Source organism: Jaculus jaculus, chromosome 9 (assembly GCF_020740685.1).
Source record: "Jaculus jaculus isolate mJacJac1 chromosome 9, mJacJac1.mat.Y.cur, whole genome shotgun sequence".
In the NCBI taxonomy this organism is placed as follows: Eukaryota; Metazoa; Chordata; class Mammalia; order Rodentia; family Dipodidae; genus Jaculus; species Jaculus jaculus.
Window position 1 is genome coordinate 70962481 of NC_059110.1, and position 144179 is coordinate 71106659.

Genomic DNA, 144179 nt, shown 5'->3' on the forward strand with positions numbered 1-144179 from the left:
AGATTTCTTTTCTTTTTTTTTTTTTTTCTGTGCCATATCCCTCTGCACACACCAGTCCATTTCTATGCAATGCAACACTGTACAAGTTCTCAGGACACAGGCATAACAGCAAGCCTCTCACACAATCTGCTTCTAGCCCAGTCCAGGCATAAGGAACCACACTATCTGATAACTCTTTGTCCAGTTTCTTTCCATTCAACCATCCATTTGTTCACAGTCTAATTGATATAAAATGCTTGTTGGGATTTCATTTTGGGCTTCTATGAATTGGGTTTCCTCTAAGCTTATGGGACTAGGTAATTTTACATTTGCCTGCAAAGCCAAAGGACCTCAGTTCAATTCCCCAGGACCCATGTAAGCCAGATGCACAAGGTGGTGTATGCATCTGGAGTTAGTTTGCAGTGGCTGGAGGCCCTTTGTTCAGTGTTATGTGTTATCTGCTTTGCACCGGGGTCTAATCATCATGAGATCAGTTGTCTCATAGCCTGTGTTGGGTGACCTAATCTAAACTGAACCAGGTGGGTGTTAGATTGAAGACTATCTGCTGTATTGAGGTAGGTGCACTTGAGCCTAAGCAGAATCTATTTGTGTGTGCCACCTCTCAGAAAATCTGGGTAAGACTTTGGAGGCCTATCTTTCCTGGTGTCCAAGGTGGGCACTTTTCTTCCAGTCTTATTTACTGTCTGCCTTTTTGGAGTGATATCAGTTCCAAGTTTCTCCTGGGCCAAGGGCCTGGGGCCAGTGCATGGTTGCCCGCTACTTCAGCCCTTCTTCAGATCATTTGGGGGGTTAGCTTGTCAGGTGGATGTGAAATGTAATCCAAGTTGATCAGATGCTTGCTGCTGACCTTCCACTGGTTTGTCTCCCATAGACAGCCCCTCTGGAATGGTATTGAAAGGCCCAAAAGTTCAGAAGCCCAGAAATACTATCACACTCCAAAGGGAGCTTAAGCAAGCCCCTGCATACCTCAAACTCCAGGCTTTACTCTCTGTTGAAAGCAAGTAAAGAATCCCTCTTCTCATTATATCAGAGCCCGCTCCTAATATAAAACTAGGTAAAAAGGGCATGAGATAGCCCTCAAGGATGGGAAATGAATAATGACGTGAACCACTTATTTGGTTTCTGTAAATAGCCCACACCGTAAGCCTTAGTAGCCCACACCATAACCCGTAGCAGCCTGCCTCAGACCACCAAGGTCATAGGAGACTGATACCACACTCTGCTACCCCCACCCAAGGACCTGCGCAAATGCTGACCTCCAAGGTCATAGGAGACTGATACCACACTCTGCTACTCCCACCCAAGGACCTGTGCAAATGCTGACCACCGAGGTCATAGGAGACGGATTGGTCCACGAGGGGCTTGAACAAATTAAACTAATTGGCTTAGAAACTATGGAGTGGCACAAACTGACGGGCTCGCACCCCACAGGCTCCTAATGTTAAAAAAAATGATTGGTCTAATGCACAGGCTTTGTTAGAAACCCTATAAAAACTGTCCTGTTCCTGCATTCGGGGCTCTGCAGTCCTCTACCCCTGTGCAGTGTACGACTGTGGGCCCCAGAGCACTTGGAATAAAATCCTCTTGCAGTTTGCATCAAGACCACTTCTCGTGAGTGATTTGGGGTGTCGCCATATCTGGGCAGAGCGTGGGGTCCTCGTTTTGGGGGTCTTACAGTATCTAGTCCTGGCATATAACTCTCACACTCAATCTCATCTCACCATGGCATGCAGCTCTGCACACAGCTGATGTTCTGCTGGTTTGTCCCCTCCCAGGAAGCCACTCTGGAATGGCAACTAGCCCTGGTGTGCAAGCACATGGCCTTCTGTTTCTGGAATTTCCTATTATTTTCAGACTATCATAAACCATGGGGAACTGAAACCAAGAAAAATAGATCATTGTATCAGAGAAACCTACAAGGTTTCCCAAAACAATGACAGACTTCTGTCAGAGTACTTGATGACCCACCAAAGGCCAGTGGTAAGACCCTATTGCTGAAGACTCCATACGCAGCTAACACATAAAATGGAATGGCATGGCTGGAAGCCAGAAGAGAGTCAGGTCCCCAGACAGTCAGCGTGTCTAGTGCCAGAAGGTGCTACATGGGCGACTGGGGGAAATGACCAATATCTGTCCAAGCAACTCATTGTCTAACCTAATTAGCAACAAATAACCTGATGTGATGCCCACACAAGTGCAATAGTGGCACACAGCCATGGTGGGGAACCAACTGCTCTTGATTCGGCTAACTGATCCCCTCAGTGGTACGAGACCCATAGCTGGAGCTGGGAAACAAGTCAGAACCATACCCAAACATAAGCCCACTCTCCAATATCAAGCTACCATCAATCATGGGGTACAAGAAGGCCTACACCTATCAAACTCTCTATCAAAAAAGTAAGTGTTATCTCAATTTTCTGGGTGCTAACTTACTCTCCATTGGAAAATCTGCTTCTCTTTTTCAGATAGATGCAGATCCTAAGGAGAGAGCTGCCCCAACATACCTCAAAAGGGGCCTGACTGAAACTAAGGAAAATTGGTGAAACAAGCAAGGGTGCTGTGTTCCTGATGAACCAGATACCAGCACAAAGGGGAAGGAGACCAACACAGAGAAAAATCAACTCCTACCAAATCAAAGAGCCAGAGCCTCAGAGGCCCCCAACACCTTAGCACTGAAGCAGACCAAAAATGAACCCAACATGGCTCAGGGAAATTTTGCGGAAGAGGGGGCAGAAAGAATGTTAGAGTCACATGTTGGGTCATGATATGCAGAGACATTTATTGTACAAATAACTGTGGGCTAACTCCACAATGCATGACCCATTTACATCAACAAGGAGGGTCCAATGGGAGAGGGTAGATCATGGATGAGCCTAAACAATGGTACCAAACTGCCTGTATTTGCTGAAAAGAAAACTAATAAATTAAATTTAAAAAAATAGATCATTGTATAAAGGGAGATGGCTACATTTTTAAAAATACCATCTGGGGGCTGAAGGGATGGCTTAGTAGTTAAGGCATTTGCCTGCAAAGCCAAAGGACCTCAGTTCAATTCCCCAGTACCCATGCAAGCCAGATGCACAAGGTGGTACATACATCTGGAGTTAGTTTGCAGTGGCTGGAGTCCCTGGCATGCCCATTCTCTAACTCTTTCTCCCTCTTTCTCAAATTAAAAAAAAATTGTTTGGGGCTTGAGGGATGGCTTAACACTTAAGGCATTTGCCTACAAAGACAAAGGACTCAGGTTTGATTACAAAAGACCCACGTCAGCCAGTGCACTTGTCTGGAATTCATTTGTAATGGCTGGAGGCCCTGGTGGGCCCATTCTCTCTCTCTCTCCCTCTTTCTCTGTCAAATAAATAAATAATAAAATATTAAAATAGGCCACTAAAAAAGTTTAGGGCTGGAGGGATTGCTTAGTGGTTAAGGCATTTGCCTGCAAAGCCAAAAGACCCAGGTTCGGTTCCCTAGGACTCACATTAGCCAGATACAAAAGGGGGCACAAGTGTCTGGAGTTCGTTTGCAGTGGCTGGGAAGCCCTTGTGTGCCCATTCTCTCTCTGTCCCTCTCTCTCTCCTTCTTTCTCTGTCAAATAAATAAATATAAAAATATTTTTAAAAAATACCAACTGGTTTTTCCCTGCTAGAAATAAGTAACTCACTTTCATTGTAGCAACTTTGGAAGCTACAGAAAGACACAGAGGAGAAAATAAAAATGATCCAAGGGGTTGTATAGATGACTCTGTAGTTAAGGCATTTGCCTGCAAAGCCTAAGGACTCCAATTCAATTCCCCAGAACCCATGCAAAGCTAGATGACCAAGGTGGTACATGCATCTGGAGTTTATTTGCAGTGGTTAGATGCCTTGTGTGTTCACACTTCCCTTTCTCTCACTTTCATTCACTCCATCTCTCTCTCAAATAAATGAACAAAATATTTTTAAAAATCATCTGAAAGCTTACAAAACACTAATGAAAAGTCCTTCCTTATTCAAGAAAACCACAACCCTGACCTCCATAAAAATCAAGTCTTTGCTTTTCAGTGAATCATAAATTGCAAAACGTGTGTTACTTTTGTCTATCTTTAAGATGTGTCCAAAGCTGACATTCAACATATGCATTCTTTTCTTTCTGACTTCTTTCCCTTAACTTCTATTTTTTAGAAGTACAACTCTTGGGTCTCCTAATTCTTAGGTTTAAAGTGAGAGACAATGATCAATGAAGAAGAAAATAAGAAATAAATTTGTACTTATTGTCAAAATAGATTATTAACCACAACAATAAAATTGGGTATAGTAAAACTGAAGTTTAAAATATCTATCTACCTATATCTAGATAGATAGATAGATAGATAGATAGATAGATAGATAGATAGATAGATAGATGATAGATATTTTTGTTGTTGTTTTTCAGGATAAGGTCTCACTGTAGCCCACTCTGACCTGGATCTCTCTATGTAGAGGGCAAGAGAGAGAAAGAGACAATGGGCATGCCACAACCTCTAGCCAGACAAACTCCAGATGCTTGCGCCACCTTGTGCATCTGGCTTATGTGGGTACTGGTGAATTGAACCTGGGCCCATAGGCTTGGCAGGCAAGTGTCTTAACTGCTAAGTCACCTTTCCAGCATGGCTTAAAATAATTCTTAACGGTGCAAAGAGTTTATAAGATTATAAACACACTGTAATAGTTCTTGGCAGTTCTTTAGGGGGGTGTTAAAATGTAATGAAAGTTAAGACTCCCCACACAGAGTGAAAAAAAACATTTTCAACTTCATACAAAGTTAAGGTATTCATAGACTTCTGAAACTCTTTCTTTTTAAAAATATTTTTATTTTCATTTTATTTATTTGAGAGAGAGAAAGAGGCAGATAGAGAATAGGCACATCAAGGCCTCCAGCCATTGCAAAGAAACTCCAAATGCATGTGCTCCCTTATGCATCTGGCTTATGTGGGTTCAGGGGAGTTGGACCTGGGTCCTTTGGTTTTGCAGGCAAATGCCTTAGCCGTTAAGTCATCTCTTCAGCCCTGAAACTCTTCTTCCAATCCAGGAATAACAAAACTCTTCTATGGACTGATTTTTATTTGTTTATTTTACTTTGAACATTAGCATGAAGTTGGTTACCATACACATCCAAAGGCCCACTATGTGGGGGGAGGGGAAGGGTGGTAGGGATAATCATTAAACAACACACCTTATACTAGAGTTTCATGAGAATAAAATAACAATCTACATTAAATGATTAAAAATACACAAAAGTAGTTTTAATGTCCATAAATTTTTAGACTTAAAATCGTAATTGAATTGAAATTAAGAAAAGTGCACTCAATTGCTTAAAGAAATCGTATTGGTATAGTTAACACAGAAGGAAAATCAGTACATTGAGGGATCTGGCAAGATGCTGGAGAAAAGACAATTGGGGAAGCCAAGCAGTGTGGGCCACCTCCACTCCATCCTTCACACAGTCTCCTAGACCAAGCAGCCCTACTCTCCCCAGTCCTTCCATTTAAAAACATCCTGTTCTACCTACCTGTTACCTCCCCTACTGAAGGACTCCTCTAAACCTCCTTGCAGCAGGACAGATAAGGGTCTTTCTCTGAGTCCAACTTGACCTTCAATGTGTCTCCACAAGAGGTCATACATGGTCAGCGCTCCATTCTGAACTTGACATAGCCTCAATCTTTAGGACCTTGTAAGTAGAACAGGGACCAAGCAGTTTCTATTTTGTCAAACTCCTTTGGACAAACAAACATTCAACAGCCAATAGCAAGCTTTGTAACCCTAATGCTAAACAATTCCTGGCAAGCCAACTGGATTCTGTTTATTTTTTTTTAATTCTTTATACATTTATTTGAGAGAGAGAGAATAGACACACCAGAACCTCCAGCCACTGCAAACAAACTCCAGATGCATGTGCATCTGGCTTATGTGGGTCCTGGGGAATCGAACCTAGGTCCTTTGGATTTGCAGGCTAGCGCCTTAACTGACAAGCCATCCCTCCAGCCCTGGATTCTGTTTACTTTAAGAAATGAGAAAAAGTGCAAGTGATCCTAGTACAGTTGAGGAAAATAAAAATAAATTGCATCTGGCCACCTGTTCTCTAAACCTGAACTGAATTTTTTTTAAATTTAATTAATTTATTTATTTATTTGAGAGCGACAGACACAGAGAGAAAGACAGATAGAGGGAGAGAGAGAGAATGGGCGCGCCAGGGCTTCCAGCCTCTGCAAACGAACTCCAGACGCGTGGGCCCCCTTGTGCATCTGGCTAACGTGGGACCTGGGGAACTGAGCCTCGAACCGGGGTCCTTAGGCTTCACAGGCAAGCGCTTAACCGCTAAGCCATCTCTCCAGCCCTGAACTGAATTTTTAAAACACTACCTCATACATAGTTACTATATTTGAGTGCTGCAATATATTTTTGCTTTATAATTCATAATTGTTGAAAAATGTCATAGTGCTTTTGAGGTCCCTAGCCCAACATTTCCCCACATAAACAGTGAAGGGTGCAGTGACTCTTGAGCCTGCAATTATTAGTTAAATCTGAGGGGCTGAATTGGGCGACCTGGATCTACATAGACCTCAAAAATGGCTGAAACAAAAAGTAGAATTGATTTTCTGAATGCAAGGAGTCTTTTAAAAATATTGTGGTTCATACCCCTGTGTTTGCTAGCTACAAACTGAAGCCTTACATAAGGATATTTGTTGTATAATATAGAAAACGTTCCCAAAACTGGGCATGGTGGCGCATGCCTTTAATCCCAGCACTCCTGAGGCAGAGGTAGGAGGATTGCTATGAGTTCAAGACCACCCTGAGACTACACAGTGAATTCCAGGTCAGCCTGGGCTAGAGTGAGACCCTATCTTGATAAACCAGAAAGAAGGAAGGGAAGGAAGGAAGGAAGGAAGGGACAGAGGGAGGGAGGGAGGGAAATCTTCCCAAACTCTAAGCCCTTTGAAATTAAATTATTAAGGAATGGGGAGAGCCTCAACAGTTAAAGGTATTTGCTTGCAAAGCCTGATGGCCCAGGGTTCGATTCTTCAGTACCCATGTAAATCCAGTTACACAAAGTAACATACTCATCTCATTTTGATTCTCTCTTCTATAGAATAAATAACTTTTAAAAGAAATTAAATAATTAAACTTACAAAACTCAGTGGAAAGCTGGGCATGATGGCACACGCCTTCAAGCACTTGGGAGGCAGAGGTAGGAGGATTGCCTTGAGTTTGAGGGCACCCTGAAACTACACAGTGAATTCCAGGTCAGCCTGGGCTAAATTGAGACTCTACCTCAAAATAATAATAAATAATAAAAACTAAGTGGAAAGCCCCTTTGTGAAAACCAAGGAGTCGCACGTGGGAAGACGATGGTTCAGTGAGAAAAGTGCTTTCTAGGTAACCATTAGGACCTGAATTTGGAGCTCCAGAATCCATTTAATACAGGGGATGGTGGTGCTAATCCCAGTGCTGGTGAGGCAGATAGAACGAATCCCTGGGGCTCAGTGGCCAAGCTGGTCTGACTGAAAGCTAGAGAAATGTGAGCTCAAGGTCACCCAGAGAGGACAACCCGAAGGAAGACCTCCGGCCTCGGAGAGCAGGCCGCAAGTTCATAGACACCCGCGCCCACAGCACACCACACACCTAAGAAACCACCCAGGAGGCCTGGCGCCGTAGTTGAGCTACACCCTCTTCTCTGCAGGTTGGAAGCCAGTGGGAGGCAGCACGGTCACTGCGCACGTTCCCGGAAGGCCTGCGGTGTGCACGGAAGGCGCGCTGAAGAGGGCTCGCCCCGGCGCCCCGGCGGGAAGGACCACGGCGCCCTCGCGGCCGCCCCGCGCGACGCCGGGGCTCCGCCCACACGCAGGCGCAGCCGCTCGCCCGCGCCGCCGCCTCCTCGTGTGCACGTGGCCTGAGCGCGTGCACAGCCCGAAGCCCGGTTCTTGAACCTTCCAGAGAAGCCCGCGGCGTCCCGAGGCACTTTTGGAGGCGCCAAGGGGATAAAGAGGACGGCACGAGGTTAGTCTGAGACCGTGCAATGGGTGAGGCTTTGAAGGCAGCAAGATTTCGGGCTGGAGAGGGAAGATTTATTTGATATTTATTTATTTATTTTGGTTTTTCGAGGTAGGGTCGCACTGTCGCCTCGGCTGACCTGGAAGTCACTCTGTATTCTCAGGCTGGCCTCGAACCCACAGCGGTCCTGCCGAGGGCTGGGATTAGATGCACTGCACGCGGCCACCACGCCCGCTGTGCGCTCTCTTCCGGAGCTGGGTTTTCTCGGCGTGGGCCGGGCCCTTTTCTCCCCGGGCGGCGGCTGCGGAGAGCGGGGCTGCGGGCGAGTCGCGGACGGGGCGCCGTCAGCCGGCGGGGCGGGGCAGAGCCCCAGGGGCCGTGGGAGGCCCGGGCCGCCGCCGCCGTCGGAAGGCACGCGGCCCCCGGGGAGCCTGGGCGGGGCGCGGGCGGGCGAGGCGCGGGGCGCCGCGGTGACAGCGGCTCCGAGCCCAGCCGAGCCGGGAGATGGGCGCTGGCTGCGGCCCGTGGACGCGGACCGGCGCGGGCTCAGGTAGGGGGCGGCGGCCGGGCCGCGGGGCTCCTTGCGGCTCTGGTCTTCAGCTCTGGGGCCCCGGGGTGCGGCGGGTGCAGAGTGCCGGCCGCCCGTCGGGCACTTGAATTCGAGCCTCCCCACAGCCTCCGAGCAAAGGCTCTTCCTCGCGGTGCCGGGCTCTGCCCTGGAAGTGCGCTGCTGCCGGCGCGGCCGCTCCTGGGGCCGGAGCGTGTATGCTTCCTGGCCGCGTGACCGAAGTGGAAAAGAAGACGGTCCTGACAGCCTCCGCGCTGGCGAGGTACCGCAGGGTGGCCCATGCCCGTAAACCAGCACTCAGAGGCTGAGGTAGGAGGATAGCCTTGAGTTCAAAGGCAGCCTGGGCTAGAGAAAAGCGCTGTCCCTAAATGAAAAAACAATTTAAGATACCGCAGGACCCCCTCAGATTGTTCAGGTGTGGGCATCAAGTACGATGTGAAATACCCCCAAACCACAGGGCATTGTACGCTTTTGGGGGAGAAGGGAAGCCTACAAATATGGGACTGCCTCCTAGGATAGAGTTGGCCTGACACAGAACAATTAATTGTCTATTTATAGTCTTGAATGTCTTTTTTGGTATCGGTACGTGTATACAGAGAACAAAGGTGTTGCAAGCTTTAAGAAATGTGTCCTTGAATTAGCATTTACGAAATTGTTTATTAAAGGTTTTTAGGTTTCATAAAAATATATTATTGCTACTTGGAGAGAACATTTAGACAGTTGAGGGTTAGTGAAATTAGGGTTAAGAGAGAATTTCAGTGCTCTGGCCTTGCCCACTCATAAACTTGTTTGACTAAAAAATTTTTTATTGCCCATACAGTTTAGCAGTCTGAGCTGTACTTGATCATGGAGATATTAAATTTTACTGGGGGGGCGTGCCCAAGCCTCTTGAATAACTGTATACACTCACTGTGCTCAAAATTATTTAAAAATTAGTAGAACTGCATTTATAGCATTTATTTATACTTTTTGAAATTTTTACCATGGCAGCTCATGAGTTTTATGTTTCTTGCCATGTTTTATTGTTATAACTTAATATATTAAAATGCTTTACACAACTGGTCATATATAGTACTTTACTCAACTTCAAGAGACCTGAGAGTCAGTTTTTTCTTGGCAAACTAACTAGTCTACTTGGGCACTTTTCAACTATAAGTTATATTTTCTTGTTTTGTATGTGTGTGTATGGGGGGGGGGAGAAAGAGAGAGAGAGAGAGAGAGAGAGAGATAGGGTTTCACTCTAGCTCAGGCCGACCTGGAATTCACTATGTAGTCTCGGGGTGGCCTCAAACTCATGGTGATCCTCCTACCTCTGCCTCCCGAGTGCTGGGATTAAAGGCGTGTGCCACCATGCCCGGCTGTAAATTGTGTTTTATTATACTAAAGGTTGACACCTGGTGTACAAATTTTTAATTAGAGTAACCATTTTCACAAGACCTGAAGATTATAATTTTAGAAAATTAGTAATTTCAGTTTTTTTGTAAATGTGCTAATCTAGTATGCTTTTTGCAGTGTTCTGATTTCCTTTCTCGTTTACTTTGGAATTTCTCTGTCTTCATAAAGGATGATTTAGATTTTTGAAGTGGTCACATGTTTCCTTGTTGGGTATGACAGGATCAATTATCCAGTCCCTAAAGGTGGGCATTTGAGATAAGTTTTGCTCTAAGTCTATAAAACACTCTATCAAAGGTGAAAGTCTACTTTTTTTAAAGTCAAAAATGGACTTTTTGTTGTTCAACAGGTATTTTCAGAACACCAATATTTAATGTTCCTTTGATGTATTTATGCTTTCTAAAGGGGATTTGGTTTTGCTTTGTAGTACTCTGTTTTGTAAAGTTAGTCTACAAGAATGGTTAGTTTGTCAGAAATTAAGGTTATAGAGATAGCTTTGTTCACAAGGAAAAGCTGCATAATTAGGCAAAGTTCAAAAAATTTTATATACATGAGTAATTTGATGATTGCTTTAATGAGCAGTGCTGCCTGTTAAGATAGGCAACTGGTGTGTCATCTGGTGGCAATTCTATATCTAAAGAATGTATAATGTACATAATGCAAAGCCTTTGTAATTACTGCCCTGACATTTATGCTTACAGGTCCTAAGGGGTCTGTGTTTAAGTACACCAGCTGAGGCTTTAGTGAAGATATGGCTACTGCTTTCACCAATATAATTATGAGCACATGTACATAAAGCCTTATCTGAACAAGTTTTCATTTTATTTAGTGCTTATTAGGCCTACATTTACAAAAATTGTGACTTTTTTCGATTAGTTCTTCAGAGAAGTTTAACTTATTGTAACTCAGCATTTAGATTTTAGGGACAGTGATGTAATGAAGAGTAACTTGTCAGGATACAAACCGAATACTCTTCACACTCGTTCACTCACTGTTAGTTACATGATGCTTTCCTTTTGCTGATGAAGCTAAAACACTTACAAGCTTGTTAGTACATTGGCACTGGTGCTTTCATAGAGTGAGCAGCAAGACTGTCATGTGAGTGAACAAATACGAGTAAATCAGCAGGAACCACTATCTTCTGCAAATCCGAAAGGTCCTTAAATTGATATAAATGAGCTTCATTGACTTATTAATGGGTTATTAAAGGGGTGGAAAGGTCTGGTACTTTTCCTCTCAGATTCTACAGGTCATGGTTCTCTAATAATCCTATAATAAAAGAGATTGATATGAAAAAAAGTACAGTGCACTTATTTAATCAGAGTTTCACATTACAGAGATCCAGGGAAATGTTTTCTATGTCGGTTCAATAAATGATAGATAACTGTAATTTAATTGAGGGATGGAAATCCAGTCTGTTGAGGTTCTTGTTCAATTTTGTGTAGCAATCCTACAAGGTAAGATTCAAGATCACTTTGAGATAAGGGTTTGCAAAGGGAACGTGACCATTTCAGATATTAGAGCTTGCTTTGAGGAGGAAGGAGTTCCAGTTTCTGTGGTCCACCTTTAGGAAGAGGAACTGGCCTCTATACCTGCTTCCTGGAAGAAGGGAATGGGAAAAGGGAAGGTGGGAGGTCGAAGAAGCACTTTATTTCTTTTTTCTTTACTTTCCAATCTCCATATGTTCAAAGCATATCAGAGTGACATATTTTAGGGTATTGTATTCTGAGCCCCAACACTTTAAAGGTCTCCAATTTTAAAAGTGTATGGATGTTTTGTTGGGCAGAAAATTGATGGTTTCATCCAAATTCTCTAAAAGTTGTGAAATTCCCTCTCTACAAACTAAAACTAATTTAGTTATAATAAAATTTAAAGTTATTTTTAGAGAAACACATGGCTAGACAGTATGAGGGCTAGGATTCATACCTCGGTCTCCGTTTTTGACTGCCAGCCGTTCACTGCTTCCATTAGTCCACACCCTCTCCTTTTTTATTTTTTATTTTTTGAGGTAGGGTTTCACTCTAGTCCAGGCTGACCTGCCCTTCCTTTTTTTTTTTTTTAAATAGGTTAGTGCTCTCCCCCTCTGGCTGACAAGAAAAGCCTCAATGAAAGAGACATTTCAAATTCAAAAAATATTTCAATGTAAAACCTTAGCAAGAGCTGGGTATGGTGGCACATACCTTTAATTTCCAGCACATGGGAGGCAAAGGTAGGAGGAATGCTGTGAGTTTAAGGCCAGCCTGGGACTACAGAGTGAGTTGCAGGTCAGCCTGGGCTAGAGTGAGACCCTACCTGGAGAAGGGGGCAAGATTTTAGCAAGAACAATGAGCAAAAACTTATAAAGGAGAGATATGAGTAAATAGTTCCTCAGTAAAAAAGCATTACTGTAATTTTGGTTTTGTTCCATGAATAGAGCACAACAAGGCTGGACAAAGCTTTCATAAAATTAACAACACACTTTGTGGTAGTATAATCATGTAGGGTAGTAATGGCAGGAAGATCCCTAGAGCCTACTGGCTAGTTTGTCCAGGCAAATTGGTGAGTTCTAGATTCAATGTGAGACCATCTCCAAAGGATAAGGTGGAAAGTAAGTGAGGAAGACACTGGTATAGACTTCTGGCCTCCATATGTTGTAGGCACATGCACATACCACACGTGCATACGGAAAAAAATACTTAAAGTATTTGAAGAGATGGAGGGATGTTAGGCTATGTGTATCACACTGTAAAATTAGAAAGCACTCAGCACTTCACTGGAAGTCAGTTACTGTTCATACCCAGTGTTCTTCAGTCATAGCATATCTAGAGTGTGAATGCTTGAATTAACTTACTCAGAATCCACAGTGTTCCCTTTCTCCTTTCATATGAAGAAAATGAAACATAGTGAACTGGTCTAAAATTGTACAGTTAGCACAAGTTAGGATTTGGAACCAGATAGTTTAGCCTCACCTAAGTGCCACCCAAAATATTACCTGTACTGATGTCAAGAAAAGCCAAATTTCAAGTCAGGTGTGGTGATGCATGCCTTTAATTAATCCCAGATTCGAGAGGCAGAGGTAGGAGGAGTGCTGTGAGTTCAAGACCAACCTGAGACTACATAGTGAATTCCAGGTCAGCCTGGGCTACAGTGAGACCCTACCTCAAAAGACCACAAAGAAAAAAAAGGCCAAATCTCCAGGCACAGTGGTGCACACCTATAACCTCAGCACCTGGGAGACTGAGACAGGAAGCTTAGGAGTTCATGAATAGTTTTAGGTACATCGTAAATTTGAGGCACCCTATTTAAAAAAAAAAAGTCAAGTAATATTTGTTTTTTAAACAGAAAAGAATCTGCTTGCTACAAAAGTGCTGAATCAGAACAATATTCTGGTTTGTTTTTGTTTTTGAGACAGTCTCACTTTGTAGCTAAGGCTGGTTTCAAACTGGGGGTGATCCTTCTACCTCAGTCTCCCAATAGGCACAGACCACAAGACCCTGATGAAAACTTTGCTGTTCTGGTCACCTTTACTTTTAAATGTGAAAATCCAAAAAGACCTAACAAAAGAATGCCATCACAAGAGTAAAGAAAAATGATTCTGATTAATTTCTTTGCCAAGGATTCTATGACAGATATTCCCGTTGCTTTTCTACAGACTTTTTCAATTCTCTAGATGGTCCACTTGGTGTTAGCCCTGCCAGATATATGTCAGTCTTTGGATGTTCCATGATTAAATTGTTTCTGAAGGTTTTATTGCTTTTTCTTTTTCGGTTGAGATAGGGTCTTAGTATGTAACCCAAGCTGTTCTGGAACTGAAGAACGTCTCACATTAGTCTCCATAGTGCCAGAATTCCAGGCATGTTCCTCTATGCCTCACCTGAAGACTTTTTGAGAAGTCTGTTATTAAAGTCAGGTCCAATCTCAAGATGTATGTAATGTTAGAAATAAGCAAATGACATCAAAATTCATTCTGTTAAAAATATTTATTTAACAGAGAGAGAGAGAAAGAAAATGGGCACACCAGGGCCTCTTGCCACTGCAAATGAACTCCAGATGCATGTGCCACCTTGTGCATCTGGCTTATGTGGGTACTGGGGCATTGAACCTGATCCCTTAGGCTTCACAGGCAAGTACTTGCAGGCAAAGCCAAACATTTCACTGACATTAAAGGACATTTCTCAAAAATACTTTTTTTTTTTTTTTTTTTTGCCAGAAAACAAGCCAGTGGAAGAAGAAAAGTTGCTTCAAGTTAGACATAACTAGTTAGACCTAGTTAGAGATTTATCACTGGTATAGGTATTTTTTGTACATTGATCAAAATGAATTGTTTGCATTCTTAGATATGACATATTTCAGAGATTATTTTGTTGTTGGGGGAAAGTAACTGATATATTTTCTACAAGGATTAAATAAAGTGGTCTTATTACTTATTCTTTTATTCAGGGAGTTTTACATTAATTCCCTTGAAGATTGCATCATTACCTTTAATCATCTGATTATTTCTCTGTCATTCCCCAATGTCTTCTAAAAAGTCTCCCAGCCATGATGAATTAGCCACTAATCTTATCCCTGTGCTTTTACAATAATTCCCAATTCCTTTTTGCAGATCATTTTCATCTGCCAAGCAGAAAGAATGCAGTCAGTTTGGGACTGTGTTGATTGGCCGATCCTGTTTCTCATCTTTCACAGTCTGGTAGTACAATAAACTCACATTTTGTACTCCACACATCTAATTTCTGCATCTCAGTCAAGTTACCATGTCTGTGTTTGTCTGTGTAGGGAAGGAGGCAAGTGCCTTTAGGTTAGTAAAATAGCAACTATTCTTTACATTGTTTCTTGCTTTTCAGTTTGTTCTTAAATTAACCCAATAACTTAGAGAAAAGCATTTGTTATAATTAACATTAGAGCTCAGAAATTTTTTAATACTCATCAGTAAAAGAGCAGTTGGTCCAGGTAATCACCCTTGCTGTGGCTAAACTGTAAGTTGTCCTTGCTAGCTTACTCCATGGCTAGTGGTTCTGCCTCCAGCCAGCCAGATAGAATTTGTACATCTGAGACAGCAGAAGGAGGACCTAGTGAAGAATTAAGCTATTTTCCCACCTTCCTCTGTAGCCAGGATGACTGACTTCTACCTTTGTGGAACTTGATCTATTTTTACCACAACTTATAGTCTCCAAAGGGAAAGAAACCACAAGAGTCTTAATCCTTAGAGGCCCCTTAACTTTAATTATTCCTCTGACGAAAAGCAGCTGGACTGGAAGTACTCTTCTCATAGCCTAAGCTCTTGGGATAGTCTTTTAAGCATGTAAATTATTTTTACCTTTACTCTCATTTGACTGTGTATAATTAGGTCCTTGGACCTGGAGGAGAGCCTGCCCCAATTTTTTTAAGAGAATTCCATCTATACAGTATATAACATTAAAATAAAAGTAAAACTTTTTAGTCACCACAAAATCACACAACTGACCAGAGACGATATCTCTCTCTCTCTCTCTCTCTCTCTCTCTGTGTGTGTGTGTGTGTGTGTGTGTGTGTACATGCATGTGCACACACTAGGCTGTTCTGTTCTTCAGTATAGAGGGTCTTACCATGTGGTTGCCACTGCTTGTGTGTATACCAGGCATGGTAACCTGTGTTGTTAAGAACCAATAGCATGTGGTGCTTAAGATAAGCATTGTCTTTCACATTTCTTCTCTACCTGGCAATCTTTTCTATAGTAGAGTGCCTGGAACAAGGTTGTTATTTACCTGATTTGGTGCTTTCTTCAAAATTACCTAGATCCAGTGGGTCTGGACTTAGACCACAATCACCTGAAGAACTTGTCAGGCCACAGATTGCTGTGCTCATCCTGTAAGCTCAGTAGGTCTGGGTAAAAGATTTACTTTCTCTGCAACTTTCTATGGGGTACTGAAGCTGTAACCTTGGGGACAGATGCCTTTCAGTGTCTAAACCTAACACAGTGTGATTTTATGAAAGTGCTTGTATGACCAGGGGCCATAAGGAACAGTTACATGTCTTCCAGACAGCATTTTTCTTTAACAATGTGCCTTTGTCTATTCAGAGGTATCTGTTAATAGTCTCTTTGATCAACACAAGACTTTTTTATGTATTTTTATTTATTTGAGAAAGGAAAAAAATGGGCACACCAGGGCCTCCAGCCACTGCAAACAGTGCATGTACCACCTCATGCATCTGGCTTTATGTGAGTACAGGGGAAAGGAACCCTGATCATTAGGCTTTGCAGACAAGTGCTTTAGCCACTGACCCCTCTATCCAGCCCAAAGACTTCTTTAAAAACTGACTCAGAACTAAGCAAATTAAATAGTTGAATTAATTCTCCTTACACTTGGCATGCTGGGTACTTCATTTCTGTAATTCTCTGAATCTTTCATCTCAAGCTTACTTAGTTTTGTCAGTATTATTTTATGCTCAAACATCCTTTGCTTATTTATGTTAAGGTGATTTTTTTTCTATTACCTCTTGTGCAATTTTCTAAATAATGAGAAGTTGGTATTTCTTTTGGATTTTTTTTTCTCACAGCTAAACACTTTTTGTAATCTCAATATTTTGTTACTTAAAAAATGTTGTTAAACACACCCTTAGTACCTCCTGAAATAGAGGCTTAAAGTAAATGAAAGTATTTCTTCCAAAGCCATTTTTATTGTTAAATGAGCAGCTTTAATAAGGAAAATTTGAAATGTGTCAGTCAACCTATACCTATAAGAACATATACATTCATGGGAAAATTAAATTAATAGAAATACATAGAAAATAGTTTCTAGTAGAACAAAACAATGACAGTTTTAGGTCATGTGTTTTATGGTGGATTTTTTTTTTTTTTTTTTTCCGAGGTAGGGTCTCACTCTGGCTCAGGCTGACCTGGAATTCACTATGTAGTCTCAGGGTAGCCTCGAACTCTCGGAGATCCTCCTATCTCTGCCTCCCGAGGGCTGGGATTAAAGGCGTGCGCCACCATGCCCGGCGATTTTGTTTTTGAGGTAGTGTCTAACTATGTTATCCAGGCTGATCTCAAACTCTCAGTCCTCTTGCATCAGCCTCTAGAGTGCTGGGATTAAAGATGTGTATCACCACACTCAGCAAACATTTTTTTTGTTGGTTTGTTTGTTTTGTTTTGTTTTGTCTTAATATGAAAGAAAGAGAAAGAATTGGTGTACCAGGGCCTCCAGCCACTGCAGTTGAACTCCAGACATGGTCACCACCTTGTGCGCATGTGCAATCTTGTGTGCTGGCATCACCTTGTGCATCTAGCTTACATGGGACCTGGTGGGTTGAACATGAGTTGTTAGGCTTCACAGGAAAGTGCCTTAACTGCTAAGCCATCTCTCCAGCCCCAAATTTTTTTTAAAAAAAGAAAGAACAACAGGGCTGGAGAGATGGCTTAGCGGTTAAGCGCTCACCTATGAAGCCTATGGACCCCGGTTCGAGGCTCGGTTCCCTAGGTCCCACATTAGCCAGATGCACAAGGGGGCGCACGCATCTGGAGTTCGTTTGCAGAGGCTGGAAGCCCTGGCGCGCCCATTCTCTCCCTCTCCCTCTATCTGTCTTTCTCTCTGTGTCTGTTGCTCTCAAATAAATAAATAAAAAATGAACAAAAAAAATATTATAAAAAAAATTTTATTTTTATTTATTTATTTGACCGAGGGAGAGAGGGAGAGAGAATGGGCGCGCCAGGGCCTTCAGCCACTGACAACGATCTCCAGACACATGTGCCCCCTTGTGCATGTGTCTAACATGGGTGCTGGGGAATTGAACCTGGGTCCTATGGCTTTGCAGGCAAGTGTCGTAATTGCTAAACCCATCCCTCCAGCCTCTGTTTTTATTCTTTTTTTTTTTTCCTTTCCTTTCCTTTTCTTTTCTTTTTTTTTTTTTTTTTTTTTTTTGTTTGTTTTGTCGAGGTAGGGTCTCGCTCCAGCTCAGGCTGGAATTCACTATGTAGTCTCAGGGTAGCCTTGAACTCACAGTGATCCTCCTACCTCTGCCTCCCAAGTGCTGGGATTAAAGGCATGCGCTACCACACCCATCTCCTGTTTTTCTTTTTTTAATGAAATAATTTGCCACAAATTTGTGGACAGATTTCCAAACCAGTACATTCTTTGTTAAAATTTGTGGTTGGTCTTACTCTGTAATTATAGTGTCCCCATAGATTTTCCCATCCAGGAATTTTGTTTGCCACGGAGCTGCTATTCTGGAAAGTCTCTGTTACTTGTGTTTTTGGGTTTTTTTTTTTTTTTTTTGACATCTTTTGTTGAACAGCTTTCAGGCTGTTCATCTGCTGAGTTCAACTGCTGAGTCATCTCTCCAGCCCTGTTGAACAACTTTCATGATCAATTAAAAGATATTTGTCGGGGCTTAAGGGTTGGCTTAGCACTTAAGGCGTTTGCCTGTAAAGCCAACAGATCCAGGTTCTATTCCCCAGGACCCACATTAGCCAGATGCACAAGGGGGTGCCTGTGTCTGGAGTTCATTTGCAGTGGCAGGAGGCCCTGGCGCACCCATTCTCTCTCCCTCCCTCCCTCTCTCTCACTCTGTCTGTCTGTCTCTCCCTCTCTCCCTCTCACTCTCAAATAAATAAAGTATATTTTTTAAAAAGATACATGTAATCTTTCTTATCCTCATGCATACTTTTTTTATATACAGGTGTGTTAATTTACAAGTTTTCTTCAGATTCTTTGTGTAATAAATTTAAAATGAACATAACTATGACAGCACATGTAGTCAATAGCATTCATTGCAGTTTTACAGCTTCCTTGACCATCAGTGAAGGGTTCTCATGCACACGAAACATACAGTTTGAAAACTGCTTTCTGGTAAGAGTTATCCACAGTGTAGATGTGTTGGTGAATCTTGCCCTCACCATATTGGACAGCATCATAGGGATATAGGATGGACAGTTCCATATTTATTTCACCCACACAGCTTTGTGTGTATGTGTGTGTGGTACAAATACACAGATTAGGAGAACCTGTCACCTTCGTGGCAAAACTTTAGATCTTTGAAGGCCAAAAGATCATTAATTTACTAATAGAAATTACTTTACTTGAAGAATGTGTTACATTTTAATACATGAATTCATATCCTATACTTTTTTCCATATATGAGGAATATGTAAATGACCCCTCTTCTAAAGACTAAGAATAAACAGCTCTGAAAAGAGAGAAGATTATGGGAAGCCTCTCCTGAGTCAGTAGTCCTTGAAGCTTAAAGGGATAAATAAATCTTGAGACCAAAAGAATCAGAAAAGAGAGAGAAATGCAGTTCTCAAAGAATGCTGTTATGTGGGAAGCCCCACTTCCTTAGTCAGCCATTCTTGAGATCAAAACAGTCCTTAAAAGCAAAGCTTTTATATTTGCACATAGTACGAGGTCTTCAAATCTTCCCTTTCTTTGCATGCCCCTAGTAACCTGCACCATTTTCATATTTTAGCCAGTCACTTAAGAGTAAGGCATAGAATCTTGTGTTAGGGAATAAAAACCCCAGCAGACTTGATTACCATAAGATTTTGTGGCTGCACCCTTCTGCAGAAGTAAACATTGCCTTACCAGTATACTTCAGAATGTGTGGTCATTCTGAAATCCTAGACTTGTTTCTAACATGCATATTATAAAGTAGTATATATTACACAGATATCAAGATGTAAGTTAAAAATTTCTAGCTTTACAAGAACATAAAGCTAATTATAATAAGGCACTAACGTATAAACTAACTGTAGCTCTTTAATGTTTCTATGATGTGTTTAATACAAGTTCAGGCTTAAATGGCTTTATAAAGAAACTTAAGAGGGGATAAAGAGATGGCTTAGCGGTTAAGGTGCTTGCCTGAAAAGCCTAAGAAAGCTTGTTCAAATCTCCAGGTCCCATGTATAGCGAGATGCAAAAGTGACGCAAGCATGCAGTGTTGCACATGCACACAAGTGGGCACACGCATCTGGAGTTTACTCACTGTGGCTGAAAGGCCCTGGTGCGCCCATTCTCTCTCTCTTCCCCCTTCCCCCCCCCCCGCCTCTTTAACCCTCTTTCTGTCTCTCTCTCTCTCTCAAAAAGAAAGAAAGAAAGAAAAGAAAAGAGAAAAAAATAAATAAAAAGAAACAAACTTAAGGCTGGAGAGGTGGCTCACTAGCTAAAGGTGCTTGCCTACAAACCCAGATAGCCCAAGTTTGATTCTCCAGTACCCACGTAAAACCAGATGCACAAACTGGCGCGTGCATCTTAGAGTTTGTTTACAGTGACAGGAGGCCATGGCATGCCCATACTAATGCTCTCTCCCTTCCTGCCTCTTTCTCTATGTTTCAAACAAATTGAAATAGTTTTTAAAAAAACTAAATGTAAGAACTGGATTTAGATTGTCTAGTGGTTTAGAATTCAGACTTCAGCATCAGCCTTGGACCTGAAAACCAGCTTGCTAGTATTATAAACCTCTTTAGTCTGTTGTCTTCTGATAAAAGTTCTATCAGTATAGGATGGTTAATGAGGTACTGTGTATGAAGTACTTAGCACAGTGCATAGCATGTGTTACAACTGTTTACAGTTATAGGTATTTAAAATATTGGTATAAAAATAACACTGATTCATTATAAAAAGCACTACAACAAGCTATGTGCTATATCACAGTGTCATTTTCCTTGTTAGTGGCTGCGAAAGTTTCAAGCTGATAGGGGACTCAGAACAGTAAATGAGAATGTAGGAAGGGGAAAGAGAAAAGCACAGTACAAAAGAAATAATGACAGGGAGGGAAAACAAATGGCAAGACCCCGAGATAGGGTCTCTCTCTAGCCCAGGGTGACCTGGAACTCACTCTGTAGTCTTAGGCTGACCTCGAACTCATAGCAATCCTCCTACCTCTGCCTCCCGAGTGCTGAGATTAAAGTCACACAGCAACATGCCTGGCCCTAAAGGGTACTTCGGTGGGGGGGGGGGTGGCTTTTTAACATAATTTCCTACATTGGTTTTTTTTTCTTTTTTAATAGATGATGCTTTATCATTTTTCATGTATGGATTGAATCCTGATCATAACTGTATGATGCTAGATGCTATTAAAGAGTGGTAAGTACTTCCAGTAGCTTTGCGACTATTAGATTGCTTTGTTGTTTTTTTAACCTGCTTTAGGTAAATTCTTTGGTTTTATAATTTTTTAATAACTTGACAATGAAAGAAAATACATGAAGAATGCATTTGTTGCACATTGGAATATTTTTCAAAGTATATAAATATCCATGGTAGTATGTATGTATTGGGTATTATCTTGGTCCACTTGGGATGCTATAATGTAATACCATAAACTGGGAAACTCATAAACCAAAATTTATTTATTTATAACCAAGTGAGGTGGCTCATGTTAGTAACTAGTACTACAGAGGTTAAGGCAAGAGGATCTTGGCCATCCTTGGCTACATAGACCTTTCTCATAAATGATGCCTTTTCACTACATCTGTTATGGCAGAAGAGGCTAGCCAGCTTCAGATGTCTTTTATGTATTTATTTTTATTTTAAAATAATTTTATTTGTTAGAGAGAGAGAGAAAGTGAGTATGGGTGCACCAGGGCCTCCTGTCAATGTAAACAAACTCCAGACACATGTACCACTTTGTGCATCTGGCTTTACATGGGAAATTGAACCCAAGCTGTTAGGCTTTGCAAGAAAGCACCTTTAACTGCTGAACCTTCTCTCCAATACTTTTGAGTGCTTAAAAAGAGTATGTACTAACTCCATTTTATAAAGCTTCTGCCCCCAAGACCTTGTCATCTCCTGAGGCCCTACCTCTTAAAAGATGGTTAGGCTTTAACCTGGAAATTAGGGAGGATACAAACATTCAGGTCGTAAGAGTACACTTATTTAGTAAGGAACTGTACTTTGTGCTGGATATAGAAAAGTGGATGAAGAACAATCAGTGGGGAAGGTTGTTCTATTTGAAATCAACTTGTTGGCTGGAAAGATGGCTCGGTGGCATTGGAAGAAAAAATGCTTTTTATGGCCTACTTTGTAGAATCTTCAAATACCAAAGCAACATTATTAGCATTCTATTTGTTACATTTACCCCAGGATGCTAAGATTTTATTCTCACCAGGTAGTTTTAATTGGTACTATTTTACTATAAATTTATAACAGTTTAGAGATAAGAGTGCTTTATTAGCATTTGTGGCTTTTTTTCTGTATCGCTCACTTTATGAGGAAGTAGATGATGAGAGTATTGATTTTTTGTGTGTGTATATGTGTGTTCCTATACATGTGGATAGGACATATATGTGTGTGCACGTACATTGGGTGTTTGCTTCAATCAGTGTCCACCTATTTATTAAGAACAGCATCTATGGCTGAAACTGGAGCTCACCCATTTAGTGAATTTAGGACTCTTACCAGTGAGCCTGAGGGATCCTTCTGTCTCAGCCTCTCCTAAGCATGAGGAGCACACCACCACACCCAACATTTACATGAGTGCTGGAGATCCAAACTTGTCCTCATGCTTGCGAGACAGGGGCTTTACTCATTGAGCCATCTCACTACCCCAAGTATTGCATTTTTTTGGGGGGGGGGGTGTTACTTTTTCAAGGTTTGGTCTTGCTCTAGCCCAGGCTGACCTGGAATCCACTATGTAGTCACAGGCTGGCCTCAAATTCACAGGAGTCTACTTACATCAGCCTCCTAAATTCTGGGATTAAAGGTATATGCATCCATGCCCCACCCTGCCCTGAGTACTTTCCATCCTTCCTTCCTTCTGTCCATCCATGGGTGTGGTGGTTTGATTCAGGTGTTCCCCCATAAACTTAGGTGTTCTAAATGCTAGGTTCCCAGCTGATGGATATTTGGGAATTAATGCCTCCTGGAGGCAATGTATTGTTGGGGCAGGATTATGGGTATTATAGCCAGTTTCCCTGTGCCAGTGTGTGGCACCACCCCCCCCCGTTCCTGTTGTCCACCTGATATTGGTCAGGGGTTGATATCTACCTCTTCTTATGCTGTCATCTTCTCCTGCCATCGTAGAGCTTCCCCTCGAGCCTGTAAGCCAAAATAAACCTCTTTTTCCCACGAGCTGCTCTTGGTCCAGTGATTTCTACCAGTAATATAAACCTGACAGCAACAATAAAGTGGTACTGAGAAGTTGGATTGCTGCTAGACATCTGACTGTGTGGCTTTGGCCTTTTGGCGCTGGTTTTCAAGAGGAATGTGAACATATTTGAAACCTTGGCCTAAGAAACACTTTACAGTGCTGTAAGTACAGATTGATGGAGTATTCTGGTCAGAGTTGAAAGACCTGAATGCAGTAAGAATTATGGACAGTGAGGTTTGGCTTGTGAGAGTGAGAAAGGGCTTTGCTTGGATTGTGCTTTTGTGTGAGACGCTTGCTGTTATGACCCTGTCCTGAGAACTTCTGCAGGGTTGCAGTGCATAGAAACAGATTGGTGTATGCAGAGGGATATAGCACAGTAAAAAACAATGAAATCTTTGGGCCTAAACTGCTGCCCCTTCACCTGCAGTTGTTTGAGAGATTGCAGTCATTGAGATTGGGCCACCTGAACTGAACTGGAGCAACAGGAAGAATCTAGACTCTTTTGAAGGGGCCTGAGTGCTCAAGGAATGTCCTGTTCTTCAAAATCTGCTTTATTCCCCCCTAGATTGGAAAACTGGCACTCTACCTGGCATTATAGAGTTTAAGAAATGCAGGAAAGAGAGGGTCATTGAGTTTGCAACATGGTCTTGTGTTTTGGAAATAACCGTAGGCAGTGTGAAGCAGGATTGCCTGCATGGAGACCCAATGGAGCCATGAGGATGGACCATAGATTGCAGTGGAGACCCAGTGGAGATGCCGGAACCACAAAATGGCTGCTGAGGACAGCTGCCAGCCCTGGATGAAGTTTTCCAGGACTATGAGTAGCCTAGCTGGAGGGGCGGAATTGGAAAACCAGAGACTTGTTGCTGGTTAGAATTATCAGACTTGGAGATTTGTCATTGACTAGAGTAATTGGACTTGGAGCTACAGAGTTTGATGTTTGCCCTGTTTAAGTCTTGCATTAGTTGAATATTTCTTTGCTATGCCCAGTGCCATCTTTTTCAGTGTGAATGTTTATTCTGTGCCATTACAGGTTTTTTGAGGTTATTTTTTGGTACTATTGCTCAGTTAAAAGACTTTGGATTGGGCTGGAGGGATGGCTTAGCCGTTACCGTTAAGGCATTTGCCTGCAAAGACAAAGGACCCAGGTTTGATTCCCCAGGACCCACATTAGCCAGATGCACAAGGGGGCACACACATCTGGAGTTTGTTCGCAGTGGCTAGAGGCCCTGGCACACCCATTCTGTCTCTCTCCCTCTCTTTCTCTGTCAAATAAATAAAAATAAAATATTTTAATAAAAAAGACCTTGGATTATGGGGATGCATGAACATCATTGGAATTGATAAAAACTATGGGGACTTTTAAATGACTTTTTTTCAATTTTGTTTTATTATTTATTCATTTGACAGAAAGGAAAAAAGAGAGAGAAAGGGAGGGAGGGAGGGAGGAATGAAGGGAGGGAATGGGCATGTCAGGGCCTCCAGCCACTGCAAACAAACTCCAGAGCATGTGCCCCCTTGTGCATCTGGCTAATGTAGGTCCTGGGGAATTGAACCTGAGACCTTTGGTTTTGCAGACAAACGCCTTAACTTCTAAGCCATCCCTCCAGCCCTTATGAGGACTTTTAAAGTTGGATGAATGTACTGCATTTTATATTATGTATGGTTATCATTTATCAAGGGCCCAGGGGCAGTATGTGGTGGTTTGATTCAAGTTCCCCAATAAACTTAGGTGTTCTGAATGCTAGGTTCCTAGCTGATGGAGATTTGGGAATTAACGCCTCCTGGAGGCAGTGTATTATTGGAGGCGGGCTTATGGGTGTTATAGCCAGCTCCCCCTTGTTAGTGTTTGGCACACTCTCCTGTTGCTATTGTCCACTTTATATTGGTCAGGGGGTGATGTCCACCCTCTGCTTATGCCATCCTTTTCCCCTGCCATCGTGGAGCTTCCCCCTTGAGCCAATAAGCCAAAATAAACCTCTTTTTTCCACAAGCTGCTCTTGGTTGGGTGATTTCTACCAGCAGAGACGCCTGACTGCAACAGTGGGTGTGACAGGACCTCCAGCCACTGCAAACGAATTCCAGACACATATCTTGTGCATCTGGCTTATGTGGATAATGAGAATTTGAACCTCGATCCTTAGGCTTTGCAAGCAAGCACCTTCACCACCAACCTATCTCTCCAGCTCCAAGTATTACTTTTAATAAGCATATGTGTCATGTTTATTTAAATACTTTAAACTGAAGTAAAACAAGTATCAACAGAATGGGCCACTCTCTAAGGCATTATGTTGATTTTTAGTAATAATATTCCTTACTCTTAATTAGTAAGTTCAGGTAACTCCTGGAATTGCTTACTATTTAGTTGCGGTAGGCCTTTATGTCTAAATGACAATAGTGCCCTGCTGAGAATTAGATCTCAGTAGGAGTCTCATCTTCTCCAAGATGACAAATAGTCTTCACATAATACTCTAAGAGATCCTGAGATATGCTGGTGACAAGATGTAAACAGTACAGTGGAGATACTGTAAGTGGTGGGATAATGCCTACTGGATATTTAAGTGAAATTGGAAACATAATAAAACTATGGTGCATTCTTCATTATGCTGTTTGTGTTTTCAGTTTGATATGAAGAGGACAGTGGAGAGCTATAAGTATGTTTTACTTATTACATTCTTCCTTCTATACTGTGTAAGGAGGGGAAATTTAAAAATACAGCTTTGGGCTCAGTCAGAAAAGTGCTTGTTTTATAAGCATGAGGACCTAGGTTTGCTCCCCAGTCCACATGTGAGAGTGCTGGGTATAGTACTTGTAATTCCAGTGCTGGGAATGCAGAGACAGAAGAACTCCTGGAGCTCACCAGCTAATTGAGCCTAGTTAGTGAGCTCCCGGCCAGTGAGAGAAACTCTCTAAAACAGGGTTGGAGCTGGACATGGTGGTCCACACATTTACTCCTAATACTTAGGAGGCTGGGGTAGAGGATCACCAGGAGTAGGAGAACAGCCTGGGGCTACAGACTGAGTGCCAGATTAGCCTGGGCTCTAGTGAAATTGTGCCTTTAAAATAAAAGGGAAAGGGGGAAAAATGATAAGTAACATTGCTGAGAATGACACCCAGGTTTGTCTTCTAGCCTCTACATGCATGCACACATGGACATACACGTACACACACACACACCATTGCCCCGCATGTAGGCATTGAAAATGGTCCCTTCCCCAAAGTTCTGAGTTGCCCATAGTCAAACTTCAAATGACTTGGAAAGAAGGAAGGACATTCTCATAATTTGCTACAGTGAGACTGAGCTTTATTTAGAAGCATATACTAAGGATTACCTGCACATTTATATAGTGGGATGTCATATAACTTTGTATGCATGTTGAATCTGAAGTTGGGCAAATTTGATTTTCAACCAGATATGCCTACCTGAATTGCTGAACAAAAAAGGTCAAAAACATCTTTTAAGTGAAATAGAGTATTATTTACATATGGATCTTACTGGTAGTTAGGGAACATCCTGTGCCCCTTCAAGAAAGCATGGTTTCAATCTTTCAGTCCATGGAAGACAATGTATTTGACTTCTCCAGCTTTCCCATCACCAATTCCAGAGACACACACAAACAATAAAAACATGTTAGTGTGGAGCATCACACTTAAAAGATATTTTTTTAATTGTTTTTTGAGAGAATGGGCACACCAGGACCTCCAGCCACTGCAAATGACTTTCAGATGCATGTGCCACTTTGTGCATTTGGCTTATATGTACTGGGGAATTGAACCTAGGTCCTTAGGCTTTGTAGGCAAGCACTGTAACCACTAAGCCATCTTTACAGCCCCCATTGCACTCTGTACACACATCTTGGCATGTTCCTTTTTCTTTAAATCATATGGAGGAGAATCCTTTAGATTGTGATTGCTGACTTAAAGGTACCAATGTACCTTTCATGTAGTAGGAAATCCTCCTATAAGCCTCTGCCTCTGTCTTAGAGCATGTGGGCAGTATAATAAAATACCACAAGTGGAGAAATTTGTTTCTCACAGGTCTAGAGTATGGGAAATCTGTGATCAAGTTGCTGGAAGATTCAATATCTGACAAGGAACTGTTATTTCACAAACAGCTGCCTTTTCACTGTGTCCTCATGGTGGAAGGGATAAGGGAGCTTATAAGGATACTAATACCCTTCTTGAAGGCCCCACCTTATGACTTTGTAGCACTTTCATATGCTCAGACCTGTGATCTATTTTGAGTTAGTTTTGTACATACTTCTAAGTCAAAATCTACCTTCATTCTTTTGTATATAGGCAGCAGGCAGCTGATTTCCTGATGCCTTTGTTGCAGACTCCTCCAAAGTAGGATTGGCATCTTTGTGGAACATCATTATTTCGTGTGTGTAGGTTTATTTGGTGGCTTTTTGCTCTTAGTTCATTGGTCTGGATTCCTGTCTTTACATCAATCCTGGGCTCCAAAGAATATGAACTCAAGGAAATTAGTGAATTATCTATATTCAAAGCATTGCATGTGTGTGTTTTACAAGAAACAAAGTATTATAAGCAAAAGATAACTCAAAGAGCAGAGAACAGAATCAGACTTACCAGACAAGTTTTTAAAAATGTTTAAAATAATAGCCAGATTAGAAGGAAGGGTGACCAGGAGTTCAAGGTCATCTTTGGCTAAAACTGGAGTGGGAGGCTAGCCTGAGCTACATAAGACCATGTCAGAGAAAGGAAAAGAGAAGTAAGGGGAGGAACTAAGGGGATTCAAATATGAAGAAGAAAGAATTTTAAGAGCTAACTGTAGCCTATGTAAATGAAAATAGCAATAATTGAAGTTAGCCTCAATGGTCTAGCGATTAGATTCAACTAAAAAAATCAATGAGCTAGATGTTGGATACTATATTTTTATATGAAAGATATGAATGAGGGGCTAAGACATGTGAAAAGTACATATAAAGTATTAACATAGGTAATTAGAAATTTTCTTATCAAGGAAGTACAAAACTGCCAGAGCAGTAAACATAAAATTGCTGAGGCTGTTACATAACGTTTGAAATATACTAAACGTTTCAGTACAAGAAGTCCAACAGATATTTAGCCTGGAATATCATGATTTTTAAAATGTGGAACACCAGAGATAAAATTTTAAAAGAAAAAAAAAACAGATTTTAAAAGCTACCACAGAAAAACATCTACATGTGAATGACAACTACTTTGGAAATTATTTATGTTTATTTTATTGATTGAAAGACAGATACAAGTTCTTGCTCTCTGGCTCAAGCTATCTTGGAATTCACAATTCTTCTCCTCCCTTCTTTCAGGTCTTGAGATTAGTCACGTAGCACTTTGCTTGGAAGTGATTTCTTAAGAGGAATAGTGAATGGCAGTAGATAATGAAATAACACGTTAAGAGAAAATAGCAATCAGCTTAGAATTTTGTACTAATGAAAATTTAACCTAATAAAATATTGTTGTAGTCCCTTTCTCATTGATGGGACAAAACCAGAACCAGAGTGTGTAACTTTGGCTTACAGTCTCACGGGGAAAGATGATCATGATATGGCAGATGTTGAGCATTACAACTTGTCACACCAGCTGGTGGTGCCTTTGAGAGATGGATTCTTGCTGGAGGAGGTGTGTTACCGGTAGTGGACTCACTAGTTAATACCCAGTAGGCCTGGATTAATGAGACTCAAGGTCCACTACTGGTATAATAAGTAAATAAAAATAACAAAAAAAAAATTTTAAGTCCAAAGTCTCTTCTGAAACTAAAGAAGTCTCTTAACTGTGAGCCATGTAAAAGTCAAAACACAAGTTACAGATTTTCAACACATAAGTACACAGTAAAGATTCACGTTTAAAATAAGGAATAACAAGGAAAAATTCCAGGCAGGAAACCAGCCAGGCAAACATCAAATCCTGTAGCTCCATGTCTAGCACCTGGGACTCATGATGAAGTGCATCTAGAGGCTTGAGACCTGTCCAATTTTGCTATCTATAGCCTGTTAAGATCCAGCCCAGCCAGCATCTTTCCTTGGTGGCCATCCCATAGTCCTGGAAGCTCCAGAATCCTGGGATCTCAACTACAACCCATAGGTTTGTCACCATCACTCCTAACAGTGGACTCATAAGGTCTCCTTTAAGGGACCTTGACCCTGCTTCACACTGTCCCAGAACCATTGTTGAACTCCATGACAAGTGTATTTCCTGCATTTCTCATACTTCCAAACCCAGCACCAGGTGGCCTGCAAAATTCGGAGTTTTGGGGGTGGTGGGATGCACACTAAAGCAAACTGAGAAATAGGAAGCTCCTTCTGTATTCATGCAGGCCCTCTACTTTCAAAAGAATCAGCACTCTTTGTCCCAGTGCAGAGCAGTCCATCTTCAGTGGGAGTCATCCTTCGGTAGTTGCAGCTGAAGGCTAAAGTCTTTATGCCTAGGATCTGAAGCCTCTCATTTCCTTCCATACACATCAATTCATTACTTTTAACTTCAGCTTTGCTCAAGTTCTCAGGACATAGCCAATATATCACTCAAACTGCCTCTAGCCCAGTCCCTACAAAGTACTTCCCCCCGCCCCGAAACTTTATAAACTGGGCCTTTACAGTCTGTATTTCTCTCTGTTTGTAGAGTTTTCAGAATCTTACCAGAATGGCCTCAAGGTCTGAATACACCACTACAAGGCTTCTGTAATTTAAAATTCCAAATCCTGGGCTGGAAATATGGCTCATTGGTTAAGGCACTTGCCTACAAAGCCAAAGGACATAAGTTTGATTCTCTAGGACCTACATCAGCCAGATTCTCAAGGTGGTGTATGCCTCTGGTGGTGCATTGCAGTGGCTAAAAGGCCCCTGGCACACTCATTCTTGCTCTCGTGCTCATGCGCGCACGCTCTCTCCCCCCCTCCCTGTCCCTCTCTCCCTCCCTCCCTCCCCCCCCTCTTTTCCCTTCCCTCCCTCCCATTGTTTTACTCTCTCAAAAATAAATAAATAGGGCTGGAGAGATGGCTTAGCATTTAAGCACTTGCCTGTGAAGCCTAAGGACCCCAGTTCAAGGCTCCATTCCCCAGGACCCACGTTAGCCAGATGCACAAGGGGGCGCACGTGTCTGGAGTTCGTTTGCAGTGGCTGGAAGCCCAAGTGCGCCCATTCTCCCTCCCTCCCTCCCTCTCTGTCTCTTTCTCCCCCCCCCTCTCTCTCTCTCTCTCTCAAGCTATCTGCCTCTTTCTGTCTCTGTCACTCTCAAATAAATAAATAAATAAAAATGATAAACAAAAAAATTAAATAAAATATTTTAAAATTCCAAATTCTCCCATATTCCTCCTGCAAACCAGTTTCAAGAGACCAAGAACTACATGGTCAGACTTATCTCAGCAACAACTGACTTCTGGCCACAATTTTCTTTTTCCTTTTTTACATAGGTTATAGTATTGTATCCCCTCTATTCTGGTTCCAGCTTCCCTATGGGCCTTCCTCAGTGGGGTTATTGGTGTTCACTGAAGGGTAACTAGGGCCTCAGTCAGTCTCTGAGGACAGAGAGGCTGAAAAGCCATGGAGTCTTCCAGTTGCAGTCATTTTGTTGTTGTTTTTCAAGGGTCTAACTCTAGCCCAGGCTGATCTGGAACTCACTCTGTAGTGCCAGACTGGCCTTAAATCCACAGCAATCCTCCTACCTCAGCCTCCTGAGTGCTGGGTTGTGTGTGCCACCATGCCCTGCTTTTGGCACCAATTTTCCATTGTAATTACCTTCTTATTGCTGGGACAAAACATAGACCAAAAATAGCATATGGAAGGAAAGAGTGTATTTTTGGTTTATAGTCTCAAGGGGAAGTTTGATCATGGCATAGCAGAGACTAGACATCACATCTTTTCTCAGCAGTGGGGAGGTAGCAGCAAGAGTGGGCTAACACCCAGTAGGGCTAAACTAACAAACCATAAGGTCCACTGCCAGTGTCTTGCCTCCTCCAGCAAGGCTCCACCTTCCAAAGGCTGGAGATTGAGCAGGAGACTAATCACCATACATGATGCTATTGAGGACACTTTAACATTCAAACTACCATAAGCAGATCAAATAAAAAACAATGTTTATTATAAGTTGTAAAAGATTTTAAAAATTCCCTTTGTATTTCAAATTTTTTTCATTTTTTTTTTTATTTGAGAGAGAGAGAACATAGAGAGAATGGGTGTGCCAGGGCCTCAAGCCATTGCAAACGTACTCAGACACATGTACCACCTTGTGCATCTGGCTTTATGTGGGTTCTAGGGAATCAAACCTGGGTCCTTTGGCTTTGTGAGCAAGTTCCTTAACCACTAAGCCATCTTTCCAGTACCCCTTTTTTCTTTTTAACTTTTTATTGACAGCTTTCATAAGTATTGACAATAAAACCATAATTCCCTCCCTCCATTCCCATTTCCCCCTCTCAACTCCACCCTCCATCAAGTCCCCTCCCCTTTTCAGTTAGTCTCATTTTGATGCCATCATCTTTTCCTCCTATTATGAAGGTCTTATATAGGTAGTTTCAGGTACTGCAAGGTCATGAATATCAAAGCCACTTTTGTGTCTGGAAGGTTGCATTGTAAGCAGTCATGCCCTTCCTTTGGCTCTTAGATTCTTTCTGCCACCTCTTCTGCAATGGACTCAGAGCCTTGGAGGGTATGATAGAGATGTCTCAGTGCTAAATACTCCACTATCACTTTTCAGCACTGTGGTGAGTTTTGAGTCTCCCCAGTGGTCATCGCCATCTGAAAAGAGAAGCTTCTCTAACCAAAGGTGAGAGTAGCATTAATATATGAGTACAAACATTTTTAAAAGTACTTAGTGTTTACAGGGCAGTTTGATGGACATAATATATGCAGTTATCCAGACAACAGCAGGCATTATACCTCTAGAGCTCATGACCCAGCCATAGGCTTTTGACTAGGTTTTCAGTACCAGTCATATATTCCCTCCCATGGAGTGGGCCTCCAGTCCAATTAGAGACAAATTGTTGGTTTCCCCCATAACAGACATACCACTATTGCTGGCACATTTGGTCTGCCTGGCCAGTCTTAGAGCTTGCAGGTTTAAAACATCCCTTTTAAATCAGGGGCAAGACCAAGATGTCTGTCATTGTCAGTTGTCAGTATTGTACTAAGCACATGAAATTACTGTGATGAGGGTCAGAAAGGGCTACTTGGGAGTCTCATGTGGGAGGATTGCTAGAGCCAGGAATTCATGATGAGCCTGAGCAATTTAGAAACCATACCCGTGTGTGTGTGTGTGTGTGTCTCACATGCCTTACGCTCTGTAGGATATTGATTTTAGATATCCAAATCAGTTTGCCCACCTAAGTACACAGACACTAATGTATTGGCTGACTTACAACTCAGCACTTGCTGCCTGTGTGTTCTTGGACACACTGTTTAACTCCCCTGCACTCCTGTTTTCTAGTGAAAATGAGAAGAGTCTCATTGGGAGATTTTGAGGATTAAATGAAACAATACACATCTAAATCATTTAGAGGTGTCTGATGACCTAGTGTTATATACAGATTAACCTTTTTACTATCAACATTATTTAAAAAATAATAGCAGTAAGGGACTGGGGAAGTGGCTTAGTGGTTACAGCCTTTGCCTGAAAAGCCTAAGGACCTGGGTTCTATTCCCCAGGACCCACGTAAGCCTGATGCACAAGGGGGCATATGTGTCTGCAGTTCGTATGCAGTAGCTAGAGGCCCTGGCATGCCCTTCTCTCTTCTGTCTCTTTCTCATAAATTAATTAACTATTTTTTTTAAAAAAAATAGCAGTAAATAAAATGTAGCTTTTGAAGATAGCAAATATAACATAAAAGTTGGAAAATACCTTAAAAGATAAAACTTTATTGAAAGACATTAATGACTTAAATAAGGACAAACATACCTAAGCAAGTGACCATGATAGTGCATGCCTGTAAATATCAGCACTTAGGAGACTGAGGCAGAAATAAAGAGCTTGAAGACAGACTGATTGCATAAAGGAAGTAAACCTAAGGGAGAGTTCTTACCAGATAAAATGTGCGTGACCACTAAAATGCTACAGAAAATAAGATTTGCTTCCTTTTACTTAGGCTTTTTCCTCATAAGAGACTTATTATGGTCTACTGTGTGTGATGGAGCAGGGATACAAAAAGATACCAGGGGAAAGGAGAGATCCCAGAATTCATGCAGATAATAGAAGTTGATTAGTGCCAGAGATGGCATTATAAATAGGAAAAGAAATGGCTATTGAAATAAATACTAGCACAATTTAATAATCGTGGAAAAAATTAGCTTTGATTTCTTGCTAAACAAAAGCATAGATTTGAGCTGGAGAGGAGGTTTAGTGCTTAAGGTGCTTGCCTGTGAAGCCAAAGGAACCAGGTGTGATTCCTTAGACCCCATGTAAGCCAGATGCACATCGTGGCATATGCATCTGGAGTTCGTTTGCAGTGGCTAGAGGCCCTCTTGTACCCATTCTCTCTCTTTCTTTCTAATTAATAAATTTAAAAAGCATAGATTATTAGGTTAAAGAAGGAAGAACCAAACACACAGTTTAGGAAGAAGAGATAGGGTTCATCTTTACAAATTTTGGGATAATTATTTCTTAAAGTTGATCAAATGCAAAAAAATCAAGGATAAAGAAAAATACAATTTTTTTATTTTTGAGAGAGAGAGAGAAACAGGGCCTTTCAGCCACTGTGAATGAACTCCAGATGTGTTCAGCCCCTGGCGCACATGTGCAATATTGTGCACTTGCATCACTGTGCATCTGGCTATGTGCAACCTGGGGATTTGAACATGTTTTCTTAGTCTTTGCAGGCAAGCACCTGAACTGCTAAGCCATCTCTCCAACACAAGAAAAATACAACTTTTACTGTATTAAAATCAAATATTCCTGTTCAAAAAATGAAGGGCAGATTTTATAGCTGAGGGAAATTGTTTTCAAAATTGTAATTGGCAGAGTACCTCTCATAAAGTGTCCTCTCCAATACATACACTGATAGGAACATAATTACAAAATCTGAATGGGCTGGGTGTGATGGTGCAAGTCTTTAATTCCAGCACTTGGGAGGCAGAAGTAGGAGGATCATGAGTTCAAGGCCAGCCTAAGACTACATAGTGAATTCCAGGTCAGTCTGAACTAGAGTGAGACCCTACCTCTTAAAAAAAAAAAAAAAAAAAAGAATCCAGTCTCAACTAGAGTGAGACCCTGCCAAAATACAAACTGAGCATTTCACAGATACAGAACTACAAATTACCAATAATATATTCAAATCAATCTCATCAAAAGAAGAGGAGAGCTGGAGAGGTAGCTTAATGATTAAGGTGCTTGCTTGAAAAGCCTAACAACCTGAGTTCAGTTCTCCAGTACCCACAGAAATCTAGGTACATATAGTGATATATCCATCTGGAGTTTGTTTCAAACAGCTAAAGGCACTGGCATGCCCATTCTCTCTGTTTGTCTTTTCTCTATCTCTCTCTTCCCCTCCCTCCCCTCCCCCCGTGTCTCTGTCTCTGTCTGTCTGTCTGTCTGTCTCTCTCTCTCTCTCTCTGCTTGCAAATTAATTAAAATTTTTATAAAAGAAGAGGGCTAGAGAGATTGCTGAGTGGTTAAGGTGCTTGCCTGCAAAGTCAGAGGATCCAGTTTTGATTCCCCAGTACCTGCATAAAGCCAGATGCACAAGGTAGTGCATGCTTCTGGAGTTCGTTGGGAATGGCTGGAGGCCCTGTTGTGCTTATTCTCTCCCTCTCTCCCTCCCTTCCCCCTTTCTCAAATAAATAGTATTTTTTATACGAGGAAGAGAAGCCGGGAGTGGTGGCAAACACCTTTAATCCCAGCACTTGGGAGGCAGAGGTAGGAGGATTGTCATGAGTTCAAGGCCACCCTGAAACTACATAGCTAATTCCAGGTCAGCCTGGACACCCTACCTCGAACCCCCACCCACCAAAAAAGAGAGAGAGAGAGAAGAAGAGAAGGGCTATGGAATATTTTCTTCCACATATGACAAGGCCACTGCATTAATGAACTCATAGCAGCTGTAGTTCCCTGAACAAGATTGAGCCTTGCAATATTTCATCATAGATGGGGGAAGGGTTCATAAGACCTCACATCACCCAGAGTAACTAATGACAGCTCATTTTTTCTGGGAGAGAAGGAGACATGTTCTTCAGTGGTATAGCCACTAGTAAGTTGCTGGTTCTCCAGTAAATAGCCTCCCACTCATGATCATGAAAAGCCCCCCTAATTAAATTCAGTGAACAAAAGGCATGAAAGTAAAAAAGAGATTATTAGGAAAGAAGGGTATTAGAGGGAGGTGAATAAGAAAGTAATTGGAAAATATGATTAAACTACATTATATATATCATCATATATGAGAATGTTAAAAATTAAACACTTATATTTTAACAGGTTTTTAAAAAATACTATATTTATTTATGAGAGAAAGAGAATGGGTGGACCAGAGCCCCTCACCACTGCAAACAAACTCCAGGCACACGCACCATCTTGTGCATCTGGCTTTACATGGGTACTGAGGAATCAAACCTGGGTCCTTAGGTTTTTCAGGCAAGCACCTTAACCACTGAACCATCTCTCCAGACACAGAGATTTTTTTTAATTATGTTAAATACAACTAGCCATAACAGGAATTGTAGACCTTTGCAAGAACAAAAATACTATGTACTGCTAATAAAGGTTGGTAAGAATAGGAAGCAACTGATACTTGCTCATGGTATTATTTCTTTCATTGCTGTAACAAAATACCAGCCAGGAGCAACAGAAGGAAAGAAGGCTTTATTGTGGACGATGGTTTCAGAAAGAATACACTCCATCATGGTAGGAAGGACAAGAACATGAGGCAGCTGTTCAGATGGCGTACTCAGCAGGAAGCAGAGTTCTACTAAAGTGGTACTCAGCTTGCTTCCTCCTTGTCTGGTTTTTATTTAGTCTGGAACTCCAGACCATAGGATGATGCCATGCTCATTCATGGTGAGTCTTCCCTCCTCAGTTAAACTTCTATGAAACACTCTCACAAACATCCAGACATGTGTCTTCTAGGTAATTCCAAATCTAGTCAAGTTAACAGTGAAGATTAATTACAATACTCATACACTTGGTGACAATGGATAATAAAAGGTTGAGTGAATTCTAGGACAGCCTGGGGTAGAGCAAGACCCTACTTTAAAACAAAATTTTTTTTTTTTTTTATTTTATTTTATTTTATTTTATTTTATTTTTATTAACATTTTCCATGATTATAAAATATATCCCATGGTAATTCCCTCCCTCCCCACCCCCACACTTTCCCGTTTGAAATTCCATTCTCAATCATATTACCTCCCCATTACAATCATTGTAATTACATATATACAATATCAACCTATTAAGTATCCTCTTCCCTTCCTTTCTCCACCCTTTATGTCTCCTTTTCAACTTACTGGCCTCTGCTACTAAGTATTTTCATTCTCACACAGAAGCCCAGTCATCTGTAGCTAGGATCCCCATATGAGGGAGAACATGTGGCGCTTGGCTTTCTGGGCCTGGGTTATCTGACTTAGTATAATACTTTCCAGGTCCATCCATTTTTCTGCAAATTTCATAACTTTATTTTTCTTTACCGCTGAGTAGAACTCCATTGTATAAATGTACCACATCTTCATTATCCACTCATCTGATGAGGGACATCTGGGCTGGTTCCATTTCCCAGCTATTATAAATTGAGCAGCAATAAACATGGTTGAGCATGTACTTCTAAGGAAATGAGATGAGTCCTTTGGATATATGCCTAGGAGTGCTATAGCTGGGTCATATGGTAGATCAATCTCTAGCTGCTTTAGGAACCTCCACACTGTTTTCCACAATGGCTGGACCAGATTGCATTCCCACCAGCAGTGCAGAAGGGTTCCTTTTTTTCCACATCCCCGCCAACATTTATGATCATTTGTTTTCATGATGGTGGCCAATCTGACAGGAGTGAGATGGAATCTCAATGTAGTTTTAATCTGCATTTCCCTGATGACTAGTGACGTAGAACATTTTTTTAGGTGCTTATATGCCATTCGTATTTCTTCCTTTGAGAACTCTCTATTTAGCTCCTTAGCCCATTTTTTGATTGGCCTGTTTGATTCCTTATTAGTTAACTTTTTGAGTTCTTTGTATATCCTAGATATTAATCCTTTATCAGATATATAGCTGGCGAAGATTTTTTCCCATTCTGTAGGTTGCCTCTTTGCTTTTTTCACTGTGTTCTTTGCGGTGCAAAATCTTTGTAATTTCATTAGGTCCCAGTGGTTAATCTGTGGTTTTATTGCCTGAGCAATTGGGGTTGTATTTAGAAAGTCTTTGCCAAGACCAATATGTTGGAGGGTTTCCCCTACTTTTTCCTCTAGCAGTTTCAAAGTTTCCGGTCTGATGTTAAGGTCTTTAATCCATTTGGACTTAATTCTTGTGCATGGCGAGAGAGAAGAATCTATTTTCATCCTTCTGCAGATATTTATCCAGTTTTCAAAACACCATTTGCTGAAGAGGCTGTCTCTTCTCCATTGAGTATTTTTGGCATTTTTATCGAATATCAGGTGGCTATAGCTACTTGGGCTTACATCTGGGTCCTCTATTCTGTTCCACTGATCTACATGTCTGTTTTTGTGCCAGTACCATGCTGTTTTTGTTACTATGGCTCTGTAGTATAGGTTAAAATCAGGTATGGTGATACCACCAGCCTCTTTTTTGTTGCTCAGTATTATTTTAGATATTCGAGGTTTTTTATGATTCCAAATGAATTTTTGGATTGTTTTTTCTATTTCCATGAAGAAAGCCTTTGGAATTTTGATAGGGATTGCATTAAATGTGTAGATTGCTTTAGGTAAGATTGCCATTTTCACGATATTGATTCTTCCAAGCCAGGAACAAGGGATGTTTCTCCACTTTCTAGTGTCTTCTGCAATTTCTCGCTTGAGTGTCTTAAAGTTCTCATTGTATAGATTCTTTACTTCTTTAGTTAGGTTTATTCCAAGGTATTTTATTTTTTTTGATGCAATTGTGAATGGGAGTGATTCTCTGATTTCATCCTCTGTGTGTTTGTTGTTAGCATATACGAAGGCTACTGATTTCTGTGTATTTATTTTGTATCCTGCTACATTGCTGTAGGTTTTGATTAGCTCTAACAGCTTGCTAGTAGAGTCTTTAGGGTCCTTTATGTATAGAATCATGTCATCTGCAAATAGTGATAACTTGATTTCTTCCTTTCCAATTTGTATCCCTTTTATGTGTGTCTCTTGCCTTATTGCTATGGCTAAGACTTCCAAAACTATATTAAATAGAAGTGGAGACAGTGGACACCCTTGTCTTGTTCCTGATTTTAGTGGAAAAGCTTCCAGTTTTTCCCCATTTAGTAATATGTTGGCTGTAGGCTTGTCATAAATAGCCTTTATTATATTGAGATATGTTCCTTCTATTCCCAGTCTCTGTAGGACTTTTATCATGAAGGGATGTTGGATTTTGTCAAATGCTTTCTCTGCATCTAATGAGATGATCATGTGGTTTTTGTCCTTCAACCCATTTATGTGATGTATTACATTTATAGATTTGCGTATGTTGAACCATCCCTGCATCTCTGGGATAAAGCCTACTTGGTCAGGGTGAATGATCTTTTTGATATACTCTTGTATTCTGTTTGCCAATATTTTGTTGAGAATTTTTGCATCTATGTTCATGAGGGAGATTGGTCTGTAATTTTCTTTTTTTGTTCTATCTTTGCCTGGTTTTGGTATCAGGGTGATGCTGGCCTCATAGAAGGAGTTTGGTAGGATTCCTTCTTTTTCTATTTCCTGGAAAAGCTTAAGAAGCAATGGTGTTAGCTCTTCCTTAAAAGTCTGGTAAAATTCAGCAGTGAATCCATCCGGGCCTGGGCTTTTTTTAGTTGGGAGATTATTGATAACTGCTCGGATCTCCATGTTTGTTATAGGTCTATTTAAGTGATTAATCTCATTTTGATTTAATTTAGGTAGGTCATATAGATCAAGGAAATCATCCATTTCTTTCAGATTTTCATACTTTGTGGAGTATATGCTTTTATAGTATGTCCCTATAATTTTTTGAATTTCTCTGGAATCTGTTGTGATGTTACCTTGTTCATCTCTGATTTTATTAATTTGTGTCTCTTCTCTCTTTCTTTTGGTCAGATTTGCTAAGGGTTTATCAATCTTGTTTATCCTTTCAAAGAACCAACTCTTTGTTTCATTAATTCTTTGGATTGTTCTTTTTGTTTCTATTTCATTAATTTCTGCCCTAATCTTTATTATTTCTTCCCGTCTACTACTTTTTGGTTTGCCTTGTTCTTCTTTTTCCAAGGCTTTAAGGCGAAGCATTAGGTCGTTTACTTGCGACCTTTCTAATTTCTTAATATAGGCACTTAAGGCTATAAATTTACCTCTTAGAACTGCCTTCATTGTGTCCCAGAGATTTTGGTATGTTGTGTTCTCATTATCATTTGACTCTATAAATTTTTTGATTTCCTTTTTGATTTCTTCATTGACCCACTCATCATTTAGTAGTGTATTGTTTAGCTTCCATGATTTTGTGTATGCTCTGTAGCCTTTCTTGCTACTGATTTGTAGTTTAATTCCATTGTGGTCAGATAGAATGCAAGGAATTATTTCAATTTTCCTGAATTTGTTAAGATTTGCTTTGTGTCCTAATATATGGTCTATTTTAGAGAATGTTCCATGTGCTGCTGAAAAGAATGTATATTCTGCAGCCTTTGGATGAAATGTCCTGTATATATCTGTTAGGTCCATATCTTCTATGACCTCATTTAGTCCAGATGCCTCTCTGTTTATTCTTTCCCTGGATGACCTGTCAATTGATGAGAGTGGGGTGTTAAAGTCACCCACCACCACCGTGTTTGGTGTTATCTGTGACCTTAGTTCTAATAGTGTTTGTTTGACGAATTTGGGAGCCCCCATGTTAGGTGCATATATGTTTAGGATTGTAATGTCCTCCTGTTGTAGTGTGCCCTTAATCAATATAAAGTGACCTTCCTTATCTTTTTTGACTAACTTCGGACTAAAGTCCACCCTGTCTGATATTAGGATAGCAACCCCTGCTTGTTTTCTAGGCCCATTTGCTTGAAACACCGTCTTCCAACCTTTCACCCTAAGATAATGTCTATCCTTTGTAGAAAGGTGAGTTTCTTGAAGACAACAAATTGTAGGATCCTGCTTTTTAACCCAGTCTGCAAATCTATGTCTTTTCGTTGGGGCATTGAGACCGTTGATATTAAGAGATATTATTGAAAGGTGTGTATTTATGTTTGCCATTTGTGTGTGTGTGTGTGTGTTACTTGTTCTACCTGTGCTCTCTTCTGTTAACTGGTATTTGAGTATGGCTGGTTTTTTCTAGGTTCCTTATATGTGTGCTTTTCCTTTTGTTCAGCATGGAGGATTCTATCAAGTATTTTCTGTAGAGCTGGTTTTGTCTTCAGATATTCCTTTAACCTGCTTTTGTCATGGAATGTCTTTATTTCTCCATCTATTTGGATGGATAACTTTGCAGGATAAAGTAACCTTGGTTGACAGTTGTTATCTTTCAGAACTTGGAATATATCACTCCAGGCCCTTCTGGCTTTAAAAGTTTGTGTTGAATAATCTGCTGTAATCCTGATGGGCTTGCTTTTGTAGGTAACCTGATTTTTCTCTCTAACTGCTTTCAATATTTTTTCTTTGGTTTGTGTGTTTGGAAGTTTGAGTATAATGTGGCGAGGAGAGTTTCTTTCTGGGTTTTGTCTGGCTGGGGTTCTAAAGGCTTCCTGTATCTGTATTGGCACCTCTTTCCCAATTTGGGGAAAATTTTCCTCTATGATTTTGTTGAAGATGCCTATTATGCCTCTGGAGTGGAATTCTTCTCCTTCTACTATGCCCTGAATTCTTATATTGGATCTTTTCATAGTGTCCCGAATATCTTGAAATTCCCACTCATACTTTTCTATAAGTTTGTCTTTCTCTTTGTTGGACTGCATTAGGTCTGCCACCTGATCTTCTAGCTTAGATATTCTGTCTTCTCCCTCATCCATCCTACTGGTGAGATTTTCTACAGAGTTTTTTATTTCATTAACTGTGTTCTTCATTGCTAGTAATTCTGACTGGTTTTTCTTTATTATTTCTATTTCTCTATTTATGTCTTGTATTGCCTTCTTTATTTCATTAAATTGGTGTCCTGCCTCTTCTTTGATTCCTTTGATTTCCTCTTTGATTTCCTCTTTGATTTCTTCTTTGATTGTTTTCATGTGTTCTTTGACCTCTTTGAACATATTTATAATTATTCTTTTGAACTCTTTCTCAGGCATTTCCTCTAACTCTTTCTCACTGGAGGACATTTCTGATGCATTAATACTTTTAGGTGGATTTATATCGTCTTGCTTTTTAGTGTTTCTTGTGTTATAATGTATATATTTTTGCATCTTGGATTAAGTTAATGCTTGGATTTTCTAGCTAGCTGTGTATTCTTAGCTGTATCAATTGATTTGGTGTAATATATTTTCAGGGTAGGACCTTAAGGTATTAGGTGTGGCTCTTAAGACTTTCAGAGTATCTACAAAGATGTTCTTAGGGGTTGAGTTTCCCTGCTATAGGAGTATTCAAGCAGGCTGAGTGGAATAATATACTGGTAGATTCTAAAATTTAGCTAAACACTGTACCCATTCCATCAAAAACAGCCCCGAGTATGTATGCAAGAGTAGTTATTATAATGACCAGATCCTCTATCAACAAAGAGGTTTAGATTTCTGGTCTGTTGAGGTATCCAAGTCAGCTTGTGACCAAGTGAGACCCTTCCCTGGTGCAATCCCAGTTACCTTGGGTGATTGTGGTCTCAGTCAAGTTGCTGCCTGGGTCGTCGGGCTGCTGTTCTGATTTCTGGAGCTGGGCACTTGCTTTTCCTACGGGGCAAACTGAGCTGCTGCCGCCGCCTCTGCAGCTGTTGTATGCGCCACCCCCGGAGCCCCCACCGCTGCTGAAGCTGCCGTTGCCGTGTCCCCGAAGCCGCTGCTGCGGGATATGTCACCGCTGCCGCTCCTGGGTCCGCTGCTGCTGGGGCCACTGGTACCGGTGCTGGAGCCGCTGAAGTTGCTGCCAAATTCTGCTCCTGCTTGGGTCCCGCCGTCAGCCCAAGTTGGCGTGGCCGGGTCCCGGGCCGCTGCTGTGTTAGCTGGAGCTGGGTTCAGGCGGCAGGGGAGGGGAGGGAGCCGCGCTGTTCTGGTTGTATCGTTTCTCCACGTGTGCTTTTACTTCGCGGTCTGCTCCTCCCTCCGTTGCTCGCTGCCGCTCTCCCCTCACGTTTCCCGAGTTGCGGAGAGCGCGGTGTGAGGGGAAAATCCCGCACCTGGCTTGTCCTGCGGCTCGAGCCGAGAGTCCGGCGGTTTTCTGCCGCTCCGCGGTTGCGGCGGGTAGCCGAGTGGCCCGGAGCCGCTGTTCCCGCCTGTGCAGGCTCTGGATGCTCTGGAACTCTTCTACTTCTCCGCTGCCGCCTCAACTTCCTATACACCTCACTTTTTAGTAAAAGTGTGTATTTTGCTGAGTTTTTTTTGGTCTTCCCCCCCCCCAGGCTGTTTTGGCGTGGTACCTACGCCGCCATCTTAACCGGAAGTCTAAAACAAAATTTGAGGAATTAAACCACACAGAAAGTTTTTCTGTGAGAGAAAGATACCATAAACAAAATCTAAAGACATAAGTATGGCAGAAAAAACTGTTGTCTAAAAGGAAGATGTCATTAAAATTAAAAGATGGGGCTGGAAAGATAGCTAAGTGGTTAAGGTACTTGCCTGTGAAGCCTAAGGACCCAGGTTCGAGTCCCCAGTACCCAGATAAGCCATATGCACAAGGTGGTGCATACATCTAGAGTTCATTTACAGTAGCTGGATGCCCTGGAGTACCCATTCTATCTGCCTCTTCCCCTCTCAAATAAATAAAATATTTTTTAAAAAATTAAAAGACGTTGCTGGATGTGGTGATACACTCTTTTAATCCCAGAACTCAGGAGGCTGAGGTAAAAGGATCCTGTGAGTTCAAGGCCAGCCTGAAACTATGTAGTGAATTCCAGGTCAGCCTGTGCTAGAGCAAGACCCTACCTCTAAATGTAAAATATATAAATATTATAAAATATATGACAGAACTAATTTCCTCTGTATAGAATCTTTACTAATAATTAACTAAAAGACTGTCATTTCTATGTTTTTAAGGAGTGGAGAACAAAATATAGTTCACAGAAAAAATGGTAAAGTAGCTCAACCTCACAAATAATAAATGAAGATAGGCAGATTAAACCTACAATGTTGGAGTGGAGAGATGACTCAGCAGTTAATGCACTTGCCTGCAAAGCCTAAGGTCCTGGGTTCACATAAAGCCATATGCACAAGGTGGTGCATGCATCTATAGTTCATTTGCAGTGCCTAGAGGCCCTGGTGTGTGTGTGTCTTTTATCTGTGTGTAAATATTTTTAAGAGCTCCGGTGTCTTATTTTCGTTAATTTTTTAATTAATTATGAACATTACTATATGACCAAATCTTGACTTGGTCCCAACACCCTCATGTTATCTTCTTATATCCCCTATTGTCCTCCCCCATTCCACTGAGAGTCCTTCTCAGTGGGGTTATTGTTATTCACCATGGGGTTATGAATGTATCAGGCAGACCCTGTGGGGTTGGGTATAGGCAATGCCTCAGGATACTCCTTCCTACCCTGTGACTCTTAAATTTTTTTCTGCCCCCTCTTTGCAAGGTTCCTGAGCTTTTGTCGGTGTGTTATAAATCTACTTTAGTGTTGAGCTCTCTGCAACCTCTGGATTTCTGCTTTTGATGAATTTTGAGTGTCCTCAGTGTCTATTGCCATCTCCCTAAGAAGGTTGTCAGCATAGCACTGAGAGTTCAGCTACAGTCATATTTAAATAACACTTACTCTGTGATGTGTCCTGGGCCCTGACAGATGTGATAGAGGTGGCTCAACTTATGCTAGATAGTTGGCTGTCTTATCTTATTGGTGGGTCTTGGTTCTCCATGATTTTGTGCTGCCATCTGTTTAAAAAAAACAAAAACAAAAACACATTCACACCAGGCGTGGTGGAGCATGCCTTTAATCCCAGCACTGGGGAGGTAGAAGTAGGAGGGTTTCCATGAATTGGAGGTCAGCCTGGGACTGTAGAGTGAATTCCTGGTCAGCCTAGGCTAGAGTGAGACCATACCTAAAAAACAAATAAATAAATAATAAAAAAATAAAAATTTCCAACCAAGAATGATCTAAGCATGTATTAAAAGGGATAAGCAGAGTTATTTAAGAGACATTTATGGGTATAGCCATCTCCTTGGCCAAAGACTAGCAGAAATTTCTTCTGGAGTCTGTCCATCACATCCACAGAATTAAGACTTGCTTCTCGGGCTGGAGAGATGGCTTAGTGGTTAAGTGCTTCCCTGTGAAGCCTGAGGACCCGGGTTCAAGGCTCAATTCTCCAGGACCCACATTAGCCAGATGCACAAGGGGGCGCCTGAGTCTGGAGTTCGTTTGCAGTGGCTGGAGGCCCTGTTGCAACCATTCTCTCTCTCTCTCTCTCTCTCTCTCTCTCTCTCTCTCTGCCTCTTTCTGTCTCTGTCACTCTCAAATAAATAAATAAAAATGAACAAAAAAAATTTAAAAAAAAGACTTGCTTCTCAATACCAGGTCTGAGTTCTATCCCACTCATTGGGCCTTTTATCCAATAAGAGGGCTGTTGGCTACCTGCCTAAGGTCTGTGCCACTGTTACACAAGTGTGTACATGCCCAGCTGTTTGATTGAGTAGCTGGAAGGATCCTCTGCTTGTTCATGCTGTTAGTGGCCATTTTCCCTCAGCAGCTTACATAGCACTTCCTAGCACTATGAGTACTAGCCAGCAGGGCACTGGCTGGCATCTAAGTTCCAGCATGATTGCTCCTTGCCCTGTGTCCATGGCTTGTGTTGTCTTCAGCAATAGAATCTTACATTTAGCTCTGGTGGGTAACCAAGTGCTTTGGCAGTAAGTAGCCTGCATTGTTTTGGGGACCTCATAGGTCTTCCTGACCAATAGCTCACTGTGGAATGTAACCCAGTTCTGACACCTGACACTGGGAATTATAAGCCAGAGCCCATGATTATAGGATTAGGCGTTCTCCATTCTCCCCAGGGTCCATCTGCCTGGTAATACCCCTGCCTCTTATTAAGGGTTATATCTTTTTTAAAGTTTTTAAAAATTATTTTATTGGGCTGGAGAGATGGTTTAGCAGTTAAGCGCTTGCCTGTGAAGCCTAAGAACCCCGGTTTGAGGCTCGGTTCCCCAGGTCCCACGTTAGTCAGATGCACAAGGGGGCACACGCGTCTGGAGTTCGTTTGCAGAGGCTGGAAGCCCTGGCGCGCCCATTCTCTCTCTCTCCCTCTATCTGTCTTTCTCTCTGTGTCTGTCGCTCTCAAATAAATAAATAAATAAATAAAAATAAAAGGCTTGAGCCACCACACCAGGCCTGAAATTTCTTTTAAAAAAAAAATTATTTTATTTATTTATTTGAGAGACAGAGGCAGATAGAGAATGGGTGCACCAGGGCCTTTAGCCACTGTAAACGAACTCCAGATACATGCACCCCCTTGTGCATCTGGCTTACGTGGGTCCTGGGGAATCAAACCAGGGTCCTTAGACTTCACAGGCAAGTGCTTTAACCACTAAGCCATTTCACCAGCCCAAGGGTTTATCTTTTAGTTTGCTCTCCAGAAGGAAGGTTCTATGGTACTGATGAATAATGTTTTATTAGGTTTCTAATATATCCCCTCCATGCTTTATTCTTCCCCCTCCAAAGATCCTTCTACCCCCTGTGTTCTGCCCTTGAACTGCCTATCCTCTCCTCCATTCCAATTTCCACTTTCTCCTACCTTCATTCTAGTTCCCTCTCAATACTCCTGATGCTTCCTACCACTTTAATACAACACAGGCTGTTCCAAGTTAGGAACCACGGATGAGGGAGAACATGAGGCATTTTGTCTTTCTGTGCATTGTGACTTGACTTAGTATGATTTTTTTCCAAGTCCATCCAGTTTACTGTAGATTTTATTATTTCATTTTTCCTTACCACTAAGTAGAATTGCATTGTGTATATTTCCCACATGAGTTACTTCATTCATTAATCATTCATCTGTTGATGGGCATCTGGACTTATTCCAGCTCCTAGCTGCTATAAACAGAAAAATGACAAACATGGCTGAGCAAGTATCTCTGCAGTAGAGTTTATATATGCCCAGGAGTAGTATAGCTGGAGTAAATGGTAGATCTCTTTTCAGCTTTTTGAGGTGCTTTCATACTGATTTCCATAGTGGCTGTACAAGCATGCCCTCCCACCAGCAGTGAATGAAAGTTACTCTTTCCCCACATCTCTGCCAGCAGGTGCTGTCATTTGATTGATTGATGATTGCAAATCTGACTGGAGTGAGATGGAATCGCAGTCATTTTAATTTTTATTTCCCTGATTGATAAAGGTTTTGAAAAACTCTTAAGGTGTTATTAGCCATTTGAATTTTGTCCTTTGATAACTCTTAATTCTCTAACCCATTTTTTGCGTGGCTTGCTTAATTTTGTTGGTGGTGTTGTTGCTTAGTGTTTGGAGTTCCTTCTAAATTCTCAGTGTTAAACCTCTGTTGGTTGTATAGCTAGTGAAGATTTTCTTCCATTCTGTAAATTTTCTGTTGATGGTTTGCTTATCTGTACACTAGCTTTTTAGTTTCATGACATCCCAGTGGTTGAGAGTTTGTTATATCCCCTAGGTTACTGCAGTCTTCCTCAGAAAGTCTTTCCCAACACCTATATCTTGGAGTGTTCTGCCTACTTTTTCTTCCGGTTGTTTCAGGTATGATATTTATGACCTTGATCCATTTGTAATTGATTGTTGTACACAGTGAGAGAAGAGGCTTCAGGTTCATTCTTCTATGTGGGGTTATCCAGTTTCTCCATTTGAAGATGCTGTCAATTCTCCAGTTAAAGTTTTTGGCCCCTTTGTCAAAGATCAGTAATCTGTAGTTATTAGAACTCATACCTGGATCTTTTATTCCATTGATGTGTTTGTCTGTTTTTTTAAAATTTTTTTTGTTTTATGTTTATTTATTCATTTGAAAGTGACAGACAGAGATAGAGGCAGAGAGAGAGAGAGAGACAGAGAAAATGGGCACGCCAGGGCCTCCAGCTACTGCAAATGAACTCCAGACGCATGCACCCCCTTGTGCATCTGGCTGATGTGGGTCCTGGGGAATCGAGCCTCGAACCGGGATCCTTAGGCTTCACAGGCAAGCACTTAACCACTAAGCCATCTCTCCAGCCCTGTGTGTCTGTTTTTATGACAGTACCAGGCTGTTTTTATTACTATGGCTTTATAGTATACCTTGATACCACCAGAGATGTTCCTTTGCTGATGATATTTTTGGATATACAAGGCCTTTTGTACTTGCATGTGAATTTTGAGACTATTTTTTTCTAAATTTGTAAAAAAAATGCTCCTATAGTTTTGATTGGAATTGCATTGAATCTGTACACTGCTTTTGGTAGGATGGCCATTTTTATGATATTAATTCTCTGATCCACGAGCATAGGAGGTATTTCCATCTTCTCATGTCTTGCTCCATTTCTTTCTTTTAAAAAATACTTATTTGTCTGAGAGAGAAAGATAGAGAATGGATGCACCAAGGACTCTTGCCTCTGCAAACAAATTCCAGACAGATGTGCCAGCTTGTGTATCTGGCTTTATGTAGATAGATACTTGGGTATTGAATCCAGACCATCAGGCTTTGCAAGCAAGTGCCTTTAACTGCTGAACCATCTCTCTAGCTCTTCCTCCATTTCTTTCTTCAGTGGTTTTATGCTTTCATTGTATAGGTCTTTTACTTCGTTAGTTAGGAATATTCCAAGGTACTTAATTTTTTGGCTATTGTAAACCAGACTGCTTCTGTGATTTCTTTCTCCATATGTTTGTTGTTGTTATGTATGGATCCAACTGATTTTTGTGTTGATTTTATATACTGCCACTTTTCTGAAAGATTTATCACCTCTAGGAAGTTTTCAGTGTAGATTTTGGATCACTAATAAATTCATGTCATATGCAAATAGGGCTAGTTTGCCTTCTTCCTTTCCTATTTGTATCCCTTTTATTTATTTGTTTTGCCTTAGTGCTTGAGCTACAACTTCCAAGTACTATTGAAAAGCAGTGGTTTACCTTACATTCCCTACTCTCTCCAGTGTTTTTATCATGAAGAGATGTATTTTATCACAGGCTTTTTCTGCATCTATTGAAATGATCATGTGATTCCTTTAAGTCTGTTTATGTGCTGTGTATTACATTTATCAATTTCCAGTCAGGGTATGGTGGTGCATGCCTTTAATCCCAGTTCTTAGGAAGCAGAGGTAGGAGAATCACTGTGAGTTTGAGGCCACCCTGAGACTACATATTGAATTCTAGGTCAGGCTGGGCTAGAGCAAAATCTATCTCAGAAAAAAAAAATAATCAATTTCCGTATGTTGAACCATCCCTTCATATGATAAAGGTGAAAGTACTTTTAATGTGTTCTTATATTTGGTTTGCAAAAATTTTATTAAGAGTTTTGGCTACTAAGTTCATCAGAGATATCGGTCTATAATTTTCTTTTATTGTTGGGTCTCTGTCTCTTTTTGGTATTGGTGTAATGATGGCTTCATAGAAGGAATTGAGGAGCATTCCCTCCTTTTCAATTGTGTGGAATATCTTGGTTTTAATTCAGTGAAGGTTTGATATAATGCAGTAGTGAATTAACCTGGGCCTGGACTTTTTATTGATTACATTTTCAATCTCGTTTAATATTATAGCTCTATTCAAGTAATTTGTCTCTTCTGGGTTTAGTTTTGGCACGTAATATGGGTCAAGGAATTCATCCATTTCTTCCAGATTTTCTAATTTAATGAAAGATAGGTTTTTGAAGTATGCCCTGATGATTATCCCAATTTTGTTGGTTATCTGTTATAATATCTCCTTTATCATTTTTAATCTTTTTGATTTGAGTTTTTTTCTTTTGATTAATTTGGCCAGCAGTTTAGCATGTGTGACTTTTTTTCCCCCCAAAGAACCAGCTCTTCATTTCATCAATATTTTTTTCTTTTTCTTTTATTGTTTTTATTTATTTGAGAAAGAATGAATTGCCAGGGCTTCCAGCCACTGCAAATGAACTCCAATTGTAGTTTCAGGGTGGCCTCAAACTCTTGGCAATCTTCCTACCTCTGCCTTCCACATGCTGGGATTAAAAGTGTGTGCCACCATGCCTGGCTTGAGTTTTGTGTTTTTTTTTTTTTCATGAGCCCACATTGATGCTTTATTTTGTAATGTAAATTCTACTGCTATACATTTGATGCCAATCCAAGTCAAATTACATTCTCTTGCCATTGTATATTCTCTTTCTCCTCTCTCCTACACACAAATGCACACTCACACACAACTTTTCTTACAGCACAGATACCACATTTGATCAGATCCTATTGTTCTTTTACAGCATTGATGATGATACCATTGTTACTAGCATACTAGCATGATTATTAACATTGAATAAATATTTTGGAGCATTATTAATGTTTCTGTGAGATAGATTTTAGACTAAGTTAAGCAATTCTTATCTGACATATCTTAACTAGCAAGAGTAATGGAAGATGCCTAAGAAAATTCACTCTTTAAAAAATGGATTTATTTACAGGTAGAGAAAGAGAGAACATAGGTACACCAGGTCCACCTCTTATTGCAAACAAACTCCAGATGCATATGCCACTTTATTCATCTATCTTTACATGGCTACTGGGGAATTGAACCCAGCCAGGTAGGCTTTGCAAGCAAGCACTGAGCCATTTGCCCAGCCCTGAAAATATGTTTTAAAAGGTAGTACAACCTTTAAGTACCAACCTTTGATACTGTTATAACTGAATTTATGTAGCATGGGCCACTTTTTAAAGTATATTTTTTAATTATTTTCTATGAACGTGTGTGGGGGTGTGGGTATGGTATGTACATCAGATATTGGCACACAGAGACCAGAGGTCCATGTTGCAAGTCTTCTTCAATTTCTCTCCACCTTATTCTTTGAGACAGTGTTTCACTGAACTCATAGCTTAGCAATTTGTTTAGACACGCTGGACAGTGAGCCCCAGGAATTCCTTGTCCCCACCTCCCCATTTCTGGGATTATCAGAGCCCACTTACACTCCCAACATTTTACATGGATGTAGAAGATCCAAACTTAGGCCTTTATGCTTGTGGGAAAAACACTTTACTCACTGAGCCATCTCCCAGTCAACTTTTAACTGATGCATTAAAATATAACTGTGGTTTATATGGTATAATGTCATTAATTTGCTTGTTTTTTAATTTTTATTAGATACAGAAATAATATGTAAACAACACATATTGGTACCATCCTTTCCCTACTTCCTGCTCCTTTTCTGAAGAGGCCTTCCTCATTGGGGTGCAGGTCAACCACATGGGGACTGTAGGTCATGCATTATAGGGAGCATGGCAATGTCTCTGTGCAAAATGTCCACACTTGTGGCTCTAACAATCTTTCCACACCCTCTTCTGCAAAATTTCCTGAGCCATGCTGGGAGCATTTTTAGTTTCCTTCAGTGTTGGGCACTTAGGAGCCTCTGGATTTCTGGTTTGGTAGGTGTTGAATGTCCTCAGGTATGTCAGCAACACAGGCTGATGCAGGTTAGGAACCACAGATGAATGAGACCATGTGAAGGTTGTCTTTCTGTGATTGTGTGAATTCACTTAGAATGATCTGTTCCAAGTTTGACCATTTTTCTATAATTTTCATTGTGTCATTTGTCCTTACTCTGAGTGGAATTCCATCATGTAGATATACCACATCTTGGTTATCCATTCATCAAATGATGGGTACCTGGGTTGATTCCAATTTTTAGCTATTACTAATTGAGCAGCTGTAAAGATAGTTGAGCAAATATCTCTGAACTGAGATGTGGAGCTTTTAGAGTAATTGCCCAGTAATGGAATAACAGGGTCTGCTGGTAACTATATTCATCCTTTTCAGGAGTCCCCATACTTATTTCGACAGTGCTTGTAACAGCTTACATTCAGACCAACATAAATATTTATTTATATTCCTATCTCACCAACATTTATTTTCATTTGATTTTTTAATGTTTGCTATCCTTACTGGGGTAAGGTGGAATCTCATAGTAGTTTTAATTTGCATTTCCCTTAAAACATTCTCTAAGTGTGTGCTAGCCATTTTTAATCTTCCTTTGAGAACTCCCTATTTATTTCTCTGCCCCACTTTTGGAGTGGGTTGTTTGATTTTTTTACTTAGGTTTTTGAGTTCTTTGTAGATGTTAACTGTTAGCTGGCAAAGATTTTCTCCCACTCAGTGCGTAATCTATTGGCTCTGCTATGGTATGTTTGTGCAAAAGCTTTTTAGCTTCATGAGATCCCATTGGTTGAGTGCTTGTTTAATTTCTTGGCCTACTGGGGTTTTGTTCAGGAAGTCTTTTCCCAGTCCTATATCATGGAGCATGGCTCCTATTTTTTCTTCTAGGAGTTGAAGAGATTCAGGTCTTATATTGAGGCTTTAAATCCATTTAGATTTGATTTTTGTGTATGGTGAAATGAGTGGGTCTAATTTCATTTTTCTACATATGGTCCTGTAATTTGTCCAACACCATTTGTTGAAGATGCTGTCTTTTCTCCAGTCTACATTATTGGCACCTTTGTCGAAGATCAAGCAGCTTTGATTACTTGACCTATGGTGTGGGTCTTCAATTCTATTCCATTGGTCTATCTTTCTGTTTATTCTAGTACCATGCTGTTTTGTCACTACGGTTTTGTAATATAGCTTTAGATCAGGTATGGTGATACTACCAGAGGTAGGTTTTTTTGGTTTGGTGTGGGGGTTGCTGAGGATATGTTTGGATATTCAAGGCCTTCTGCGAGTCCATATGAATTTTGAGATCATTTTTTCAATTTATGTGAAGAATGATGCTGGTGTTTTTATTGGTATTATGTTAAATCTGTATATTGCTTTTGGTAGAATTGTCATTTTCATATTAATTCTAACTATAGGAGCATGGGAGGACTTTCTGTCTTCTCAAGTCCTCCTCAATTTCTTTCTTGAGTGTTTTTATGTTTTTGTTATATAGGTCTTTCACATCTTTGGTTAGTGTTATTCCAAGGAATTTTTGTTGTTATTGCTATTGAAAATGTGACAGCCTCAATTATTTCTTTCTCTGTATATTTGTCCTTTGCATATAGAAAAGCTACTGATTTTTGTACATTTATTTTGTATCTTGCCACTTTGCTGAATTAACTAATCGCCTTTAGAAGTTTTGAGATAGAGACTTTCAGATCACTTGTATATAGGATCATGTCATCTGCAAATAGGGGGTAGGTAACTTGATTTCTTCCTTTTCAATTTGAATCCCTTTTACTTCTTTCTTCTGTCTTATTCCTTGGGCTAGTACTTTTAGTACTATGTAGAAGAGCAGTAGTGATGAGAGAGGACACCCCTGTCTTGTTCCAGATCTCAGTGGGAACTCCTTGAGTTTTTCCCCATTAAGAATTATTTGGGGAGGGTACTTAATAGGTTGATATTGTATATATGTAAGTACAATGATTGAGATGGGGAGGTAATATGATGGAGAATGGAATTTCAAAGGGGAAAGTGTCAGGGGGAAGGGAGGGAATTACCATGGGATATTTTTTTTATAATCATGGAAAATGTTAATAAAAAATTTAAAATTAAAAAAAAAGAATTATTTGGGCTTTAGGAGCTTCATATATAGGCTTTTATTGAGATATAAACCCTCCATGCCTATTCTTTCCAGTGTTTTGATCATGAAGTGTTGGTGGTGGTATTTTGTCAGAGGCCTTCTCTGCATCAATTGAGATGATCATGTGGTTCTTATGGTTCAGTTTATTTATATGGTGTACTACATTGATTTCCATATGTTAAACCATCCCTGCAACCCTGGGATGAAGCCTGTTGATCAAGGTGGATAATGCTTTTTATGTGTTGTTGAATTTGGTTTGCAGCCATTTTGTTCAGGAACTTTGCATCTAAATTCAGCAGGGATTTAGCCTATAGTTTTCTCTCCTTGTTGCATCTCTGTCTGGTTTTGGTATTAGGGTGATGCTAGCTTCATGGAAGGAGTCAGGGAGGATTCCTTGGCCTCTGATTATGCAGAATAGGTTAAGAAAAATTGGTTTCAGTTCTTCTGTGAAGGTTTGATAGAATTTAGCTGTGAAGCCATGGTGCTGGACATTTGTTTTGGGGTAAGTTTTTAATTACCTTTTCAATCTCCATGGATGTGATAGGTTTGTTTAGGAGATTAATCTCCTCTGAGTTTAGTTTTGGTAGGTTGTATGTGTCTAGGAATTCATACATTTCTTCCAGATTATTTACTTTTGTGTAGTAGAGGTTTTGGAAGTATGTCCTGATGATTCTTCTAATTTCATTGATGGCTGTTGTGATCTCTCCTTTTTATTTTCTGATGTTGTTAATCTGAGACTTCCCTTGTTTTTGCTTGATCAGTTTGGCCAGGAGTTTGTTAATCTTGTTTAATTTTTTCAAAGAACCAGTTCTTTGTTTCATTAATTGATTTTTTTAAAATTGTTTTCTTAGTTTCCAATTGAATAATTTCTGCTCTAATCTTGTTTCTTTCTGTCTGGAGCTCTTTGGGCTGGTTTCTTCTTGTTTTGCCAGTTCCTTTAGATGGACAGTCAGGATATTAATTTGGGATCTGTCTTTGTAATGAAGGCATTGAGGGCTATGAATTCTCCTCTTAGGATTGCCTTCATTGTGTCCCATAAGTTTTGGTAGGTTGTGTTTTCATTATCATTGAATTCTAGGAATTTTACAGTATTTTTGAAAATTTTTTTCCATGACCCATTTCTTGTTTGAATGTGTGTATTGTTTAGTCTACAGGAGCTGGTGGAGTTCTTGATGTATCTCTTGTTAATTTCTTGTTTTTAAAGCTTTGTGATCTGACATGATACAGGAAGTTACTTCAGTTTTCCTGACTTTATCAAGCCACACTTTATGGGATAATATATGGTCAATTTTGGAGAAAGTTCCATGGGCTGCTGAGAAGAATGTGTATTCTGTAGAGTTCAGGTGGAAAGTTCTGTAGATATCTGTTAGGTCTAGTTGACCTATTATGTTGAGCTCTGTTATTTCCCTGTTAATTTTCTGCTTGGATGATCTGTCTGTTGATGATAGTGAAGTATTGAAGTCTCCAACTATGATGGTGTTGGTGTTTATTTCTGTTTTATTGCCAAATAGATTTTGTTTTATAAACTGTGGTACACCTGTGTTTGGTGCACACATATTTTTGATTGTGATGTGCTCATGTTGGACCACTCCCTTCATGAGTGAGAAGTGGCCTTCTTTGTCCTTTTGATTGCTTTTCACTTGAAGTCTTTTTTATCATATATTAATATTGCAACACCCATTTATCTCCCTTTGCTTAGAATATCATTTTCCAACCTTTCACCCTGAGGAGGTGTCTATCTTTAGGGGTGAGATGGGTTTCTTGAAGACAGCAGACAGAAGGGTCCAGTGTTTTGATCCATCTTGATAACCTGTGTCTTTTGATGGATGAGTTAAGACCATTAATATTTAAGATTATTAATATGAGGTTTGAATTAATCCTTACCGTGATGAGGTGTTTTATGGGGTTTGGTGGTCTCCATTGAGAAATATGATATAATTTTGATGGGATTGCTTTTGTATGTTGTAAATTGTTTCTCTTATGCCACTTTTAACACACTCTCTGTTTTTGTTGTTTAAGAGTTTTAACTATGATGTGTATTAGAAAGTTTCTTCCTTAGTCCTGACTGTTTGGCATTCTGTGATCTTCTTCTATCTGGACAGACCTTCCTTTTGAGAGATTTAGAAAATTTTGTTCAATAAATTTGTTGAAAATGGTCTCTATGTCTCTGGCCTGGATTTCCTCTCCTTACAGTATACCCATGATCCAGATGTTTGATTGTTTTAGGGTGTCCCACAATTCCCTTGTATTCTGTTCACTTGATGTTTTGAACTTAGCAAAGTTTTTGACCTCTTGATCAGTTTCTTCTGTCTTGTCTTCTGTAGTCCACATGAGTAACTCTGTGGGTTTTAGAGAAGTTTTTATAATTTTTATTTGATTTTTGTTTTCTGCTGTGTTATTTTGCATCATGTCCATCTCTTTTATGAGGTACAGTTTCAGTTTGAGTTCTGATTTGTTTGATGCTTCCTGGAGTTCATTCTTTATTATTATTATTATTAGTTTTGTACTCAGTGTATACAGTCAAATTGGTACCATCATTAGCCTCCTCCCTGTCCTGCTCTCCCACAGGGACCATCCTAGCTGGGTAATATGGGTCGTTGTGAGGTTAGGCACAAGTTATGGGTATGAGGCAATGTCTCTTTATAATGACCCATTGTGTGGCCCTGACATTCCCTACTGCCCCCTCTTCTGCAAATTTCCCTGAACCATGTTCGGTTCATTTTAGGTCTGCTTCAGTGATGAGGTCTTGGGAGCCTCTGTGTTTCTGGATATCTGGTCTCATAGGAGTTGAGTCCTCTCAATGTCTTATCTCTTTCACCCTGGAGTTCATTCTTGCATTTGATCAAGTCTTCATTAAGCTTAATCAACTGGTTGTTGAGATCTTCCATTTCTTGATTCATCTTCAATTTATTCATATCTCTTTGGAGGGTTCTAACACTTTCCTCAGTCAAGCTAAACCTACTGCCAAAAGCTGAATGTTTTAGGGGACAATTCTGTTCAAATTTGTTGATAATGATTATTGGTTCTTAGATGATTTGCTTCCAGTTCAGCGATTTTTTTTTTTTTTTTTTTTGGCATTAGGGTCTCATTGGTGGTTGTGTTTTCATTTTGGGAATGACTTTCTGTTGATTTCTCTTTGATTTATTTGGAGGCTTCCATTGTAGGACTAGGCATCCTTGCTGGAAATCTGTTTTCTGGCTTTCGTTGGCTTTTTTGCATTGTAGTCTGCACATTTTAGGAGAACTCTTTTTTTATTGAGGAGGAAGCAAGTTTTGGTCCTTTGGCCTATTCACCCTCTGACTCAGGTGAACAGGGATGTTGGTTCCCAGTGCCCAGTCAGGATACCAGAGCAAAAGCCCTAATTCCACAGCTCACATGGAGACCAGGCCTCCCAAGCAAGGCACAAAGGGATCTACCAGGACCAGGGGACTTGGAGGAGCCAGGAAACAGGAGTGTGGCCTACTTACTGGGGAGGTGGGAGGAGCCCAGAAACAGGGGTCTGGCCTACTCACTCCAGACCACTAAGCCCACCTGCTCACTGTCCACACATGGAACCCAGACCCTTGAGTTCATGTTTTTGTTATTGTTGATTTTTCTCCAATTCAGTTAATCTGTCTGTTGAGATCTTCTCTTCAGTTTTGCCAAGTTTTTAAATATTAATTAGTCTATTTATTTATTAGAGAAAAGTAGATAGAATGTGCACACACCAGGGCCTTTAGCCACTGCAAACAAACTTCACATGCATGTACCACCTTGTGTATCTGGTTTACATGGGTACTGGGGAATCAAACCTGGGTACTTAGGCTTCTGTAAGTAAGCACCTTAACCGCTAAGCCATCTCTGCAGCCCTTCTGTTCAGTTTTATTGAGGTGTTTATTGAGAATTTTTTGTTGGTTCTCTTCCATTTCATTTATATATCTAGTGAATTCTTTTTGCTGGTTCTCATCCATTGTATCTATCCATTTGTTCATGGTCTCATTAAGTTTGTTAAATATGCTTATCATAATCTTACTTGGGCATTCTACATCTCGATAATCCTCTGTATTTTCATTGGAGGCTTCCACTATGGAACTAGGCATTCTTAGTGGGGATATCTTGGCTTGTTGTTTTGTTTTGTGTTGGGATTTGCCCATTTCTGCATAGTCTCTTGTTTTGCCAAGATTGCAGCTATTGTAGCTGTTATCGCACCTGTGTTTCAAACCTGGTTATCTTTGATTAAGGTAGTTGCTCCACTTTATTGGTCTGGGTGCATTTTGAGTTTAAGCAAGGTCCTCCTTGTATGTGCAGCCTCCAGGCAAGTCTGTGTGTGGTCCTGGGATGCTTGGCCTACTCATTGTCCAAGCAGGTTCTCTCCTCTCAGTGCTCTTCACTGCCTGGGGATTTTAGACTTTGAATACCCAGCATTGCCCACTGTCTGGCCTTTGGAATATGATCAGCCCCAGGATCCCATGGGCCGTGGGGCTGGTGCCCCTGGCCTGATGGGGAGTGCAGACTGTGCTAGTGTGGTGGCTCCCTGCTCACAGAAATTGGATAATCTGCTAAATGAAGGGAAGGAAGCTCACTGGGCTTAGTTTCTCAGTATTACTTGCAGCCTGGTGCTTGGAGTGGGTTCTGCCTGGGAGTTCTTCTGTGGGCTCTATCAGAGTCTGAGACTTTGAGGTGAGATATGTTCTGGAGACTCCCCTGGAAACTGATACCCAGCCAAAATTGCCTTCTGTATTCACCCTCCTTTTTTTTTTTTTTGCTGCTTTTTTCTGCATGTGGGAAATCCCTTCCCAGGGATTTGCTCTGGCTGGCTAAAATGGCCAGACCAGGCATGTGGGAACACCAGTTTATTTCATTTATTTTGTGTTGCTGAGAATCAAACCCAAGGCATTATACATGCCTAGCCCCACAAGGTTTGCTTTTTAAAATTGTTTGCAAAAGTTACATTTGGTGAATACTGTAAAATATTTTTCTTTCAAGTAAAAATAAGGGATAGGTAGAGAAAGATGAGTTATTCAGAGGATAATAATGCAGCACCTGAAAAGTTGCTGTTAAATCAGGATTATGAAGTCATAGAACTCTGGGATGACAGTTATTAACACAAGAACAGACTGGCCAGAGTGTCCAGCCTAGGGAGGCCAGGTATGTTAGGAGTCAGAAGTTTACTAATAGGAATAAGACACTGATGTGGAAACTGCTTGATGACCTTGACAATTTCTAGTTAGGTAGAAAAACGTGGAAATTAAAGTAGACAATGGGAGTGAAAGGTATGCGAGACAAAGATAAACATAGCCTTGGTAAATTTTGTTTCATAAATCATCAAACTTGAGCTTATTTAACCATTGTCAGGAGGAATACAATAAACTAAAGTGAATAGAAAAGAAATTGAGAATACAGTAGAGAGGTAACTGAGACAGTGGGGTGAGGACAAGGAAAAGAAAAGGTGAAATGAAAATCAGGAGACCTGGTTTTCTTCCGTCCCAATTCTTACATACCTAAATTACTTCCATTTGTGACAGGTTTGGCAACCTGTCTCCTCGTGTAAAGGGTATACATGGTGAACACTTTAATCTCAGTGCTCCATAAAGTCTTAGTTACACTTAACTACACTCTTCTAACAGGAAGTTGGTTTTAGGTATATCTAAATGAAAGGGAATGGCTGTGTTTCCAGTAAAAGTTAGTATCAACATTGACATTTGAGTATTACACAGTTATATATGCCATATTTTAAAGCATAAATCAGGACTGGGGAAATGGCTTAGTTCAATTCCCCAGGACCCACGTGCACGGGGTAGGAGGAGGGAATGTATCTGGAGTTTGTTTGCAATGGCTGTAGGCCCTGGCATGCCCATTTTGTCTTTCTCTCTGACTCTTTCACGTGCGCTCACTTGCTCGCTCGCGCTCGCACGCTCTCTCTCTCTCTCTCTCTCTCTCTCTCTCTTTCTCAAATAAATAAAGAAAATATTTGGGAAAACAGAACTGTAAGCCAAGGATGAGGAGATTGCTCAGTGGTTAAAAGCACTTGCTTGCAAAGCCTGCTGACCCAGATTCAGTTCCCTAGTACCCATGTAAAACCAGATGCACAAAGTAGTACATCCATCTAGAGTGAGTTTGCAGGCCTTTAAGAAAAAAAAGACTAGATTCAGCCTCCAGCCTGTAGTTTGCCCATGCCTGATGGAGAAAGTGCAAGGCTGTACTTGAGGAATAACTAAGAAATTACTGATTTCACCTAGATATTTATGTAGTTTATTGTCCTCATGTTCTTATTTAATCCTATTTTATTAAAAGTAATTATATGTGGGCTGGAAAGATGGCTCAGCAGTTAAGGCACTTGCCTGCAAAGCCTATTGACCCAAATTCAATTCTCCAGTACCCATGTAAAGCCAGTTGCACAGAGTGGTGCATGCTTTTGGAGTTAGCTTACAGCAGCTGGAGGCCCTGGTGCACCCATTCTCACTCTTTCTTCTTTCTCTATTCTGGCAAATAAAATATATATTTTTTAAAAATAATTATATGTCATCTTCTTTTTTTAATTTTTTTTTAATTTTTATTAACATTTTCCATGATTATAAAATATATCCCATGGTAATTCCCTCCCTCCCCACCCCCACACTTTCCCATTTGAAATTCCATTCTCCATCATATTACCTCCCCATTACAATCATTGTAATTACATATATACAATATCAACCTATTAAGTATCCTCCTCCCTTCCTTTCTCTACCCTTTATGTCTCCTTTTTACCTTACTGGCCTCTACTACTAAGTATTTTCATTCTCACGCAGAAACCCAATCATCTGTAGCTAGGATCCAATATGTCTTCTTCTTTTAGAACTGTGTATACTAATTGATAATTTTAGTGTTTCTAACTGAATAAATTGCTATTTAATAGATACTATTTATTCAACAGGCATTCTTTCCCAAGATTACAAAAAAAAATGGGGGATGGCACTGTTTTGCCATAATATCATCATTGTGGTAATTTTGTGTGAATAGTACTTTAAAACAGACTTAATTTGGGCCTGGCATGATTGCACTCTGGAGGCAGAGATACTAGGATCACTGTGAGTTCAAGGTCAGCCTGGGGTGGGGTCTGTACTCATAATGAGTTCCAAGTCAGCCTGAGCTCTGTAGTCCAATATGTAAAAGTAACAAGAAAATGACATGTTAAAAGTTTGAATAACAGCTAAAAAATGTTCTTACTGATGGTTGTGTGCTTTAAATTGTCTTGACCAGCAACCATGACAAGTACTCATTAAAAACCTTCACAGTCAGCTGGAGAGATGGCTTAGCAGTTAAGACTGTTGCCTGCAAGGCCAAAGAATCCTGGTTCAATTCTTCAGGACCCACATAAACCAGATGCACAAGGTGGTGCATGCATCTGGAGTTCGTTTCCAGTGGCTGGAGGCCCTGGCATGCCCATTCTCCTCTCTTGCTCCCTCCCTCCCTCCCTCTCTTTCTCTTTCTCTCCCTCTCTCTCAAATAAATAAATTAAATATATTAAAGAACAACAACAAAAAAAAATTCACAATTGCCAGCAGTTGAGTCTTATTAAGGGAAATCTGGGGGTTCTCCAAGTTGTCCAGTTGAAACCATTGTTCCAGTAAAAACTTTATCATAGTGAGCAATTGAAATATTTTCAGGATCTTTGTTTGGTTGGTTTAATTTTTCATCTTTAACAAGTGCTTGCAAGAACTTAGTTCCAAATCTGTAAGAGTAGTCTTGAGAAATTCAGTACAAATGTCCTCTGAAAACACACTTTTAGAGGAGTCAATCTTTAGAGCATTGTAAAAAGGGATTATTTCCCTTGCCATCTCTGAAAAATGTGTTTCCATTCATGTACATAGAGTAATGTACTGCAAAAGAAAATCAGTGCCTTGTCTAAGGTCCCATCATAAATTAATACAGAGTTAGAATTTCTCTTAACTTCCTTTTGTCTTTGCAATACTATTCTGACAAACTCCCTAAATTGATTCCGTCACACGGGAGCAGGTTAACACTAACAGAGGGCACTCCTGTTGTGTACTGCAGCCATATAGCATAGATACAGTTGTTAACCTGAGATAAATTAGGCACTTGGCTCATTCTTAGTCTGGTAGAACCAGAATTTGAATCCATTATTATACTTTGTCTTTCTGAGTAACGCTTCTCTTTAATCTCTTTAGTACTGAGTCTGAGCTTCTAGTCAGTAACTGAGAATCACTCTTCCATTCCAAGAAATTTGCATGCAAGTCCATAGACCAAGCTACACTTTCTTCTGTTAAATTTTACAACTTTTTGTGAGCAACTCCAGTCCACTGGTAAAAGGAACTTAAAAGAAGGGATCCTTATTTTATTGTTAATGTTAAGAGAATGCTTTTAGCATTTTATCAGTTTGTCACAAATACTCAAGACATCTAAAGTCAGGTTTGTTTGTTTCTATTAAGACTTTGTAAAAATGATAAATGAATTTGAATTTCACCTTTTTTAAATCTGCTGGCTTATGTGGCAAATAAAATATACATATTTCTTGCTAAATTATCCTTGCATTTCTGAGATAAGCTTACACTTTTTATGATTTACTAATATCTTACTATCTACATCTGGTGTATTTTTCTTAAGATTATTCTTTTTACTTTTTTGACTCAATTTTAGTAAGTTACACTTTTCTCATAATTTATTTTACCTAGCCTTTAAGTATATTAGCTTAAAGTTGTTCATAATATATATGTATAAATATGTGTGTGTATATATATACACATATACATATATACATACATATATATACATATACATATATACATATATATATATGTGTGTGTGTGTGTGTATATATATATATATATATATATATATATATATATATATATATACACTTTAAATATATGTGAATAGACATTTTCATTGTTAGAATATGGGGAATTTTGGGGTGGTGTTCTCTGTTCATCTCCTATGTTCTTGTATATTAACTGTTCCTGAAATTTTTGCAATTCGTTCTTTTTCATACTCTATTGCTTGCCTAGACTAGTCCAGTAGCCCCAAATGAAACTTCCTAGGGAGTCAGAATGGCCAAGAAGACTAAGGTGCTGCATTCAGAAATCAAACTTCCTTACTCTGCATATGTAAACAATATATGTGTAAATGGAATAGGGATATTCTGTATATTTAGTTTATAACATGATATAGTTTATACATGTGTGTAATGATTAATATAAGTGTAATTAATGGTTCTGAGTCTCTGATAATTGAGCATAAAGCAATGTATGAATTCTTTCTACTTTAACATGGTTGATTTACTTGGACTGAATTTAGAGGGACATTATTTTCACTTGAAAAGAAATAATTGCCAGGTATGGATGGCACATGCCTATAATTCCAGCAGGGGTAGGAGGATTGCTTTAAGCTTGAGGCCAGCCTGAGATTACATAGTGAATTCTAGGTCAGCCTGGGTAGAGCAAGGCCCTACCTCAAAAAAAAGAAGAAAAGAAATAATTGCGGGGTTCCATGGTGTAATGGTTAGCAGTCTGGGCTCTGAAAATGACAGCATACAACCTGTGTAATGGAGAATATGCAGTACCATTGTGCCATGAATACTCACTCATCTGTCATCAGCTCTAAAGTTAGTTTCTGTGAGAACATCGAGGAACAACAATTGGTAAGCTTCAGACATTTCCTTTATTAGTAAATTCTCTAGAGCAAAGTTTGTAAGAAAACAGACACCTACAGTCACCTGCCTCTCTGAACACATTTAACTGTAAGGTAATATTGAGCGTCATCTTAGCTCTTGGCTCTTCACATAGATTCAACCACTTGCATACCTTTAGAAGCTGTTGATATAAACCATGATTAATTAGGGGTTTTTCTTTATAGTAGAATCTTTCTAAATAAATTAATCTCTCTTCTCCTTATTCAATTATCAGTTATACATTACATCCATATGTGCTGCTTGAATTCCAAAATGGCATTCTTGTTAGAAGAATCACCCACTAGTGGCTAGATGGGGGAAAGGCTAATTAATTTTCTTCTTTCTAGAGGTTTCTGTTCCCTATTTTTGACCCATGGTTTATTAGAAGATTATAAGGTCACCTTTCATAGAGGGCACAGGAAGCATAGAGATGGTTGGGGGAAATCACCAGTGAACCTTATATAGAACCTTATGCTTTGTGATTCTTCTATGGAACTTTACCATCTCATAATTTGATTTGTGATTTCATGTTTGAAGTAAGCAGTTGGCATGAATTGAGAAGCTCATGAGCCATTTTATAAAGTGGTATGAAAGTGCTGGTTATGTATATATATATATATATGTATGTATGTATGTATGTATGTATGTATTTCTTTGTGTGGGAGTGCCATAGCTTCTACTTAGTATCCAGTTTGAGTTCTGCTGAGAGGTTAAGAAAAAGTTTTGGGGGGAAAGGCTGAGGCTGGCAGGAGAAAGGGGAGAATAGAGAAGAAGGAAGATCCTTGTTGCTAACTGGTATAATAATGTCATGTTAAACATGGTCAGAAATACTATGGAGCAGTAACCAATTAAGCAACTGACTATTGTTAGTTCTTAATTATAAGGATAATCATCAATAATTGGTTTATGATTTTTGTAAGTGTCTCCTTAAAGCCAGAGATTTTTATTTAAAGAAAATACGACTTTAATTTTTATAGGAAAAGCACTTTACAGACTAGAGTGGCAAAAAGTTTACCGTGTTTATAAAAATTTTTATAAGTGATAAGTTTTTAAGTGTCTCAAGAAGAGAGTTATAATTCAAGGAGATTCAAGGAAAAGGTCTGTCAGAAACTTTAAAAGTAAATTTTTAGTATATAAAAAAAATCAGCCAGACATGGTGGTGCATGCCTTTAATCCCAGCACTTGGGAGGCAGGGGTAGGAGGATCACCATGAGTTCGAGGCCACCCAGAGCCTACATAGAGAATTCTAGGTCAGCTTGAGCTAAAGTGAGACCCTACCGTGAAAAACCAAGAAAAACAAACAAAATCAACCAGATGTAGTGGCGCATGCCTTTGATCTCACTCAGGAGGCAGAGGTAGGCAGATTGCCATGAGTTTGAGCCCACCCAAAGACTACATAGTGAAGTCCAGCTCAGCCTGGGCTACAGTGAAAACCCTACCTTGAAAAAAAAATCATCAATTTATTTTTTATTCTGTATAACCTTACAAATTGTGATTGAAGTCTGTTGTCAGTATGATTTAAGAATATATCACTGTTCTCTTTAAGAACTTTTAAATGATTTTTATTTCCGTGCATTTTTCATGTTTATTGACCTTTTGCTTAATAACTTTGGGTTGATTTTAGGCCACCAACAAAATGGAAATGAAAGAGAATTCTAAGCATAAGACATGGAAAATGAGTTCAACCAATGACCCTTCCTTAACTAGCGATTCAGAAGCTAGTTCTTTGAAGAGATTCACTATTCCAAAGATCGGGAAGACAACTGAGGAAGGTAAAGATTCCATGAAAGATGGAAAGTTTTTTTAATAACTGCTGCAGTGTTTCTCTGGTTCATTGATGTTCGTTGTGATTCTATATGAAATTAGGTTAAGTCAGATCTGATCCTTGGATACACTTGTGCTTCTGGTTCTGCACAAAATGAAGTTGACACGTGCCTCCTAGTCTCCCCAGTAAGTACACTAAGCAACCTGAACATTACATGAAAAACAAAGGTACGAAGACTTCCAAGGAGGAAAGAAGCCAGACCTGCTAAGGAATTTGAGTCACGGGGAACAACTTAATCTCAGTGAAGGTCCTGTGGAGGGCAAGGACTTCAGCTTGGCCTCATGGAAAAGAATTACTGCTCCTTTGACTACCAACAGTTCTCAGACAGCAGAGTTTTTAAAAAGGCTTGGTAAAATAACAGGGTAGATGTGAACTGTAGTTTCATCACCGTACCCCAAATGTTCAAGACATAATAAAAATCATTTTATCTTACCATCAACCCAAAAAACTTCAGGTGAATGAAAAAAAGAAAAAATTGTTCAATATTAGCCCTGAGCCAGGTGTGGTAGCATATACCTTTAATCCTAGCACTCAGGAGGCAGAGGTAGGAGGATCACCGAAGAGTTCAAGTCTTCCCTGAGACTACATAGTGAATTCCAGGTCAGCCTGGGCTAGAACAAGACCCTACCACGAAAAGATATGTGTGTGTGTATACATATAATATGCATATATATGTATATTAGCACTGGGATGTCACACCCATTGAGATTATTTGAAAATACCTTTAAAATAGCCACCATAACAATGTTTCAACTAGGATCGACAATCTTGAAACAAATTAAAATGTGGAAAATCTCATGAAACATATGAAATATGGGGCAAGGGAGAAGGCTTAGTGGATAAAGCACTTGCCATGTAAGCCTGAGTACCTGGATCCCTAACATCCACAAAAAAGCTAGTTTCTGAAACTCCAGTACCTGTGAGATAAGAGAATTTCCCAGAAGCTAATGGACCAGCTAACCTGGGAAATAATATAAACAATAATGGAATGAGAGACCTTGCTTTAAAAGGAGGTGGAAAATGGTGACTGATGCTCAAGGTGAATAGCTGACCTACACATGTGCGCCGTGAGATGCACATGCCCACACTCTCATGAAAACACAAATCCAAAATTTATAAGAGATAAAATATGTAAGAAATAATCCAGATAGAAATGGGACATGATGCATACACCACATTCCCAGTACTTGGGAGGCAGAGATGTGAGGATTACCACAAGTTCAAGGTCAGGGCCAGTTTGGTTTACAATTAAAATAAAAACTTGGGCAAAAATTAATTAAATTACAAGGAAAAATCATCAAATCCATTACTATATTTTAAAACTTCAGCCAGGTGTGGGAACATGCCTTTAATCCTAGCACTTGGAAGGCAGGCAGAGGTAGGAAGATAACTGTGAGTTTGAGGCCACCCTGATATTACAGAGTGAATTCCAGGTTAGCCTGGCCTAGTGCAAGACCTTACCTTGGAAACACACACACACACACACACACACACACACACACAAAAGAAAAAACCCTGTCATCAGACATGGAGACAAAATCAGCAAGGACAAATTGAACTCAACAGCAGCATCGGTCATCTGCTGGACTGGTATGGACTAGTCCACCAGTAGCACGGTACACATTCTTTAGCTCTCATAAGACTCAAGGATGCACACATGTGCATAGGCATCATGATTACACAGCCTGCTTTCAGACTACCATGGAACTAAAAGAGACCTCAATAGCAGAAACCTAGCAGAAAAATCAACAGGACCAAAATTATGTCTCTGCAAAGATAACAGTAACAAGCCCCTATCCAGGAAAACTGAGGGAAAGGATATAATTTACTAATACTAAAAATGAGAGAAGGGGCATCCCTATAAATCTCACAGATACTAAAAGCTTGAAGAATACTATGAGTGACTCTGCCCACAGATTTTATAACCTAGATGAAGTGTACCACTTACTTACACATACCATATTACAGAAATCACAAAAACAGGCTTCTGTCCTTTAAAAAGTGAAATCAGTGGTGAATAATGGATACCAGTAAGTGCCAGGTTCAGATGACTCACAGATCAGTGTTCCTAAACATGTAAGGAGTAAAATGCCATCACTGCAGTCTCTAAGAAGATGGAATGAAGGAGAAACGTGAGTCCAGCATCACCCTAATGACAAAATAACAAAAATTACAAGAAAAGAAAGTACAGACCAGTATCTGTCATAAAAATAGCTCCAGAAATCCTCAACAGCTTATTGGCAAGGGTGGGAATAATGTTTATGCCCTAATTTCAGCCCTTAGAAGCCTGAGGTAGCAGTAACACAGGATCACTGTGAGTTCAAGACCAGTTTGGGATACAGAGTTCCAGGTTAGCTTGGATTAGAGTAAGACCCTGCCTCAAAACAATAACAACAAAAATACTAGTGCTGGAGAGATGGCTCTGGTTTGCTTCCCCAGTACCCACATAAAGCCAGATGCACAAAGTGGTGTATGCATCTGGAGTTAGTTTGCAGTGACAAGATACCCAGTATGCTTACTCTCCTTCCCTCTCCCTCCCTTTTTCTCTTTCTGCTTGCAAATACACAAATAAAGGCTGGGCATGGTGGCGCATACCTTTAATCCCAGCACTTGGGAGGCAGAGGTAGGTGGATCACCTTGAGTTCAAGGCCACCCTTGAGACTACACAGTGAATCCTAGGTCACCTTGGGCTAGAATGAGACCCTACCTCAAAATAAATAAATAAATAAAAATATTTTATAAAATATTATCAAGGCAAATCTTACAGTGTATAAAAAGAATCTTATGCCACTGCAAAGGTGAATTTGTCCCCCAGGGACATAGGGATCAATATTTGAAAATAACATAGTCTATCACACAAGATACACAAAAATCATGATTATAAAAGTAAGGGTAAAGAATTCATTTTAGGGCTGGAGAGATGGCTTAGCGGTTAAGCGCTTGCCTGGGAAGCCTAAGGACCCCAGTTCAAGGCTCAATTCTTCAGGACCCACGTTAGCCAGATGCACAAGGGGGCGCACACATCTGGAGTTCGTATGCAGTGGCTGGAGGCCCTGGCGCGCCCACTCTCCTCTCTCTCTCTCTCTCTCTCTGCCTCTCTCTCTCTCTGTCTGTTGCTCTCAAATAAATAAACAATAACAACAACAAAAAAATTCATTTTAAGTGGCCAGGTGTGGTAGCGCACACCTTTAATCGCAGCCCTCAGGAGGCAGAGGTGGGAGGATTGCCACCCTGAGACTACATAGTGAATTCCAGGTCAGCCTGGGCAACAGTGAGAACCTACCTGGAAAAAAAAGAAAAAAGAATTTTAAAAATCTAGTACCTGCCCAGCTTGGTGGCACACGCCTTTAATCCCAGCACTTGGGAGGCAGAGGTAGGTGGATCCCTGTGAGTTCGGGCCACCCTGAGAATACAGAGTGAATTCCAGGTCACCCTCAGCTAGAGTGAGACCCTATCTCAAAAAACTAAAAAAAAAAAAAAATCTAGTACCCATTCATGATGAAACTCAGTAAAGTAGGAATAGAAACAAAATTTTAATTTCACGTTGAGATTCCTCATTTGAAAATCTGAAATCTAAACTGTTCCAAAATCTAAAATTTCTTAAAACTATCATGATGTTCAAACAGTTGAAGATTTGTAACATTTCACTTTTCCTGTTTTGATTAAGTTGAAACTTTGTGTGGCTGCACCATGTGTGGCTACCATCATTACCCTCCTCCCTGCCCTCCCCCCCTTCTTTTAGTTTTCTAGGGTCTCACTCTAGTCTAGGCTGGCCTGGAATTCACTGTGTAGTCTCAGGGTGGCCTCTAACTCATGGCAATCCCACCTTAGCCTCCCAAGTGCTAGGAATAATTAGCCCAGCTAGTTTACATTTTTGATAGGGATACTCAAGTGGTAACATCTATGTAAATATTGCAAAATATGAAAAGTCATAAATCTGAAATACTTCTGGGATCAAGCATTTATAATAAGTGAGAGATATCCTGTATTTAACATACTTAACAGTAAGAAACTTGAACCTTTGACCTGAGGTCTCACTAAGATCAAGTCATATGTCCTCTTCCATTAGTCCTATTCACCATAATACTAAAAACCAAGGTAATAGGATGTATACAGATTGAGCAGAAAGGAATAAGACTGCCTTTGTCCATAGATGGTGTGATTGTCTATAGAGAAAACCCAGAAGAGCCTATGTTCTTGATGCTCATAAGTACTTATTAGCAACATTTGAAATTAGAAATATAATATACTATATATTAGCACCAACAAAGAAAAATACCTGGTTAAAAATCTAATAAAATGTGCAAAAAATTATTTCTAAAACTACAAAATTCTGATTAAAGAAATCAAAAGACTGCCCAGATAAAGAGATTCCATGTTCAGGGATAGGAAGACACTATTCAGAGAAGTCTTTTTTTTTTTCCAGTTTGATTTATAGAAGCATTCCAGTCCCAGTTACCATAGCAAGTGATTTTTATGGATATCAACAGCTGATTCTAAAGTTTATATGGACAGTCAAAAGACCCCAATAGCCATCTCAGTATTGAAGAACAAGAGTCAGACAATTCATGTTACTTGATTTCAATACTTACTATAAAATTCCAGTAAGAAATGGTATTGGCAAAAGAATATGAATGATGAATGTAAATAAAATAGCCCAGAACTAGGTCCATGTAAATACAACTTTGACAGAGTAGCAAAGGCAATACAGTGGCACCAAGAAGTTGAATAAAAACATTAATCATGATCAGTTCAAACCCATGCTAAAGCCTCATCAAACTTCTAAAAACTGGACAGAGGAAAAGAAAACTTAACTAGAGAGAAAACAAAACGTTACATATAGGGAAAATTATTTGACAGATTTTTCACTAAAAATCATTAAGAAACAAGGAAGTAGGGGCTGGACAGATTGCTTAGCAGTTAAGGCACTTGCTTGCAAAGCCAAAGGACCCAAGTTCAATTCCCCAGGACCCACATAAGCCATATGCAAAGGTGGCACATACAGTGGCTGAAGGCCCTGGTGTGCCTGCCTGTCTGTGCTTGCATGCGCGCACACTTGCTCGCTCTCTCTCTCTCTCTCTCTCTCTCTCTCTCTCTCATACACACACACACAATAAAAAGTAAAAAAAGAAAAAGAAAAGAAAAAAAAGAAACAGTCTGGAAGGAAGGCTTAGTATTTAAGGCGTTTGTCTGCAAAGCCAAAGGACCCAGGTTCAATTCCCCAGGACCTCCATTAGCCAGATGCACAAGGGGGCACATGCATCTGGAGTTTGTTTGCAGTGGCTGGAGGTCCTGGCATCATGCCCACTCGTTCTCATTCTCATTCTCTCTCTCCCCCCCTGTCAAATAAATAAAATAAATAAATATAAAAAAAGAAACAAGAAAGTAGCATAAAATTTTTAAGTGCAAATAAAGGACTATCACCCCAGAGTTCTGCAAACTGTTGAAAATACCCTTCAGTGAAATTTAAGAAGAATCTCCACTGGGAAATTTTCAATTGGAAAAGGAAATTCTCCCAACAATTAGACACATTTCTAAATATTCATGGGATTTCAAAAATGATAAATACATGAAGTGCATAGAAATTAGCATATCAGAATTTGAAAAGCATAGTTACAGCATTGTTAGTATGGAAATTACTAAATAGTAAATACTTGCTTACATTAAAAAGTTCCACCTCAATAAATAAAAACAGCTGGCCATGGTGGTACATACCTTTAATACTAGCACTTGGGGAGGCAGAGATAGGAATATCACTGTGAGTTTGAGGCCAGCCTGAGCTAGAGCAAGATCCTACCTCGAATAAATAAATAAATTAATTAATTAAAATATAAATTAACAGACCAATGTAGCAAGGCCAACAAAGGAAAAAGAAAGGGAGATGATAGAGAACTCCTAAGACTCTTACAAACAGCAAGGCTAATGTTTTTATTTACATCAAGTGTAGGGAGGCGCACATTACATGTAGAACCTTACATGTAAAGTGTTGCTTTCTGTTATAAATGAGATTTATTTTTTATGAGAGAAAGAATTGGCATGCCAGGGCCTCCAGCCACTGAAGTCATACTCAAGATGCATTGTGCCATCTTGTGAGCATGCATGACCTTGTGCATCTGGCTTATGTGGAATCTGGAGAGTTGAACATGGGTCCTTAGGCTTTGCAAGCAAGCACCCTAACTGCTAAGCCATCTCTCTAGCCTATAAATGGAATTTCTAAACATTTCATCATTATTGTCCTTGTACAGATAACACAGTGTCATTTTAAGCATGTATAATTATTGTCCCTGTTCTTCAGTTTTCTTGTCAGCTTGCAGCACCAGTACTAGAGAGTACAGCTTCATACATAGCACTCTAAGGCAGTGCAGGCTCAACGTGAGCTGTGATCTGCAGTTGACATGGCAGTTTGGAGAAACAAAGCTGATTCGCAACAAGGATCTGGAAAGAAAATTCTCTGCTAAGAGGTAAGATCCTGTGACTGAATTAGTAGAGATTTTGTTTTGCTTGTTTATGCCATTTGAGATTTAATCTGTATACTAAGAAAATAAGCACAGATTATTTAATGAAAACTACTAAGGATGTCAGTACAGATATTGTTATGTAATGATACTGAAAGTTGAAGTGTGAGCTTGTTTCATGTCCTAATGTCCTTTGATGCCATCCATACATTCTCCTCTAACTTCTTAATCTTCAAGTCTTCAGAAGCATATAGCTGCTTATTTAGTAAAAGTGTCAGTTTTATAACTCCCTTATATGCCTGCCTCCCAAGAGTTGGCCCAGCTCTTTCAGAGACTGAATTGATGCTTTAATTTGATAGGATCATATCTGACTATCTCTTAAGTATTCTAATGGAACCATTATTTCTGAGTCAGTGTCACGATTTATGACAGGCTTTTTTTTTTCTCTCTCAACATTTGGGGAAGTGAAATCACTTAAAAGAGTATCAGCATAAGTGCAGCTCTTACTGTAAACATTATAGGTACATACTTTGTGTTAGGGCAGTTTCAAAATAAAGGATATTAAAATTTAGAATATGTACAGTATCTTTTGTGTGTGTGGACACATGTATACAAGTGCATGTATGTGTGCATGTGTGTGGAAGTAAGAGGATAACAGACAGCATCTGCCTTCTTTTGAAAGAGGTTCTCTCAGTGACCTGGAACCCTGCATGTAGGCTAGATTTCCTGGCCAGTGAGCCTAGGGATCCACCTGTTTCAGCCTCCTTACCACTGGGATTACAGTGCCCACCAATGCGCCACCATGCCCAGCCAAGACATCCTGGCACACCTTTACACACACTGGTAGTGGCAAGAGGCTCATGTGTGTCTACACACTTGTATGTGTACAAATTAATTAAAAAAAAATAAGACTGTGGGAATTGAACCTCAGTTCCTCAAGCTTGCAGAACAAGTACTTTAGGGATAGTTTTCTCCCCAGCTCTTAGAGTGTCCTATTTTCTGCTTAGACCTAAGAGAGGTCACATTTTAAAATCTGATTTAATAAAGATCTTTTCTGATTTGTGGTCTCATCTCCATAGGTCAGTTTTGCACATTTAGCTTAAAGAATTTATCTTTTTCAAAGTTAGTAAGAATGTAGACTTAAAAAGGACAAGATTTAACAGGAGATAAATACATGGCAAAGCACAGATCATGGCCTTTGGTATTCCTAAATACCTTCATTTAAATGTTTTTTTCCTGATAAATAGAGCTACTCAAATTTATACTGTAAAGAAATATTTTAAGTTCAGTGGGGGAAGAAAGAGAGTTTCAAGTTAAAATCTAGTTGGTACAAGCCCTTACAAATTCAGATTTATGTTATGAATAGGTCTCTGAGGCTTGTTAACTGGAAGAAAAAATTCTTAACCTCAACCATTGTCTTAATAGGATCTCTTGCTATAGTCACCAGCCTTTGGAATTTTGAAAACAAAATTTACATTTTTAAAGAAAAATTTAGACTTTGTACCAAGGATCAGTTAACACTATTATTGTTATTCTTTATTTTTTAAAAATAATTGTGGTTCTACTACCTTTTCTCCACAATCATATTTTGGGTGTAGATAATTTAACCTTTGAGACAGATGTTGCCTTAATGCATCTTGATTGTATGGATCTATAACTGGGACCCATTGGAAATGACATATTATACACTTCACTGATCTAGAGTTAGATGTAGGAATTAAATGGAGTTTAGGGTGGTTCCATTTGTGTGACATGGATCAAAAAGTGCTTTGTGAGGCACAGGCATTTTTGAAAGTATGTGTATTGAAAGAAAGATGTTTGAAAAGTGAAGTAAATGAGAGCCTCTAGTAACTTGGAGTTTTCTAACAATTCTCAATCATGTTGCATAGTCTAAACCATACTTTGTTGTATGCCCCATGCTTTATTTAATGATGTATAAGCATAGTCAGGATTGCTCAATAGACAGATTTGCTTGGAACTCCTGGTTGGTAACATAAGGTAAAGAATGTGTCCCAGTGGTTACAACAAGAAAGCATGTAGGCTTTTTGTTGTTGATGGTAACCCTACAGTGATTATAAGACAGTCCAGACATGGATAAAGAAACAGATGTGGAAGCTGGAGATATGGCAGTTGGCTGCAAAACCTAGCAACCCAAGTTATATTCTCTAGTACCCATATAAAGCTGGATGCATAAAGTGGTGCATGCATCTGGAGTTCGTTTGCAGTGGCTGGAGGCCCTGGCATACCCATTCTTTCTGTATCTGGGTGTGGTAGCACACACCTTTAATCTTAGCACTCAAGAGGCAGAGGTAGGAGAATCACTGCAAGAGGCTAACCTGTGACTACATAGTGAATTCAAGGTCAGCCTGGACTAGAGTAAAACCATACACTGGAAAAAAAAAAGAAAGAAAGAAACAGATGTTGGGGCTGGAGAGATGGCTCCGTGGTTAAGGCAACTGCCTGTAAAGTCTAATAACCCAGGTTCAATTCCCCAGTACCCAAGGAAAGCCACATGAAGGCACATGCATCTGAAGTTTGTTTTTAGTAGCTGGAGGCCCTCACACTCCCATTCTCTGTCTTTTTTTCTCTCTGCCTGCAAATAAATAAACAAATAAAAAAGCCTCAAAGCCAAGTGTGGTGGCACATGCCTTTAATCCCAGCACTTGGGAGGCAGAGGTAGGAGGATCGCCATCAGTTCAAGGCTACCCTGAGAATGCAGAGTGAATTCCAGGTCAGCCTGGGCTAGAGTGAGACCCTACCTTGAAAAACCAAAAAAAGAAGGCTGGAGCTTAGTGGTTAAGGTGCTTGCTTCTGAAGCCTAATGACTCATGTTCAACTCTCCAGATCACACATAGGTGAGACACACAAGGTAGCATAAGCACACAAAGTCACACTTGCAGACAAGATGGTGCACACATCTGGAGCTCAATGGCAGTGGCTGGAGGCCCTGGCATTCTAGTTCTCTCTCTCTCCCTCTCCATCCCTGCTCACACACACACACAAAATACAAAAAAGAAAAGAAAAAAATAGATTTGGTGAGAAAATAGAGTTCCTGAAACTGTTGAGGGTTAGTTTCAGGATTTGCCTGTGGTGAGCAGCATACAGTACTCCCCCAAAGACAGCAATATCTTAATTTCCAGTACCTGTGAGTCACCATGTGTGGCTAAAGGGGTGTGGGGGGGGAGTAGTTGATGTGACTGAGCTTGCAGACCTTGAAATTTGAATGTCCTGGGCTATGTGGTCCTGATTTAATCTTGTGTTCTTATAAATGAAAGAAGAAAGTAGATCAGAGAAAGGAAAAAAGAAGTTGTGAAAGAGACTTCATAAACCAAGGAATGTGGGTAATTCTGAAAGCTAGAACAGGCCCTGAACAAAATAGCAAGGACGTGGGGTCTGTCCAGCAAAGACTATTGAATTTTATCAGCAAGCAGAAGTACCCTCCCCTAGAGCCTTAGAAACACAGTCTAGGGAATAATTTACATAACTGTAAGATAATATATGCATTTAAAAATTATTTGGGGGTGAGTATAAGAGAGAGAGAAGGCACATAAAGGTCACAGCACATGTTTGGAGGTCAGAGGAAACCTTTCTGGACATCTTTGCCTTCTACCCATTTGAGGCAGGATCTCTTGTTTGCTGTTCCATTGCTAGCTTCTGGAAACTTCTCCTTTCTCTGCCTTCCTTCTTGCTATGGGCACATTGTGATTACAAAAGTTTGTCATAGCTTTTGGCTTCTGCATGGGGTACCCAGAGTTACAGGCAAGTGAGTTTTGCACTGAACATCTCCCCAGCCTCATTTTATGTATTTTAATACACTATGTATCTGAAGAAAATAAAACTAGTACAATACTTTTTTGTATTTTATCAAACTTGTCTTTCTTAACTGTTGTTGAATCCCAGTGTTTCATTTAATATACAATAGTGCCTCCTTACTTGGAGTTTTGTTTCTATAGCTACCATAGTCCAAAACTATTAATGAAAAATTCCAAAATTAAATAATTGATAATTTTAAGCTGTGCAACACTTTTGAGTAGCATGAAATCTCACCTAATACCATACCATCGTGCCTGGGGAGTGAATTACCCCCATCCACTGTATTCACACAATATATATTAGCCACCCTGTTATCTGTTAGTAGCTTTTTCAATATCATATTGAGTGCTGTCCCCCAAAGTGTAAGAGTGGTGATGCTGGAAATTCAGAGATGCCAGAGAGAAGCCTTGAAGAGTTTCCAAGTGGTGCAAGTTCTCAAAGTGATAAGAAAGAAGACAGTTCGTATACTAAGGTTGGCAGGCTTAATGGTGAGGATATATCTTCTATCCTTGAAGAGTAAACAAGGAAAAATAAGTCAGTTTGGCTATCACACCTCAAACAGCAAAAATTAAAGCCAGCATACGTGATTAAGTACTTAGTTAAGCTGTACTGACTGAGCTAGCTGGGTGCCCATGAAAGAGCATGAAATTGGGCTGAAGAGATGGCTTATCATTTAAGGCCTTGCCTGTGAAGCCTGAAGACCCAGGTTCGATTCCTACTACCCATGTAAGCCACATGCACATGGCGGTGCATAGAGGGCCTGCCATGCCCAATCCTTCTCTATCTGTCCCATCTCTCTGTCTCTCAAATAAATAAAATATTTTTTAAGAAGGAGATCAACGCAGAGAAAAATCAACTCCTACCAAATCAGAGAGCCAAAGCCTCAGAGGTCCCCAACACCTCAGCATTGAAGCAGACCAAAAATGAACCCAACATGGCTCAGGGAAATCTTGCGGAAGAGGGGGTGGAAAGAATGTCAGAGTTACATGTTGGGTCATGATTTGCAGAGACATTTATCATACTAATAACTGGGGGCTATCTCCACAATGCACGACCCATTTTCATTAACAAGGAGGGTCTAATGGGAGGGGGTAGATCACAGATGAGCCTAAATAATGGTACCAAACTGCCTGTATTCACTGAAATGAAAACTAATAAATTAAATTAAAAAAAAAAGAAATATCCATACTAATTTAAAAAAATATATATTTTTTAAAAGATCACGAAATTATGGAGCTCAGTGCTATCTGCAACTTCAGGCTCTGCTGGAAGATCTTGAACATTATCTTCCCAAGTTTAAGGTAGAGCAATTGTGTTGCACTTTGAGCTAGCTGAACATTGAATACCTATCAATAAAAGATTTCAAAAACTTGAAAACTCTTTTTCAGACTCCTCAAAGAACCTCATTTTCTTTATTTTTAAGAAGCATATTTAGTTACATACATTTATTAACTCCCTGAGGCGCACCAAGTAACTAAACAGTTCATCTGTACTTCCACTTCTAATTTAGGATTAGGGGGCTGGAGAGATAGCTCAGCAGTTAAAGGTACCTGATAGCAAGGCCTAAAGTCCAGGTTTGATTTGCCCAGTGCCCATGTAAATCCAAGTGCACTAAATGGCACATGCGTCTGAAGTTTTTTTTGTTGTGGCAAGAGGCCCTGGTATGCCCATTCCCTCCCTCTCTCTCCTTGCAAATAAATAAAGAGTTAAAAAAAATTAAATTTAGGACTATATTTTATTCATTTTGTTCATTGCTTCATTTACTCAAAAATATTGATTACCTAGTTTATGCAGGTGATCTTTAAGTTTTTGCAGTCTAGTGTGAATGATGTAATCGTGACACTCAGATGAAGCACTTAAATCTTCTTGTTTGTTTGTTTGTTTGTTTTTGTTTTTTGGTTTTGCAAGGCAGGGTCTCTGTAGCCCAGGCTGACCTGGAATTCACTGTGTAGTCTTAGAGTGGCCTTGAACTTACTGCGATCCTCCTGCCTCTGCCTCCCGAGTGCTGGGATTAAAGGTGTGCGCCATTACACCCGCCCGGCTGAAACTCTTAAATCTTTAATTGCTTTCAATAGGGAGGTAGCATGGGAACACAAAACTAATTAAAATTCATGATCTTTGCAAAGATATACCAGGTAATGCTCTTCTTTCTACCACTCAGTTGTGTTATGCAGATTTCTGTAGCTTCTTGCATATGTGTGTGCATGTGTATTTGTGTACATGTATGTGTATGTGGGGCTCAGAGGTCACTGCTGGGAGTCGTCCTCACTTTTTTTTTTAATTTTTTTTTGTTCATTTTTATTTATTTATTTGAGAGTGACAGAGAAAGAGGCAGATAGAGAGAGAGAGAGAGAGAGAGAGAGAATGGGCACGCCAGGGCTTCCAGCCACTGCAAACGAACTCCAGATGCATGCGCCCTTGTGCATCTGGCTAACGTGGGACCTGGGGAACCGAGCCTCGAACCGGGGTCCTTTGGCTTCACAGGCAAGCATTTAACCGCTAAGCCATCTCTCCAGCCCATCGTCCTCACTTTTCACCTTAGTTTTTGAGATGAGATATTCTGAACACCAGTCAGACTATCTGCCAGCGAGCCCCAGAAGTCTGCCTGCTGCTGCCCACTCAGTGCTGGATTACAGGTATGTATCACCACACCTGGCATTTTACATGGGTGCTGGGGATCTGAACTCAGGTCTTCGTGCTTGTACAACACTCACTTTGCCCACTGAGCCATCTTCCTTAGCCCTCCATCGCTTCAACAATGTGAATCTTCTCAGCGTTTAATCCCAGCACTCAGGGACAGAGGTAGGAATTAGGAGTATCGCAGAGAGTTCAAGGCCACCCAGAGATTCCATAGTGAATTCCAGGTCAGCCTGAGCTAGAGTGAAACCCTAACTCAAAAAAAAAAAAAAAAACAATGTGAAGCTTCTCATCAAAGTCATTTACATATATTTACTTCATAATAATATAGTGGTTAAAAATAAACCAAAATGTCAAGCCCACAAGCAAGATTATAATTGAATTTTTACCTGAGTACTGGGTTGATTTTGAGCTTTCCACATTCAGAGCTTAAAGTATTTATGTCAGGATCTGACTAATTTTGATACATACTAGTATTGCTGCACAAGTACATAAGAAAACATTTCTGGAAATTCTTTTTTAAATTGTTTTTTATTTATTGTTATTTAATTATTTGACAGAGAGCAACGGTTTTATTTGTTGTTATTTAATTATTTGACAGAGAGCAATGGTAAGTATGGGCACACCAGGGCTTCTTGTCACTGGAACTCCAGATGCATGCAACACTTTGTGCATCTGGCTTCATAGGAGTACTAGGGAGTCTAATATGGGGATGTCAAGGTTTTCAAGCAAGTACCTTGAATAGTTGATCCATTTCTGGAAATTCTTAATCCTTGAGTATTTTTAATGTATGTATTTAGTAATTAATCTGATATGAATTAATGCCTCTTGGCATGTTATTTATTTATATAAGTACCTACACAGCACTGTGTACAGATTTATTTTACTTACTGTCTCTGAAGTAGAAGTCTTGAGACTGATAAAAGTCAAAATGGCTGCCAAGTGGTCATCAGCACAACATAAATTCTTCGTGAGCTTTTGACTCTGGACAGGGATGGTTCACTACACATACAGTATACTAAGAACTAAAATCAGCAAATGAAATAGTACCCTGTGGCTTTATCAATTTTTCACAGACCTTGAGAGATTCAAGAGTGATCAGGTTGTTCTGGCCTGAATATTCCACCATTACTGCAAGATTGATAAGCATCCTGGTTTGTGCCAGCAGCACTCAGGCAACTTCTCTCCAAAGAGTACTTGAACTGTATGGACCCTTTTCTTGTTTTGAAAACCTTGTACTCCTTGTCCTCAATAAAACACTCCTTTGGCTTCTAGATGAATCCTTATCTCTTAATTTTCAAATATGTTCTGTGCCTAAACAAAATGTGTCTGCTTTCATTTTAACCTTGAGACTTCCTGGTTCACAAGATAGAGAGCTTCTACCATTTCACTATAAATCTTCGTATCTGAATAAGTAGGAAAGCCAGACTTTTATGCAATTTTATATAGCCAGAATAGTTCCAAAACCTAGTTTTGTTGGCATTTTTATTTACCATATTTAAGCATATTTTTACAAATATGATTCTAGAAAAATTCGTTGAAAATTAAAAGATACATATGAGCCAGGTATGGTGGCACACACCTTTAATCCCAGCACTTGGGAGGCAGAGGTAGGAATATCACTGTCAGTTTGAGGCCACCCTGAGATGACATAGTGAATTCCAAGTCAGCCTGGGCTAGATTGAAACCCTACCTCGAAAAGTTTAAAAAAAAAAAACCCAGATATATATGAGGGACTGAGGAGATGGCTCAGCAGTTAAGGTGCTTGTCTGCAAAGCCTAACAACCTGGGTTTAATTCCCCACATAAAGCCTGATATACAGAACGGCAGAGTTCATTTGCAGTGGCTAGAGGCCCTGGTATACCCATTTTTTTTTCTTTCTCTCCCTCTCTCTCTCTCTCTCTCTCTCTCTCTCTCTTTTTGTCTCTCTGTCCTTCTTTTCTTTCTCTCGCTGCTTGAAAATAAATTGAATTAAATTAAAGTATATATATATGGGCTGGAGAGATGACTTAGCTGTTAATGCACTTGCCTGTGAATACTAAGAACCCAGGCCTGATTCCTCAATACCTATGTAAGCCAGATGCACAAGGTGACACATGGGCCTGGAAGTCATTTGCAGTGGCTAGAGGTCCCAACATGCCTCTTCCCTCCCTTTCTTTCCCTCCCCTCTCTCTCATTGAACTGTTTGTTTTGCCTTAGGTCAGAGATGCGTGAAAGTGGAAGACATGGTAGAGAACTTGAAGAACATTTTTGCTTTTTAGTACCTCCTCAGAGTGATGTGATAGAAATTTATGAACATGGGATAAGTGCCAAAGCATCTACATTGAAGATACTAGGGAACCCTCTTCTTGGAATTTATATATTTAGACATGTTGATGTTGCCTTGAATTATGCTCACAGTCGAAGCATCGTTGGGCAAAGTATTGTGATTTTTAAGGTAGGTAGAAAACCAATAACTAAATATATGAACAGTTTGCTTAACTTGGCATGAACACATTTTGCTTTCAATATAAATAGTATTTTAAGTTGTATTAAATAAAATAATAATTCCTTTTGTCATCACTTGGAGTTGTTTTCTGTGGCCTCTTTACTTAACTATGCAACACAAAGCAAAATTTAAAGTCAGTAAAGGCAGCCTTCATTGTCTTCTTACCAGTTTTTAAGGGTACACTTCAATGTTAATTTATTTTTATTAATTTTTACTTAACACATTTTGATCATAATCATCTCCTATTACTTCTCTCCCTGCCCTTCCTACTTTATATCTTTTTCCCAACAAATTTTGCACATGCTAAGTATAAGTTTCACCATTGATCTATATACACCTTGGCTTGTTGCTAAGAATTAGTTCATATTCTTAGATGTCAAAGGTGTGTGCATTTTTAGTTTTTGCTGTGTAATTCCCAATTGTCCTAAGACTGTTACTGCTAGTTGCTATTTCCATCTATAGCATATAAGAACACCTGTTTCTCACACACTCAACAAACCTATCTGTTGCACCCCTAAGAAGTCTCTACAGTCTAGGGAATGGTGATATTTTTCAGTGGTTAGGATCTGCTGGCCTGGGTTCAGTTCCCCAGCATCCATGTAAAGCCAGATGCACAAAGTGGAGCATGTACCTGGAGTTCATTTGTAGGGGCAAGGAGTCCTGGAGCAACCATGCTCACACTCTCTGTCTTAAATAAAAAAGTAAAAGTAGTAAAGTCTTTGCAGTCTAATATATGATAATTAGTTTACTGCTACTACTTCAGTTTTGGTCTTTATTGTCTTTATTCCTCAGTTTCAACTTTCTGGTAATTGATGTATTTTCACTATTTATGTGAGTTGCCTATTACTAATTCCTACCTCTTCCTAGTTTCACTTGATTTGTGAATTTCATTGACGAAGGCATGACCTGAGAGCTAGGTTTGTATTTTAACGTTTTTGTGTGGTGGAGGGCAGTTTAAGGTATGGTCCCACTCTCATTGCCATGAGTTCAATGCCAGGCTGGGCTACAATGTGAGTTCCAGGTCATCCTGGGCTACAGTGAGACTGCCTCAAAAAAAAAAGAAAATTCCATTTAGAATAACAGAGTTCCTGTGTACAAGTCCCTCAGATATCTCTGCAGTAGTAAACATTCCATGTAGTTACAGCACATTTGCAAAAAGTAAGTACTATAATTATTACCATACTGAGAGCTTTACATATTTTGTTCACTTTTGCCAAACTTTCTGAATATTTATTTTAGTTCCTAGGTCATCTAGGATACCATAGAACATTTAACATTGTCTTGGGTTTTAAATGAATATATTAGCTTATTTTAAACAACAATAATAAAATTACTGAGTTTATATCAAATGTCTACCTTTGTGATAAATTTTATACTTTCTTCCACCACATATTTTCTCCTTTTAAGTTTATGACTTGGATTCTTTTTAATTGTATACTTATTTGGGATTTGTTTGTTTGTTGTTTTGTTTTTGAGGTAGGATCTTGATCCAGCCCAGGCTGACCTGGAATTCACTTAGTAGTCTCACAATCCTTCTACCTCTGTCTCCTGAGTGCTGGGATTAACGGCATGCACCACCACACCCGGCTTCATTTGGGTTTTTATATACAGAAATTTTAGAGCATTACACAATGAAATCTGTGTGGTTTGGACTCGACAGTTCTTGATCTCTGTTCTTTGAAATGACTTCTCACTTTGATTTTAGAGATAATGTTTCTGCTTCTTGCACAATATCATCAATATGTTTTTAATACTTAAGTATATAATTTGTATGTGTTTATTTTGGATTATAAATTTTAAAACAAGTTAGTTTGTTTTTCAGTGGTCCTATACAATTTATTGGCTTTTAAGATTTATTTGTTTGCAAGGAGAGAGAAAGAGACTGGGTGTGCCAGGGATTTTAAGCCACTGCAAACTCCAGATATATGTGCTGCTTGTGCATCTGGCTTTACATAGGTACCTGGGATTGAACCAAGGTCATTACACTTTGCAGGAAAATGCCTTAGCCTCTGAGCAATCTGTCCAGCCCCCTATGAATAATATATTCTTCACCTCTTTCTCAAATGATACCTTTTTTTGTGTTGTTGTGAAGTAGGGTCTCGCTCTAGGCCAGGCTGACCTGGAATTCACCTTGTAATCTCAGGGTGACCTCCAACTCAACAGTGATCCTCCTACCTCTGCCTCCCAGTGAAATGATACCTTTGCTAATACTATATGCAAGGTCTTGAGACACATGCCTATAATCTCAGCACTTGGAAGAGGCAGGAGGATCATCAGAAGTTCAAAGCTTAGAGCTGGAGAGATGGCATAGTGTTTAATTTATAGGAGATGTGGTCTAATTACTTTGATGAATTATTCCCATTCATCTGGACATGGACTGACAGTGCTAACTTGACTACTGAAAGCAAGAGGATTTAAAAGTGGTTTGCTGTTCTTTCCTTCAGGTTCTCTTTGGGAGAGTGAAGAAAATCCAACCTTGTATGGATAAAAACAAAGTTTCTTTGGACCCTTCTCCAAACTTTGATTGCCATATGTCAAGATATACACCTTCTCTGAAAGATGCTATTGAACTACAGGCCTACAATTCAGCAGTATGTCACTAACGTTTGTGTTCATTTAATATCACATGCTTAGTACAAAAACTTTTATTTAGATACCACAGACTAATCCCCAACTTCACTGTTAACTTCTCTTTCACACTAGGCTTCACGGTAACATAACTGTAGGAAATTTATATTTCAAAGTTGGCTGAGAGTAAATTACAAATGTTTGACCATAGAAATGATGATAGATAAGTTGACATAAAATAACTAGCTGGATTGATTCATTCTGTATTGTGTATATATATATATATATATATCCAAACATCACATTGTATTCTGTAGATATATACAATTATAACATCAATTAAAATAACTGAGAGCCAGGCATGGTGGCGCATGCCTTTAATCCCAGCACTCAGGAGGCAGAGGTAGGAGGATCGCCATGAGTTCGAGGACACCCTGAGAATACATAGTGAATTCCAGGTCAGCCTGAGCCAGAGCCACATCTTACCTTGAAAAACCAAAAAATAAAACAGTAAAATAAAATAACTGAGACATTTTGAAATAAATTATTGGTTCTTTATGCTTTGGAAAAACATCAAAGAAAAAGTTTGTGGATAAGCCATTAGATGAAAGAGCAACTTTTTAAATGCATTTAAGAATTTTTTGCTTATTTATTTACTTGAGAGTGACAGACCAAGAGAGAAAGAGGCAGAGAGAGAGAAGGAGAATGGGTACATCAGGGCCTCCAGCCACTGCAGATGAACTCCAGATGCATGTGCCACCTTGTGCATCTGGCTTACATGGGTACTGAGGAATTGAGCCTCAAACCATTTCCTTAGGCTTCACAGGCAAGTGCTAAACTGCTAAGCCATCTCTCCAGCCCTGAGAGCAACTTTTTAATATTTATACTTTATAGATTTTTTTGATTCCTATAAAAGATTATATGTACATTAAGTGAATATAAATCTTATATGTGGATGTATATAAATGGCCCCCTATGTAAAAGATACTAGTAGTAATATTACTTTCTTAATTTGCAGAACATAAGCAAAATATTTTAACTTTTTGGAAAGATAATACTTAAAAAAAACAGATTGTTTGTGCTTTCCCAATATTGGTAACCTACTGGGAAAGAATGTGTGATTAGGGGGAAAAAGTCCTTCTGTCTGTCTTTAACAACAGCAGGGGTACAGAAGGCAGAGGAATCATTATGGTTATTATCTTCTCAAAGGAAAGAATTAGGCAAAGCAGAGTACACCTCACACAGAGCTGGGAGTAGGCTGTCCAAAGTGGGGCCAGAATGGTGAGATTTAAGGGGAGATGGGTGTAGGCTGTCCCAAAGTAGGGTAGCATGGTAGATTCTTCATAGCGGATTTTTAAGAAGTTTATGAATATTTATGAGGTAGGTGGTTTATTCATTGGGTAACGTGACCCTTTTTTCCTCCTGAATCACGGTGGACCAGATCTTCTAGAAAAAACTGCCAGTGAGAAGAAAGTATTTAGTGGAACTGGGAAGGGTGTAAGAGAGGGTAATGAGGTAGGCATGTGAAAATGAGCTATATAGTATGTATGAAATGTCAAAAAGAGAAGAAAATGTTTCTTAAATCACCATATAAATGTTATAATAAATCTTTTATATAATATAATCTTTTGAGGATGTTCCCTTCATTAGTGTATATATGTGGGAATAGGCCCTTAGCCTTAGTTTGATACAGCAGGAACAACCTATCTGTTGCCTCAATGATGATTAACCACAGAAGGGCACTCCAACCATCAGGAGACAAAACTACCAAGATCCAGCTACAGGGATTGGGGGGGGGGAGGTTGCTATCTATTTTTTAAATTAAATTGATTATTTGAGAGAGAAAGAAAAATGGGAGGCACTGGGGCTCCTGCTCTTGCAGATGAACTCTACCTAGACACACATGTCACTTCATGTGTCTGGCTTTACCTGAGTACTGGGGAACCAAACCTATGCCATCAAGCTTTACAAGCAAGTGCCCTTAACAATTGAACCATTTTCCCAACCAGACTACTGTCTAACTCCTTTTTAAAATTTATTTTATTTTATTTTTATTTATTCGAGAGAGATAAAGAGATACACAGAAATAGGCAGGTAGACAGAGAGAATGGGTGTGCCAGGGCTTCCAGCCACTACAAACGAACTCCAGACATGTGCGCCCCCTTGTGCATCTGGCTAATTAACATGGGTCCTGGGGAATCGAGCCTTGAACCAGAGTCCTTAGGCTTCACAGGCAAGCGCTTAAACCGCTAAACCATCTCTCCAGCCCTAAAATTTCTTTTTTTTTTTTTTTCATTAGCATGCAGAGTTTTAGGCATCTTGGCATTTTTAAACACAATTTGTTTTAATCCTCCTCCCCCCTCCTCCACCCATCTTACTCCATTTACTCCCCTTTCCTTCTCTTTACATATCACATTTTGCCTTGCCTCTTCCTTGTCATCTCTTATTACTTTATGTTGGTCATTTGAAGCCTTTTTCTTTTTTCATTTTTCTTTTTTGCTTTTTTGAGCTAGGGTCTTGCTTTGGCCCAGGATGACCTGGAATTCATTATGTAGTCTTAGAGCGTCCTCAAACTCCAGTGCTCCTTCTACCTTTGCCTCCCAAGTGCTGATATTAAAGGCATACACCACACTACACCTGGCATTTTCTAGCTTTTTGTGTTGTAACCACATTTTCCTCCCTTTATATACCTACTTATAAATCTTACATGCTAGAATCTTCATATGGGAGAAGACATGTAGTTTGTGGCTGAGTTTGGGTCACCTCGTAAAATCCTTTTCAGGCAGGTGTGGTGGCACATGACTTTAATCCCAGCACTTGGGAGGCAGAGGTAGGAGGATCACTGTGAGTTTGAGGTCAGCCTGGGCTAGAGTGAGACCCTACCTCAAAATTTTATTTTTTTTTAAAAAAAGTCCTTTCTACAGATGACATGATTCTATACATAAAGGACCCTAAAAACTCTAATAGTAAACTGTTAGAACCGATCAAACCTACAGCCATGTAGCAGGATACAAAATAAATACACAGAAATCAGTAGCCTTCATATATGCTAACAACAAACACACAGAGGATGAAATCAGAGAATCACTCCTATTCACAACTGCATCAAAAAAAAATAAAATACCTTGGAATAAGCCTAACCAAGGAAGTAAAGAATCTCTACAATGAGAACTTTAAAACACTCAAGCAAGAAATTGCAGAAGACACTAGAAAGTGGAAAAACATCCCCTGTTCCTGGATTGGAAGAATCAATATTGTGAAAATGGCAATCTTACCTAAAGCAATCTACACATTTAATGCAATCCCTATCAAAATTCCAAAGGCATTCTTCATGGAAATAGAAAAAACAATCCAAAAATTCATTTGGAATCACAAAAAACCTCGAATATCTAAAATAATACTGAGCAACAAAAATAAGGCTGGGGGGGGGGCTGGAGAGATGGCTTAGTGGTTAAGCGCTTGCCTGTGACGCCTAAGGACCCTGATTTGAGGCTCGGTTCCCCAGGTCCCACGTTAGCCAGATGCACAAGGGGGTGCACGCGTCTGGAGTTCATTTGCAGAGGCTGGAAGCCCTGGCGCGCCCATTCTCTCTCTTCCTCTATCTGTCTTTCTCTCTGTGTCTGTCACTCTCAAATTAAATAAATAAATAAATAAAAATTAAAAAAAGAAAAAGAAGGCTGGTGGTATCACCATACCTGATTTTAACCTATACTACAGAGCCATAGTAACAAAAACAGCATGGTACTGGCACAAAAACAGACATGTAGATCAGTGGAACAGAATAGAGGACCCAGATGTAAGCCCAAGTACCTATAGCCACCTGATATTTGATAAAAATGCCAAAAATACTCATTGGAGAAAAGACAGCCTCTTCCGCAAATGGTGTTGGGAAAACTGGATATATATCTGCAAAAGGATGAAAATAGATTCTTCTCTCTTGCCATGCACAAAAATTAAGTCCAAATGGATTAAAGACCTTAACATCAGACCTGAAACTCTGAAATTGCTAGAGGAAAAAGTAGGGGAAACCCTCAGTCTTGGCAAAGACTTTCTGAATACAACCCCAATTGCTCAGGCAATAAAACCACAGATTAATCACTGGGACCTCATGAAATTACAAAGATTTTGCTCTGCAAAGGACACAGTGAAAAAAGCAAAGAGGCAACCTACAGAATGGGAAAAAATCTTCGCCAGCTATATATCTGATAGAGGATTAATATCTAGGATATACAAAGAACTCAAAAAGTTAAATAATAAGGAATCAAACAAGCCAATCAATAAATGGGCTATGGAGCTAAATAGAGAGTTCTCAAAGGAAGAAATACGAGTGGCATATAAGCATCTAAAAAAATGTTCCACGTCACTAGCCATCAGGGAAATGCAGATTAAAACTACATTGAGATTCCATCTCACTTCTGCCAGATTGGCTACCATCATGAAAACAAATGATCATAAATGTTGGCGGAGATGTGGAAAAAGAGGAACCCTTCTACACTGCTGGTGGAAATGCAGTCTGATCCAGCCACTGTGGAAATCAGTGTGGAGGTTCCTAAAACAGCTAAAGATTGATCTACCATATGACCCAGCTATAGCACTCCTAGGCATATATCCAAAGGACTCATCTCATTTCCTTAGAAATACGTGCTCAACCATGTTTATTGCTGCTCAATTTATAATAGCTGGGAAATGGAACCAGCCTAAATGTCCCTCAACTGATGAGTGGATAATGAAGATGTGGCACATTTATACAATGAAGTTCTACTCAGCAGTAAAGAACAATGAAGTTACGAAATTTGCAGAAAAATGGATGGACCTGGGAAGGATTATACTAAGTGAGGTAACCCAGGCCCAGAAAGCCAAGTGCCACATGTTCTCTCTCATATGTGTATACTAGCTACAGATGATTGGGCTTCTGCATGAAAATGAAAATACTTAGTAGCAGAGGCCAGTAAGTTAAAAAGGAGACATAAAGGGAAGAGAAAGGAAGGGAGGAGGGTACTTAATAGGTTGATATTGTATATATGTAAGTACAATGATTGTGATGGGGCGGTAATATGATAGAGAATGGAATTTCAAAGGGGAAAGTGTGGGGGTGGGGAGGGAGGGAATTACCATGGGATTTTTTTTTTTATAATCATGGAAAATGCTAATAAAAATTTTAAAAATTAAAAACAAAAAAAAGAAAGAAAAAGTCCTTTCTAGATATATTCCTGCAAATTTTGGTTTTATTTACAGCTAAGTATAATCCCATTGGTATATGTACCATGTTTTCATTATCCATTCAGCTATTGATAGGCACTGAGGCTGGTTCTATTTTCTTGTTACTGTGAATAAAGCAGCAATAAACATGGATATGCAAGTATTTCTACAGTAGTTTATGGAGTCTAACACATTTGTAAGACTTTTATAATTATGTCATGGCCATGTATTTAAGACATCTATATCCTCAGGGTTAGGACTTTTTTTTTTTTTTTTTTTGCTTTGCTTTTTCGAGATAGGGTCTCATTCTACTCAGGGTGACCTGGAAATCAGTCGGTAGTCTCAGGGTGGACTCAAACTCATGGCAGTCCTCCTACATCCGCCTCTCGAGTGCTAGGATTAAAGGCGTGCACCACCACACCTGGCTTTTTTTTTTTTTTTAATTGATGCCTTATCAGAAAGCTGGGGCCAGGGTTTTACAGTAGCTTGTCAGGCTGTACAGATCAGAACTATGACTTCAACTGTCTTCTAGGAGCCCTTCTCCAGATCCACCCTTGTGTCTCTCTTAAACCTAACACAATAAAGGAGTTTATGGAAGTAGGTACATACAGAAAATTTTGCAGTTACATAGTTTTTAAAAGTAGGAGTTTATTCAAGTCTAACTGCAAAAGAGGAGCATAAACTTGTTTTACTTCTTGTGTTTTTCAGGTATATGCCTATGAATACGATATCTTTTCAAAACCAGTAGATAAACCTAGACAGTGTCTTCCTTATGCAATAGTAACAGTAAAATATATTGGCCAGAAGGCAGGAAATGGACATCTTATGACATCTTTGAGATTCTCCTCATCAGGATTTCCTAGGAGATTTGGTAAGCAACAGCTATTACTCTGCTTCAGTAACATGCTGATCTTAAATTTTGTGAAAACTATTTTCTATATGTTGTGAATCCCTGACCTAAATAGTTGTGTTTACTTCTTTTCTCTTATATAACTAGAATTGTATGCACATTTTTACTACGTTTGCTCAATATATGTTTATGTGACTCCATGTTGATAGCTGTAACAAGTTTATCATGTTCATGGTTGGATGGAGGAATTCCATGGTGTCACTATACACCTTTCTACTGGGGAAGCCCAGCACTCTGTCCACTTCTTATTCCACATTGATATTTTAAACATTTATGTTAAAATCTCAGGGCATATATGCTAGCTTTTCTGTACAGTATGCATTAACACTAGCAATGTGTAGTTCAAACCAAAGATGGGCTCATACAGTTTCCTAAAGCAATTGCATGAGGTTACAGATCATCATCTACATCCTTACCAACACATAAAACTTGAAGAAGTGCTGTTTATGCCAGTCTAATGATTAGGATATGTTAGGTCATTGTGATTTTCCTAAAAAGGCATGTACTACCATGCCCAAACTTAATTTTTATTTATTTGCATGGTGGAAGGGGGCAGAACTTCTTGCTGCTCTAGACAAACACCAGATGTGTGCATCACTTTTTATGTCTAGCTTCTATGTGGATGGCTTGAGAATTGAACCCAGGCTGACAGGCTTTGCTAGCAAATGCCTTTAACTGCTGAGGCATCTTCTTAGTGCTGTGTGTATTTTCTAAATGTCTGTGATGGAACTTTATTCTGAGAAAGGGCCTCACTGTGCATCCCAGGCTAGCCTGAATCTCACAGTATATCCAGGTGGAACTCAACTCACAGTGATCCTTCTGCCTCAGCCTCCCCAGTGCTGGAATTGCTCACCACCTCAGTATTCTTTTGTTGTTGTTGTTTGCTTTTTTAAGGTAGGGTCTTGTTCCAGCCCAGGCTGACCTGGAATTGACTATGTAGTCTCAGGGTGGCCTCTCACAGCAATCCTCCCGCAAGCCTCCCAAATGCTGAGATTAAAGGAGTACACCACCATGCCCAGCAGAGAGAGAGAGAGAATGAAAATGAGGTGAATGAGAATGGGTACACCAGAGCCTCTTGCCACTGCAAATGAATACCAGATGCATGTGCCACTTTGTACATCCGGCTTTACATGGATACTGGGGAATTTAACATGGGTCATTAGGCTTTGCAGGCAAGTGCCTTAACCACTGACCCATCTATCCAGCTTCACCTTGATACTCCCTTTTTTAAAATTTTATTATTTGAGAGAGAGAGAGAATGGGCACACCAGGGCCTTTAGCCACTGCAAACAAACTCCAGAAACATGCACCACCTGGTGCATCTGGCTTTACATGGGTACTGGGGAACTGAATCTGGGTTCAAAGGCTTCACAGGCAAATGCCTTAACCACTAAGCCATCTTTGCAGCCTCCATCTTGGTATGATTAATGTGAGATGTCTTACTGCATTGTGATCACTGATCCTACATCTGCAATATTTAAGAAATGTTTAGAAACCCTTAACATAAGTTTTATTATTTTTTTAAAAGAATATTTTGGTAGTTCACAGTAATTGTACTTAGGATGTCTTTTTCATGATTAATTTGTTTTAGTAAGAGCATCCTTATGTTACTAGCTGTGAATGCTTTCCACACATTTTATGAGAAATGAATTGTTAAGTATGCATTTTGTAAGTTCCTTAATTATTGCAGAGGTTCCTTAAGAACTTTTGGGAATAAGTTTCTGTAAACTTACAAAAGTGCTTTCATCTTCCCAGACTTGTTTACATAGGCAGGTTGAGCATCTCTGATCCAGTAGGAAACATCTTGAGTACTACCATGATACAAATGGAAAGTTCCACATCATGAGACTGTTGTTATATGTACAGAAGTATTTAAAACATGAAATAAAAATTGCTGTTGGGGTGTTTGTATAAGATGGATATGAGGAAATTGAGATAGCTCAAATGATAAAGTATGTGCCTACCATGGATGAGGACCTGATTCAGAGCCCCAGAACCTGCATATTTTTAAAAAGCCATGCATGATGGCACCTTTAACCATCTCCATAGTTCTCAAAATTCACATTTACAGTAGTTTCTTACAAGATTCCTGAGTATAGTGAGCTTCTAAAGTGTAACATTTATTCATAGTTGATTTTTTTTTCTCATTCTCTGCTTCTCTACTGAAAACATATTTTAATCAGTATTGAGTAATTAGGTGGGCTTTTTCTTAACATCACTGATGACATAACTTTCTTGTGTTGATGGAGTTGTGTATAAAACATTTTTCTTAGTATTTTTCTTATATTTCCACAGAAAGGACATGTGCCCTGAGTAATTGTACAGTGGCCAAAAGAATTGGAAAAGGAAAAGATGCTACTGTCATCTTTGAACACTTCAGGAAGCCTCTCAATCCATATGTCCAGGAGAATTGCTCATGCAGCACACCAGATTCGGAGAGAGACTCTTACAACTCATACATGTCTAACACTAATGGAAATATGCAGAATGGAAACTTTCCTGTCCTTGAAACACACAGTGGATGGAGAGACAACTGCTCAGCAGAAATTAGAGATCCTTCTCAAGTCCCTGAAAATAATTCAGATCATTCTTTCATGCCCCATGATAACAGAGAAATTGACGTGTTGTTCAATTTGCCATACCTTAAAAGTATTTTAAGTAACATTTCTGCAGCTTATTCCTCTCACAACAATACTTGTTCAAGTACAGTTATTACTTCAAAACTCATTAAAGACCCAAGACTGATAAGGAGAGAACAAAACATGGGGAAAAAGAATAATAGTACAGTTTTAAGTGATATTTCACCACCTGATAATCATGTAGATCATGTTAATTCAGGAATAAACTTGTCATCTCTGCCAACTAATTCTCGCACCTCATCTGCAGTTGTCCCTGGTGATCATGCTGTTCTTACTAATCATTTTGATGCCTCTTGCTTCCAAGTTGCTTTTGAAGATACACAGTTTCAGACTCACAACATGGGCTCAAAAGACTATGATTGTATAGCATCCAATGAAATCACCACAACAGGACAATGTAAGGAGCAATGCAATTTTGCCCTCCCAATTTCTTTGTCAAATGTAGTTTCAGAAGTTGAGAACCAAAAACACAGTGAGGGAAAAGCCCAGAGTTTCCAGAAAAGAAACAACTTCCCATTTCTAACCAAGCAAAGCAGAGAGCCACCTAACTCTAAGGAATCAGTAGATACTTGCAGAAAAGACTCCAAGAGTCACATCTCTCGAAAGTCACAGTGTTCTAACTTAAAGCCTGTAAACAAGGTTGGTCACCAAGTGTCTATAATGTCCCCACTCCAAAAGAAAGGAAATATAGATGAATACATTGAAAATACTGGAATGCTGAGAACCCCCATTGGCACAGAAGACAATTCTAAATGTGGAGCAAACCAAAACTGGTGGAAAGAAAGTAATACTTACCTTAATATTGAAACAAAAATTGTTCCAGTAAATAATTGCAATATATTACACCAAGAATACAAAGAGGGTAGGAATCTTAATTCTGTGGGGGGAAATTGTGATAAAAGACGAATGTCTGAAGAGTTACAAGTGGCAAAATCTAACATACCTGCTGCAAAGGATAAGGATGAACGAGATCATATAGCAGTTGCATCAGGATGTAATCTTACTTCAAATGTAGAATGCTTTTCACAGAAGGATCCTCAATGCTCTCTGGAATATGAAGATACTATTCATACAAGTTTTGCCACTAGTCAAAAGCTAATGGAACTGAAAAATCAGAATTGTGTTAACATTGTGTATGATGCTTCCCAGGAAGCAGAAGGCATTCCTCAGGCCAAAGAAGTACTCATTGATAAGTCACTGTCAGAAGGTGAAGGAACTCCATCTCTTGACAATTCAAATTGCAACATAAGTAGAGAATATATGTGTGTCAAGAGGAAAAATAAAAATGAGCCACTTTCATTAGAGAGCATTCAGAAAGACTACAAAGAAACCCTTCATCCTGGAGATGAAGATTCAGATCCCAGTCTATTTTATAGCTCAAAGCTGAATATTAATAATACTAATTTCAAAGGACAAAAAGAAGATAAAGAAAATCCAAATGAGGCTAAAGAGGAAGATAGTACTTCATCTCCAGAATACAACATAGAGAGTGTAGATAGACATGAGAAGCATGATTTCCATATGGACAACATGGTCACCAATATAGTTGAAACAGGGGAGAGTAGAAATTACAACACAGTAGAAATTCTGAGTTCTGAAGGATCATCAAAATTTAACTTGTTTGGGGAAGAGAAAGACATCCCAACAGACAGTGTTACTGCCATAAAACAAAGAAGTGCACAAAATGGTGGAAGTGTACAGCATTTGGCTTCCACAGTCCCAGAATTTGCAGGTGTGTCAGTAGAAGGAGCCTCAAATTCTACAGACAAGGTATCCAGTACTACTAAACCTACATTAAGCACAGATCATGAAACTGACCAACGATGCTTCCTTAAAGACACTTGTCCTTCTGGGAATTCACATTTTAGTCTAATAAAGCATAGGGTTTCTGATTATGAAATTAATATGGATAAAAATAAATTTCAGTACTCATTTTATCCATCAGTAAATGAGAACTCAAGTCTGGAAAATGTTGAATTGGCAAATGAGGCTGAGATACAGTGTGATGATGCTTTACTATGGCCACGAGATACATGTAGCCATGAAAATGTTCTTGATGAAGAATTTGAGTTATATGAGGTTCTGAAGTCTCGAATTGATTGGGAAGGTTTATTTGGAGGCAGTAATGAGGAGAGAGAGCCTTTGGGAAGCTCCCCAAAGGGGCAGAATAATGAACAGCATAGCACTGCAGAAGCTAACTGTGTTTATTCCTTTGCACAAAAAAACAAAAGAGAATTGCTCAACTCAATTCTACTTCCAGATCTCCAAGTTACAGTTATTGATGGACCTGGCTCAGGATTCAGTCTCAATGATGAATCTTTTGCATTGACAGATTTTTACAAATCTATAACTGAATCCTCAAAACCAGAAATAAATGAGGGGAAAGCCTCAGGACTTGGCTTTTTTTCCCAGCCTTCTGGTGAAAATTCAAGTTTTTCATGTGAAGATAAACTTGATAATTCTGTGCAAGAGCCAGGACTTGTGAGCAAATCTGAAATCTTCCATTCCTCTGACTTCAGTCACAATATACATGAGAATAATACATCTGAAAAACTAAGCTGTGAATCTTTGACTGCCAATCTTTCTGCTGCCACAGTAACAAATGAGAGCAAATGTTCCTCTACAAAACCAAAAACTGACTTTAGTGATGCTAGAAATGAAAAAGACAAAAGAAGACTGCTTATATGTCCTAAGGACCAGACCATGTCACATAAAGACATAAAAGAGTATGAGAATTCAGAGAGGAGGAGGAAAGTGACCAGCCGAGACTCATGTGAGTGGTTTTCTTCCTTATCCCAAGGACGAATGAAAACATTTTCACAATCAGAAAGGCACATTAGGAGTGTCCTGAATATTCTAAATAGTGAAGCATCTTTATGTAAAAGCAAACGTCTGTCAAAAAAACTGGACAGAGCTGTTCTTCACTTAAAAAAAGCTCATCGCAGGGTTAATACATCTTTGCAGATTATATCTAATGTGGGAAAAAAGAGAAAGAGTCCATTACCAAAAGCTTATGCAATAACATGTAATAATTTCTGGGAAAGTTGTGACCTTCAAGGTTCTGTGTCTGAAAGAAGATATTCTAGGCATGCTTTATCCAAAACAAAATATGGTGAACAGGGAGAAAAAAGACTCTTAAGATTTGATATTGATGAAAGATTAGGCCAGGTGTCAAAGCATAAATCTTACAGGACAAATCCAGAGAGAATTGCAGAGTGCCTTCCTAGCGAAATCGTGTCTGGCAGTGTCTCCCAAAGTCTCACCACTACTCACGTGAAACATTGTGATGAACAACATCCTGAATCACAGTTACCCCTCACTTACATATGCCAGAAGAGAAGGCAGTCAGAAGAGAATAATAGCACTGTAAGAAATGCAAACTCACTGGCACCTGAGCACTCTTCAGAAGCAAGGGAATGTATGCTTTACCCAGATGAGACACTAACTGAAAAAGAGTACCACACTGATTCAGAGTTAGTTAACAGTGCCAATGTAAAGCTTGAAAACCATTCAACATATAATAGTAAGGATGTAGCAAAAGAAAATAATTCTGAACCTAATGCAGTGATACATGAAAGTAATTTAGCATCTTTGAGTTGCATAAAAGACAATAGAAGTCCTAACACAGACAACTGTGATGCAAGTGGTAAAGCTGATTCTGACATGCTTGTTTCAAAGGTAGACTTCAGTGCAAAGCACTTTTTAAATGCTAATGTCTACAAACAAGATAATCTTAGGCCACCTGGTTGTAAAAGAAACCAAGTAATAACTTTTCCTATAGAAGAATGTACTATTGCAATATCAACACTAAGCATTCCTAAAGGAAATATCCTCACAGATCCATTAAGTCTAACAGCAAGCAAAATCTACAGTATTCCTCCACTATCAAGCACTCTACTGTCAGGTGATGAGGAAGAGTCTTCAGAATCTTCCGTGGGTCAGCACAGACATTCTGCAGCATCTACTGCTGTGTTGTCTTGCCCTCAGCTTTGCAGGGGAAGAGAGTGCCTCAAGACAAAGCTGTGCTGTCCAAGTACTTTCCACGTAAATGGTAATGAAATCAGACCTAGGAAACATTCTAAATTGGATTTAACATCAGTAACTGAGGAAAGCAAAAGTTGTAAGAAAAATATAACAGAGAAACTATTTTCCAATGGTTGTTCTCTACTCTTTAAAGATAATTTAAAGTATTCTTCAAAAAGATTAACAACAAAAGACATTCACAAAAGGAAAATTAAGAAAACTGAACAAGCAGTTTACCCAAAAAGTACAAGTGCAGGAGCTATTGTTAATATTAAATACAAAAGTCAAGAGGAGGAGATCCTAAAAGAATTCTTTCACTTAACCAAGAAAACAAATGAAAACAATGTAATAGATACATATCTAAGCACTAAAAATGCTACTTTAGAGACAATCACTTTGAAAAATATGCTTTTTAGTCATCTTAGCAAAAGAAAGAAAATGGAAAAGAAAGTTAGCAGCAATTCTCTATGTGACTCTATTTCTAAAACAGCCATTATAAGAACTGGTCCAGCCAGTCCTGAGACCAGTAATGCCACTGCTCTTCAGGAGAAGCCCATGTCATACAGAAGTGAATTACCAGAAAAACATTGCCTAGCTAATTGTGTATCTCCTATAGCAGAACTGTCTCAAATTTTGCAGAGGGCAGATGAATCCTCATCTTTGCAGATTTTAGGAGAAGAAACTAAGATTTGTCAGAATATTCTCCCTTTATTTGTTGAAGCTTTTGAAAGGAAGCAAGAATGTTCACTTGAACAAATTCTGATTTCAAGGGAACTGTTGGTAGAACAAAATTTGTGGAATAATTGTAATCGCAAATTGAAACCATGTGCTATTGATACTTTGGTAGAACTTCAAATAGTAATGGAAACTATTCAGTTCATTGAAAACAAAAAAAGATACTTAAAAGGTGAGCCTACATTCCGAAGCTTGCTTTGGTATGATGAGACGTTGTATGATGAGCTGCTTGGCAGGCCTCGTGGATATCAAATGCAGCCCAATTTCTATCCTGCTTTTCAAGGGCGACTGAAGTACAATGCATTGTGTGAATTGCAAAATTATCATAGCCAGTTAGTTAAATGTTTTGCAGAAACAAAAAAAGAAAATTCATACTATGCATTATTAAAATACAAACGACAGATTAATGAATGTAAAGCCATTATGAAACACAGCTCTGATTGCTTTGACTTTTGCCTTTCTGTCCCGTTTACCTGTGGAGTCAACTTTGGAGACACCTTAGAAGACCTGGAAACCATAAGAAAAAGTATTTTGAAGCTGATCACTGCCTATGAGGACTCTCTTAAAATTCAGTCATTGCCAGGAAAAAAAGACCATTTGTGGATTATTATAGAATTGATCTCCTCAAAAGTTAATTTTATCAAGACTAATGAGGAAATAAGTATTAAAATCTCTCTTTATGGCCTGGAACATATCTGTTTTGATGCTGCAAAACATCTTGTTTGGAAAGAAAAAAGCTACTCTTTCCTCAAAAATTCACAAAAGAAGAACCAGGAAATGTTAGTCACTGTGAATAAATGTGCTTTCTCTAGGTTGCAGAAGATATATGACACATTGATCAGGGATTTAAACAATGTAACAACTTCCAATATTGAACTTGAGGAAGATACTTTGATTGCTTCCAGACAATCAGATGATCCAGTTAGCATAGAAAACTATGGTTTCCCCAGTACTTTGCTTTCACAGCCAGATATTTGTTGTGTTAGTGAAATACTGGATCAAGCTGAGTTTGCAGATGTACAGAAATTACAAGAACTCACTCTGAGATGTACAGAGCACTTAGAAGTCTTAAAAAAATGCTTTCAGAAGCTGCAAGATGATGACATTGATGATATTTTTGTCACAGAAGAAAATGTTTTGGATGTGCTAAGCAATCAGCAGCATGGAGCTGTGATTTTAAAGCCTGCAGCAGTTGAAACATACATTGATGTTGTCATGCTCTCAGAAACAGTTCACTTTCTTAAAAACTCAATGGCAAAGAAACTGAACACCCAGACATTTCGAGGTCTGCTCTGGTTTGATTTATCGCTTCTTCCTGAGCTTACTCACTGTCAAGAACAAATGGCTTCTTTCTCACTTAATGACAACCCAGCATGCCTTTGGAAAGTGATAGAGAGTACTGTTTCTGAGTTAAAGAAAGAATTAGATGCTATCTATGGATGTAATGAAGCTGTTAATTGCTCGTATGCTCTTCATTTATTCTCAAGAGAACTTGAAGAACTTTCAGAAATTAAAAACCTTGTAAAGAATTCTGAGTGTTCCATTTCCACATATATTGACTTTGTGCCATATATAGCATCCATCAATTATGGGAACACTGTGGCAGAGTTAGAACACAACTACAACCAGTTTGCCATGTTGCTCAAAACCATGTTGTCTTTCCCTCAGAAAGATTTAGGGAAAATGGCTCATGTTATGAAAGTCATGAAAACAATTAAACACATGAAGATTATAAATGCTAAAAGTGCTAATTTATCCACTTACTTTATCCTTTACCAAATGCTACATAACAAGAATACTTCCCAACTTGAGAAAAAAGAAAAGATGAATATTCATGTTACAAAACCTGAGGAAAACAGTAGTAAGCCCAGTACTTCTACACAGGTATCCTCAATTTCAGAATGTATAAGCAAAACCACTTCTGATTCCTCTAAAAAGCGACCTATTGCTGCAGACGAGGGTGAAGAAGACTCTTGGGAAAACGAAAATACTACTACTATATCCAGTTGTAAAAAACAAAAGGTATGAATGTTTTTAAATCAAGCCTCTGAGTTTTCTTTCTTTTTGGTTTTGATGGTGGTGGTGGTGGTGGTTTTGGTGGTGGTTGGTTGAGGTAGTATCTTGCTCTAGCCCAGGCTGACCTGGAACTCACTGTAGATTCACACTGGCCTTGAATTTACAGCAATCCTACTACCTCTGCCTCCCAAATGCTGGGATTAAAGGAGTGTTCCACCACACCTGGCAAGTTTTCTTTTTGAGACAAGTCCATGCTAAGCTGAAAAGTAATTTTCAGAATGTAAAACTTGAGAATGTCTTCAGTATTGTTTTACAAAGTGAAGACTGCTAAGTCTGTGTACTAGATAGGTAATTCATTTATCTGTAAAATGATGTAATTGAAACACCTTCACATATCTAATTTTCAAACAAAATTGTCATTTGGAAAGCATTGCATGGAAGAAGGAATTTTAATAACTGGTTAAGGGAGAATGCATTAATGTGAATGTTAATTATGTGAATGACCAAGTATTTATTGAGTGGCTTCCATATAATACATCTTGAACAAATTTAGTGAATATTGAGAACTGGCTAGTAAAGCATACCAACTTGACCTGATGGACTATAGGGGAGCATATTTTTAAATACATGTAAACACATTGTTCACAAAAACTCCACATATGCATTGTTGTTACCTTATTTAAAGGTAAGTGGACTGGGTTGTGTGTTTTTCTAGTGGTAGAGATCAAATTCACATCTTGCATATTCTAGGCAAGCATTCTTCCTCTGAACTGCCTCCAGTTGGTTCAAATTAGTGGACAAGGAAAGTAAGCAAAGAATTCAAGAAGGCTGTTTCAAAAAGCTGAGAGTGTAGCTCAATACCTAGCATGCTCAGGAGCCTTGTGTTCAACCCCAGCACCAGACCTGCAGAAGAAAAGAGTATTGTTCCAGCTTGTGGCATGTCTTACATATAGGCCTGAGGAGTTGAACTTCATTCTGTATATATGAAATGTCACATGTTTTTGTTCCATTTTAGAAGGTAAGGTGGTGCTGAGTGTTAAGTCAGTCATGTTAGGAATGACTGCTTTGTAGCATCAGAAAGGAAAATGGATACTGTTTAACATCCTTAACCCAAAATGCTTAGAACCAGATGTATTTCAGATTTGGATTTTTTTCCCAGAGTTGGGGATATTTACATATATATAATCAGACATCTTGGAGATGGGACAGAAGTGAAACAGAAAATTCATTTATATCTCATACATGCTTTATACACAAAACCCAAAGATAATTTCTTATGGTACTTTGAATAACTTTTGCCATGGAATTTTCCACATAAGTTGTCATTAGAGCTCAAAAAATGGATTTTAGAAGATTTTTGATGTTAGAATTTTGGATTAAGTATGTTTAACTTGTATTTGACAGACATAAAGAATTAATGGGTCTCAGTTACTTATTTACTAAAGGAAGAGATAAGCAGGTATAGCAGCACATGCCTGTAATCCTAGCATTCTGGAGGTAAAGGCAGGAAGATCATTAAGTTCAAGGCCAGTTTAAGCTATGTAATGAGGTCTTACCTCACTAGTTTTAACATACACAGATAAGAAGACTGTACCAAACTTCTTTTAAAAATCAGATACTTACCATGGGATATATTTTATAATCATGGAAAATGTTAATAAAAATTAAAAAAAAAAATCAGATACTTTAAGCACACCTTTAATCCCAGCACTCGGGAGGTAGAGGTAGGAAGCTTGCCTTGAGTTTGAGGCCACCCTGAGACTCCGTAGTGAATTCTAGGTCAGCCTGGGCTAGAGTAAAACCCTACCTTGAAAAAAAAAACAAAAAACAAAAAAAAAAACAGATACTTGAAAGAGTATGTGAAATGTGATAATTCTATAGTCACTTTTTAAGGGAGTAAAGGGATTAAGATTATAGTATATTTTGTCACCACCAATGTAGTTTTGTTGTAATTTTTATAGGTTGCTATAAAAGATGTTACAGAAATTGATGGAGAAAAGACAAAGTTCAAGTTCCCAAGGTAGGAATTTTCATTCATCCTTTCTGAATAAAAATCAAAGCAAAGTGGGCAAATTGTAAGGAACAAGAATAAAGCAGTTTATATAACTCTATTGGTCATATGTGTAATAGAAATGGTGTGTGTATTACAGGCACATACACAGTGCTATAAACATTCTATTTCTTAAAAGGATGCTCTAACACTATTAAGTAGGAAAAAATATCTCAAAGATGAGTTCTTTAAACTGAATAACTTTTGAAAAAATTAGCCTTATTTATATTTTTCTCATTGGGAGGCTGAAGAGCATCACTGGGCTTTACAACAATCTCTGTACTTCTGTAAAAACTTCACAATCTCACCAGCTTTGGTTTTCCCATTTGATGAAGGATAGTAAGTATTTGGTGGAGGGTAATTCGTACTTGATGGGAGTGGGTAGTGAGTATTTAGTGGAGGGTAATGAGTAGCAAACTATAAAAAGGAGAAACAACTTCATTTCCTTCTTGTTTTTCCTGTCAATAAGTTTACAATTCTAGAACCCTTTTTATAACATGTATGACACTGATAGCTGTACAATGACAAAAAATAAACTGTTAGAAGGGTTAACATAAACCATTACTATAATCTTAGGCTTGATAACAAAATGTAAATTACATTTGCTACTTAAGAATCAAACTTTTGAGTTGTCAATAAAAAGTTTTTTTAAAAAAAAAAGAATCACACATAACTCAAGAAAAACGAGCTCTGCTTCAAGACTGATGCAGAGAGAGGACTAGCTTCATGGACATGAATACCTTCTAAGAGGGCAAATAAAGAGATGGACCATCCAGGTACCTGCCAATCCCAATCTGTAAGGAAAGACATCATTTGAGATGTAATACAGAAAAAATTATTTGCTCTGTGAATTCAGTTTTATGTGGGGTTAGGTGACAGTGTAGTTTTTCATTAAAAGTCTTTTGAGGAAGTGGCATTAAGTAAACCTTGAGGCCTGCAGTTTCCTGGGTGAGGTATACTCTAGGCTAAAGATGGTTCCTCGTGACCTGAGAAGAAGTCCTTCCTTTCCTTTGTCTGCATACTTTTGCCACATATAGCTCAAAAAGGTTTTGATAAAGCAACAAAAAGACCTATTTGGTGGAGGTACCCATAGCTAGTAGTTCCCCCTCTCTCTTCTTTCCTCTCCCCCGTGTGTGTGTGTTTGTGCGTGTGCGTGTGCATGTGTATTTATAAGTGGTGAATATTGACAGTGCTTGGAGTTATATGAATTGGAAACTGCAGCCTTTATCAGGAAATATTTAAAGCATTAAACTGTTTGCTCCAATATTGGGAATGTATTTAAAATGTGAAGTATATCATCTTTAGCTAGAAAAATATCTAACTTCAAAACAAAGGAATAAAACTATGTAAAAAATGAGACTAAGTCAATATCAATACTTCTTATCCTGAATAAAAAATTCTAATGTTTCTGTTAAATTTCTTTTACTCTTGTGTTGTTTTGTATATATTACACTAAATAGGACCATGGGACCTCATCCCAGACATGAAATCAAAGTAGCATCAAGTTCATCTGATGATCTGGAAAGAAACTGCTTATCTCCAAAAATGGCTGAAAGACGAAGCTCATTCCCTGGCTTACCTTTATCTTTCAAGAATCTACAAGATGCTTGCACATCAAAGTCAGACAGCAAAATGGATTTAGGAAATAGCTCACCTGATATTATAGGATCCTGCACCCAGCAACAGGAAAACTTAAATAGCATAAAGAAAACAAAAGTGAGTTTTAGTGCTGCTGAAATTAATGAAAATAAAGATTGTCCTGAAACTTACCACCTAAAATGTGGAGATGGCACTTTTTTAGAAGACTACAAGACGCCATCACAGAAACTACGTGAAAGTCCTCCAGGGTACACACAGAAAACTTGCCTTTCAAACACTAAAACAAGAATTGATCAGTGTCTTGAGCCTGATGCAGCAGGGTTTTCAGTCCCTACCTTCCATTCTGCAGGTGCTATTCGTCCCAACCTAGAAATGAGCAGTACAGACTTTGAACATCAAGATAATGAAATAATAGATTTGTCTGTTAAAGCTGACACAGGCACCAACTGTCCAGAACCTCTGTGTGTACAGGACAAAATTCTTGTTCTGCAAGCAAATAAAACACCGTTTATAAAGACTGAGGCCCAAGGAAAGTATGAGGAGGAATCCCTAAATCCCAGCATGGCACCATGTAGTTCTTCTGAGAGCTCAACCCTTGTAAAGGGTGAGGAGAATCCAAAAGTCCTACCTCACAGGCCTGACACATGCTGGAGGGAACCTCCACAGCCTGCATATGTGCCAGTGTCTCATTCTGAGCAACAGTTTGGGGCTTCATATCCCTCCTCTGCTTGGTGTGTTTATCACTACAACAGCAGCAGTGGCAGCACAGTCACACACACATACCAGGGGACAACGTCTCATGAAAGACAGTCCCCTCCCGGAACAGTGACTGCAGTTGCAAGTACTGTCCAAAGCACACACTCTCATCTCTTGTATTCTGAATATTTTCGTTACTGTCCTGCGCAGCCACAAGTAAATGCTTTTATTCCAGGAAATAGCTATTTTCCATCTCAAATGCCTATTCCTTACAATTTTCAGCAACCAATTTTTTCACAATTTGCCTTTCACCAACCATTACCCCAAGCTGCATATCCTTATCCTCCTAATCCAGGTGTGTTTCCAGAAGTTCCTTGGATCTATGGTGAGTTATAAGTTTTAATGCCTCATTGATCTTTGAATATTGATGTAAATGAAATTCACAAGTGATAGTGATACAGTAGTTTTCTGTGCAGATTTTTAGAATTGTTCATATAACAAGCAGACTTGAATTGTGCTGTATGTTGACAATTGTCAAAGAACAGAGAAAAAGTAAAATGGGTGATATTTCTCCTGTGTCCTTCAGTTAAACTCATCTTTAGGGAACAATTAAGTAAATTACAGCTAAATCCATGCAACCATTAGAGGATTCATGATTCATGGAAGTTTTAATAATGGTTTGACTTCCTATGTAAGTAAAGAAATGTACAGAAACACTGAAATGAAATGCACCATTATTTTAACTGTACACTCTAGGCAGCAGTATTTACAGTACATGAACGGTGCTTTTTCTGTGTTTTCTACATTTCATATTATGAAATGTTATTTTGGTGAATGGAGGAAAACTAAAATAAAAAGCCAGGTATAGAAAGAAACTCCAGTTAGATAAGCAAAGTACCTTTAAGTAAAGGACATTAATTAGAAACTATTAGTAAAAATTAAAAGGTGATTTGCCTCTGGAACTTAATTTTTCCTCTGTAAACACATGGTTTATGTGTAAAGTATTATAGTTGGATATGTTTTAATTGAAATGTGCATTTACCAGAGTTAAAGCAAATTTTAAAGTAATTCAGATCTGGGAAGATAGGCATTGGACAAAGCACTCACTAGTCAAACTGGAGTACTCGAGTTGATCACCCAACCCACATAAAGACCCAGCAGCTTGGTGGGCTTCTGTCTTCTCAGCATGCACACACTAAAGGTGAGATGGGAGGTGAAATGGGAGGATTTTCTGGAAGCTCATAGTGAGTACAGCAAATAATGGCAGAGCTAGGATCTGGCCTGAAACCCTGCCTCAAATGAAGTGTACAGGCATAGACTGACCTGAAAGTGGTCCTCTGGCTTCCACATGTATGCTGTGGCATGCACCCTCCTGCACTCACATAAACAAGCACATAAAAGTAAACCTAAGAGCTGGAGAGATTGCTCAGTGGTTAAGGTGCTTGCCTGCAAAGCCTGATGACCCAGGTTCAGTTCCCCAGGACCCATGTAAAGTGGTACATACATCTGCATCTTTCTTTTATCTATCTCTACTTACAAATAAATAAAATTTTAAAAATAATAATACATGAAATAATTGGTAAGAGCTAAACAAAAAGAACTAGATCATCAGAGATAAGCATCTCTCAGTATCTTAGAAAAACACAAAATAGCTTTTAACTGTTTTCAAACTCTGACCTCTCTTGCAAACTAAAAGGTAGAGAAGGCCCAGGTATAGTGACGCACACCTTTAATCCCGGCACTTGGGAAGGCAAGGTAGAAGAATCACTGTGAATTCAAGCTCAACCTTCGTGAGCTCCAGATCAGGCTGGGCTAGAGTGAGAACTTACCTTGAAAAATGAAAATTAAAGATGGAAAAGGTTGTTGAGAACATTTTTCCATTTTTCTGAGTTGGGTTGAGAAGAATGTTAAATAGGTCTAGTATTCTTTTCCTAGTAGTAGGACTAGAGTCTAGAATGTATGCTTGACAGATGCTATAACCGCAAGGTCTATCCCAGAACCACATAGTTCTGATTCTAATTAAGAACTCTTAGCCGGGCGTGGTGGCACATGCCTTTAATCCCAGCACTTGGGAGGCAGAGGTAAGAGGATTGCCATGAGATCAAGGCCACCCTGAGACTACATAGTAAATTCCAGGTCAGCCTGGGCCAGAGTGAGACCCTACCTCGAAAAAAAAAAAAAAAAAAAAGAACTCTTGAGCTGAGGAGATGGCTCAGAGGCATTTAAAGGCCCTTGCTTGCAAAGCCTCACAGTCAGGGTTCATTTTTCCAGTAGCCACATACAGCCACATGTGTCCGGAGTTGATTTGCAGTGGCAGGGAGCCCTGTTGCATCCATACTCTCTATCCACCACTTTCTCTGTGTATCTTTCTTTCAAAGGAAAAAATAAGTATTTAAAAAAATATATGGAGCTGGGCATGGTGGCACATTCGTTTAATCTCAGCACTTGGAAGGCAAAGATAGGAGGATCGCTGTGAGTTTAAGGCCACCCTGAGACTACATAGTGAATTCTAGGTCATCCTAGGCTAGAGTGAGACCCTACCTCAAAAAACAAACAAAAAATAAGTAAAAAATTTTTTAAATGGGCTGGAGAGATGTCCTTAGCAGGTGCTTTCCTGAGTACCCCAAGGACCCAGGTTCAACTCCCCAGAACCCACATAAGCCACATGCACAAGGTGATACATGTGCACAGGGTGGCACAGCAACTGGAGTTGAATTGCAGTGGCTGGAGGCCCTAGCCTGCCAATTCATATTCCCTCACTTGCTCATTCTCAAAAAATAAAATATAAAAAAAAAATCCTAGCTAGGAATGATGATGCATGCCTGAAGTCCTAACACATGGGAGGTAGAGACAGAAGGATCAGGAGTTCAAGGCCAGTCTCAGCTACATAGTAAGGCACTTGGAAGGTTAAGGTAGGAGGATCATTGTGCATTCAAGGCTAGCCTGGATACAGAATTCCAGGTCAGCCTGGGTTTCAATGATCCTGCTTCAAAAAAAATTAGAAATCTGTGGGCTCAGGAGATAGCTCATTAGTTAAAGGCACTTGCTTGAAAAAGCCAGCTAGCCTGGGTTCAGTTACCCTAGTACCCACATAAAACCATATGTATAGAGTGGGCACATGCTTCTGGAGTTGGTTTGTAGCAGCAAGAGGCTCTGGTGCACCCATACTTTTACACTTCCTTTCTATCTATCCATATCTCAAACATAAATAAGTGGCATATATTTAAAGGGCTAGGGATATGGCTAAGCAGTAAAAGGCTTGCTTACAAAGCCTGATGGTTCAATTCCTCCAGTACCCACATTAATCTTGACTCGCAAAGGGGTGCATGCATCTGGAGTGAGTTTGTAGAGGCAAAATGCCCTGGCATGCCAGTCTCCCCCGCCCCACCCGTAAGAAAATTTTTTGCTGGGGGGGGGGGGATTGAGGTAGGGTCTCACTCTAGCTCAGGCTGACCTGGAATTTACTATGTAGTCTAAGGCTGTCCTCAAATTCACCATGATCTTCCTGTCTTGGCCTCCTGGGATTAAAGGCGTGTGCCACCACACCCAGAGAGAGAGAGAGAGAGAATGGGCTCTCTACAGCTTCTAGCCACTGCAAACAAACTCCAGATACATGTGCCATTTTGTAATCTGGCTTTACAAGGATACTAGAGAATGGAACTTGAGTTGTTAGGCTTGCAGGCAAGCACCTTAACTGCTCAGCCATCTTTCCAGCCCCTAAATAAACATTTAAAAAAAAAAAAAGAAAAAAGAAAAACGTGGTTAAGCGCTTGCCTGTGAAGCCTAAGGACCCCGATTCAAGGCTCGATTCCCCAGGACCCACATTAGCCAGATGCACAAGGGGGTGCACACATCTGGAGTTCATTTGCAATGGCTGGAGGCCCTGGCGCATCCATTCTCTCTCTCTCTCTGCCTCTTTCTCTCTCTCTCTGTCACTCTTAAGTAAATAAATAAACAAAAAAAGTTTACAAAAAAAATGTGTGTGTAAAAAAAAGAATTCTGATTGCATCAGAGCTTGTTACTGAAGGTTCACTGTAAACTTGTTGGACTGCAAAGCTGTTCACAATCCTATGTATCTAACCTCATCTCACAATGTCTGTCTTAGCATTCACTTCTCATTGAACTTACTGTTCTTCATCACATCCCTCTGCGTGAAGTCTTCAGTGCTTTTTGCATGCTTCTCATATGATAAGGCAGAATTGGGTGGAATTAAGATCTTTATACTTTTCCTTTCCCTGCCTCATCAAACAAATTTAAGCAGAACAGATGGTTTCAGAAACCTCTAAGGAAGGGAAAAAAGAGGGAGAAAGTTTGTGCTTTTTTCCCTTGTTCAGTTTTTATTTTTTCATGTGTGGGGGCTGTACACACTTGTGTACATGACTGTGGAGGTAAAGATCAACATCTAATGTCTTCCTCAGTCACTGTCCACCTTATTTTTTGAGACAGTGTCTTCCATTGAACTTGGAGCTCACTGATTCAGCTAGACTTGCTAGCCAGAAAGTCCTAGAGACCCTAGCACAGGTCCTCATGCTTGATCAGCAAGTACTTTACTGACTGAGCCATCTCCCAGCCCTCATTTTCCCTTTCTGATTGATACCATTACTGATGCTGTGATATAAACACCAAACTGATGTAGCACACATGATTCAGACACTTTAGTTTCTGAAGTAGATAATCTTGATTGTAATTATTTCATAAAGGCACTCGTTGTTTGGGCCTTTTTGTGTTCCTTTTTAAATTTTTTTAAAATTTATTTATTGGAAAGAGAAAGAAAGTGGCAAAAAGACAGAGAGAGGGAGAGAAAGAATGGGCAAGCCAGGGCCTCCAGCCGCTGCAAACATGGCTTTTATGGATCCTGGGAATCAAACCTGAGTCCTTAACCTTCACAGGCAGATGCCTTAACCACTAACCCATCTCTCCAGCCCCACTTTTTTGTGTTCTTAATAGTTGTAACAGTAAGAATAGATCACTCCAGAATCAAATCTAGCTGTGACTCAAAACCTTTAGTTATCCTTGTGTTATATTGGTCCAGTGGAAAAAAAGAAACAATTAAACATTAAAATATTGAAGTCATTTTTAAAAATTAGGAGGCAAGCCAGGCGTGGTGTTGCACGCCTTTAATCCCGGCACTTGGGAGGCAAAGGTAGGAGGGTCGCCATGAGTTCGAGGCTATCCTGAGACTACATAGTGAAATCCAGGTCAGCCTGAGCTAGAACAAGACCTTACCTTACCTTGAAAAATCAAAATAAATAAAAATAAAAGTAATAATATTTAGGAGGCAATTGCAATATTGTTAGCACAGTCTTTAGTTTTCAGTGTTGGTAATGGCCCAGTAATCACCTCCAACAACAACTATGTACTTAACAAATGTAGAAAGATTCCTTTGACACACTTATCACTTTTTTTTTGCTTATCATACTTGTGTTCAATGCCAGAAAATGGAAACGAAGGTAAGTCATTTCATTACATTTAATTTTAATAAGATAGCTGATACACATGGATAGAAAAGGAAGGTCCAAAGAGCTTTACATGACTGTTTTGGGTCCTATGGCTGCTAAAGGGCAGGTGAACAATTTGAACTCCTTGTCTTTGTCTCTAACTTATCTAGGTTCTTTCTGTTGTGCTGCCGTGTCTCAGTGATCTGTATTATTAATGTATCTCATCTGCATTTTTTCTTCCAGCTCCGTGGCAACAGCAACCTTTTCCACCAAGACATTAAAAATACTCTTTTCCTTCTGAAATAAATGCAACTTTTCAAGAATTTTGTTACCTATATATTTTCTTATTTTAACATTTAATGTTTATAAAGGTGATATGTATTTTACAAAGGGCTATATTACTTATATAAGTGCAATAATATATAAGCTAATAGGGAATTACTTAACATTTGAAATAAGCAAAATTATTCCATATTGTCAAGGTTAAGCAGTAATGGCAAGATCTTTAAAACCAAGATTTTGCTTCTGTTACCTTTTTAGTACGTTGTGTATAATGTTTTGCCATTCTATTTAGCTGAAAATAGGATTTTTTTTTGATTGGTCATCAGACCATTTGATAATTATTTCTGCTTTACTCATATATTATAATTCTGTATTTTAGTGAACTTGTGTAGTTTTAGTATTTTAACCTTTGTTACTAAAACATTTTCAAATATAATTGCATATTTTCAGTTTAAGTAGATATTTTTAAATTTGTTATAGTATAAGCAATTTTAGTTGATTACATTGCAATTAAGAATATTTTCTTTAGTTATTTGAATGGTTCCTTTAATTTTGTAGTGCATAGTATGGAATGTTTTTCTTACGCAATTAGTTTAGCCCATATTGCAGCAATTTAAATAACTACATAAATACTAGTTGTTTTTCATCTTTAACATTTTTCAAAAATGAAAATTTTAGCTGGGTGTGGTGGTACATGCCTTTAATCCCAGCACCCAAGAGGCAGAGGTGGGAGGATTGCTGTGAGTTCAAAGTCAACCTGGAACTATACAGAGTTCTAGGTCAGCCTAGGCTAGAGTGAGACCCTACCTCAAAAAAAAAAAAAAAAAAGTGAAAAAATTCTTACTAGTAATCACTTCCACCAAACAAGGCTGTGTAGGCTGTAGCGCACACTTGAGTACTGTCTGCCCATTTCCTCTCTTGGTCACCAACAGTAACTGTGTCCATATCCAGTGAGAAAACCCCTTCAGACCTGGTAGGCCTTACACAACTTCTAGTTTTCCCCTTCTAGTGTGATAAGAAACTGGCTTTGACTGAAACTACACCACTAGCAAAGCTTCGGTATTTCTCAGACTTCTTGTTAGGAAACTTCAGTATCTGGCACAGGCCTTCAGAGAATGTTATTGCCTTGAGTGCAGAGTAACTTTTTCCAATTTAGAAAAACTGAGCACCAGCTGCCCTCACAGGAAGCCTCTTCAGTCACATCAACATTATGAGGGGATTCAGAATACTTAATTTTCATCAACATTCAGATATTTAAAAGAGGGAAGGCAAGAAAAGAACCATCATTGAAAGAAATAAGGAATTTGAAGACAATAACATTAAAATAACATTTTGCCAGGCTTGGTGGTACATACCTTTAATCTCAGCACTCAGGAAGCCGAGGTAAGAGGATCACTAAGGCCAGCCTGAGAGACTACATAGTGAATTCCATGTTAGCATAGGCTAGAACAAGAAATTATGTTGAAAAACCATAACAATAGTAGTACTAACATTTTTATAGTTTTATTTGAAAACTCTGTCAATCAGAACTCTTGCACCATGTATGAAAACAGTAATACTAGCTGTTACTCAGTAAATAACATTGGCTATATGGGGGTTGTCAGTAAAAAATTTTAATAAAAGAACCTTTAAGGCTGAGGAGATGTCTTAGTGAATAAAGGGCTTGGTACAGAAGCATGGGTACTAAGTTTGGGTCAACAGCCACATAAATCTGGAAACTATAGCAGACATCTGTAATCCCAGTCCAACTACCTGCACAAAGAAAGGCACATGCGGGAGAATGACGCTGGGGCCAGCAAGCTTGAAAAACACAGTGATGAATAAGAGACTGCCTCTGAGATGAAATATGAGTCCCCTGACCTCTCCGTGCACCATGGTATGCATGACCCACTGCTCACACACATTAGACACCAAAAGAGAACTTGGCCTTAGCCTTTCATCACTTCTGTTTGATGTGGAAAGATGTCACAAAGTTTGTTATTTTTAAAATGGGGGGGGGGAAGGGCTGGAGAGATGGCTTAGTAGTTAAGGTACTTGCCTGCAAAGCCAAAGGACCCAGGTTCAGTTCCCCAGGACCCATGTAAGCCAGATGCACAGGTTGGTACATGAGTCTGGGATGGTGGCTAGAGGCCCTGGTATACCCATTCTTAGTTATTCTCTTCCTCTCTCCCTCTCCCAGTCTCTCTCTCTCTCTCTCTCTCTCTCTCTCTCTCTCTCTGTGTGTGTGTGTGTGTGTGTGTCTGTCTGTCCCTCTCCGTCTCCCTCCCTCCCTCCCTCCCTCCCCCCCCTCAGATAAATAATAAAGTTTTTAAAAATTATTTTCTTAGCCAGTCATGGTGGCAGAGGTAGAAGGATCGACATGAGTTCTAGGCAACTCTGAGACTACATAGTGAGTTCCAGGTTAGCCTGGGCTACAGCAAGACCATACCTCAGAAAAACAAACAAAAAAATTGCTTTCTTGGATGGAGAGATGACTGAGCTGTTAAAGATGTTTTCTTGCAGATCCTAACAGCTTGGGTTCAATTATCATTTGCAGTGGCAAGAGGCTCTGACACATTCATATTCTTTCAAATAAAATTATTAGCTGGGTGTAGTGGCACATAGCTGTATAAACCAGCACTCAGGAGGTGGATGCTTGAAGATCAGGATCAGGAGTTCAAGGCCAGGCTGGGCTACATGAGACCCTGTCTTGTAAAACAAAACTCTAGGTAAGCTAAAAGTTAGGCATTCTGGTTAAATACTCTGTAAACATCTTAGGTTCTGTTAATAGTGACTTTGTGGTGTTTTTCATTGGTTTTAAAAAATGGATCTGGGGTTGTGGCTCAGCTGAAAATGCACTGTTCTAGCACACAGAAGGGCCTAGATTTGAGGCTCAGCATCGTAAAAGCCTAGCATAATGGCACATGCCTGTAATCCTAGCACTTGGCTGGTAGAGTTGGGGGCATCAGAAGTTTGAAGTTGTCATTAGCTATGTAGCAAATTTGAGACCAGGCTGGAAATATGAAATTCTGTCCCAAAAAATAAGGGTGGGGGCTGGAGAGATGGCTTAGTGGTTAAGGCACTTGGCCTGTGAAGCCTAACAACCCAGGTTCAATTCCCCAGTACCCATGTAAGCGAGATCCACAGGTGGCTTCGGTGTCATCTACAACACCTAACCTGAATCTACCCAAGATACCTTACATACCCAGCAAGCACCTCATGGACTAGACAATAGGATGGATGGGGAGGGTGGGGAGGGCATCGAAGGGTGGAAAACAGTAATCTGGACCCAAACGGCAATGGTACCATAAAATTCTACTTCCTAAAAGACAGACCAAATGGCTGAACCTTCACTAGACCCTTACAGGAAACACCTGAACCACAAGACACTGGAGAGGGTAGGATCAAGACTAACCTAAATCTTCTACATCTTCCCTCCCTCCCTCTCCTCCTCTCCCCTCTCTCTCTCTCCTCTCCAACTGTTGTATATTAGTTATGGTTTTCCTCAATTTCTTAGTGGGCACTGACCTGTAACCCCCACTTCCAGCTTGGGGCTACCATCCACAATGAGCTTTTGATCAGAGAAACCTACAAGGTTTCCCAAAACAATGACAGACTTCTGTCAGAGTACTTGTTTAAAAAAGAAAAAGGGGAAGTGAAGGGCTGGAGAGATGGCTTAGTGGTTAAGCACTTGCCTATGAAGCCTAAGGACCCTGGTTCGAGGCTCGATTCCCCAGGACCCACGTTAGCCAGATGCACAAGGGGGCGCACGCGTCTGGAGTTCGTTTGCAGTGGCTGGAGGCCCTGGCGCGCCCATTCTCTCTCTCTCTCGTTCTCTCTCTCTGCCTCTTTTTCTCTCTGTCACTTTCAAATAAATAAATAAAAATGAACAAAAAATTTTAAAAAGGGAAGTGAAGAAAGGGCTCAGAGGTAAAGGCACTTGCTTTCAAGGCCTGACAACCCTGGTTCAGGTCTCCAGTACCCAAGTAAAGCCAGAAGCACAAAGGGGCACATGTATCTGGAGTTCATTTGCAGCAGCTGGAGGCCCTAGTCTGCCCATTTTGTGTCTGTCTCCTCTGCTTGGAAATAAAAGTAATTAAAATTTAAAAAAAAAAAACAAACTTAGCAGCTGGTGAGATGGCTTGATGGGTAAGAGCACTTACTGTGCAAGCATGAAACCCTGAGTTCAACCCTCAACACCCATGTAAAAAGCCAGACATGACCATGTATTTCTGTAATCACAGTCCTAAAAGGAGGCAGTGACAGAATTACTGGGCTCACTGGTCAGCCAGTTTTGCTGCAAATGGCAGCTTCAGGTTCAGTGAAAGACTCCATCTCAACCAACATAGAAGAGAACACTGACATTCTCCATCCTGCATGCGGGCACACACATCTATACCACACACAAAATAATAAACTAAATGAGTTCCACACATCTATACCACATACAAATAATAAACTAAATGAGTTCCACACATCTATACCACATACAAATAAAACCTGTATTCTTGACAAATTATGAAATCTAGAGTATTTTCCTTTTCAAGTACATGTTTTTATCCTGAATTAAGAATTAAGGCAAGAGCGTGGCGCCAGCGGGTAGGTTGTAGTGCTGCGGCTTGGGTACCGTAGCCTGGCTGGGAGTGGTCGCGCCCCCTGCACCGCCGAGACCTGCCAGCAGGACCTCCCGCATCCCGGATGATTGTAAAGTGATGATCAGTTGCCACCAGATATAATTGAAACATAAAATAGGAAGGTGGCAGCAAGTTTTTCAAAACAAAAATAGAGTTGCAATCTTGGCAGAACTGGACAAAGAGAAAAGAAAATTACTCATGCAAAACCAATCTTCAACAACTCATCCTGGAGCTAGCATTGCCCTCTCCAGACCCTCTCTCAACAAGGACTTCCGGGACCGCGCTGAGCAGCAGCACACTGCAGCCCAACGGAAGGCGGCTTTGCAGCATGCGCATGCCCGTTCATCTGGATACTTCATAACGCAAGACTCTGCATTCGGGAATCTTATTCTTCCTGTGCTACCACTCCTTGACCCAGAATGAAGGAAGTATCAGTCAAGAAAGGGTCTTTGTGACAACAAATGTCAAAGTACTCTAATTCATCTCTGTACAAACTGACTTCAGAATTTTGGTGAACTTAAATATGTTTTTGTTTCTATAAAAGAAAGGTACGTATAAGTGACAGCGTGAAGAGGAGGAGAGTCGGGATAACCAGCACGCTGGAAGCTGTACCATATCCTTGAAGAACTGATTAGGATGGTTGTGTCACCATTGATTTTTGATTCTCAATCAGACAGAATTGAACAGTCCTGTGAAATCAGCCACCATGCCCCATGCGTTGGATTGAATATGTCATGTCCATAACAGCAGTCAAGAACCATTTACAGGCTGGCCATGAAGCCTGGGTTTGACCTTCAGCGCCACATAACCCAAGTATGGCCACACACTCCTGTCATCCCAGCACTCAGGAAGCAGGAGGATCATTTTTAGCTACATAGTGAGTTCAAAGTCAGCCCTGGATACATGAGGCCCTGTCTTAAAAAATGTCTTTAAAGAAATGAGGCCGCATCTTAATAATCCAAATGATAGGCTTAAGTTACATGCATACATATTTGCAGTTTAGAAGGGTGATGCCAGGGTACTAGAGTCACAATTTTCCATAAATGTTTTTGTGAACTCATGACTAGTTCTTGTCTCAATTTTAAGAAACCCAAAACAAAACTAAATTACCAACCAGTCTTAAACATATTTTACGAATAAATACCATTATAAATAACGTGCCTAAATGCTGTTATGAAAACCAGCTAAGTAATTTACACATTCTAGCCGGCGTGGTGCTTGCCTTTAATCCCAGCACTCGGAAAGTAGAGGAAAGGATCACTGTGAGTTCAAGGCCACCCTGAGAGTACATGGTAATTCCAAGTCAGCCTGGGCTAGAATGAGACCTTACCTTGAAAAACAAAATAATGTCCTTATTTAGTGTTACTATATAAATGGTGTGCCTGAGTACTTTCTTTGTTCATTTTTATCTAATTAAAAGCTTAACATTATGTGAATTAAGTCCTTTTTAAATTATTTTACATGGGAAGGAGTTAGACTAAGAAAGTTGCTCAACAAGATCAAACCTTAAGAGAGTCCGAGGTGCTTATTTAAACATGGAATTGCTCCTACTCTGCCCTTGTCCTGTAGAATTAGGATGTGATTTAAAATAAAGTCTGAAAACCATGGGTTAGAGAATTTTATAACATCTTGCACAAAAATTTTTATGATTGAGCTGGGTGTGGTGACATACACATTTAATCCCAACACTCTGGGACAGAAGTAGGAGGATCGCTGTGAGTTTGAGGCCACCCTGAGACTACATAGTGAATTCCAGGTCAGCCTGGGCTACAGAAAGACCCTTCCTTGAACCCCCCTCCCCACCGGAAAAAAAAAAAAAAGCCAGATGTGGTAGCATACGCCTTTAATCCCAGCAGAGGTAGGAACATCACAAGTTTGAGGCCGCTTGAGACTACATAGTGAATTCCAGGTCAGCCTGAGCCAGAGTGAAACCCTACCTCAAAAAACAAAACAAAATTATGATTGAAATTAGATTTTATACTGTATCACAGATACAGAGCTTCTGGGTAGCAATGATGATGTTTTTCTATTCCTGGAGACCACATCCAGAGCCTGGCATAGTCTCAGGATGTGTTGTTCCATTGAGCTTTCCTCCAGCCCCTCATAACATTTCATCACTGATTGTCTTAGTCCTGAATCTTCATCTTTTCCAGAGATAGGACAAGATTCAAATTTAGAATTCTAACAGGTCAATTTAGTCATGGTTGTACTCCTTTTTAATAGTTTCTTCTCGGTATTTTTACCAACCACATAAGCTGCCCTGCTCACACTTAAGAGAAGCAGTAGTGGATAATTCTAGAATACGTGTGCCACTTATATATTTTTTTCTCAAGAATTTGAACTGGTTTCTCCATTAGAGTGAGTGGGGGCTATCTGCATTGTAATGGTCACCATGACAGTGCCAGTATTCTTATTCCTGCTGCTGAGGAGCCCCAGGGGATCAGTAAACAGTTAGAACCATATCAGAACACAGAACAGAAGCCTAGTGAAACTAATTCATGGAAATGAAGGCTACTAGGAGGCTCAAGGAAGAACAGGACCCAGGGATCTACAAAACAGCCTTTTATAGATAACTAAACTTCTGGGAATGCCACTTCTATTCCAACTGCATTGGCTTTCCCCCAACTCCTGTATTTCTTCACTATTACCTGGAGTTTTCATTTGACAAGCCAGAGACCTGCCTTCATGCGGTTCTCATTCCAATCAAGAAAGTAGTAACAACAACAACGAAGATGGCGGCATAGGTACCACACCAAAGCAGCCTGGGGGGGGACCGAAAAAACTCAGCAAAATACACACTTTTACTAAAAAGTGAGGTGTATAAGAAATTGAAATGGCAGTGGAGAAGTAGAAGAGATCCAGAGCCCACACAAACTGGCAAAAGTGGCCCGGCAGGTCGGCCGACCACAGCGGCAGCAGCGCACTAGAAAGCCACAGGAAAAGCCAGGTGGGGGGAGCTTCCACTCACACCAGCACTCTCCACAACTCAATAAACGTGAAGGGAGAGCAACAGTGAGTAACAGAGGAGCAGATCACAAGGTAGAAGGACACGTGGAACAGTGAGAGAACCAGAGCAGCTGCGGCTCCCTCCCCTCCCCCACCACTGGTGCCCAGCGGGACCCAAGCAGGAGCAGAGTCCCACAGCACCATCAGTGGCTCTGGCTCTAGCAGCAGCAGCAGCAGCTTCAGAGGCAGCAGTCGCAGATCCAGCAACAGCAGAAGATCCAGCAGCCCAACGACCCAGCCAGCAACTTGACTGAGACCAAAATCATCCAAAAAGGTAACTGGGATTGGTTGCACCAGAGAAGGGTCTCACTTGGTCACATGCTGACTTGGATCCCTCAACAGACCAGAAATCTTAACCTCGTTGTTGCTAGAGGATCTGGTTGTTATAATAACTACTCTTGCATAAATATTCAGTGCTACTTTGGATTGAATGTGTACAGTGTTTAGTTAAATTTTAGAATCTACCTGTGTTTTATTCCACTCAGCCTACTTGAATACTCCCATAGCAGGGAAACTCAATCCCTAGGAACACCTTTGTAGATACTCTGAGAGCCTTAAGAGCCACACCTAACACCTTAAGCTCCTATCCTGAAGATATATAACATCAAATCCATTGATACAGCTAAGAATAACTAGCTAGGTAGAAAATCCAATCATTAACTTAATCCAAGATGCAAAAATATATACATTATAACACAAGAAACAATAAAAAGCAAGACAATATAAATCCACCTAATGCTATTAATGCATGAGAAATGACCTCCAGTGAGAATGAGTTAGAGGAAATGCCTGAGAAAGATTTCAAAAGAATGATTGTAAATATGTTTAAAGAAGTCAAAGGAGTCAAAGAGGAAATCAAAGGAATCAAAGAAGACGCATGACACCAATTTCATGAAATAAAGAGGGAAATACAAGACATAAATAAGGAAATAGAAATAATAAAAACCAGTCAGAATTACTAGCAATGAAGAACACAGTTGATGAGATAAACTCTGTAGAAAATCTCACCATAGAATGGATGAAGGAGAGGACAGAATATCTAAGCTAGAAGACCAGGTGCAGATCTAATACAGTCCAACAAAGAGAAAGACAAACTTACAGAAAAGTATGAGTGGGAATTTCAAGATATTTGGGAACAATGAAAAGATCAAATGTAAGAATTCAGGGCATAGTAGAAGGAGAAGAATTTCACTCCAAAGGAATAGTAAGCATCCTCAACAAAATCATAGAAGAAAACTTCCCCCAAATTGGGAAAGAGGTGCCAATGCAGATACAGGAAGCCTTTAGAACACCAGCCAGACAAAACCTGGAAAGAACCTCTCCTCATCATATAATCAAACTACCAAACACACAAACCAAGGAAAAAATATTGAAAGCAGTTAGAGAGAAAAATCAAGTTACCTACAAAGGCAAGCCCATCAGGATTACAACAGATTATTCGACACAAACTTTAAAAGGCAGAAGGGCTTGGAGTGATATATTCCAAGTTCTGAAAGATAACAACTGTCAACCAAGGTTACTTTATCCTGCAAAGCTAGCCATTCAAATAGACAGAGAAATAAGGACATCCCATGACAAAAGCAGGTTAAAGGAGTATTTGAAGACAAAACCAGCTGTACAGAAAATACTTGATAGGATCCTCCATGCTGACGAAAAGTGAAGGCACACATATAAGGAACCTGGAAAAAACAAACAATACTCAAATACTAGTTAACACAAGAAAGCAAAGGTAGAACCGGAACCACACACACAAAAAAATGGCAAACTTAAATACACACCTTTCAATAATATCTCTTAATATCAACGGCCTCAATGCCCCAACGAAAAGACATAGGTTTGCAGATTGGGTTAAAAAGTAGGATCTTACAATTTGTTGTCTCCAAGAAACTCACCTTTCTACAAAGGATAGACATTGTCTTAGGGTGAAAGGTTGGAAAACGGTGTTTCAAGCAAATGGGCCTAGAAAACAAGCAGGGGTTGCTATCCTAATATCTGACAAGATAAGACTTCAGTCCAACGTTGGTCAAGAAAGATATGGAAGGTCACTTTATATTGATTAAGGGCACATTCCAACAGGAGGACATTACAATCCTAAACATATATGCACCTAACTTTGGGGCTCCCAAATTCATCAAACACTATTAGAACTAAGGTCACAGATAACACCACACACAGTGATGGTGGGTGACTTTAACACCTCACTCTCATCAATTGACAGGTCATCCCAGGAAAAAATAAACAGAGGCATCTGGACTAAATGAGGTCATAGAAGGAATGGACCTAACAGATATATACAGGACATTTCATCCAAATGCTGCAGAATATACATTCTTTTCAGCAGCACATGGAACATTCTCTAAAGTAGAACATATACTAGGACACAAAGCAAATCTTAACATATTCAGGAAAATTGAAATAATTCCTTGCATTCTATCTGACCACAATTGAATTAAACTACAAATCAGTAGCAACAAAGGCTATAGAGCATACATAAAATCATGGAAACTAAACAATACACTTCTAAATGATGAATGGGTCAATGAAGAAATCAAGAAGGAAATCAAAAAATTTATAGAGTCAAACAATAATGAGAACACAACATACCAAAATCTCTGGGACACAATGAAGGCAGTTCTAAGAGGTAAATTTCTAGCCTTAAGTGCCTATATTAAGAAATTAGAAAGGTCACAAGTAAACCACCTAATGCTTCACCTTAAAGCATTGGAAAAAGAAGAACGAGGCAAACCAAAAATCAGTAGATGGGAAGAAATAATAAAGATTAGGGCAGAAATCAATGAATTAGGAAAAAAAAAAAACAATCTAAAGAATTAATGAAACAAAGAGTTGGTTCTTGAAAGGATAAACAAGATTGATAAAGCCTTAGCAAATCTGACCAAAAGAAAGAGAAGACACACAAATTAATAAAATCAGAGATGAAAAAGGTAACATCACAACAGATTCCAGAGAAATTCAAAAAATCATAGGAACATACTATAAAAGCATATGCTCCACAAAGTATGAAAATCGGAACAAAATGGATGATTTCCTTGATTTATATGACCTACCTAAATTAAATCAAAATGAGATTAATCACTTAAATAGGCCTATAACAAATATGGAGATCCGAACAGTTATCAATAATCTCCCAACTAAAAAAAGCCCAGGCACAGATGGATTCACTGCTGAATTTTACCAGACCTTTAAGGAACAGCTAACACCATTGCTTCTTAAGGTTTTCCAGGAAATAGAAAAAGAAGGAATTCTACCAAACTCATTCTATGAGGCCAGCATCACCCTGATACCCAAAACAGGCAAAGATAGAACAAAAAAAGAAAATTACAGACCAATCACCCTCATGAACATAGATGCAAAAATTCTCAACAAGATGTTGGCAAAAATAATACAAGAATATATCAAAAAGATCATTCACCCTGACCAAGTAGGCTTTATCCCAGAGATGCAGAGATAGTTCAATATACGCAAATCTATAAATGTAATACATTATATAAATGGGTTGAAGGACAAAAATCACATGATTATCTCATTAGACGCAGAGAAAGCATTTGACAAAATCCAACATCCCTTCATGATAAAAGTCCTACAGAGCCTGGGAATAGGAGGAACATAACTCAATATAATAAAAGCTATTTATGACAAGCCTACAGCCAACATATTACCAAATGGGGAAAAACTGGAAGCTTTTCCACTAAAATCAGTAACAAGACAAGGGTGTCCACTGTCCCCACTTTTATTTAATATAGTTTAGGAAGTCTTAGTCATAGCAATAAGGCAAGAGACACACATAAGAAGGACACAAATTGGAAAGGAAGAGGTCAAGTTATCATTATTTGCAGATGACATGATTCTATACATAAAGGACCCTAAAGACTCTACTAGCAACCTGTTAGAGCTGATCAAAACCTACAGCCATGTAGCAAGATACAAAATAAATAAACAGAAATCAGTAGCCTTCCTATATGCTAACAACAAACACATAGAGGATGAAATCAGAGAATCACTTCCATTCACAATTGCATCAAAAAAAAAAAAAAAAGTACCTTGGAATAAGCCTAACCAAGGAAGTAAAGAATATCTACCATGAGAATTTTAAAACACTCGAGTGAGAAATTGAAGAAGACTCTAGAAAGTGGAGAAATGTTAGGAGCCGTGCAGACGCCATTACAAGATGGCGCCGGTTTCCGGCCTCTTCTTGGTCACAGCTGGAGTAAACAAGCACAGTGCGCATGTTCCAACCTGCCGTGGGCAGATGCTAATGAGGCATCCAGAAAGTAACCAATCACTGATGGTTACATATCCACTGTTAGCCAATCATTAGTAAGTAAGCAGTCTTGAACCCTATATAAACAGTTGCCTTTCCTGGTTCAAGGTCTTCGCATCTAGCAGCTTGGCAATCCCCAATAAAGTGTGTTCAGAAGAATCCTGATTGTGGCGTCCTCCTTGCTGGCAAGGTGGGCGTGACAAGTGGTGCCGAAACCCCGGGAATTGAAGACATCTTGCACCAGCGAAGATCCCTGTTTTTAGGAGGATTCAGAACTGACACACGGGACGGACGGATTCGGACTTTTTTCTGAGAGGTATGCTGCCCTGGGGGTTGATCCTATTGTTGTGATTTTCTTCTTGCCCTGTGTGCTCATTAAAGTGAAAGAGGGCCAGAGGACTTTAGCAGAACATCAGGACAGTATGTCAGAAACAGAAAAAAGGGAACAAAAAGGAAAACAGAATAAAAGGAAAGAACAAAATGTAATGAAGGTTAATGGTAAAAAGGAAACTAAGGTTAAAGATTTAGAAGGTAATAATTTATATCCTTTATTAAGTGAATTCAAACATTTACATGTAAAAAAAAAAGGGGGGGCTATACAGAAGAAGAGAAAAAAAAGAAAAGGGTTTTTCCTAGGGGCCATTGAGGATGCTTTGCTCATACCCTGGGTGACGGAGGCACCTGTGTGGGTACCCCAATGGCCTCTCACCTCCGAGAAATTAAGAGCAGCAAAAGAACTTGTGCAGGAACAATTAGAGTAGGGACATTTAGAATCCTCACAATCACCCTGGAATACTCCTATTTTTGTGATCAAGAAAAAGTCAGGAAAATGGAGACTTTTACATGACCTGAGAGCTATTAATACTCAAATGCAAATTATGGGATCTATACAAAAAGGTCTGCCTTTATTGTCAGTTCTGCCAAAACATTGGGAACTTATTATAGTGGATATTAAAGACTGTTTTTTCTCCATCCCTTTGCATCAGAGTGATAGACAAAGATTTGCCTTTACTTTACCATCTGTCAATCATGAGGAACCTGATGCTAGATATCAGTGGAAGGTCCTGCCACAAGGCATGGCCAATAGCCCAACTATGTGTCAATTGTTTGTTTCTCATGCCATTAAGCCAATAAGACAACAATTTCCAAAAATAAAAATTTGCCATTACATGGATGATATTTTATTATGTGGGCAATCTGGAGAGGACCTAAAAGTAGCTTATTCGAGATTAAATGAATCTTTAAAATTAAAAGGTTTAATAATTGCTCCTGAAAAGGTACAAGAAGGAGTAATAGGTAGTTTCTTAGGTACAAAAATATATCCTGATAAAATTACCCCTCAAAAGGTCACAATCCGTAGAGATCATTTAAAAACTTTAAATGATTTTCAAAAATTATTAGGAGACATTCATTGGCTTAGACCTTTTTTGACGATTCCCACATCTGAGTTAAAACCTTTGTTTCAAATTTTAGAAGGAGAAGCTCATATTACTTCTCCTCGTAATCTTAACCCTGAAGCTATTAAGGTATTAGAAAAAATAGAAAAGGCTATACAAAGTTCTCAGTTAATTAGAATAACAGAAGATCAACCTTTTTCGCTGTGTATAATACAATCATCCTTGTTACCCACTGCTGTTTTGTGGCAGGATGGACCTCTGTTATGGGTCCATTCTCATTCCTCTCCAGGAAAAGTTATTGGACATTATCCTACATTAGTTGCAGAGCTTGCTTTAAAAGGACTTCAACTAGCCATCACACATTTTGCCAAATTTCCTGAAACAATCATTGTTCCCTATACTACATTTCAAGTTCAAACTCTCTGTGCCACTATTGATATGTGGGCCATTTTAAGATGCACCTTTTCTGGAGAAATAGATAACCATTATCCTAAACATCCGCTGTTACAGTTTGCTCTCACTCAAGAAATAATTTTCCCTAAGATTACTAGTTCTCAACCTCTTTTAGGAGCTATAGACATTTATACTGATGGATCAAAGACAGGTCTGGGGAGCTATGTTATTGACCAAGTGCCAGTACAATTACAATTTAATTTAACTTCCCCGCAATTGGTGGAATGTGCAGTAGTTGCTTTGGTGTTGCGACAATTTTCAAAACCTATTAATATTATCTCAGACTCCCATTATGTTGTAAATGCTGTTAAACAATTAGAAGTTGCTGGACCTATTAATGCTAAAAGTAAAGTAGCACATATCTTTCATGATATTCAAAATTCTATCAGAAATAGGTGTCTTCCCTTTTTTATACAACATATTCGAGCTCACACTCTGTTGCCTGGCCCTATGGCTAGAGCTAATGATTTGGCTGATGTCGCCACAAAACACCTTTTTTGGGTTGCAAACAGGTACGAAGCTGCTATAGATTTTCATAAACTGTATCATGTTCCTGCTCAAACCTTAGATATAAATTTCAGCTAACTAGAGCTGAAGCTAGAAATATTGTACTCCAATGTCCTAATTGCGCAGAGTTCAGACATACTCCTTGTCTGGGCATTAATCCTCGAGGCTTGTGCCCCTTACATTTGTGGCAAATGGATGTAACTCATATTCCTGCTTTTGGAAAAATGAAATATGTTCATGTCTCTGTGGATACTTACTCTGGTATTATACATGCCACGGCCCTTGCTGGGGAAAAGGTGTCCCATGTCATCACTCATTGCTTGGAGGCCTGGGCTGCTTGGGGAAAACCCTACAGTCTTAAAACAGACAATGGTCCGGCCTATACTTCAAAGACTTTTCAGCAATTTTGTCAACGCTTAGGTGTAGAACACAAGACAGGACTACCTTATAACCCACAAGCACAAGGAATTGTGGAACGTGCTCATGGTACACTCAAGACATATTTATCTAAACAAAAAGGGGGAATAGGCCCCACGACGTTGGGACCTAAAGGAACTATTTCCCTAGCTCTTTTTACACTTAATTTTTTAAATTTGGACGTGATGGGTAGGTCAGCAGCAGACAGGCATTGTCTGCCACCATCACCAGTTTCAGAAAAAATAAAATGGAAAGATGTTATATCTAATCAATGGAAGGGCCCAGATCCTGTTTTAATAAGATCCAGGGGAGCTGTTTGTGTTTTTCCACAGGATCAAGATAATCCCATTTGGGTTCCTGCCAGACTGACGCGAGTGGTCAAAGAGAGTCCAGAAAAGGATGAAGATCGTGATTGCTGTGCTGATGATATTACCCCTGTTCAACCTGCTGGAGATATGGACAGAACCCCGTTGGGGAATACTCTCAGTATTCCCAAAACCTCTACCTGTAATGCATGACTTCTATTAATGTGCTATTAAGAGGAGGGTTAATGATTGTTAATCAAAGAATTGATTTAGTGCAAGAACAAGTTGATACTTTATGGCAATTGGCACAATTGGGATGTGAATGGAAAATGTCTGGATTGTGTATAACCTCTGTTCAATATCATAATTTCACTTATGCTGCAAATCTGTCACGCCAACTATCACATTATTTGCTTACTAACTGGACTACTGAATTTGATCAATCTGTACGAGAACTTCGACTTGCTATTACCCATGTGAATTCGACATGAGTGGACTTGTCTTTGGCTACGGGATTATCGGACTGGATACAGAAAGCTACCCTCTATTTGAAGGAATGGGCTGGAATGGGTTCCATGATTCTGTTGATGATCGCTGCTACAGTCGGATGTCTTTGGTGTTTCTGTAAGATGCAAAGTCAAAGACTCAGAGACAATGCCATGCTAGTGCAAGCATTTGCTGCACTGGAAACAGGACATTCACCTAATGCTTGGTTGATAACTCTGAAACAATAGGGAGCTGAAACCAGTGATTGGTGCTTACTCTGGGCCTCGTTGGGACTTGCATGATGTGCCTGTGCGTAATTTTACAATTGCTTGACCTGTACATTTCTCTCCTCTGTTAAGCTGTCTTGTGGCCATTGCACCCTGAGAGCTTGTTCTCATTGCACCAGGTTAGGCATAAGACTTCTAGTTTTATTTCACACTCAGCCTTTGCACATCCCTGAGGAATAACTCATTGCACGGGATAAGGTGAGTTGTGAGTTTTCCAAGGCCTTATAACCTTGATCGCCTGTTGCCAGAAGTGGGAAAGGCTAGATCGGTGATTTGGTCCCTTGGTGTCTAGATAATAAAAAAGGGGGAGATGTTAGGAGCCGTGCAGACGCCATTACAAGATGGCGCCGGTTTCCGGCCTCTTCTTGGTCACAGCTGGAGTAAACAAGCACAGTGCGCATGTTCCAACCCGCCGTGGGCAGATGCTAATGAGGCATCCAGAAAGTAACCAATCACTGATGGTTACATATCCACTGTTAGCCAATCATTAGTAAGTAAGCAGTCTTGAACCCTATATAAACAGTTGCCTTTCCTGGTTCGAGGTCTTCGCATCTAGCAGCTTGGCAGTCCCCAATAAAGTGTGTTCAGAAGAATCCTGATTGTGGCGTCCTCCTTGCTGGCAAGGTGGGTGTGACAGAGAAACATCCCTTGTTCCTGGATTGGAAGAATCAATATTGTGAAAATGGCAATCTTACCTAAAGCAATCTACACACTTAATGCAATCCCTATCAAAATTCCAAAGACATTCTTCATGAAAATAGAAAAAACAATCCAAAATTTCATTTAGAATCACAAAAAACCTCGAATATCTAAAATAATACTGAGCAACAAAAATAAGGCTGGTGGTATCACCATACCTGATTTTAACCTATACTACAGAGTCATAGTAACACAAACAGAGTGGTAATGGCACAGAAACAGACGTGTAGATCAGTGGAACAGAATAGAGGACCCAGATGTAAGCCCAGGTAGCTATAGCCACCTGATATTTGATAAAAATGCCAGAAATACTCATTGGGGAAAAGACAGCCTCTTCAGCAAATGGTGTTGGGAAAACTGGATATATATCTACAAAAGGATGAAAATAGATTCTTCTCTCTTGCCATGCACAAAAATTAAGTCCAGTTGGATTAAAGACCTTAACATCAGACCTGAAACTCTTAAACTGCTAGAGGAAAAAGGAGGGGAAACCCTTCAACATATTGGTTTTGGCAAAGACTTTCTGAATACAACCCCAATTGCTCAGGCAATAAAACCACAGATTAATCACTCGGACCTCATGAAATTACAAAGATTTTGCACTGCAAAGGACACAATGAAAAAAGCAAAGAGGCAACCTACAGAATGGGAAAAAATCTTCACCAGCTATATATCTGGTAGAGGATTAATATCTAGGATATACAAAGAACTCAAAAAGTTAAATAATAAGGAATCAAACAAGCCAATCAAAAAAAAAAAATGTTCTACATCACTAGTCATCAGGGAAATGCAGATTAAAACTACATTGAGATTCCATCTCACTCCTGTCAGATTGGCCACCATCATGAAAACAAATTATCATAAATGGTGGCGGGGATGTGGAAAGAGAGGAACCCTTCTACACTGTGGATGGGAATGCAATCTGGTCCAGCCATTGTGGAAATCAGTGTGGAGGTTCCTAAAACACTAAAGATTGATCTACCATATGACCCAGCTATAGCACTCCTAGGCATATATCCGAAGGAATCATCTCATTTCCTTAGAAGTACGTGCTCAACCATGTTTATTGCTTCTCAATTTATAATAGCTGGGAAATGGAACCAGCCTAGATGTCCCTCATCTGATGAGTAGATAATTAAGATGTGGCACATTTATACAATGGAGTTCTACTCAGCGATAAAGAAAAATGAAGTTATGAAATTTGCAGGAAAATGGATGGACCTGGAAAGAATTATACTAAGTCAGGTAACCCAGGCCCAGAAAGCCAAGCGCCACATGTTCTCTCTCATATGTGGATCCTAGCTACAGATGATTGGGCTTCTGGTTGAGAAGGAAAATATTTAGTAGCAGAGGCCAGCGAGTTAAAAAGGAGATAAAGGGAAGAGAAAGGAAGGGAGGAGGGTACTTAATAAGTTGGTATTGTATATATGCAGGTACAATGATTGAGATGGGGAGGTAATATGATGGAGAATGGAATTTCAAAGGGGAAAGTGTGGGCGGGGAGGAGGGTAGTACCATGGGATTTTTTTTTGTAATCATGGAAAATGTTAGTAAAAATTAAATTAAAAAAAAGAAAGTAGTAACATGCAATTAAATAATTTTAACATTGGAGGGTCTAGAGAGATGGCTTAGTGGTTAAGTCGTTTGCCTGCAAAGTCAAAGGATCCTTGTTCGACTCTCCAGGACCCACATCAGCTAGATGCACAAGAGGACACATACATCTGCAGTGGCCGGAGGCTCTGGTGTGCCCACTCTTCCCCACCCTTTCTCTCAAAATGTATTTTTTAAAAATTAAAAAACAAATAATTTCACATTGGGGCAGGAGAGATGTCTCTGTGGTTAAAAGCATTGGTGTAAAACCAGATGGCCTGAGTTCAGTTCCTCAGAACCCACGTAAAACATCAGCTCCTTCCTCCCGCCCTCCCCCCCCCCCCCGTTTTTCTTTCTAAAATTATTTTAGGGCTGGAGAAATGGCTTAGCAGTTAAGGCACTTACCTGTAAAGCCAAAGAACCTACATAAGCCAGATGCACAAGGTGGTGCATGTGTTTGGAGTTTGTTTGTTTTTGTTTTTTGCAGCTGCTGGAGTCCTTGGTGTATCCATTCTCTCCCTCCCCCCCCCCTTCAAATCAAATTATTGTAGTAAATTACTTCACATCAGGGAGAAGTGATGTTGAAAAGAAAATCTGGGCTGGAGAGATGGCTTAATTGTTAAGGTGCTTGCCTGTGAAGCCTAAAGACTCATATTCAACTCTCCAAGTCCCACATAAACAAGACACATGGTGACACAAGAGCTCAATGTTGCACATGCATACACCAGAAGGGGGCGCATATATCCAGAGTTCGATTGCAATGCCTGAAGGCCCTGCCATGTCAATTCTCTCCTCCACCACCCCCTTTTGCATAAAAGAAGACCAGTCTGTTGGGCTTACCTCAAACAAAAAAAGGAAAAAAAATCTAAGGACAAAGGAATGCAGTAGAGAAGAGGTGATGAACTGAGATGTTAAGGGATGGCATCTTGGAGGCCGTTAATTATCTATGAAGTTCTGGCCCTATTTCCCCATGAAAAGATTCCCCTAAAAACAGCAATGACAAACTCAAGTGTATATATATGAAATGCTTAAATGTTACATATAAAATATTTTAACTCATTTTGTGAAACAATTTCATGACCTCATGTGACTGACAGCAGTATCTTTGACTCATTAGAGGCTTTCTAAGCTCATTGTCATGTTTTTAATGCATATCCTTAACTCGAAGCTGTATCAAATGCATGCTTTTTAAGTCTACACAGGGCCAAAACTACTATTAAGCAGGATAACTTCAGAAGGCTGTCTTCTCCAAAGACATTACTTAGATAAAGTCTGTATTTCCAATAAGCTAATTTTAGGGAGGGAATAATTTGACTTCTATTTAGGCATACATGATGTTTTTAAACCATTAAATATTTTTAAAATATTTATTTGCCAGCAAAGAGAGATGACAGGCAAAGTGAATGGGCATGCCAGGGCCTCCAGCCACTGCAAACAAACTCCAGATGCGTGCACCACTGTGCATCTGGCTTTATGTGGGTCCCAGGGAATCAAACCCCAGGTCATTAGGCTTTCCAGGTAAGCACCATTAACTGGTGAGCCATCTCTCCAGCCCATTAAATCATTAAATATTTTATCTGCACTTTTTTTTTCAGTTCCTACAATCATATTTTCTGAACACTGTTGTAAAATCCCAATTAGCCTTGTGGTTTGAGTAATAAAATTGTGGGTCAAGCAAGCAATGCAGCATGGCTAGAATACTGACACTTGGGGAGGCTCAGGCAGGAGAACCACAAGATGGAGGCCAACCTGAGCTATATAGCAAGTCCCAACCTGGCCTACATAAAGAGTCTGTGTCCACAAAGAAAAACTGTGGAGAAATAAAATGAAGTTAATGTTTATGTAAAACCCAACACTTAAAAATGAATTCTTAAGCTAGGCATAGTGGCACATACCTTTGATCCCAGCACTTGGGAGGCAGAGGTAGGAGGATCACTGAAAGTTAATGTTGTTAATGATAAACATAAAACATAATGTTAGTAAATAACAAGTGTTTCATCTGAATATGTCAGTGGAAAACATTCCAAAAACGAGATTGACAACTATCATAATCAGCCTGTGCTGGGTGTCATAAGTCTTAAAAGGAACACTACCAATTCATCCTAGTTGACAGGAATATTTCTAAGAGTAAGAAAAACCTAATATGAGTCTTGAACAATATGTTTGAGTTCCTCTTGCTGAGCAAATAGGAGTAAGATCCTTATATAGAGGGGAACCATAGGAAGTTTTATCAGTTGAAGTATTCCATTGATGCTATATTTGTAGGTGCAGGTAACATGAAGTGAAAAGGATATATCATCACTGCCCACCTTCTAAGAAATTATTTAAGTTGATGTATTAGTCAGGGTTCTCTAGAGGAACAGAATTACTAGAATGAATTATTTTATAAAGGGAACTTATTGGATTAGCTTACAGTAGTCCAATAGCAGTTGCAGGCCTGAGAATCACCGAACCTGGTAGCTGCTCAGTCCACGTGGCCAGATGCCTCAGCAGTCCTGACCGGCACTGCAGATGGTGCCGGAAAACCTGGAGGCCTCCTGAGGAGCTGGAAAGCCTGGAGGCTTCCTGAGGAGCCGCTGGGTTTCGATCCACGTGGGTCTTCAGTTGATGTTGGTCTTTAGTCCACACTGGTCTTCAATCCACGCTAGAAGGTAGGGAGCAGCTCCGGCAGCCAAGTGGAAGGAAGGAAGGAAAAGAGAACTCTTCTACCCAGAGCTTCCTTATATCAAGTCCCTCTCTGAGCGGGACCGCCCACTCTGGGGGAAGGGCTCACCCTGGGAGAAAGACCTCCTCCTTTAGTTGATCCTTCCTAGAAGCAGCCTGTGGATTACTAAACAGATCAAGTTGACAACACCTTAACTATCACAGTTGATAAACCCATTCTTTTTTGTATTTACTTGGGGTGGGGAGAGAGAATGGGCACAGCAGGGCTGCTTGTCACTGCAAATGAACTCCAGGCACTTGTACCTCTTTGTGCTTCTGGTTTGATATGGGAACTGGGGAATAAAACCTAGGTCATCAGGCTTTACAAGCAAGTGCCTTTAACTGCTGAGCCATCTCTCCTGCCTCATAAACACATCCTTAACAAGACAGAATTCTAACATAGCATTCTGTCAACATGCCTTGGTCTAACTGCAGTACCCAAGGAGGAAAAAAAAAAAGGAAGTACAGGCACATCCCACCAAACATATTCCTGATTCTGGTAGACTCACCTTTCTTTTCCAGGATGAGTACTGAACCTAGGGCTTCAATACATGCTTATAACATGCCATACCACTGAGCTATGGCAAGACACACAAAAAATCTTACCAATTTAAATTTTTATTTACATGCTATGTGTATGTGTGTGTACATCAGGGTTTCTTTCCACTGTAAACAAATGCCCATATGGCTTTGTGTGGGTGGCTGGAAAATTGAACTTAGGCTGACAAGCTTTGCAAGCAACACATTTAACTGCTCAGCCATCTCCTCGGCACTTCCCCATCTTGTCCATTTTTAAGTGTATGGTTCAGTAGTAACTACAATAAGTACATTCACATTGTTGTACAACCAATCCTTAGAATTTTTCATATTGCAATACAAAGTGCATCCATTAAAAAACTTCCCATTTCCCCTCCCCTGTCTCCTCAACCAACTACTATTCAACTTTCTCGGAATGTGTTGGCCCTGGATACATCATGTAAGTGGACTCATACTGCGCTCGTGTTTTGTACATAACTAGCTTGGTTCACTTAACATAATATCCTCAGGATCATCCATGTTTTAGCATGTATCAGACTTTTCTCTTTAAGGCTGAATTTTTTTTCTTTGTTTTAGTTTTTGGTTTTTCAAGGTGGGGTTTCGCTCTAACCCAGGCTGACCTGGAATTCATTATGTTGTCTCAGTGTAGCTTTGAGCAATCCTCCTACCTCTGCCTCCCAAGTGCTGAGATTAAAGGCATGCACTACCACACCTGGCTTTTGTTTTGTTGTTTTATTTTGTTTTCAAGATAGGGTCTCACTCTAGCCCAAGGCTAAATAATTTTTACTGTATGTAAGTGCTTCAATTGATTTGCCATTCCCCTGTTGGTAGATATTCATTCACATCATTGAGAATCATGAACATGAGTATGCAAATCTGTCAAGACTCTATCAAGTCTTTTGTTTAAAAATATAAAGTAATGTTGAATAGTAGAGTGATTTCTGTTTTTAACTTCTCAAGGAAACATCACACTGTTTCTTATACAAGCTACCATTTTATATTTTCTTTAACAATCACAATAGTTTCAATTTCTCACCATTCTCCTGTATTTTTTTGTTGTTGTTTTGTGGTTTTTTTGTTTTGTTTTGTTTTTTGAGGTAGGGTCTCACTCTGGCTCAGGCTGACCTGGAATTAACTATGTAGTCTCAGTGTGGCCTCGAACTCACAGCGCTCCTCCTACGTCTGCCTCCCGAGTGCTAGGATTAACACACCCAGCTTCTCCTGTATTATTTATTCATTGCTGCAACCAAAAGATCTGACAAGAAGCAGCTTAAGTGTTTATTTCAGGTAAAGTTCCATAGGATACTTTCTATCATTGCAAAGAAGATGTGTCTGCAAGAGGCCAGAGACATAAAGCAAAGAGGAATTGGGACCTGGCCATACAATGTCAAAGCCCACCTCCAGTGATCCACACCCTCCAGCAAGGCTCCACTTCCCAAATGTTCTACAACCTTCCCAAATGGTTCCATAACTGGAGTCCAAGTATTAAAGCACATAGGCTTCTGGAAAGCATCTTGCATTCAAACAACAAAATTCTACTGCTAACCCACATAGGCTCAGAGCCACCGCATGAAAGCAAAACAAGTTCAGTTCAACGTCAAAAATTCCCACAGTTGCTGGGTATGATGGCTCATGCCTGAAATCTAAATACACATGAGGGTAAGGTGGGAGGATCACTGCCAATTCAAGGCTAGCTTGGGCTACAGCGTGAGTTCCATATTAGCCTGGGCTAGAATGAGACCCTGCCTCAAAAAAAATCCCATATTCTTAAACAGTCTCAACACTGTTCTAAGTCCAAAGTCAGTTTTTTTATTTTTTATAATTAACAATTTCCATGATTGTAAACAATATCCCATCATAATTCCCTCCCTCCCTCCCACTTTCCCCTATTAAACTCCATTCTCCATTATAGCCCCTTACCCTCTCAGTCTTTTATTTTGATATCATCATCTTTTCCTCCTATTCTGATGGTCTCGTGTAGGTAGTGTCAAGTGTAGGTAGTGCCAGGCACTGTTACATCATGAATATCAAGGCCATTTTGTGTCTGGAGGAGCACGTTGTAAGAAGTCCTACCCTTTCTTTGGTTCTTACATTCTTTCTGCCACCTCTTCACAATGGACCCTGAGCCTTGGAAGGTATGATAGTGATACTGCATGCTGAGCATTCCCCTGTCACTTCTCAGCACCATGGTGCCTTCTGAGTCACCCAAGGTCACTGCCATCTGAAAAGACAGAGTTCTCTAACAAAAAAGTGAGAGGAGCATTAATATATAGATATGAACATAAAGAGAAGTGCTTAATGGGAGGTTTAATGAACATAATATATACATTTGGACAGACAGCAACAGACATTTATACCCGTAGGGCTCAAGACTACCCCTTTTGTAGGTTTTCAGTATCAGGGATATATTCCCTCCCATGGAGCAGGCCTCCAGTCAAATTAGGGGGCAGTTGGTTTCCCCCATAACAGATATGTCACTATTGCACCTATTGGCTCATTTGGCTGGGCTGGCCAAACATAAGGCTTGCAGTGTCCACTAGTGAGTATCTGCACTAGTGATTTCTCTCTCTCTCCCATTGAGCTGCATGCAGCATGGCATTTTCCAGCTTTCTGTCAGCTGGTATAAATGGAGGAGGTTTTCAGCTCAGCTCCAGTAGGAATTCTCAGTGACTTTGCAGCTCAAGTTTGTGGAGTCTTCAGCAATAGGGTCTTACCATTGATTCCTGGTGGGAAATCAAGGGCCTTGGTGATGGCCTGTAATGTTTTGGGGGCATCAGGGACCTTCCTGGCCACCAACTCACTAGAAGGTATCACATTCCTGGCACTGAAAATTTTCTAGTAACAGTCTATGGCTCCTGAGTGTTCCATTGTCCAACACAGTGGGTTTCCATATGATTTATTTATATCCTCTTAGATTTTTATTAGCCCTCCCTCCATCTTTATTCAATCTCTTTCTCTGACCTCACTTAGACCTTTTCACCTCCATTAATCTGTTCTTTGTTTTTTAAATTTTTTTGTTTGTTTGTTTGTTTGTTTGAGATTAACAGAGAGAGAAAGAGGCAGCAATATATAGAGAGGGAATGGGTGCACCAGGGCCTCCAGCCACTGCAAAAGAACTCCAGAGGTGTGCGCCCCCTTGTGCATCTGGCTAACATGGGTCCTGGAGAATCGGGCCTAGATCCAGGGTCCTTAAGCTTCACAGACAAACGCTTAACCACTAAGCAATCTCTCCAGCCCATGTTCTTTATCTTACATATTTACAATACCATCCTATTAAGTACCCCCCCCCTTCCTTTCTATTCCCTTTATATCTCCTTTCTAGCTTACTGGCCTCTGCTGCTGAGTTTTCTTCCTACTCACATAGAAGTCCAATCATCTGTAGCTAGGATCCACATATGAGAGACAACATGTGATGTTTGGCTTTCTGGGCCTGGGTTACCTCACTTAGTATAATCCTTTCCAGATCCATCCATTTTCCTGTAATTTCCTAACTTCATTTTTCTTTTCTACTGAGTAGAACTCCATTGTGTAAATGTGCCATATTTTCATTATCTACTCATCAGTTGAGGGACATCTAGGCTGGTTCCATTTCCCAGCTATTGTGAATACAGCGGCAATAAACATAGTTGAGCAAGTATCTCTGAGGTAGTTAGACGAGTCCTTAGAATATAAACCTAGGAGTGCTATAGCTGGGTCATATGCTAGATACATTTTTTAGCTGTCTTAGGAGCCTCCACACTGATTTCCACAATGGATAAACCAGATTGCATTCCCATTAACAGTGTAGAAGAGTTTCTCTTTTTCTGCATCCTCACCAGCATTTATGGTCATTTGTTTTCTTGATGGTAGCCAATATAACAGGAGTGAGATGGAATCTCAATGTAGTTTTAATCTGCATTTTCCTGATGACTAGGGATGTAGAACATTTTTTAGATGCTTATATGCCATCTGTGTTTCTTCTTTTGAGAACTCTCTATTTAGCTCCATAGCCCATTTTTTAATTGGCTTGTTTGACGTCTTATTATTTAACTTTTTGAGTTCTTTGTATACCCTAGATATTAATCCTCTATCAGATGTATAGCTGGCAAAGATTTTCTCCCATTCTGTAAGTTGCCTCTTTGCTCTATTCACAGTGTCCTTTGCTATACAAAAGCTTTGTAATTTCATTAGGTCCCAGCAGTTGATCTCTGGTTTTATTGCCTAAGCAATTGGGATTATATTCAGAAAGTCTTGGCCAATACCAATACACTGAAGGGTTTCCCCTACTTTTTCCTGTAGCAGTTTCAGAGTTTCAGGTCTGATATTAAGATCTTTGATCCATTTGGACTTAATTCTTGTGCATGGAGAGAGATAAGGATCTATTTTCACCCTTCTGCAGATACATATCCAGTGTTCCCAGCACCATTTGCTAAAGAGGCTGTATTTTCTCCAATGACTATTTTTGGCATTTTTGCCAAATATCAGGTGGCTATAGCTATACAGACTTACATCTGGGTCCTCTATTTTATTCCATTGATCTACATGTCTGTTTTTGTGCCAGTACCATGCTGTTTTTGTTACTATGGCTCTGTAGTGTAGGTTAAAATCAGGTATGGTGATACCACAAGCCTTATTTTTGTTGCTCAAAATTGTTTTAGATATTCAAGATTTTTTGTGTGTGTGTGATTCCAAATGAATTTTTGGATTTTCTTTTCTATTTCCATGAAGAATGCCATGGAAATTTTGACAGGGATTGCATTAAATGTGTTGATTGCTTTTGGGAAGATTGCCATTATCACAATATTGATTCTTCCGACCCAAGAACAAGGGATGTTTTTCCATTTCCTAGTGTCTTCCACAATTTCTCGCTTCAGTGTTCTAAAGTTTTTATTGTAGAGATCCTTCACTTCCTTAGTTAGGTTTATTTATTCCAAGGTACTTTATTTTCTTTGATGTAATTGTGAATTTCAGTGATTCTCTGGTTTCATACTCTATGTGTTCATTGTTAGCACATAGGAAGGCTACGGATATCTCAGTGTTTAATTTTGTATCCTGCTATATGGCTATAGGTATATATCAGCTCTAACAGTTTGCTGGAAGAGTCTTTAGTGTCCTTTATGTACAGAATCATGGCATCTGCAAATAATGATAACATCTTCCTTTCTAATTTGTATCCCTTTTATGTGTGTCTCTTGCCTTATTGCTATGGCTAAGACTTCCAGTACTATATTAAATAAAAGTGAGGACAATGGAAACCCTTGTCTTGTTTCTGATTTTAGTGGAAAAGCTTCAAGTTTTTCTCCATTTAGTAATATGTTGGCTGTAGGCTTGTCATAAATAGCCTTCATTATGTTGAGATATGATCCTTCTATTCCCAGTCTCTGTAGGGCTTTTATCATGAAGCGATGTTGAACTTTGTCAAATGCTTTTTCTGCATCTAATGAGATAATCATGTGATTTTTGTCCTTCATGCCATTTATATAATGTATTATATTTATCAATTTGCATCGTCCTGGCATCTCTGGGATAAAGCCTACTTGGTTGGTGTGAATGATCTTTTTGATATACTCTTGGATTATGTTTGCCAATATTTTGATGAAAATTATTGCATATATGTTCATGAGGGAGATTGGTCTGTAATTTTCTTTTTTTGTTCTATCTTTGCCTGGTTTGGGTATCAGGGTGATGCTGGCTTCATAGAAGGAATTTGGTATGATTCCTTCTCTTTCTATTTTATGGAAAAGCTCAAGAAGCAGTGGTGTTAATTCTTCCCTGAAGGTCTGGTAAAATTCAGCAGTGAATCCATCTGTGCCTGGACTTTATTTAGTTGGGAGATTTTTGATAACTGCTTGGATCTCCATACTTCTAATAGGTCTATTTAAGTGATTAAACGCATTTTGATTTAATTTAGGTAGGTCATATAAATCAAGGAAATCATCCATTTCTTTCAGATTTTCATACTTAGTAGAGTGTAAGTTTTTATAGTATATCCCTATGATTTTTTTTAATTTCTCTGGAATCTGTTGTGATGTTGCCTTTTTCATTTATAATTTTATTAATTTGTGTCTCTTCTCTCTTTCTTTTGGTCAGATTTGCTAAGGTTTTATCAATTTTGTTTATCCTTTCAAAGAAGCAACTCTTTGTTTCATTGATTCTTTGGATTGTTTTTTTCTTTCTATTTCATTAATTTCTGCCCTACTCTTTATTATTTCTTCCCATCTACTTAGTTTTGGTTTCCCTTGTTCTTCTTTTTCCAAGGCTTTAAGGTGAAGCACTAAGTTGTTTACTTGTGACCTTTCTAATTTCTTAATATAGGCACTTAAAGCTATAAGTTTCCCTCTTAGGACTGCTTTCATTGTGTCCCAAAGGTTTTTGTATGTTTTGTTCTCATCGTCATTTGACTCTATGAATTTTTTTTATTTTCTTCTTGATTTGTTCATTGACCCATTCATCATTTAGTAGTGTATTGTTTAGTTTCCATGTTTTTTGGTATGCTCTATAGCTTTTCTTGCTATTGATTTGTAGTTTGAGCCCATTGTGGTCAGGTAGAATGCAAGGAATTATTTCAATTTTCTTGAATTTGTTAAGATTTGCTTTGTGTCCTAATATATGGTCTATTTCAGAGAATTTTCCATGTGCTGCTGAAAATAATGTGTATTCTGCAGCATTTGGATGAAACGTCCTGTATATTCTGTTAGGTCCATTCCTTCTATGACCTCATTTAGTCCAGATGCCTCTCTGTTTATTTTTTGCCAGGATGACCTGTTAATTGATGAGAGTGTGGTATTGAAGTTACCCTCTACACTGTATTTGGTGTTATCTGTAACATTAATTCAAATAGCATTTGTTTGATGAAGTTGGGAGCCCCCATGTTAGGTGCATATATGTTTAGGATTGTAATGTTCTCCTGTTGGAGTGTGCCTTTAATCAATATAAAGTGACCTTCCTTATCTTTCCTAACTAATGTTGGACTGAAGTCTACAGCCCCTGCTTATTTTCTAGGCCCATTTGCTTGAAACGCCATTTTCCAACCTTTCACCCTAAGATAATGTCCATCCTTCGTAGAAAGGTGAGGTTCTTGGAGGCAACAAATTGAAGTATCCTGCTTTTTAACCCAGTCTGCAAACTTATGTCTTTTGTTTGGGTCATTGAGGCCATTGATATTGAGAGTTATTATTTTTACCAATTTTTTTTTTGGTTTTGTAGTTCTTCCAATTTTACATTTGCTCTCTTGTATTAACTAGTATTTGAGTATGGTTTGTTTTTTCCAGGTTCCTTATATGTGTGCTTTTCTTTCTCTTCAGCATGGTGGATTATTTCAAGTATTTTCTATATGGCTGGTTTTGTCTTCAAATATTCCTTTAGCCTGCTTTTGTTGTGGAATGTCCTTATTTCTCTTTCTATTTGAATGGATAGCTTTGCAGGATAAAGTAACCTTGGTAGACAGTTGTTATCTTTCTAAACTTGGTATATATCATTCCATGCCCTTCTGGCTTTTAATGTTTGTATGGAGCAATCTGTTGTGATCCTGATGGGCTTGAATTTGTATGTGACTTGATTTTTCTCTCTAACTGGTTTGAATATATTTTCTTTGGTTTGTATATTTGGTAATTTAATTTTAACATGATGAGGAGATGTTCTTTCCAGGTTTTGTTGGTTTGGTGTTCTAAAGGATTCCTGTATCCGCATTGGCCTCTCTTTCCAATTTGGTGGAAGTTTTCTTCTATGATTTTGTTGAAAATGCCTACTATGCCTTTGGAGTGAAATTCTTATACCCTGAATTCTTATGTTTGATCTTTTCATAGTGTCCCAGATATCTTGAAGTTCCCATTCATATGTTCCTATTAGTTTGTCTTTTTATTTATTGGACTGTATTAGATTTGCAACCTGGTCTTCTAGTTTAGGTATTCTGTCCTCTCCTTCATCCATTCTACTGATATTTTCTACAGAGTTTTTTATTTCATTGACTTTGTTCTTCTTTGCTAGTAATTCGGACTGGTTTTTCTTTATTTTTTCTATTTCCTTATTTATGTCTTTTATTGGCCTCTTTATTTCATTAAATTGGTTTCCTATGTCTTCTTTCATTTCTTTGATTTCCTCTTTGATTTCTTTGAACATATTTATAATCATTCTTTTGAAGTCTTTCTCAGGCATTTCCTCTAACTCATGCTCATTTCTGATGCATTAATGCATTTTGTGGATTTATATTGTCTTGATTTTTGGTGTTTCTTATATATATTTTTGCACCTTAGATTAATTTAATGCTTGGATTTACTACTTATCTGCAGTACTATTAGATGTATTAATCAGTCTGATGTTATATATCATCAAGATAGTAGTTTAAGGTGCTAGGTGTGGGTCTTAAGACTCTCAGAGTATCTACAGAAGTGACCCTAGATGTTGGATTTGCCTGCTATGAAAATATTCAAGTAGGCCAAGTGTAACAAACTACAAACGAATTCTAAAATTTAACTAAACAATGTACACATTCAGTGAAAAACAGCACGGAGTATTTATGCAAGAGTAAGTATTATGACAACCAGATTCTCTAACAAAGTGATAGTCCCTTAGGGTATGTTTCCCCACACCATTAATCCTGTCAACTGGGAGGCTAAGATTTCTGGTTGAGGGTTCCAAGTCAGCTTGGGACCAAGTAAGACCCTTCCCTAATGAACAACAGAAGAGGAAACAAAGTCACTATAAATCAGGAAGCAACAAATGACAAGCCCCAAATATAGCTTATTTAAGAATGGCAGATCCAAATCTAAGAGGATGAAAATAAATCATATAGAATCCTCCAGTCTCAGACAATGGAACACTCAGGAGCCAGAGATTGTTGTTAGAAAATTTTAAGTGCCAGGGATGGGATACCTCCAGTGAGTTGTTGGCCAGGGAGGTCCCTGATGCCCCCAAAACATTGTAGGCCATTGCTGAGACCCTTGGTTTCCCACCAGAAACAGATGGTAAGACCCTACTGCTGAAGACTCCACATACATGGGCTGCAAGGCCACTGAAAAATCCTGCTGGAACTGAGCTGATAACCTCCTTCATGTAGACCAGCTGACAGAAAGCTGGAAGAAGCCATTCTACATGTAGTTCAATGGGAGAAAGAGATACCACCAGTGAAGATACTCAGCAGTGGACACTGCGAGCTTTATAATTGGCCAGCCAGGCCAAATGAGCCAGCGGTGCAATAGTGGCACGTCTGTCATGGTGGAAACCAACTGCCCTCCAATTGGGCTGGAGGCCCACTCCATGGGAGGGGAATACATCCCTGATACTGAAAACTTAAAACAGGGGTAGTCATGAGCCCTAGAGCTGTGACATCTGCTGATGTCAGGAAAAATGTATATACTATGCTTATCAAACTGCCCAGTAAGCACTTCTCTTAATATTTATACCCTTATATTAATGCTACTCTCACTTTGGGTAGAGAATCTTCTCTTTTCAGATGGCAGTGACCTTGGGATGACTCAGAAGGTATCATAGTGCTAGCAAGAAGTGACTGGAGTACTGAGTAACATCTCGATCACACCTTCCAAGGCTCAGGGTCTAATGTGGAAGAGGTGGCAGAAAAAATGTAAGAGCCAAAGAAAGGGTAGGACTCCTTACAGCATTCTCCTGCAGACACAAAATAGTCTGGATATCCATGACCTCACCGTACCTGACACTACCTACACAAGACCATCATAAGAGGAGGAAAAGATCATGACATCAAAATAAGAGAGACTGATTGAGATGGGGAGGGGATATGATGGAGAATGGAATTTCAAAGGGGAAAGTGGGGGGAAGGGAGCGTATTACCATGGGATATTTTTTATAATCATGGAAAAATGTTAATAAAAATTGAGAAAAAAAAATGGCAGATCCAACCATCCATCAGATTTAATATATAATTTATCCTTACATGGAAGTTACAATTAGAACTTCCAGTTCAAGCCTATATACAAAGCTTATTTGTCAGGTACTGACCTAGTGTAATCCCAGTTATCTTTTGGCATGGTTTTGGTCTCAGTTATTCTGTGCTCCCACTTGAGTCCCTCCTTTCTGCACTGTAGGTTCAGGTAGGCTGGCTGGGTCACTGGATCAGTGCTCTTGTCACCAGTGCTGGGTGCTGTGTAGGTGTGCTCCTTGTCCCAGGTCTCTGGTACTTGCTGGCACTTGCACTGGTGGTGGTGGAGCAGAGGCTGTAGATGATGGCTCTAGTTCTCCCATTGGTCTGTGTAATCATCTACCTCACAAGCAGCTCCTCCATTGTTCCCTGCCTTCCTCCCCTCACATTTCTTCAGTTTGAGTTAAGACCAGTCTGAGTGAAGAATCCTCTCACCTGGCTCTCCTGTGGCTCAGGCCAAGCCTTGTGGCTGTGGCCATGCTCACCTGCTTCTGCTGCTGCTAGAGCCACTTCTGAGAGCTCTAGATGCTATGGATCTCTCCTATTTCTCTGCTATAGTTGATAATTTTCTTATACACCACACTTTTTAGTAGAAGAGTGTATTTTTCTGGTGGGTATTTTTTTTTTCTTTTTCACCCCTGGGCTGCTTTGGCATGGTTCCTACATTGCCATCTTAACCAGAAGTCCCCAAAGTCTCTTCTAATACTCAAGGCAACATCTTAACTGGGACCCTGTATAAAATTAAAACCACATGCTTCCATCATATAAATGGCACAGATTAACCATCAACATTCCAAAAGGGAAGAATAGGGCATAGATAGGAATGCTCAGACAAACTAAAGCAATTATTAAATTGTGGGGCTGGGCAGTGGAATACATGGCTAATGGTGCTTACTTACAAAGACCATAGACAAGAGTTTGATCCTCCCAAGGACCTACATATAATCCAAATGTAAAGTGGTCAATGTATGTGATCCAAAAGTGCTCAGGACAACCAGAAGGGTCTGAAGTTTACAAGCCAGCTTGTCTGGCATTCATTTGCAACAGCAAGAGCTCTTGTCTCAAGGAAGTGAAAGAAAAGCACAGATACCTCAAAGTTGTTCTCTGACCTCCACACATGGACCTTAGCATGCATGCATGCAACACACACACCCCAAAATAAATTAAAAAGAAAATATTTTTAATTTATTTATGTGGAAGCAGAGAGAGACAGAAAAGGAAAGAGAGATGGAGAGGAGAAAAAAATGAGATCACCAGGACCTCCAGCTGCTGCAAACAAATGCCAGATGCATGTGCCACTTTGTGTTGCTAAGCCCTGTTCTTGGCACCCATAGTGACCACCAAGGAGAACCAAGCACATATGCAAGGGCAAAGAGATTTATTTTGGGCTTAAGCTCAGGCTCTTGACTTCACCAACGCAGTGGATCCGTACAAGAGCCCTGAGCAGCAGGGGGGCAGGTTTTTTATAGGGATTTGAACAAAGAAGTAGGGGAATAGTTACATGATTGGCAGATTTAAGCAGTAACTGCACTTGCATTTTTCTGATAGGCTTAGGATCCTGGTGGACAAAGCTGGTGGGCAGGAGTCTAGGGGAATTTCAAGAGGATTAAATAACCTTTTTTGTGATTGGCTATGTGTGTTTGAGGAACTTAAGCAACTAATCTTATGACCATAGAAGTGTATGGCATAAGCAGTTTGTGGTCTTTTTTCAATAACTGTTAAATTCTTATTTAAACCTTGCTGGGAAACAGAAACTGAGGCCTACTGGTGACTCTGAAGCCTGTCATGGCATCCCTCTGCTTCCTGAGTCCTTCATTCTCCCCCCCTACTTGTAACTTAAGAGTACCCAATCTTGGCTTTTTATTAGGGAAGAGGTTCTAAAGGATGGTACTGGGTTCTTAGCACCATGAGTTGTACTGTGTTAATTCATTCCCTGACAAAAGAGATTAGTTCATTGATTATGCAGGGTCCAAGGATTAGTAACAACAATAATAAAATCAGGGGTCCAGCTAGAGCTGAAAGTGAGGTCGTTAGCCATGGAGACCAGTTAAACATGGATTCATACCAATTTTGATTCTGTTGTCTAGCTTAAGCCCTTTCCTCTGGTTTCTTGCAGACCATGGCTAAGCTATCCCTAGCGATACCTGAATTGTTGATATAACAACAACATTTCTCTCTCAGGGCTTGGCATCCTTGTTGTAGGAAGAATAGATTTACTCCCCTTTTATTTCTCCCTCTCATGAGAAGACTCCAACTGCTTTAGGGGACTGGGAAGAATGCATCAGATCATTTACTATTTCCTGCTGAATGAGACATGAAATGGGGGGTTCTTGCGCTTAGAGAGTTTCTCCCAGAGAGGGGAACTATTTTAATGGGCCCCAGAGTGTAGGAAGATAGTCATGAAAGAGAACATTAGGGAGGAAGAATAAAACTAAGGAGTTAATAAGAAGTGAGCACACAGCAAACTGGTCTTTTTAGAGGTCAAGGGAATTCAGGTAGACAGGTTTGTATTGTCTCAGAACCATTTGAGGATAAACTGGCTGAGATTTTCTTCCAGAAATGTTCATTAAATGACACAGTAGTATTCAACATGGGTTGTAAAACAGATGAAATATTAGCAGAGTTATCAGAAACATATGCACAACATTTAACCTTGATAATAGAGAGCTATTGGGTGCCATTAAAAGCTGTACAAATATATTTTTTGATCTGAGAACTTATTTACATATTTTAAATTTGAAAATAACCTTTTGAATATCTATAGTTTTTCTTTATTATAGAAGTAGAACTATGGGGAAAACATGTTTTAATGTTTGTTTCCCCTCTTGGAAAGCTCTTGTGTTACTTAATAGGCCATTCATATATGGTATTTATTTTATCTTTGGTTATACATTTCTCTCTGAGTGTTTAAGACCATGCAGATAGCCAACATTTAATTAAGGACTAATTTTGGAGGTCATTAATGGCTCTCCAAAGAGCCTTTAGGGATCCAGCAGTAGCCCTATAGCTTACTGGTATTTGGGGGGTTTTTTGTTGTTATTGTTGTTGTTGTTGTGTCATTTTGTCTTATCTTTAAAATTTTTGTTGTACTGTGGCAGCATAAGCCTTATGTGTGAGGTATAGAAAGTAGGTGCATCTCATATTTTAAATATCTAACATTTATAAATATAGGCAGAACCTGTTACCAGTCTTGAAAACAGTACCAATTGGTTTACAAATTAACTAATTTAATCTAGAAATTGTTAGAAAAGGACAAGGAAGACAGCATAAAGTCTTAGCACCTGTGTTTGAAAACATCTTTGGTTAGATGAGGACCATTGTTTGAGCATGAGGCTCTACCCTAAAGTAGGGAATATGTCTTAAGAGTTAATTTGGTTATAAGCACTGGACTTACATACAATAGAGCAGAATCTGGTCTTCTTTGTTTAAAAAACCAGAGCAGCTAGCTAAATTGTAATATAACCCTTGATAAATCTTTTTGAAAGAAAAAACATTATTTGACTACCAATGATTTTGGCTTAAACTTGATAGCTGTTGATTTTATGTACCACAGAAATTTTTATTAACATAGAACAATTTTGTTTTACCTATGGCTTAAATTTGATAAAGTTTAAGCAAGCTATCCCAACATATTTTAGTCTGAAAATTAGTATTTTGTTCCTTAAGAGTTTACAAACAGTTGAGAAATCTCTAACTTTAGGCATGATGTTTAGGTTTAACCTGAAAATTCTTTCCTACATATGCACATCTTTATCCACATACTTTAACATTTGCATCTAAGTACCACTCAAAAAGCATTCTATTTTTTTAATTTAATTTACTAGTTTCCTTTTCAGTAAATACAGACAGTTTGGTACCATTATTTAGGCTCATCTGTGATCTACCCCCTCTCATTAGACCCTCCTTGTTAATGAAAATGGGTCGTGCATTGTGGAGTTAGCCCACAGTTATTGGTATGATAAATGTCTCTGCAAATCATGACCCAACAGGTAACTCTGACATTTTTTCTGCCCCCTCTTCCGCAAGATTTCCCTGAGCCATGTTGGGTTCATTTTTGGTCTGCTTCAGTGCTGAGGTGTTGGGGGCCTCTGAGGCTTTGGCTCTCTGATTTGGTAGGAGTTGATTTTTCTCTGCGTCGATCTCCTTCCCTTTGTGCTGGTATCCGGTTCACAGGAAAACATCACCCTTGCTTGTTTCGCCAGTTGTCCTTAGTTTCACTTGGGCCCGTTTTGAGGTATGTTGGGGCAGCTCTCTTCTTAGGATCTGCATCTATCTGGAAAAGAGAAGCAGATTCTCCAACGGAGAGTAAGTTAGCACCCGGAAAATTGAGATAACACTTACTTTTTTGATAGACAGTTTGATAGGTGTAGGCCCTCTTATACCCCGTGATTGATGGTAGCTTGATATTGTAGAGTGGGCTTGTGTTTGGGTATGGTTCTGACTTGTTTCCCAGCTCCAGCTAAGGGTCTAGTACCCCTGAGTGGATCAGTTAGCCAAATCAAGAGCAATTGATTCCTCACCATGGCTGTGTACCACTGTTGCACTTGTGTGGGCATCACATCCGGTTATTTGTTGCTAATTAGGTTAAACAATGTGTTGCTTGGACAGATCTTGGTCATTTCCCCCAGTCACCTATGTAGCGCCTTCTGGCACTAGACACGCTGACTGTCTGGGGACTGACTCTCTCCTGGCTTCCAGCCATGTCATTCCATTTTACGCGTCAGCTGTGTATGGAGTCTTCAGCAATAGGGTCTTACCACTGGCCTTTGGTGGGTCATCAAGTACTCTGACAGAAGTCTGTCATTGTTTTGGGAAACCTTGTAGGTTTCTCTGATCAAAAGCTCATTGTGGATGGTAGGCCCAAGCTGGAAGTGGGGGTTACAGGTCAGTGTCCACTATTAAATTGAGGAAAAAGATAACTAATATACAAGAGTTAGAGAGGAGAGAGATAGAGGGGAGAGGGGGAGAGGGAGGGAGGGAAGATGTAGGAGATTTAGATCAGTCTTGATCCTACCCTCTCCAGTGTCTTGTGGTTCAGGTGCTTCCTGTAAGGGTCTAGTGAAGGTTCAGCCATTTGGTCTGTCTTTTAGGAAGTAGAATTTTATGGTACCATTGCCGTTTGGGTCCGGATTACTGTTTTCCACCCTTTGATTCCCTCCCTGCCCTCCCATCCATCTTATTGTCTAGTCCA

The 144179-nt window shown here is 39.6% G+C and overlaps 2 protein-coding genes across 2 annotated transcripts; both read left to right on the forward strand.

The window, feature by feature from the left end:
* Nucleotides 1-8543: 8543 nt before the first annotated feature.
* On the forward strand, nucleotides 8544-107923 carry Tex15 (testis expressed 15, meiosis and synapsis associated). The gene is made up of 11 exons (XM_045159388.1): nucleotides 8544-8556; nucleotides 20927-21002; nucleotides 64090-64237; nucleotides 70586-70751; nucleotides 79395-79632; nucleotides 82128-82274; nucleotides 88159-88321; nucleotides 90656-97779; nucleotides 99735-99793; nucleotides 101284-102503; nucleotides 107800-107923. Exons 3-11 carry the CDS (start codon nucleotides 64102-64104, stop codon nucleotides 107835-107837), a joined length of 9291 nt encoding a protein of 3096 aa, XP_045015323.1. The 5' UTR covers nucleotides 8544-8556; nucleotides 20927-21002; nucleotides 64090-64101; the 3' UTR covers nucleotides 107838-107923.
* Nucleotides 107924-109377: 1454 nt separating this feature from the next.
* LOC105944664 (SOSS complex subunit C-like) lies at nucleotides 109378-112874 on the forward strand. The gene is made up of 2 exons (XM_045159518.1): nucleotides 109378-109441; nucleotides 112570-112874. The coding sequence occupies exons 1-2, from the start codon at nucleotides 109378-109380 to the stop codon at nucleotides 112872-112874; spliced, it is 369 nt and encodes a 122-aa protein (XP_045015453.1).
* The last annotated feature ends 31305 nt before the right edge of the window (nucleotides 112875-144179 follow it).

What these genes read in the sequence shown, in the direction of transcription:
- LOC105944664 (XM_045159518.1), top strand. Translation starts at nt 109,378, where the DNA reads ATGTATGAAAACAGTAATACTAGCTGTTACTCAGTAAATAACATTGGC. An exon ending in TGGCTATATGGGGGTTGTCA is followed by an intron (nt 109,442 to 112,569) that starts GTAAAAAATTTT and finishes AACATAAAATAG; the next exon opens with GAAGGTGGCAGCAAGTTTTT.
- Tex15 (XM_045159388.1), top strand. Translation starts at nt 64,102, where the DNA reads ATGGAAATGAAAGAGAATTCTAAGCATAAGACATGGAAAATGAGTTCA. An exon ending in AGAAAATTCTCTGCTAAGAG is followed by an intron (nt 70,752 to 79,394) that starts GTAAGATCCTGT and finishes GTTTTGCCTTAG; the next exon opens with GTCAGAGATGCGTGAAAGTG. An exon ending in AAAGTATTGTGATTTTTAAG is followed by an intron (nt 79,633 to 82,127) that starts GTAGGTAGAAAA and finishes TCTTTCCTTCAG; the next exon opens with GTTCTCTTTGGGAGAGTGAA.